The sequence below is a fragment of the Oncorhynchus mykiss genome, chromosome 2, assembly GCF_013265735.2.
Source record: "Oncorhynchus mykiss isolate Arlee chromosome 2, USDA_OmykA_1.1, whole genome shotgun sequence".
In the NCBI taxonomy this organism is placed as follows: Eukaryota; Metazoa; Chordata; class Actinopteri; order Salmoniformes; family Salmonidae; genus Oncorhynchus; species Oncorhynchus mykiss.
In genome coordinates, this window is record NC_048566.1 from 42,033,289 (window position 1) to 42,145,160 (window position 111,872).

Here is a 111,872-nt window from a genome sequence, read left to right on the forward strand (position 1 = left end):
CTGAAAGACCCAGCCACACTTCATCTTCAATGCCCTTGCTGATGGAAGGAGGTTTTCACTCAAAATCTCACAATACATGGCCCCATTCATTCTTTCCTTTACACGGATCAGTTGTCCTGGTCCCTTTGCAGAAAAACAGCCCCAAAGCATGATGTTTCCACCCCCATGCTTCACAGTAGGTATGGTGTTATTTGGATGCAACTCAGCATTCTTTGTCCTCCAAACACGACGAGTTGAGTTTTTACCAAAAAGTTATATTTTGGTTTCATCTGACCATATGACATTCTCCCAATCTTCTTCTGGATCATCCAAATACTCTTTAACAAACTTCAGACGGGCCTGGACATGTACTGGCTTAAGCAGGGGGACACGTCTGGCACTGCAGGATTTGAGTCCCTGGCGGCGTAGTGTGTTACTGATGGTAGGCTTTGTTACTTTGGTCCCAGCTCTATGCAGGTCATTCACTAGGTCCCCCCGTGTGGTTCTGGGATTTTTGCTCACCGTTCTTGTGATCATTTTGACCCCACGGGGTGAGATCTTGCGCGGAGCCCCAGATCGAGGGAGATTATCAATGGTCTTGTATGTCTTCCATTTCCTAATAATTGCTCCCACAGTTGATTTCTTCAAACCAAGCTGCTTACCTATTGCAGATTCAGTCTTCCCAGCCTGGTGCAGGTCTACAATTTTGTTTCTGGTGTCCTTTGACAGCTCTTTGGTCTTGGCCATAGTGGAGTTTGGAGTGTGACTGTTTGAGGTTGTGGACAGGTGTCTTTTATACTGATAACAAGTTCAAACAGGTGCCATTAATACAGGTAACAAGTGGAGGACAGAGGAGCCTCTTAAAGAAGAAGTTACAGGTCTGTGAGAGCCAGAAATCTTGCTTGTTTGTAGGTGACCAAATACTTATTTTCCACCATAATTTGCAAATAAATTCATTAAAAATCCTACAATGTGATTTTCTGGATTTTTTTTCAAATTTTGTCTGTCATCATTGAAGTGTACCTATGATGAAAATTACAGGCCTCTCTCATCTTTTTAAGTGGGAGAACTTGCACAATTGGTGGCTGACTAAATACTTTTTTGCCCCACTCTATATACAGTGCCTTGCGAAAGTATTCGGCCCCCTTGAACTTTGCGACCTTTTGCCACATTTCAGGCTTCAAACATAAAGATATAAAAATGTATTTTTTTGTGAAGAATCAACAACAAGTGGGACAAAATCATGAAGTGGAACGACATTTATTGGATATTTTAAACTTTTTTAACAAATCAAAAACTGAAAAATTGGGCGTGCAAAATTATTCAGCACCTTTACTTTCAGTGCAGCAAACTCTCTCCAGAAGTTCAGTGAGGATCTCTGAATGATCCAATGTTGACCTAAATGAGTAATGATGATAAATACAATCCACCTGTGTGTAATCAAGTCTCCGTATAAATGCACCTGCACTGTGATAGTCTCAGAGGTCCGTTAAAAGCGCAGAGAGCATCATGAAGAACAAGGAACACACCAGGCAGGTCCGAGATACTGTTGTGAAGAAGTTTAAAGCCGGATTTGGATACAAAAAGATTTCCCAAGCTTTAAACATCCCAAGGAGCACTGTGCAAGCGATAATATTGAAATGGAAGACCACTGCAAATCTACCAAGACCTGGCCGTCCCTCTAAACTTTCAGCTCATACAAGGAGAAGACTGATCAGAGATGCAGCCAAGAGGCCCATGATCACTCTGGATGAACTGCAGAGATCTACAGCTGAGGTGGGAGACTCTGTCCATAGGACAAAAATCAGTCGTATATTGCACAAATCTGGCCTTTATGGAAGAGTGGCAAGAAGAAAGCCATTTCTTAAAGATATCCATAAAAAGTGTCGTTTAAAGTTTGCCACAAGCCACCTGGGAGACACACCAAACATGTGGAAGAAGGTGCTCTGGTCAGATGAAACCAAAATTGAACTTTTTGGCAACAATGCAAAATGTTATGTTTGGCGTAAAAGCAACACAGCTGAACACACCATCCCCACTGTCAAACATGGTGGTGGCAGCATCATGGTTTGGGCCTGCTTTTCTTCAGCAGGGACAGGGAAGATGGTTAAAATTGATGGGAAGATGGACGGAGCCAAATACAGGACCATTCTGGAAGAAAACCTGATGGAGTCTGCAAAAGACCTGAGACTGGGACGGAGATTTGTCTTCCAACAAGACAATGATCCAAAACATAAAGCAAAATCTACAATGGAATGGTTCAAAAATAAACATATCCAGGTGTTAGAATGGCCAAGTCAAAGTCCAGACCTGAATCCAATCGAGAATCTGTGGAAAGAACTGAAAACTGCTGTTCACAAATGCTCTCCATCCAACCTCACTGAGCTCGAGCTGTTTTGCAAGGAGGAATGGGAAAAAATTTCAGTCTCTCGATGTGCAAAACTGATAGAGACATACCCCAAGCGACTTACAGCTGTAATCGCAGCAATAGGTGGCGCTACAAAGTATTAACTTAAGGGGGCTGAATAATTTTGCACGCCCAATTTTTCAGTTTTTGATTTGTTAAAAAAGTTTGAAATATCCAATAAATGTCGTTCCACTTCATGATTGTGTCCCACTTGTTGTTGATTCTTCACAAAAAAATACAGTTTTATATCTTTGTTTGAAGCCTGAAATGTGGCAAAAGGTCGCAAAGTTCAAGGGGGCCGAATACTTTCGCAAGGCACTGTACATAGCGTTTTGCAGGGGGAATTTTTTTTTTTAATACACATCTAAGAACAGTAATATTTTACACACACACAAAAGGTACACATAAACATCTATTTCTGATGAAGAAAAAAAGCGAAAAATTGGTGGATATACCATTTTGGAAATAAACTATTTTAATGCTGCTCTCCTTTATTTGGAGCAGATTAAGTTCTGGGGAGCACCAGTTTAGCTATTTTACAAGGGGACAAGTTTCTCTTATGTAATTACAAAAACATTACAATGGATCACTAAAAGTTATGTTAATAGGTTTTTATCATTAACATTTTAATAGAATGTTGTTACTAGAGTAATTACAGTGCAGGTAGCCTAACGGTTAAGAGTGTTGGGCCAGTAACCAAAAGGTCACCGGTTTGAAAAATCTGTTGATGTGCCCTTGAGCAAGGCACTTAACCCATATTGCTCCAGTAAGTCGCTCTGGATAAGAGTATCTGCTAAATGACGTAAATGTAACTACATGTATAAGAGCATGAATTTTACTGTAAACCTATGTACTATTTCTCTCTCAATCACACACACACACACACACACACACACACATTAACAGCAGTGCTTGGTTTCTCTCCACCCCAGAACTTCATCAGTGTTATGCCCTGGACCCTGGGGACTGTGTGCTCCTCATCAATCAGTTAGGATTATATATTGGCTGTTAACTAATATAAATTAACGATCACCGTCTAAAATGACACATGTATGGCCGCGGGAAGATGTTCTGGGTTGGGGGTGCTGTCGGGTGAGGGGGTTCTAGTTCACTAATTTTGTGGGACAAAAAAAAAGTCAGATTTGATTTATTATATTATTTATCTGCAGCACCCTCAGAACCCCTACTTCCCACAGCTGGCTATGCTCATATTTTACTGCTGGCTATTCAAAAAAGCAAAGCCCAGTAGGCTATAGTACATTAAACCACCCACATTATGCTCTATCTTTTGATTGTCATTCCCCTATAAAAGCATATAATAGCCTACATTAAGTGAGGAAGTGCATTACACAACCAAAGTGATGGATTTTCACTTGACAATAATTTTTCAATTGAATCATAAAGTCTAAGACTAATGGGTTCTTGTGTTATGAGGTTTAAAACTGCATTCCCTTAGCTCTCCAGCACATTGGCTGAGTGGCCCTGATATCTACAATGTATCTGAGATGTAACTAATTCTATTAAATAATATGCAATACTTGTTTACAGTTTCCAATAATTGAGTATAGTTGATGATGTGTTTGATTTTGGATCGAAAACCTTTCATTAGATTAAACTAGGCTACTTCTGCTATGAAGCAGTGGTTTATTTGGTGCACACCCATAACATTTTCTTGACCATTAGGCAAATGCCCAATAGAGACTGCACATATTGTGATAGTATATACATTTAAATAAATGAAGGAAACAAGAAATGTGAGCAATAATAAAGATAACAAATATTGAATTTGTTGAATGCCAACATTAAGTTACAAAAGCTTCATTGCTCACCCATTGTAATGGAACATGGTATAGCCTAAGCCTTGCAGTGGTTTGGCCGTCGCGGACTAATTTTTTCGCATACCCCACTTGGAGAAGGGTCTATTCTTTTGATTCGAGGGAAGCATCGTTGGACCAAGTGTGCTCAGATACTTTTGTTCGAACATTATATCGTGTTTTCTGTGCTTTATTGGACTCCTCGAAATCTAATGGCTGTTTACGCACTTCACGTCAAAGGCTGACTCGAACGTGTGCGAATACATTTTAGTGAGAACTGCGATAAAACGAACGTCAACCGGATTTGAAAGCCCCACTAACACGATGAGCATGGTGAGAGACTGGTTGGCAAAAAAAACTTTTATCTTCGGAAATGTATGCGAGGATGCTGTTTAGCTAATGAATGTAATCGTTGCCACCCAGTTTAAATCGGAAGTGAAGCTATTTCCTTCAGGAAAAAGGTTGAAAAGTAGCATTTTGCATGTGGAGGACAGGAACTTGAAGGTGGATTGTGTGACTCGGGGGGGAAAAAAACATTTGTACACGTTCTACGCGTTGTGCTTCGTTTAATCTATCAGACTCATTGGAACCACGGGTGAGAAAATGCGTTTTTTGAGCTCATTGTTATGTTGTAAACTTGAAGAAACCCGAGAGAATACGACTCTACTTCGTTTGTGGTTTTTCTTTGCTGTCCTTGTTTCAAATTCAGCCTGTCCTGACAAATGCGTCTGTTTCACATCCACGGTCAAATGTTTGAACCAGGGCTTATTCGCGGTTCCACAGCCATTGCCAGCAAACACTAAAACCCTGTTCATTACAGGGAACAACATTTCCCATCTCACAGCTGTGTCTTTCCCTGTGCCCCTTGAGCAGTTAACAGACTTGTATCTCACAGGAAACCAGGTGGAGCTGGTGGACCACAATGTATTCAACAACTTGCCAAATCTCAGGCTGCTAGACTTGAGTAACAACAGGATTCTGCATTTTAGTGCTCAAGCTTTCTCTGATTACAACAAACTGCTGGACCTTAACCTCAGCAGGGCTTTTTACAACCATACTTCCATGAGTGAGCTCTTCAGTCTGCTACGGAGTGGCGGAGCCCTTCAACTTACCCGCTTAGACCTGTCCAACAATGACCTGGTGGTCCTCCCTGAGGACATGTTCTCCCGCCTCTCCAACCTCACCATCCTCAACCTACAAAACAACTCCCTCATTTTCATCCAGAATGGGACGCTGAGTGTTCCTCGGCTTCGTGAGTTAGACTTGAGGGACAATGCCCTGAGGGAACTACCCAACACTACACTGATGGACTTCAGCCTCAAGCCTGGGCTTCAGGTGCATCTGGCAGGAAACCCTTGGCTCTGTGACTGCAATATCGAGGACCTTGTGGCCTGGCTGAAAAGCTCTGAGCAGGTCACAGACAAGCAGAATATGACCTGTTCTGACCCTGAGGTTCTGAGGCAGTTACCGTTGCTCCAGATAAAAGAGTTGGAGTGTACCTTTTCAGGTGAAATGAAAGGTGTGCTGGAGACCTCGTATGTCTTTCTGGGCATGGTGCTGGCCTTGATTGGAGTGATCTTTCTGTTGGTCCTCTACCTCAACAGGAAGGGGATCAAGCGGTGGATATACAATATTCGGGACGCATGCAGGGACCACATGGAGGGCTACCATTACAGGTATGAGATCAACTCGGACCCCAGGTTGGCCAACCTCAGCCTCAACTCAGACATTTAAGAGGACTGCTATGTAAGCCAGGGCCCCACAGTGACTGAGGCATTATGACATGTTATGAGCAAGAGATACAGGAGCAACTCTTTAGTTCCGGAGTGCTCCAGCCTGCCTGCAACCCCCTCCATGGCACTGTCCAGACTTCCACAGCAGTTATGACTCCTCCGTCATGACGACCCACAATCTGCCACCACGCATGCCCTTGGCCCCTGCAACGCAGTGTCTGATTATTTGTTTTTACTCCTTTTCATGCAGTTCCATGGATTGAGAATCATGACTCAGATGGGGTTTGTGAGCGGGCTCTCTGTAATATAAAATGTTCCCTCCCTTGAGCAAAAAAGGATGGTACGTAAAACTCTAACAGACTTATTTTGACTTGTAGTAACTAGGCTATATACACACACATCTATATCCTTTCTGCTGGTTATATTTGAATCACATTTTTGTTTCCACTTTCCTCCCACTGTACAGTGTTGCTATGCTTGTTTAGATGTCTTCATTCCTTTTTAATATAATGTGATTATTAAAGCACTTGCTAATTTATCTCACTAGTATTACACTTGTTCGGTGGACATTATCAACATTTTTCATGATGTACAGCTGAATAAAATGTATTGCGTTACTGTTTTCCTTTCTCGATTGAGGTCCTTTAAACTCCAGAGACTGAGGAATGTGGAGGTATTTTGGGCAGCAGAGATTCAGGGTCATGAAATGGAGAAGTGCACACTCATTGCAGATTCAAACACATGCAGCAGACAGGTCATCATGCTACAGTCGGTACCAACCATACCACACAGGCAATACTTTACATGTCACCTCTATACATTTAACAAGCTCTCTGTCAGCTCGTGCATATGAGACATTACAGGTAGAAGCCATTGTGTCCAAATTTGACTCTTAAGGAGGTGAGGAAAAGGCTAACTGGGACTTTCGAAGGTGGTAGAATGACTTTGAAGATTAATTGATTTTGAAATACTTTCCAATTAAAGGTAATTCATCTAGAATCTAGATGTGAAGGAATGTTCCTGTTCAATTTAATCCCTGCAAGGATTTGGTTAGAAATCCCAGGCATGATAGCCAAATAATTGCATAGTGCCGAACCATCCAAAATATTATTTTGACGTCTAGCCAATGGTCAGTGAACAAGCTCTTTGGTTCAAGTACAGGAATGGAACTCATTCAAAGCATTCCAGCGTTGTGAGTGCAAACAGCTGCAAAAGGGGGAAGTTAAGTGCTGTGTTTCCTGACAAATGCTAAGGAAGGTACACAGTACCCAAGTTTCTTACCAGGAGGGCACTCTACAGGCAGTATGGTATGAAAATTAGCTCAAACTCTGCTTTAATCTGCACTGTTTTAGGGGTGTGGCATTAAAGTATCTCATTTTCAAGTATTGTTTCCTTTCCTGCTAACTAAACACTGATCTGTTTCTGGTGTCAGTATGGATGAGTAAATATCAAATGTGGAACATTATTTTACAGTGAATGTGGTCAGGGATAGTCGACATATAATTTGGATGGTAAAGTAACTGCACAGTTGGTGAATGTGTGAGTAAAAATATATATATATATATATATATATATATATATACCTGGCCATTACCTCACCATGCACATAGAAGACCACGGGAGAGGTAGTATGAGCTAACAGAAACACAGTCTCTGTGCACAACTAACTACTATCTTTGCATAGCCCTGAGCTACTGTATCCTCTTACCGTAACAATACCAGACCCCCCTCAGTCACTAGTGATATGTGCTTTTCAGGCAATGTGTTTGAATGTTAAAAAGTGGCCCTTGTGTAAACTGTTTTTGTATTTCCCAGGTTTGTGATCATAGAGATTTTGTGTCCAAATTTTATGCAGTGTGTGGGTGTTAACCATGTTTCTTCATACCTCACTTTCAATACAAAGACAGTCTGTGTACAGGGTCCAACAAGGATAATGCATTAAAACCATTATCCAGTAGATACATTTTAACCCAGGATTGACTATGGAGATGAGTTTAAAATATATAGGCCTATCACGTATTACGTCTGCAATCAATCTTCCCAAGGCATTGTTTGCTTTTAAATAAACCAATAAGGTATCAGAAGTAGAGGCTATCTATTTCAGGAATTCAGTGTTTTTGTCATTCATCTTAGTTCCTTTCCAGCCAACCACCATTGCTATTTATTTTAAATACACACTACTGTTCAAAAGTTTGGGGGTCACTTAGAAATGTCCATGTTTTTTAAAGAAAATTACTTTTTTTTTGGTCAATTAAAATAACATCAAATTGATCAGAAATACAGTGTAGACATTGTTAATGTTGTAAATTACTATTGTAGCTGGAAACGGCTGATAATTAATGGAATACCTATATAGGTGTACAGAGGCCCATTCTCAGCAACCATCACTCCTGTGTTCCAATGGCACGTTGTGTTAGCTAATCCAAGTTTATCATTTTAAAAGGCTAATTGAGCATTAGAAAACCGTTTTGCAATTATGTTAGCACAGCTGAAAACTTGTGCTGATTTAAAGAAGCAATAAAACTGGCCTTCTTTAGACTAGTTGAGTATCTGGAGCATCAGCATTTGTCGGTTCGATTACAGGCTCAAAATGGCGAGAAATAAATAACTTTCTTCTAAACTGGCTTTAACCAGAATAGAAAGAGGATTGGGAGGCCCTGGTGCACAACTGAGCAAGAGGACAAGTACATTAGAGTGTCGAGTTTGAGAAACAGACGCCTCACAAGTCCTCAACTGTCAGCTTGATTAAATAGTACCCACAAAACACCAGTCTTAACAGTGAAGAGGTGACTCCGGGATGCTGGCCTAGACAGAATTCCTCTGTCCAGTGTCTGTGTTGTTTTTCCCATCTTAATCTTTTCTTTTTATTGGCCAGTCTGAGATATGGCTTTTTCTTTGCAACTCTGCAATATATGTAGTGTTTTCAGTAATATCATTACCGATCTCCTTAATCCCACCCCTCAGCTACTCTCAGCCCATCCCATCATGGCCAGCCATCTCATTCGGCAGGTTTAGGCCGCCGTCTACGGCGGCAGATTGACAAGGGCGGAATTTGGGGTAAACTGACCAAGACGCGCCTCCAACAACACATAAAACATCACATAATTCTGCCCAAAAACAATGACAATTTATCTTAACCAGAGGCATATTGGCTTTTTAGGTGAGCTTTGATGCCTCTGTGACAAGCAGTGCCCGCTTTATCAAAGGCAGGGGCGCAAAAATATTTTGCTTGTCCTTTCCCATCGCGCCTCACCAGGGTGCTGTTGGAGAGACGCATGCTAAGGCACTCCACCAACGTTGCGTCAAAGAAATAATCTAACATAAATCATGTAGCAGATATAGGATATGGTAGAAAGAGTATGTGACCTTTACTGTAGTCTACAGGCTGGAGATAAAATGTATGACAATGCAATGAAACGGACACTTTTTACATTATGCAGGTTTCTCTGATCAAATAGCCTAACCTAAATGGCGCTCAATCAAATAAAAAATGTACTATCACATCAACAAAACATGTCCTAAAAACAGGACAGGTCAAAGTAAAATGAACAATATGGAATGGACAATCACAACTATTGTCCAGGAGTTTCACCCCATTGAAATGATCAGTGATTTCAAGTTTGTATCCATCATTTTTTGACAGGCTGATCATAGCGAAAAAGAAAATACTTCTGCATTTCCCGCTGTGTAAAGACATTGCAAATAGGCTCACGATAACTGCTTGAAATTTGGGTAGCTGATTTTCAGTGCTTAAATCGTCAAATGGATTAGTCACATGAGGCAGGACTAATAAAGCCAATGCATCAGCCCATTTTACGAACGGTGGGCCTACAACATGGATGGGCATTCATAAAATTCCATTTTTATTTAACTAGGCAAGTCAGTTAAGAACAAATTCTTATTTCAATGACGGCCTAGGAACAGTGGGTTAACTGCATGTTCAGGAGCAGAACGACAGATTTGTACCTTGTCAGCTCGGGGATTTGAACTTGCAACCTTCCGGTTACTAGTCCAACGGCTACCCTGCCGCCCCATAAAGTTCCATTGCTGGCCAACATGGTAGGATACCCAATAAGCAAGAGCAGACATCTTTTGGACATCTTTTTTTTTTTATCCAGTAGACTTGCCACATAGATGGGCATTCATAAAATTACATTTCAGGCAACGCTGTCGGTTACACCCCAGTAAGCGCGTACAGTCATTTAGACGTCTTTTTTGGGGGGTGAGTCCGGACTTAATTTCCACATCGACAGACAATGGTCTTTGGTCCGGTCTGGACCAGCCTTGATTTGGCCCAAACACAGAAGCCTATAAATGACTTATTTTCTACTTTCATTCAGAGCCCAAAATGTGCCTGATTTCAACATCCATAAAATAGATCTAGAAAATACATATTTTCAACATACGGAAAATAAAGTAGCCTATTTTCAACTTTCATTCAGAACTGAACATTAACCTGATTTCATCGTCTGGAAATGATGTATTGTTCAACACCCAGAAAATGTTAAACATATGGAAAATATATTTTCAATTTGATTCCCAATTTAAATTGAACCTAACTTCAGCTTCTGGAAAATATGTATTTTTTTAAAACTTTTTCAATGTCATTTTGCTTACTTTTTTGGTTTCGCCTAGAGCGGCATTCCACCTATCACCATAGACCACCCTCATGTCATATTTTTCAGCTATGCTGTGATGTTTTACATTCATTTAGAATCTTTCTAATCGCGTGGTATCCACCGACTTTGAGCTAAAGATGAAAACCTTTCCGACAAGTATTATTATATTATTGATTGATTGACTATGACTTTCCAAATTGCCCAACAATGCTATTTGTAGGGTTAATTTTTTATTAATGTGGTGTTTTTTGTTGTTGTTGTCATTCCTGAATCTGTGACCAGAAGCTACATGTCTCGTCACATCAAAATATGCAGATCTGAGATTTGTGGGTGCCCGATATATATAGCATTCTGTTTTTGGCAAGAATTTTGTATAATAATTAAAATTGGAAAAACTCGAACTGTTGAATCAAGTATTGTTTTTTGTATCGGTTCATATCCCATGTGCCATGGAATCGGTACATCGAAAATCTCTTCCCAGCTATTTGGCGCAGCTGTCAACATTTTTTGTCCTCAAATGAAACTGGTATATTTTTCTATTTATGCCGACCTTTTTCAGACTATTTGTATCTTTAATATATGGCAGACAAACACGTTTCCTACCTTCTCCCCCTTCCAATTGCCTCCTCCATTTCTGCGGTAATGCTGCAATCAGTTGATTAACTTTGGATTGAGCAAACTTTCCCATATATTTTCGAAAACTGCCTATAAATCCACCATTCCTATTCAAAATATCATGAATAAAACATTTTTAATCTATAAGCAATGTGTTTTTATAAATCAGTATATTTGAGTTTCACCTAACTATAATATTTGTTGTAATATATATTTTTCTGGGGGATAAAATTGAAATTGTAACCAGCTTTGTATGGCTTGTTTAAAAAAGGGCGATACTTTGAACAACGTTTCACTTTAAATTAATCGGAAATTAGAAGTTGCAGTCTGTATAAAGGCAAAAAGGCCATTTTTGAACAAATTATAAGCCTTAATAATCTACTAGAGAACCAGTTCGGGTTTAAATATAATTTATGTATGAGTGAAGCTTTTAATGAGAGGTTTAATGCTTTAATATTTAATTATTTGAGCCCCTCAAACTCATATTTATTACATAAATAGGCATGTTTAATTTTGTCTGGCTTAGTGTTCCAAATAATGCAAAATATTTTTTGCTCATATGATTTACAAAAGGAGTCGTCTGGAGTAGGCGGGGCCATTACTACATTCACCGAATACAACCGGTGTAGACCTTACAGTGAAATGCTTACTTACAAGCACTTAACCAACAATGCAGTTAAGAAAAATAAGTGTTAAAGTATTTACTAAATAAACTGAAGAGTTATATAAAAATAACAATAATGAGGCTATGTACAGGGGGTCAATGCACGTTGTCCGGGTAGCCATTCTATTAGCTGTTCAGGAGAAATTATGGCTTGGGGGTAGAACAGTCTATGACTAGGGTGGCTGGAGGCTGGCAATTTTTAGGGCCTTGCGCTGACGCCTGGTATAACTTAATGATGGTGTTGGAGTCATGTTTGGCCACACAGTCGTGGGTGAACAGGGAGTATAGGAGGGGACTAAGTACACACCCCTGAGGGGCCCCAGTGTTGAGGATCATCGTGGCAGACGTGCTGTTGCCTACCCTTACTACCTGAGGGTGGCCCCTCAGGAAGTCCAGGATCCAGTTGTTTAGTCCCAGGGTCTTAGTGATGAGCTTTGTGGGCACTATGGTGTTGAGCTGTAGTCAATGAACAGCATTCTCACATGTGTTCCCTTTGTCCAGGTGGGAAAGGGCAGTGTGGAGTGCGATTGAGATTGTGTCATCTGTAGAGCTGTTGGGGCGGTATGCAAATTGGAGTGGGTCTAGGGTATCAGGGAGGATGTTCTTGATATGAGCCATGACCAGCCTTTCAAAGCACTTCATGGCTACAGACGTGAGTGCTATGGGTTGGTAGTCATTTAGGCAGGTTGCCTTGGTGTTCTTGGGCACATGGACTATGGTGGTTTGCATGAAACATGTAGGTATTACAGACTTGGTCAGAGACAGGTTGAAAATGTCAGTGAATACTCTTGCCACTTGCCAGAGCTCATGCTCGGACTACACATCCTGGTAATCCGTCTGGCCCTGCGTCCTTGTGAATGTTCACCTGTTTAAAGGTCTTACTCACATCGGCTACGGAGAGTGTGATCACACAGTCGTCCTGAAGAGCTGGTGGTCTCATTGGAAGTAAGTAAACTGTGATAGGACCAAAGAGTTAATAAATGTATTTTTTTCTATAAATAGACCTCTCCGGGGTTGCAGAAACTTGTCTATTTTAACAAACTTTCTATTGAAATTGGTAGTGGTAAGTGCATTTTATATTTTTTTAGATATGAATACTAGAGGTCAACCGATTATGATTTTTCAACGCCGAAACCGATATCGATTAATGGAGGACCAAAAAAAGCCGATACCGATCAATCGGCCAATTTTTATTTATTTATTTGTAATAATGACAATTACAACAATACTGAATGAACACTTATTTTAACTTAACATAATACATAAAAAAATCAATTTAGCCTCAAATAAATAATGAAACATGTTCAATTTGGTTTAAATAATGCAAAAACAAAGTGTTGGAGAAGAAAGTAAAAGTGCAATATGTGCCAAGTAAGAAAGCTAATGTTTAAGTTCCTTGCTCAGAACTTGAGAACATATGAAAGCTGGTGGTTTCTTTTAACATGAGTCTTCAATATTCCCAGGTAAGAAGTTTTAGGTTGTAGTTATTATAGAACTATTTCTCTCTATACCATTTGTATTTCATTAACCTTTGACTATTGGATGTTCTTATAGGCACTTTAGTATTGCCAGTGTAACAGTACATCTTCCGTCCCTCTCCTCGCTCCTCCCTGGGCTCGAACCAGGAACACAACGACAACATCCACCCTCGAAGCAGCGTTACCCATGCAAAGCAAGGGGAACAACTACTAGAAGGCTCAGAGCGAGTGACGTTTGAAACGCTATTAGCGCACACCCCACTAACTAGCTAGCCATTTCACATCGGTTACACCAGCCTAATCTTGGGAGTTGATAGGCTTGAAGTCATAAACAGCTGCTGGCAAATGTACAAAAGTGCTGTTTGAATGAATGCTTACAAGCTTGCTGCTGTCTACCATCGCTCAGTCAGACTGCTCTATCAAATCATAGACTTAGTTATAACATAACACACAGGAATATGAGCCTTAGGTCATTAATATGGTCGAATCTGAATCATCTCGACAACAAGACGTTTATTCTTTCAGTGAAATACGGAACCGTTCCGTATTTCATCTAACGGGTGGCATCCATAAGTCTAAATATTCCTGTTACATTGCACAACCTTCAATGTTATGTCATAATTACGTAAAATTCTGGCAAATTAGGCGGCCAAACTGTTGCATATACACTGACTTTACGTGCAATGAACGCAAGAGAAGTGATACAATTTCACCAAGTTAATATTGCCTGCTAACCTGGATATCTTTTAGCTAAATATGCAGGTTTAAAAATATATACTTCTGTGTATTGATTTTAAGAAAGGCATTGATGTTTATGGTTAGGTACACATTCGAGCAACGATACGCACCGCATCGATTATATGCAACACGCTAGATAAACTAATAATATCATCAACCATGTGTAGTTAACTAGCGACTATGATTGATTGATTGTTTTTTATAAGATAAGTTTAATGCTAGCTAGCAACTTACCTTGGCTTACTGCACTCGCGTAACAGGCAGTCTCCTCGTGGAGTGCAATGTAATCAGGTGGTTAGAGCGTTGGACTAGTTAACTGTAAGGTTGCAAGATTGAATCCCCCGAACTGACAAGGTAAAAATCAGAACGAGGCAGTTAACCCACCGTTCCTAGGCCGTCATTGAAAATAAGAATGTGTTCTTAATGGACTTGCCTAGTTAAATAAAGATTAAATAAAGGTGTAAAAAATAATCGGTGTCCAAAAATATCGATTTCCGATTGTTATGAAAACTTGAATGAATACCAGGTATGTCTACTTCACCATCAGACCATTTTATTGGTAAACTACAAGGTACTGTAGTGTAAACGTTGTGTCTTTTAACGATCAAACATGTAATATGGTACACTTATCGCAATTCGGTTTTAGTCCAGCGTCACTAGAAAAGTGATCTAGATCTTCAATGAGACTGCAGGGATCCAGAATTCAGACTTAAGAAGAAACTTGAGTCATCGGCATACACTGACACTTTTGTTTTTAACCCCTTGATGTTCTTGTTGGATCTAATTATAATTGCTAACATTTCGATGGTTATAATACATAGATATGGAGACAATGGACAGCCTTGTTTTACTCCTCGACAGCTCAATACTTGAGATGTAACAATTATTTACTATTTTATGCCTGGGGTTGCCATACATACAGTGGGGAGAACAAGTATTTGATACACTGCCGATTTTGCAGGTTTTACTACTTACAAAGCATGTAGAGGTCTGTAATTTTTATCATACACTTCAACTGTGAGAGACAGAATCTAAAACAAAAATCCAGAAAATCACATTGTATGATTTTTAAGTAATTTATTTGCATTTTATTGCATGACATAAGTATTTGATACATCAGGAAAGCAGAACTTAATATTTGGTACAGAAACCTTTTTTTTTGCAATTACAGAGATCATACATTTTATGTAGTTCTTGACCAGATTTGCAAACACTGCAGCAGGGATTTTGGCCCACTCCTCCATACAGACCTTCTCCAGATCCTTCAGGTTTCGGGGCTGTCGCTGGGAAATACGAACTTTCAGCTCCCTCCAAAGATTTTCTATTGGGTTCAGGTCTGGAGACTGGCTAGGCCACTCCAGGACATTGAGATGCTTCTTATGGAGCCACTCCTTAGTTGCCCTGGCTGTGTGTTTCGAGTCGTTGTCATGCTGGAAGACCCAGCCACGACCCATCTTCAATGCTCTTACTGAGGGAAGGAGGTTGATGGCCAAGAACTCGCGATACATGGCCCCATCCATCCTTCTCTCAATATGGTGAAGTCGTCCTGTCCCCTTTGCAGAAAAGCATCCCCAAAGAATGATGTTTCCACCTCCATGCTTCACTGTTGGGATGGTGTTCTTGGGGTTGTACTCATCCTTCTTCTTCCTCCAAACACGGCGAGTGGAGTTTAGACCAAAAAGCTCTATTTTTGTCTCATCAGACCACATGACCTTCTACCATTCCTCCTCTCGATCATCCAGATGGTCATTGGCAAACTTCAGATGGGCCTGGACATGCGCTGGCTTGAGCAGGGGGACCTTGTGTGCGCTGCAGGATTTTAATCCATGACGGCGTAGTGTGTTACTAATGGTTTTCTTTGAGACTGTGGTCCCAGCTCTCTTCAGGTCATTGACCAGGTCCTGTCGTGTAGTTCTGGGCTGATCCCTCACCTTCCTCATGATCATTGATGCCCCACGAGGTGAGATCTTGCATGGAGCCCCAGACCGAAGGTGAGTGACCGTCATCTTGACCTTCTTCCATTTTCTAATAATTGCGCAAGCAGTTGTTGCCTTCTCACCAAGCTGCTTGCCTATGGCCTGTAGCCTATCCCAGCCTTGTGCAGGTCTACAATTTTATCCCTGATGTCCTTACACAGCTCTCTGGTCTTGGCCATTGTGGAGAGGTTGGAGTCTGTTAGATTGAGGTTGTGGACAGGTGTCTTTTATACAGGTAACGAGTTTCAACAGGTGCAGTTAATACAGGTAATGAGTGGAGAACAGGAGGGCTTCTTAAAGAAAAACTAACAGGTCTGTGAGAGCCGGAATTCTTACTGGTTGGTAGGTGATTAGGTGATCAAATACTTATGTCATGCAATAAAATGCAAATTATTTTTTTAATAATCATACAATGTGATTTTCTGTATTTTTGCTTTAGATTCCGTCTCTCACAGTTGAAATGTACCTATGATAAAAATTATAGACCTCTACATGCTTTGTAAGTAGGAAACACTGCCGATTTGCAGGTTATCAAATATTTGTTCTCCCCACTGTAATTTAACCTATTGTATAAGAGATTCACCAAATGTAAAATAGTCCAGGCATTTATATATAAATTCTAGTTGTACTTTATCGAAAGTATTTTCAAAATCTGCTATGAAGACCAGGCCTGGTCCTGCATCTTTGATGTTTCATAATGTGCTACCGTTTCAATTAATTGTTTTATATTATCTGGTAAAACCTTTTTTAATCATTTTCTTTGCCAGGATTTTCACATCACAACATTGCAGTGTAAGAGGCCTGGATCTTTATACATACCACCTTGGTCCTGTTTTAGTAGTAATGACATCAGACCTTGCTGAGTACACAATAGTCTAAACATGCTAATAATGGATCTTTGAGTACATCAAAAACGGTCTGATATACCTCTACTAGTATACCACCAAGCCCTGGTGTTTTTCCAGACTGAAAGGATTTAATTGCCTCAAGATGTTCCTCCTCTCTAAGATGACCTTCACACAAGTCTTTCTGTACATTTAGTTCATTTTAGATTATTATTATTAGGAAAGAAGTCCTTAAAGTTAACATCTTTCAGTGGAGATGGAGGAGATTGAAAAGTAAACATATGCTTAAAATATTTTGCTTCCTCTTTCAAAATATCATTTTATGAATCATTGGATGATTCCTTCGTTTGTAACGAGTTTCTGTAGATTATTTTTGGTAGCATTTCTATGTTGAAGATTCAAGAAACATTCTGTGCATTTTTCACAATTTTCCATCCAATTCACTTTATTTTTGTGATAAATTACACTTGATTGTTCTTGAATAAGTTCCTCCAATTATTTTTGTTTTTCCTCTATAGTAGTTTTATTGCCATCCACCTGTGCTGTTATTTCCTCTATTTCCTTTATTAGTCTATCTTTTGACCATGACTGATTTACACAAGTTTAACTTACAATCTACCCCGACAAAGCCATGGCAAGATAGCAACGAAGCTTATGCAGTATGAAAATCTAGAGTAGGGGTTTCCAACCCTGCTCTAGGATGGGGTGTCCAACCTACAGGATGGTAGCTCTCCAGGAACAGGTTTGGAGAGCCCTGATCTAGAGAGCGTAAACCTGCAAAACCAACCTCTCCACACACATTTTATTGTTTTATTCCAACGAGATTTACTGTCACTGGCCTACACACAATGTCAAAGTGGAATTATGTGTTTTGAAATGTTTACAAATTAATAAAACATGTACCGTATATGTAATATCTTGAGTCAATATGTATTCAACCCTTTTGTTATGGCTAGCCTAAATAAGTAAACAAGTACAAATATAATAAGTAACTGAATGTATTTAACTGAAATGTGTCTTCCGCATTTAACCCAACCTGAATCCGCACCTCTCTGAATCAGAGAGGTGCGGGGGGCTGCTTTAATCAACAGCCACGTCTTCGCCGCCGGGCTTTGGTAACAGGGGTATTAAAGGTAGGGGAGGGTGTGAGGAGGTTAGGATTTCAGACTACGGTAACGGGTATTATAAAAGGTAGGGGAGAGTGTGATGGGGTTAGGGTTTCAGACTACGGTAACGGGTAATATAAAGGTAGGGGAGAGTGTGATGGGGTTAGGGTTTCAGACTACGGTAACGGGTAATATAAAGGTAGGGGAGAATGTGATGGGGTTAGGGTTTCAGACTACGGTAACGGGTATTATAAAGGTAGGGGAGAGTGTGATGGGGTTAGGGTTTCAGACTACGGTAACGGGTATTATAAAGGTAGGGGAGGGGGATTCCCTCTGTGTGCAATAATAGTGTTTAACATGATTAGTGAATGACTCATCTCTGTACACCACACATACAGATAATTGTACGTTCCCTCAGCTGAGTAGTGAATTTCAAACATAGATTCAACCAAATAGACCAAGGTAGGTTTTCTGAAATTTCACAAAGAAGGGCACCTATTGGTAGAATTGATATATGACTTCCGGCGCCGACAGAGATGGCCGCCTCGCATCGCGTTCACAAAATAATTCTCTTCACAAGAGAATTCTCTTTGATTATAATCACAGTCGTATATATCCCCCCCAAGCAGACACATTGATGGCCCTGAACAAACTTCCTTAAACTGGAAACCACATATCCTGAGGCTGCATTCATTGTAGCTGGGGATTTTAACAAGGCTAATCTGAAAACAAGACTCCCTAAATTTTATCAGCATATCAAATGCGCTACCCGGGAGGAAAAAATCCTGGACCATTGTTACTCTAACTTCCGCAATGCATACAAAGCCCCGCCCCGCCCTCTTTTTGGAAACTCTGACCACGACTCAATTTTGTTGCTCCCAGCCTATAGACAGAAACTAAAACGGGAAAAGCCCATGCTCAGGTCTGTTCAACGCTGGTCCGACCAATCTGATTCCACGCTTCAAGATTGCTTCGATCACGTGGACTGGGATATGTTACGCATAGCGTCGGACAACAACATTGATCATTACGCTGATTCGGTGAGTGAGTTTATTAGCAAGTGCATCGATGATGTTGTACCCACAGCAACTATTAAAACCTTCCCCAAACAGAAACTGTGGATTTATGGCAGCATTCTTGCAAAGCTGAAAGCACAAACCACTGCTTTTAATCAGGGCAAGGCGAGCGGAAACAAGACCGAATACAAACAGTGTAGCTATTCCCTCCGCAAGGCAATCAAACAAGCTAAGCGTCAGTTTAGAGACAAAGTAGAGTCGCAATTCAACGGCTCAGACACGAGCGGTATGTGGCAGGGTCTACAGTCAATCACGGACTACAAAAAGAAAACCATCCCCGTCACGGACCACGATGTCCTGCTCCCAAACAAACTAAACTTCTTTGCTCGCTTTGAGGTCAATACAGTCGTCAAAATATTTCATTTATATGTTACCCAAAATATTGTAGTCTGATCTCTCAATTGATGAGGATTTCACTTGTTCCATTGTTGCTTTTGAGTCTGCTAAACCAACTCCTGCCAGCTGGCCTGGGGGCCTTTTTAATAGCAGAGAGCTGTGTGTGTGTGTGTGTGTGTGTGTGCGTGCGCACACATGCATATGTGTATGTGGAGACTGGCGAGTAGCCTAGCGCAGGCAGCAGTGGATGAATCCCAGTGGGCGTACAGTAGCCACACCTTCTCCTCCCAACAGGGGAATGTTCTGTCCTTCTGTCCCGGGAGGAGATACAGGTGCATGATGCTCAATGTGCACGCTCACGTTTCCACGGCGACCATCTCAGCCCTCACACACGCTACTCAAGGACGTTCTGCGAGGAACAGCACTCAACATATTTTTATTAACAAGGGTGTGCAACGTGCCCCTGGGCATACTTAGACGAGCAGGTGTAATTATGTGGGAGACAATGTGAGTAGTTGAGTGGGGGGAGGGGGGGGGGTGTTCTGACCACTGGACAGACAGTGCCCATTTTGTGCTTGTTAAAACCAGTCCCTCATCACACATGCTTGATTTATGTTGTTAAGGCCAGGCCAGAAAGGCAGGAGTCTATCACACAGAGAGAGAACTGTCTCTGGTTTTTTATTACCACACACCAGCCTGTTGACAGAATCCAATTCACATTCAGAAAAAGCAGGACTGATGTTGTTTGTCACAGACTAGAAGCCTTGTTACAGATACACTGAATGTGAATGGGAGTGTGACAGTGAGACATTCTCCTTCTTCTTTTGCTTCTCCTGTTGTCATCCTCCTGCCCAATATGTACCCTACTGATTTCCATCTCTCTTCGTCTCCACTTTCTACTAATACAATTGTTGAAATGACATGGGAAAAACATGGATTCCAACCTGTTTTTGCCAAGTGGGTATTGTATGCTCAAAAAAAATAGATCACTTCTATTATTTTATATTAATGCAATTGCTCAGTGAAAGAGATTTTGTTTAACAAGTGATAATTTATTTTCTCAAAAAGTAGGGGTCAAAACTATTGAGACCCTTGTTTTCAATACTGTTAAATACAAATCCAATCAATCAAATTGTATTTGTCACATGCGTTGAATAAAACAGGTGTAGACCTTACTGTGAAATGCTTACAAGACCTTCACCAACAATTCAGTTCAAGAAATAGAGTTTAAAATATTTACTAAATAAAAGTTTTAAAAATCTAATCAGTCAAAAAGTAACACAATAAATGTACTTAACAATAACAAGGTTATATACGGGGTGTACCGGTACCGAGTCAATGTGCGGGGGTACAGGTTAGTCGAGGTAATTTGTAAAGTGAATATGCATAGATAATTAACAGCGAGTAGCAGCAGTGTGAAAACAAAGGGGAGAGGGGTTAAATGTAAATAGTCCAGGTGGCCATTTGATTTGTTTAGTTGTTCAGCAGTCTTATGGCTTGGGGGTAGAAGCTGTTAAGGAGCCTTTTGGTCCTTAACAGCACTCCAGTACCACTTGCCATGCGATAGCAGAAAGTCTATGACAAGTCTAATACCTCACTTTGCAGTCTAATACCTCACATTTCAAGGATAACTGCAGTGAGCCTTTTTATAAAATGTTTTATGAGTTGGAGAACATATTGGGAGGGATCTTAGCCTATTCGTTCATACAGAATCCTTCCAGATCCTTGATATCCTTTGTCTGTGTGGCCTAAGAGCTCTATTTTCATGTCATCCAACAAATGTAAGTGCCTGGAGTTTGCTAAACAGCATCTGCACTTGGATTGGATCCAGTGCTTTGGTCAGATGACATGAAAATAGAGCTCTTTGTCCAATGCACACCAGTGGTGGGTTTGGCATCAAAATGAGAATGCATAAGCGTAAAAGAACCCCATACCTACTGTAAAATATGGTGGTGGATCTTTGATGCTATGGGGCTATTTAGCTTCAAATGGGCCTGACAGCATGAACTTTACCCAGTACCAGGGCATTTTAGCCAAAAACCTGGTTGCTTCTGCCAGGAGGCTGAAACTTGGCCGCAAGTGGAACTTCCAGCAAGACAATAACCACAAGCACACATGAAATCTACAAAGAAAAATTGCCACAAAATTAACATTTTGCAATGGCCATCTCAATCTCTGGACTTGAAAGTGATTGAAAATCTGTGGTTTGAATTGAAGAGGGCAGTCGATAAGTGTAAACAAAGGATATCAAGGATCTGAAAGGATTCTGTTCGGAGAAGGACTAAGAATCATCCTTCCCAATGTGTTCTCGAACATTTTAGAAAATGGTAATCTTTGGTTGAGACATTGATCAATGAGATGTCAACCTTTATTCACCCACTGAAAAAGACAGCCAGAGGTTTGGTGAATTCCCAATGTATTATCACTATGCTATCAACCATCTAAAAGTACATCCAAATTCCAATCAAAAAACAATGTCAGATTTTTGGTTTAGCTGTCATCCAAATGTGTTATTTCTGCGTTTTGAACCATTTAAAAGCTCAAAAAGGTTCAAATGGGAATACAATGTCAGATATTTTGTATTTATAAAAAAAAAATGATGTGTTATCACTGTGCTTCATCTAATAGCACAACCAAGTGACCTGGATTGTAGTTGAGATTACATTAAAAGTGCATAGTGCAGGTGATCAATGCTGTTCAATATTCTGCGCAGATTATTACAGACCTGTGATCTTTGCATGCTAATTTGAACATGCATTTATCAGACATTGAATATCCGTGAGCATGGTTAAGTTATTAATTACACTTTGGATGGTGTATCAATACACCCAGTCACTACATGCAGGGATTTCACTCCGAGAGAGAGAGAGAGACTTATTTTAACTTAATATAATACATCAATAAAAATTGATTTAGCCTCTAATAAATAATGAAACATGTTCAATATTGTTTAAATAATGATGCAAAAACAAAGTGTTGGAGAAGAAAGTAAAAGTGCAATATGTGCCATGTAAAAAAGCTAACGTTTGAGTTCCTAGCTCAGAACATGAGAACATATGAAAGTTGGTGGTTCCTTTTAACATGAGACTTCAATATTCCAAGGTAAGAGGTTTTAGGTTGTAGTTAATATAGTATTTATAGGACTATTTCTCTATATACTATTTGTATTTCATATACCTTTGACTATTGGATGTTCTTAAAGGCACTTTAGTATTGCCAGTTTAACAGTATAGCTTCCGTCCCTCTCCTCGCTCCCACCTGGGCTCGAACCAGGAACACATCGACAACAGCCACACTCGAAGCAGCGTTACCCGTGCAGAGCAAGGGGAACAACTACTCCAAGTCTCAGAGCGAGTGATGTTTGAAACGCTATTAGTGCGCACCCCGCTATCTAGCTAGCTATTTCACATCGGTTACAGCAGCCATTAGGCTGATAGGCTTGAAGTCATAAACAGCGCTGTGCTTGCGAAGAGCTGCTGGCAAAACGCACAAAAGTGCTGTTTGAATGAATGCTTACGAGCCTGCTGCTGCCTACCATCGCTCAGTCAGACTGCTCTATCAAATCATAGACTTAATTATAAAATAACACACAGAAATACGAGCCTTTGGTCATTAATATGGTCGAATCCGGAAACTATCATTTCGAATGAAATACAGAAACGTTCCGTATTTTATCTAATGGGTGGCATCCCTAAATCTAAATATTCCCGTTACATTGTACAACCTTCAATGTTCAATGTTAAAGGGAACACTTAAACAACACAATGTAACTCCAAGTCAATCACACTTCTGTGAAATCAAACTGTCCACTTAGGAAGCAACACTGATTGACAATAAATTTCACATGCTGTTGTGCAAAGGGAATAGACAACAGGTGGAAATTATAGGCAATTAGCAAGACACCCCCAATAAAGGAGTGGTTCTGCAGGTGGGGACCACAGACCACTTCTCAGTTCCTATGCTTCCTGGCTGATGTTTTGGTCACTTTTGAATGCTGGCGGCGCTTTCACTCTAGTGGTAGCATGAGACGGAGTCTACAACCCACACAAGTGGCTCAGGTAGTCCAGCTCATCCAGGATGGCACATCAATGCGAGCTGTGGCAAGAAGGTTTGCTGTGTCTGTCAGCGTAGTGTCCAGAGCATGGAGGCGCTACCAGGAGACAGGCAAGTACATCAGGAGATGTGGAGGAGGCCGTAGGAGGGCAACAACCCATCAGCAGGACCGCTACCTCCGCCTTTGTGCAAGGAGGAGCAGGAGGAGCACTGCCAGAGCCCTGCAAAATGACCTCCAGCAGGCCACAAATGTGCATGTGTCTGCTCAAACGGTCAGAAACAGACTCCATGAGGGTGGTATGAGGGCCCGACGTCCACAGGTGGGGGTTGTGCTTACAGCCCAACACCATGCAGGACGTTTTTCATTTGCCAGAGAAAACCAAGATTGGCAAATTCGCCACTGGCGCCCTGTGCTCTTCACAGATGAAAGCAGGTTCAGACTGAGCACGTGACAGACGTGATACCATTGAAAGCCTTGAGCTTAAGCACTAAGTATTTTTACATCACAACAGTAAAAAGTAGTTCTGCTGCCTGCAACATCCTCCAGCATGATCGGTTTAGCGGTGGGTCAGTCATGGTGTGGGGTGGCATTTATTTGGGGGGCCGCACAGCCAGAGGTAGCCTGACTGCCATTAGGTACCGAGATGAGATCCTCAGACCCCTTGTGAGACCATATGCTGGTGCGGTTGGCCCTGGGTTCCTCCTAATGCAAGACAATGCTAGACCTCATGTGGCTAGAGTGTCAGCAGTTCCTGCAAGAGGAAGGCATTGATGCTATGGACTGGCCTGCCCGTTCCCCAGACCTGAATCCAATTGAGCACATCTGGGACATCATGTCTCGCTCCATCCACCAACGCCACGTTGCACCACAGACTGTTCAGGAGCATGCCCAGGTGTTGTAGGGAGGTCATACAGGCACGTGGAGGCCACACACACTAACTGAGCCTCATTTTGACTTGTTTTAAGGACATTACATCAAAGTTGTATTGCGGTTTTCCACTTTAATTTTGAGTGTGACTCCAAATCCAGACCTCCACGGGTTGATACATTTGATTTCCATTGATCATTTTTTGTTGTCAGCACATTCAACTATGTAAAGAAAAAAGTATTTAATTAGAATATTTCATTAATTCAGAGCTAGGATGTGTTATTTTAGTGTTCCCTTAATTTTTTTGAGCAGTGTATATACGTCTGTGTATTGATTTTAAGAAAGGCATTGGTGTTTATGGTTAGGTACAGTCGTGCAACGATTGTGCTTTTTTTGCAAATGCGCTTTTGTTAAATCATCCCCCTGCGTTGCATCGATTATATGCAACGCAGGACACGCTAGATAAACTAGTAATTTCATCAACCATGTGTAGTTAACTAGTGATTATGATTGATTGATTGATTGTTTTTTATAAGATAAGTTTCATGCTAGCTAGCAACTTACCTTGGCTTACTGCATTCGCATAACAGGCAGGCTCCTCGTGGAGTGCAATGAGAGGCAGGTGGTTAGTGCGTTGGACTAGTTAACCGTAAGGTTGCAAGATTGAATCCCAGAGCTGACAAGGTAAACATCTGTAGTTCTGCCCCTGAACAAGGCAGTTAACCCACCGTTCCTAGGCTGTCATTGAAAATAGGAATGTGTTCTTAACTGACTTGCCTAGTTAAATGTAAAAAATAAAATTGGCGTCCAAAAATACCGATTTCCGATTGTTGTGGAAACTTGAAATCGGCCCTAATTAATCAGCCATTCCGATTAATCGGTTGACTTCTAGTTGAGAGGGATGATGCAAAAGAAAGGGCAAATAAGTCTGTACAACTGATTGGCAAACGTACTGCAAATAGAGAAATCATGTGACTAAATTGAATAAAAATAAGAAGAAACTACACTATGCCACTATGAAAAAAATCGGCATTTTTGGGCGGCGATTTGGCTGATTTAAAAAAATATTTATATATATTTTTATACCTTTATTTAACTAGGCAATTCAGTTAAGAACACATTCTTATTTTCAATGATGGCCTAGGAACGGAGGGTTAACTGCCTTGTTCAGGGGCAGAATGACAGATTTTCACCTTGTCAGCTCAGGGGAACCACTCTTGCAACCTTACAGTTACCTAGTCCAACGCTCTAACCACCTGCCTCTCGTTGCACTCCATGAGGAGACTGCCTGTTACGCGAATGCAGTAAGCCAAGGTAAGTTGCTAGCTAGCATTACACTTATCTTCAATCAATAGATTTAAAATAAATAAAAACAATAAAAACAATCAATCAATCATAATCACTAGTTAGTTATAACTACACATGGTTGATGATATTACTAGTTTATCTAGCGTGTCCTACTTTGCAGGGGGATAATTTAACAAAAGCACATTTGCGAATAAAGCACAATCATTGGATGACTGTACCTGTAGAAAAGGCCTATGGAGTTGGTAGAATAATCCTGTAATTCATTGCCACTTACTCAGCTGGGCCAGGGGCGCTTTAATTAGGTCAGGTGGAAATGTCCGACAGATCTCAACTCCATAAAAGGAGGAAATTACCATCGCCTGATCTCGCTGCTTTCTCTTCCTTAACTCCGTCTGATCCAGAAGTTCTGTGCCTCCATGAATCCACGTAAATCTACTGACTCTGTTACCTTTCATCTGAACTATTTGTAGCGATCGGGGGAGTGGGCCATCAGTTATTGTTTATAGTTATTACCGCGGAGCGCGGCTTGGAGCGCACGCTTCAAACATATTGTGTAATGTGAATTGTCGATGATCACGGCCCTACGGATCCTCATAGGCCAATTATGCAATCGATATGGTTAATGTGTAATGAAATGAATTATATGTACACATGAAGACAATTGAAAGGGTGAAATTAGAAACGTCATTGTTTGCTAACTGATCGACTTTGATACCAAACTAATGGGGATTGTAGATTGAATAACCATTCACTGTTTGTATTATTTCATGATTTATGATAAATAGTTACGAACCTAAATGACTCACGGATGATTACTGTTGACTTCTTAATTAACTGGATTGTTGACTTCCCTAATTATGTTAATCATGAATGATTGTTATGATATAATCTTTGGGATGATGAATTTGATCAGATACATGTTATTTGTTTCCTTTGTTGTGCAGCACAGACTACTCAGTAAATATACCCCTTTATGGTTAAAGGAATTCCTGCCTCAGTCTCATCCATTCCTCTGTCACCTTCACTGTCAGTCATCCTACCTGTCCAGCTACCCACACAGATTCCACTAATCTTTCACTACCTGTCCAGCTACCCATACAGATTCCACTAATCTTTCAGTACCTAACCATAAACACCAATGCCTTTCTTAAAATCAATACACAGAAGTATATATATTTTAAACCTGCATATTTAGCTAAAAGAAATCCAGGTTAGCAGGCAATATTATTGCAAACTAATTTGCCAGAATTTTACGTAATTATGACATAACATTGAAGGTTGTGCAATGTAACAAGAATATTTAGACGTAGGGATGCCACCCATTAGATAAAATACTGAACGGTTCTGTATTTCACTGAAATAATAACCGTTTTGTTTTCGAAATGATAGTTTCCGGATTCGACCATATTAATGACCAAAGGCTCGTATTTCTGTGTGTTATTTTATAATTAAGTCTATGATTTGATAGAGAAGTCTGACTGAGCGATGGTAGGCAGCAGCAGGCTCGTAAGCATTCATTCAAACAGCACTTTCATGCATTTTGCCAGCAGCTCTTCGCAAGCACAGCGCTGTTTATGACTTCAAGCCTATCAGCCTAATGGCTGGTGTAACCGATGTGAAATGGCTAGCTAGTTAGCGGGGTGCGCACTAATAATGTTTCAAAAGTCACTCGCTCTGAGACTTGGAGTAGTTGTTCCCCTTGCTCTGCATGGGTAACGCTGCTTCGAGTGTGGCTGTTGTCGATGTGTTCCTGGTTCGAGCCCAGGTAGGTGCGAGGAGGGGGACGGAAGCTATACTGTTACACTGGCAATACTAAAGTGCCTATAAGAACATCCAATAGTTAAAGGTATATGAAATACAAATGGTATGGAGAGAAATAGTCCTATAAATACTATATTAACTACAACCTAAAACCTCTTACCTTGGAATATTGAAGTTTCATGTTAAAAGGAACCACCAAGTTTCATATGTTCTCATGTTCTGAGCAAGGAACTCAAACGTTAGCTTTTTTTACTTGGTACATATTGCACTTTTACTTCCTCAACACTTTGTTTTTGCATTATTTAAACCAAGTTGAACATGTTTCATTATTTATTTGAGGCTAAATTGATTTTTATTGATGTATTATATTAAGTTAAAATAGGTGTTCATTCAGTATTTTTGTAATTGTCAATATTACAAATAAATCAATAAAAATCGTCCGATTTAATCGGTATCGGCTTTTTTTTCGTCCTCCGATAATCGGTATAATCGGTCGACCTCTAGACAGTATATCCAGAGAAAGCCATGATTCCTTGAAACAGATTGTTACAGTTCCTGATGTCTCTCTGGAAGGAGATCCTCACCCTGAGCTCATCTACTTTATTGTCCAGGGACTGAACATTAGCGAGTAATATACTCGGAAGCGGTGTATGGTGTGCAGGCCTCCTGAGTCGAACTAGAAGTTCAATCCGAATACCTCTTCTCCGCCAGTGGCGTCTTGGAGCAGCCTCAAGGACAAGTTAAATTGCCTAGCATCCAATCCAATTTGTATAAGTGTAAGGGTTTTCCTGTGGTGAAGGAGAGGCGGACCAAAATGCAGCGTGGTGGTTATTCATGTTCTTTAATAAAGGAACTATACATGAAATAACTAACAAAACAATAAATGTGCGAAAACCTAAACAGTCCTATCTGGTGCAAACAGAGACAGGAACAATCACCCACAAACACACAGTGAAACCCAGGCTACCTAAGTATGATTCTCAATCAGAGACAACTAATGACACCTGCCTCTGATTGAGAACCATACTAGGCCGAAACATAGAAATACCCAAATCATAGAAAAACAAACATAGACTGCCCACCCCAACTCACGCCCTGACCATACTAAATAATGACAAAACAAAGGAAATAAAGGTCAGAACGTGACAATAAGTCGTATTTCTGGTCAGAATGCTGATGAATTACTGCCACTCTGATATCAAAAAGTAATTTCCGTCTGTATATAATAACGCAAAAAACTTTCTGAACTAATAATGTAAGAAATAACACACAAAAATGTCTATCGGTGCCATTTTGCATCTAAAATAAGCAGCAAATAATGTCAGATTACATAAATTGTTTCATAATTGGTTAATCAAATGTATGAAAGTAATGAAGTGGGATACCTTTCGTATCTGTACAAATTCTAAGTCTGTGAAAGCTGTTGGCGCTGACAGGTGAAGGTTGCTGATAGGTGAAGGTTGCGGATACTTGCCAAAATGTGGCTGACTTTTCCATTCATTGGAATGCTCACAGCGAGGGCATGCCTGTATAATGCTGATGATGGCCCCCTTGCTGGTCTTCTCTATGCTGCATGTTGGGCTGCAAACTGGACTGCACCTACACTGTTCAAAGGCACTTAAATATTTTGTCTTGCCCATTCACCTTCTGAATGGCACACATACACAATCCATGTGTCAAGGCATACAAATCCTTCTTTAACCCCTCTCCTCCCCTTCATCTACACTGATTTAAGTGGATTTAACAGGTGACATCAATTAGGGATCATAGCTTTTACCTGGTCAATCTATGTCATGGAAATAGCAGTTTTTTGGGGGTATTTTATTTTTTAAAGCTAAGCAGAGTACATAGAGGTAGGTATCAGGATGATAGACTTGTTCTCACTGAAGTGCATTACCCCTCATATAACAATAAAAGTAACTGTTCAGCCAGAAATCTTGGGACTGTGGAATTACATTATTTCAATGTACCTCTTTATTTAGGATGATACTGTAGCATGACGTTGAAACAATGATGTTGATTCAAACATACCATTTTACCATCAACATTGAAACAAAGTCAAACAAAATGTCTTATCAAATATGAAATTCTACATAATTTCAACCACCCAATATAGGATGATTTTATGTGGAATTTTCAATGCAATTTCAACATATACTGTACATCATTTTAATGATTATGTTGAGATTAGCTTGAGCTAACAATTTTTTAGTCAGTTTAAGTGAATGTTTTTAAGTTGAAGTTTTACCCTAATTTCAATGTTTACAACACTGGTTGAAATTAGATGAAAACAGTACTGGTTGATCACATTTTTCAAATCCAATGTATTTTCCACGTTGATTCCACATTACAATACATTGACAAATTACGTTGAAACAATGTTGATTCAACCAGTAAAGGTTATTAAACTTCTGGTAAAAAAATATGATGCAAATCAGTGCACCTCACAGTGAATAATGACCTCACCACCACAGAGGCATGGCGGTGGAGGCTAGAGTGTCAGAGGGAGGAAGGTCTACCACGCTTCACATCAAAGCACAGCCGCTACCAACGCCTGATGGAGGCAACCATATTTGAAAAATATTTATTTCTTCCAAATTAGCCGTGTCCCTGCCATTGATCTGTCTGCCTGAATGTTGGAGACCGGTTAAGGAAATCTGGCTCTGAGATATTCTATTTTAGATTGTTAGGTGCTAATTTTTCAGAGTTAATAAGTCATGGACACTAGAGAATCGTAACCAAGTTTAATTCTTCCCAAAGGGTCATTACAGCTGTAATTCAGACTAAGACATGGCTTCCCCGTGGTGGTAATCATACCCCACTTTGGGTGGAGTCTCCTCCTTATCTCTAAACATTGCATCATTTTTGCCAAGCAGGGAACTAAGTGATATGAGTCTTCAACGGTTTCTCCCCTTATCAGTACTGTCGCATGATTCCCCTGCACTCAGCCCCTCCCGAGCTTCATTATGGCACCCCTCATGTCTCCTTTGTAACTAATGTTCCTATACTCTGAGTATTACAATGTTCAAAGTTTACCCCAGGATCCAACAAGATACACTATGATGTTTTACAGGGTTACACACGGGTCCTCCACAGATGGTGTGCTCATTGATTCAACTCAAATGCACTTCGCTCAAAGGTGTTATGACTCATAATTGGAAGCCTGGTTGAATATATTAACACTGTTCTTATTCCCTATTTAGGTGCAAACGAGTTCCCACCTGGGTCTGAGAGGTGTGGAGTGTTCTATGTCTGAAACAACATGAACATACCATGCCATTCACCACGTGTGTGTCTTTGTGTGTGTAGTGTATACATGTGTGTATACATTATGCACTTGCACACATTCATGACAACCCCAGAGTCCATCCATCGAACCTGAGTGCTAGTGGAAACACTCCCATACTACATTTCTCTGGTTACAATATGAGCTCCCTGTTGTCAACTGCATTGTCGTTCCGCCCGCCTGATCTCAAATCTTGTCATTTTCCATTCTCTTTATGAAATGAGACGAGTCGCCTCACCAGGGAAGCTTACTGGCATTCGACACGGGGAATAATGAAATAGGCCTGAGACAGTGCGACACAGCCACAGACTGCCTCCCGAGTCCCGACAGATGTAATGAGATATTCTTAAAGTGATGTGTAATCTGAGTATTATATGTAGATATCAGATCAATTATGTGGCACTTGACTAGACTTCCCGCTATCGTCTACAATCCAAAGTTTTGTGCAATTGTGCCCCTCCACTTGGCTCATTCCTTTCCCCTGTAACTATTCCCCAGGTCGTTGCTGTAAATGAGAATGTGTTGTCAGTCAACTTACCTGGTTAAATAAGGGTTAAGTAAATAAATACAAAATAAAAGTCTATGAGCTCAGAGGAGATGACAAGGATAAAATATAATTTAGGTTTGTAGGGACTTGCTAATCTCCCTCGTGCCAGCCCATGTCCAACCACAGACCACACCCAGGTACATTGTTGTTTCAAACACTGACATAAGTGCTCTCCAGTTGCCCGGTTTGACCGTTGTACTCACGACTCGTGATTTCAAAATGGAAATCCAATTTGTCCTGACAAAAGCAAATTCCTGAAATGCGCTGAAGTAGAGCAGAGCTGTAGAGAGGATTCATCTCTTGTGCTCTCCAACAAATCCCCTTAACTATGTGAAAATAAACAGTGACTAGAACAAAAGAAGACGGTACCTTTTAAAACCCGATACGACAACTTAGCCTTGAGTTAATAACCTGCCCAGGGACTGCAGTTGAAAATTAGCCGGCTGGCTAAAACCAGGCACTTTTACTGAAATGCTGTACCTGTAAAAAAAATAATCTCAATAAAGTAAAGTAAAAAGTTGAATGAGAGGGCGACATTTTTATTTCTACCTAAATAGACACCCCCAAATAAATATTTTTAAAGGGATGGCCATCAACAATCAATCGTTCTGGAACTGACCTTTCTTAAAATAGTTATAAATTGGGGAGGGGTCCTCACTTTTGAGGACCCAAGCTCAAGTACATAGTACAAATATTATTTAACAAAGTGGGGCAATAGGGCTTGAAATGACTGAAATGCTTTCTAAATATAGTAACAATACGACTTACTATAAGATTTCACATTTCTTATAACTGTAAAATTAATGACAGTACAATATTGGTGTAATGGTCGTCGTAGGTGGAAGAAGGAGAGGACCAAGGTGCAGCGTGGTAAGTGTACATGTTATGCATTTAATCAAAACTGAACACTAAACAAAATAACAACGAGGAATAATGAGAACGAAACAGCTCTGTCAGGTGATACACACAAAACAGAAAACAACTACCCACAACCCATAGTGGGAAAACAGGCTGCCTAAGTATGGTTCTCAATCAGAGACAACGGGAACCATACCATACCAGGCCAAACACATAGAAATAGAAAACATAGAATGCCCATCCCAACTCACACCCTGACCAAACTAAAATAGAGACATAAAAAAGGAACTAAGGTCAGGACGTGACAATTGTCAGTATTTCATATAACCGCCGGCAGAGAATTTTCTCCTAAACGTCCACTGCACAGAGACACCATTCAAATGTCGGCAGACTCGTTACAACTTCACCTTTAAGCATGAAGGGATATCGAGAAATAATTGAATGAAATTAAGACTTCTATGATGTTGAGAGCTCTAAATCTGGATGAGGATATCACAGCGAGATGAAACTAGCATTGTTGCATCTGCCAGATTCTACATTTAAATAATGAATTTCCCCCCCAAAATTATATTTTTGTGTGTGTGTGTGTGTGTGTGTGTGTGTGTGTGTGTGTGTGTGTGGGTGGGGTCTCAGTTTCATATGTGCTATTGCAATTGTGAGTTTCACAGTTTCACCGTTCCTTTGTCTGGATAGGACCCAAAATGTTACACGTCACTCCCTATGCAAATGTGGGGTCTGAAACCTGCTGGGAGATTGGGAGCAGAAAGCAGAGAGATTGGGATTTCTTGCACTATAAGACACGGGACCATACAATGTTCACAGAGCACTTTGTACACCAAAATGTCAGTTTGAACCGGTCCAGAACCGGTCAAAGTCCCCCAAATAGGGGACATGACATCTAAGAGGTTTTAATGGTACTTGAGCGGGTATTTAGGTATCTGTGCCTATAGGTTTTAATCATTGTTCTTCTAGCATTCACCAACTTAACTGGCATCTGTAGCTTAAACAATAATACGTACAGTACCTGTCAAGTGTTTGTAGTGAAGACATCAAAACTATGAAATAACACATATGCCACAAGAACAATGTAGTAACCAAAATGTGTTAATCAAATCAAAATATATTTTATATTTGAGATTCTTCAAAGTAGCCAGGGTTTGGGATGAGTTGGACTGAAGCGTGAAGGAAAAGCAGCCAACAAATGCTCAGCATATGGGAACTTCTTCAAGACTGTTGGAAAAGCATTCCAGGCGAGGCTGGTTAAGAGAACGCCAGGAGTGCAAAGCTGTCATCAAGGAAAAGGGTGACTACTTTGATGAATTTAAAATCTAAAATCTATTTTTTATTTGTTTAACACTTTTTTGGTTACTACGTGATGTGTTATTTCATAGTTTTGATGTCTTCACTATTATTCTACAATGTAGAAAATAGTACAAATAAAGAAAAACCCTTGAATGAGTAGGTGTGTCCAAACCTTTGACTTGTACTGTATATTGTGGATACTGTACAGCTATAAGAATCAGGAATACGGTACACCAATAATCTGATGTGTATGCTCTCTGCCAATGAAATTGAATTTGCACTTGTCTATCTCCGATACTCTACTCTACTTACTTCCCTCAAATACTTTCTGTCTCTCTTTCTTCTCTCTTTCCCTAGAGAAACTTGAATAATGCTGAATTCAGATGAATCATTTTAATCACATCACAAAAAACAAATATGCCAAGATCTGGGGAGGAAATCTTCCAAAACAATGGCTGCAGGGCACTGTTCCTTCCAAGTGCATGAAGAAGGAACACTATACACCCCACTGCATGCTGGGAGCTATTCTGTAAATATCTCTGTGATTAGAGAGGATATATGATGATCAGAGCAACAACAGGCAGACCATTCAATTCAAATCTCTTTCATTCTGCATTTGTATTCAGCTCGAGTCCCCCTTGTTGAGCTCAGTTTGACCATGCAGTGAGAATATCCAAGTGCATTGAAGACTGAAAACAGAGGGCTACGCTACAAGCTCATTCAGCCCGGCAAGACAGCAGGTGAGGCTCCGGCAGTAATTAGAGGGATAGATTAAGAAAGACGGATAGAAGAGACAACATGTTTTCAGAGAGAGAGAGAGAGAGAGGAATCAGCAGAATGGAAAAAAAGGGTATTGGGGTGTTGTAAGGACAGAGTCAAGCTGACATCTGCTGTGTTAAACGACTGTTTCCTCTATGTGGTTCATTTAGGCAATGTCTCATCAACGCTGAGCCACAAAATGAACTCAGAGTGAGGGCTGAGATGGGTGTGTGTCAGGGACATGACCGCGGGCACCTACATTCTGGAGATATTATGTCACAAAGGAGTAGTTCTGGCCCTGGGGTAAGTATTAAACTATTTTTACCTACATCATAATGGCACTCAAACATAATACAACATAATAAAATATGCTTATACAGAATGTGCATGCATACACACATCTTTATTTGATTTGTTTTACTTACGTATATGCATATGAACATATGTAGTTGGAGTGTACACATGCACAAACTATTGGCCTATAGTGTTCTGATGTGAGACAGTGAGTTTAGACTCCACTCCTCACTGCGCTTTACAGCAGTAAACTCCATTCCAATAATATGGAACCCAGTCAACTCCCCAAACCAATCCTCCGGCCCGCTCATCTGAACAGAGTGCCCTGTGATTGCATGGCAGAGACAGGCATTTGAGCAGAGGAATAGAAAGAGAGAGGAAAAAGATAGAGAGAGCAAGAGAGATTCTAATTCAGAGATGGAGACAGGCTTGTGAGACGTCAGATGGAGGCTAGGCATAAACGATAGCTAACAGTACACTATGACAGCCAAAAGCTACTGTAAAGTGCGAGGGCATATAGCAAATGTTTTGTGTGTGTGTGTGTGTAAATTAGCAAGGATATGCCATGTGACACAAAGATAAAAATGTGTTACTGTGTTAAAAAGCCACATTTTCTCCAGTTACAATACACTACACAATAACTTGAAATGTCTCCTAACTCTCGATGAGAAGCTGCAATGTGACTGTCAGATCATTTGCACATAAAGTCAAAATGGAAGCTAACTGACTGATGAAATAAAGATGGCAAACAAAATCATTTAAAAGCAGCAACACAGACATTGTATCCAAAGAAAAATATCAGAAAGTACATCTTCCCTTTTTTCCATGGGCGACGAGGCATTATGATGAAATAGGGTGCCAGGGGGCGCTTTGACGAGCAAGACCAAGAACTAAATGTATGACGTGCTCTATATTTGTTAGGGTGAGCCCCCTGCCGCCCCCACTCACTTCCTCCTCACCCCATTTGGTTGAGTGTAGGTCTTTCGTCTGTCAGAAGACACTGTAATATCTCCATCCCAGAATAAAGTCTGGGATCGGATAGAGGAAGCTGCCTCCGAGACCTTTGTTTGGGGTGAACTACAATCACCTGAGACTGCTTTGCGAGACAGAACTCACGAATCACAAAGCACCTCAGCACCTCAGAATATTGTGGAAAGTGCATGCCTCATTCAGCAAGCCAAAGAAAGGTTTTGGTCACAATGACTTTCAAGTATGCCACCAAACTCAGATGAATCCAGGGAAATGTGCATGAGACTTCTTCTGCAGAACTTAACAGAAGTAGAACAACCTTTAGCTGTACACAGACACACATTCTGGATACTGGCCAGCAGGATTATCTGCTGGACATGATTTAATTTGGTTTACAGCTCTCTTGAGCTAATCACATGAGTGGGATATGGCTCCCGTGTCCTGAGGCTTCATCTTCCACACAAACAGCAGCCCCTCTCACCAAGACCATGATAACTGAAAACAGATAGACGGAGTAGGAGTGGAAGAGTGAGTGGGAGAGAGAGAGCGAGCGAGAGTGAAGGCGAGAGAAAGACATTTCTCTCTACAGACCCAATTTTCTGATCCTGCTATGACCTGGCAGTTTGAGGTGACAGAACATCTTTCCCTCTGTGCTGATGCTCCTACATGGGTAACGTAGGCTCAGGACACAGCTGCTGCAGGGAGGGATGACATGAGGCAAACAGAAGACACATTGGCCTGCTCTAATCGGGCCATTCATCTTGGCTTTAGAAGCTAACAGATTGCCCTGTCCATAACCTCCATCCATCCATTTTTGTCTATTCACCTCTCATGTAGCACTCACCTAGAGAGGTCAAGTCAGCTCAGAAGTTCATTTAACTGACATGTCATTTGGGACATGGTGAGAGATTCATCCCTGTGTGGAGAGTAAGTGGTTATCATCCCAACTAACTGTCTTTTGTCATGGGGACCTCACCTGGTCTAACTAGTCAAACTCAGGTACCACAACTCATACAGCCACAAAGACCATGCTAAAATATACTGAACAAAAAATATACTGAACAAAATATATAAACCATAAACATGCAACAATTTCAAAGATTTTACTGAGTTGCAGTTCATATAAGGAAATCAGTCAATTGAAATAAATGTATTAGGCCCTAATCTATGGATTTCACATGACTGGGCAGGGGGCCCGGGAGCGCATAAACCCACCCACTTGGCAGCCCAGCCAATCAAAATGAGTTTTTCCCCACAAAATAGCTTTATTACAGACATAAATACTTCTCAGTCCCCTATTTATATATAAAAAAAATGGTTTACCTTTATTTAACAAGTCCTTTATCAGGCAAGTCAGTTAAGAACAAATTCTTATTTTCAATGACTGCTTAGGAACAGTGGGTTAACTGCCTTGTTCAGGGGCAGGACGACAGATTTGTACCTTCTCAGCTCGGGGATTCGATCTTGCAACCTTTCGGTTACTAGTCCAAAGCTCTAACCACTAGGATACCTGCTGCCCCACAATCATGTTGTTTAATCAGTTTCCTGATATACCACACCTGTCAGGTGGACGGATTATCTTGGCAAAGGAGAAAGGCTCACCAACAGGGATGTAAACAAATCTGTGCACAACATTTGAGAGAAATACGCTTTTTTTGCGAATGGAACATTTCTGGGATTTCTGAGACCAACACTTTACATGTTGCGTTTGTATTTTTGTTTAGTGTAGATTGCTATCTTCATTATAGAAACCATTCCTTTTCCATTTATTTACTTCAGCAGTCTGCTCACCAACTATACTAAGCTACTACCCAGTGTGCATTTTTGTTCCAGCCCTACACTAAAACATATGATTCTACTAATCACCTAGTCATCTCAGGTGTATTATTGCTGGGCCGCAACCAAAGCCTGCATATCCTGTAGGTCTTTATGACCAAGGTTGATCCGCACCTTATTCTATGGTTACCACATCATGGAACTTTTCCATATTTATACTATGTGTACATAATGACCGTAATATACACTGAGTATACAAAACATTAAAAACAGACTGACCAGGTGAAAGCTATGATCCATTATAGATGTCACTTGTTAAATCCACTTCAATCAGAGTAGATGAAGCAGCCGTGAGTAGGAGTTAAATAAGGATTTCTAAGCCTTGGGACAATTTAGAGATGAATTGTGTATATGTGCCATTCAGAGGGTGAATGGGCAAGACACAAGATGTTTGGTATACTCAGTGTATCTAACTGCCCCTATGCAGTTGACCTCGGGCAGTGATGTTTATATCTCACTCTAAAAGACTGAGCAGCTGTTATGTTCCTCTTGAAAGGTAATAAAATATCTACTGCTACACCATACAGGCGCTGTACACCCTGGTCTCATCATTACCAACGCTCCAATCGCTCCTGTCAACTGTCACTGGAAGGTCTATTCTCCTGACTGTCAGGCCTACCCCTCAGACACTCCATCAACCTACTGAGAAATCCAAGCTGCCTTTAAGGAAAAGTTTTTTTTTTAAAGATACAGAAACAACAACAAATTGCTGTTCAAATGTTTATCTTATATAGTGAAGATACACAGGTAACTGCCAAAAAAAAAAAAAGGAAACGCATAGTGTCTTAATAGGGCGTCGGCTGCCAGAACAGCTTCAATGCACCTTTGCATAGATTCTACAAGTGTCTGGAACTCTAATGGAGGGATGGACACCTGCCTTCCATGAGAAATTCCCATAATTTTTTGTTTTGTTGATGGTGGTGGAAAATGCTGTTTCAGGCACTGCTCCAGAATCTCCCATAAGTGTTCAACTGGGTTGAGATCTGGTGATTGAGACACACACACCCTTTAAACCCCCTATGCTCGTTTGAGAGCCCTCTTTCAAATTCACTGAGATCTCTTCTTCAAGACACGGTAGCCACAATAATGGGCAACTGGGCACCCTAAGCATGATGGGATGTTTTAATTGCTTAATTAACTCAGGGACCACACCTGTGTGGAAGCACTTGCTTTCAATATACTTTGTATCCCTCATTTACTCAAGTGTTTCCTTTATTTTGGCAGTTACCTGTTTATAGATAGATATAGAGAGTGTATTAAGCATTAGGAACACCTTCCTAATATTGAGTTGCACCCCCTTTTGACCTCAGAACAGCCTGAATTCATCAGGGCATAGACTCTACAAGCCCATGTTGACTCCAATGCTTCACACAGTTGTGTCAATTTGAAAGTCCTTTAGGTGGTAGACCACCCAGTAGCATTGCAGCTATTGACATACTCAAACTGGTGCACCTGGAACCTACTACCATACCCTGTTCAAAAGCACTTAAATCTTTGTCTTGCCCATTCACCCTCTGAATGGCACACACACACAATCCATGTCTCAATCCATGTCTTCTTTAACCTTTAACGCATCTACACTGATTGAAGAGGATTTAAGGGACGTCAATAAGGGATCATAGCTTTCACCTGGATTCCGCGGGTCAGTCTATACCATGCAAAAAGCAGGTGTTCCTAATGGCTTGTATATATATCATAAAATATAGATACTGAGCACACAGATGCTGATTCAGATTGTTTCCATTAGAATGTTAAAGTTGACTGACTGCATGCCATCACACCATCTTGTACTATCATATGTCTTAGTGGACATCTGTGGGAGTACAAGTCACCAATTAACAGTTAATTAACATGTAACATACAAGTAGTGTGTTTAACATTGTAATGTGTGTCTGCTATGCTATGGCTTTTTATTTTTGGGAGAACAGTAGCACAGAATCCAGAACAAGATTTATTCTTGAGCATCTCATGCCTACTGATGTGGTGGTACCATCCTTGCCCAGGGGAGGGTTGGCACTACTGTATGCTCAAACCTTTCACTGTGGGCATGGCATTTTCACGGGTTCTTGTCCGGGGGTGGCACCCAGGCCAATGGGCAAACTAATGAGTCACAGGGGACACGCAGATACACCCCGATGCCATATTAGTGAGCGGTAGGAAGAGAGAGGGAGGAAGGGAAGAGCAGAGGAGAGGAGTGAGAGAGAGGGATGGGAGAGGGAGGAGCATAGGAGGGCAGTAGTGGAAGTAGCTGAAGGTTTGGAGAGGGACAGAGGAGGGATGAGGGTGGGGTTAGGATAGGATGAGAGGAAGCTGACAATGTAGTCGTAAGAGCAAGAAGAGAAATGTATCAGACGAGAAAATGAGAGAACGAGACGAATTATCGAAAGATATGAAGAGTAATAAGCATGCTCAAAGAGGGGAGGAAAGAGAGAAATAAAAAGATGCCAATATTATCTTGGAGTGCCCTTACAGCAAAGAAAGCGATCATATTAATTCCACCTGCTATCAATATCATTATTTTTTTTTACCCATATATTTTAACCCCAGTAATGACACTGATTCACAAAGAGCGACCATCAAAGGTTCAGGAATCATTCGTAGGGGGGAATGAGCTTAAAAATGCACTTAGGCAGAGACAACATTAGGGCTGGTTGACTGCAGCAGGAACTCTATCCGATGCCTCATTGACTAAAATAACTGAGGTAGGTTCCTCTGACTTTATATCAATGGATCTCACCCTTTACACAGGTCAGGTAATCTCACACACCACCCGTCCCAGTTAATCTAAAAATAATACAGAACGAATTCATTTAGGCACATGCCCGGAACATCCAATCTGAAATTGATATCGGAGAGCTCTGAATGGGTCTGTCTGCACGTATGTGATGTTATCTAATAATGAACTATCTACAATGGGAGTTGGGAGAAAACTGAAAACATTTGCAGGGGTTGGAGAGTCAAACGGGGTATCAATGTCTTATACTCACTGGGCTGGTTTCCAAGACACAAATTCTTAAAAAATTACAAAATCAGTCTCCATTGAAAATGTGTCCTAGTCCCGGATTGGGCTTAATCTGTGTCTGGGAAACCGGCCTACTGTGTCAGTTTTGGGGGCACTGAGAACTCCAGAGAGTCAGTGGGGATGGGCAGAAATGTCTATGAAATGTCAATGAGTTTGAATGGGTCCCCTTTCTTAAATTGGTGTGTGTGCTCTCCAGAAATAGTGTGTGCCTAATCTCACACACAACACATTTTCAATCTTGCGATCACATACGAGCGAGCTCCCTGATTGACAAACACACTCACACACAGTCGTACACTCAGCCAGTGTTCACCCCTTAGATTAGATACAAATGTAAGGCCGTAATCACATTTGAGAGTTCCAACCTTTTATTCTCTCAAGGTAGGTTTTGATCCCTTCCTTCTCTACTTTCTACCTTTTCTAAGGCATCCTCTGAGATGAAACCCCCCCCCCCCCCTGTTAAGCTACGTCCAAATCATAGGTCCAAATAGGAAGAAAATTATTCCTGAAAATGTTTTTTTTTTGTTTTTGCAGTTGTGCATTTCTCTAGCGATAACTAGGTGAGGAGACTAATGAGTAGTACAATGACAACATGTACTGCCCAACATCACCTTGGGGGATCCTTTAAAAAAAAAAATTTTACACCGTTTTCTTTGATCAAAGACGTGAGGAATGAAAGACAGCATCTCCTCAAGGCTACCAAATGCAGTGATTCCGAACAATAAACACTGTTAATGTATCTGTCGTGTTTGTGTGTGTGTGTGTGTCTTCAGAATGAGGGCAACTCTTCCAGTACCTCTTCCCACTTACTCTGCTTCGGTTCATACTGATGGTTTATAGAGAGCTCGCTTAATTGACTCTCGTGTGACAAGGGGTGGAAAGAGAGCCGAGACCCTCTTGACCGTTCAACACAGGATATATTTAATTAGCCAATTCCCTCTCTGCTTTTCCACCTCAGTGAGCACAATGTGCCTTTGTATTGTATCAAAGTAATTGTCAGTTGCCGCATCAGCACATGGCAGATCCAGGGAGGGAAACCAGAGGAATCTACATCTAAAAATAACGTTAGACACCTTATGTTGGCAGACACACAATGCTGAATCGTCTCTCATTGTCTGATACATAACCTACGCATATAGCTTGTCTTATTCACAAAACAATGATGGAGGGGTAGGCCTGAATAGCTCCAAAATAGCCCCCCCCAAATCCTCAAAATGAAACTGAATCACACTGGCTTTCCTTGAGTCTAATGGAGTTATAGAACAATACTCTGCATAATATATAATCATATTCTGCATCGACCATATGTTGTCATGTACTTTTAAAGCTGGCTGAGTTTCTATTGCACATTCATCTAAGGAAGTATTTGTAATTAAAGCTTGACTAGCTGACATTCAGAAAACTCTGGAGCGTTCGATCTCATAAGCAACCACATAATTACTAGCTCTCTGGTAAAAAAAATAAATTTAAAAAAAGTCATTATAGCCGAGTTATTATAATGATGCTGTCAGTTGATTTTCCTCTCACACAGTAGCAGGTAGTGTGGCTTTGAAAATTGGGGTAGAGGTAAAATGAAAAGCCTGTCACAGAGGTTACATAGAGCCCTCTGAAATTATTGGGACAGTGAAGCATTTTTTTCTTCCTACTTTGGCTTTATACTTCAACAGTTTGGATTAGAAATCAAACAATGACTGAGGTTAAAGTGCAGACTGTCAGCTTCATTTTGAGGGTATTTTCATCCATATCGGGTGAACCGTTTTTTGTTGTTGTTGTACATAGTCCCCCATTTTAGGGGAGCAAAAGTATTGGGACAAATTCACATATGTATGTGTTAAAGTAGTAAGAAGTTAAGTATTTGATCCCATATTTATAGCATGCAATGACGACATCAGGCTTGTGACTACACATTTGTTGGATGCATTTGCTGTTTGTTTTGGTTGTGTTTCAGATGATTTTGTGCCCAATAGAAATGAATGGTAAATAATGTAGTGTGTCATTTTGGAGTCACTTTTATTGTAAATAAAGAAAATTTAAAAAAGAATAGACGGATAATCCTGAAGGAATCGTGAATAATGAGTGAGAAAGTTAGATGCACAAATATACCTACAAGCCATTGAGGGGTATGATATTTGGGCATCTGTAACTTTGTCACTCATCATTATTCACGATTCAGTCAGGATTATCTGTAATCATGGTAGCATCCACATTCATGCAGAAGTGTTTAGCAACATATTCTATTCTTATTTACAATAAAAGTGACCCCCCCCCCCCTAATAAACATGCACTTCAACATAGGCATGTTAGTCAGATTCACTATTTAATCTGGGTAGGTCATCAATAACTCAGACATTCCAATGGAATGGAATGATACAAGTCTTTTTACATGGTCTGCATTACAGCAGCTATCTGGGTCATGTTCAGTAGGACCAAAATGAATAAACCTATTCAAAACGTATAACGGAATGAGTGTTCTTTTTGGAAAATGCTCGAAACTTGGTTTTCCATTACGTACCTCTTGAACACAGCCGAAGACATAAGCCACTGTACTCTAGTGTTCCAGTGCTTCTTCTGCTGGTCCTCCCTCTAGGAAAGATGAGTGGATCCATGGCTCTTGACCTCTGACATTAGTCTCAGGTACGCCACCTGTAGAGAATTCAGATCGATAGGGTTAGATGTCTAAAGTGTAACAATAAGAGATACAGTATTACTTTTCTCACCTGTTTATGTACATTCAGATATACAGCCAGCAAAATATAATCTTCATTACATACAAGGAAACTGACTAATGATGAGTATACTGTATGGATTGTTTTAAAACAATGGTGAAAACAGTGACATTTAGGTAAACAATGTGCTGAGATAAAATGTGGGTATTTGTTGGCTCGTGGCATGTCCTGTCCTTTTTCATGGTCAGATGGCTGACATAACAGTACATTAAGAATCATTAAAAAACACAGGTCTTGCACATACACAAAACTCAAAGCCATCTCCTAGTCCTGGTTGTTTGCCTGGAAGAGGGTCACAGCTATGCCTGACTGTATCTCCAGTGAGACCGCTATATTGGGATGATGCATGAGGGCATTGGCTTCACTCAAGGCTCCCTCCCGAAACTCATGACTCAGCCTGTACACCGCATCAAGACAAATGATAATTTGCTGTCACAGACTAATTTGTTAAGGCCAAAGGTGAATGTGCTACAAAATAGCTAAGCCCCCAAAGACTACAAGAAAAACTAAGCAAGAAACAAGCTACTATTTATTCCCTTTGACTGAAGAGAGTGAACATCAACCTCTAACGTTAATGCTTTCAAGGATGTACATTTGAACCAGCTGCGCTCATTGATAGATGGTTGCAATGGCGCCTAGTGGCAGACGTGGTAGTTTACTCCTGCAAAGTTATTCTGAAATATTTGTTTTAAGTGGGTTTTTTTTTATGTGCATTGCTTTTAGAAACTTAGTTTTTTTGTGTTGAACACATATCTAGTTTTTCTTTTTTAATCAACAGCGTTAAAATTAGTTAACATATTTGACTCCAAGCTAATTATTTGGATTCAAATACCAGCACAGATCCTTAGATCTCATCTCTTCTTGTCTCATATCTACTGCACCAAAGGCTGGACAAAAAGATAGAGAAATGGCAGCAACTATCACTCACTACACACAAGGTTTCCTCAGATGTTTTGAACATATTAAAACAACCCTGTGCAGGGAGCTGAGAACAATCTTATGCAATACGGGATCCTCCGGAAAAAAATGCAGACGGCAAGGAGGATGGCGCGGTAGGAGACTAATGAACCAACTTAAATCTATTGTGTGCACTCGCAATGCGAGCAGTAGATCGTGCACACCGGATGTGGATCATAAAAGACACTGGCCAGTTCTGCAGGTTTCCCCTCAGGCAACTTCCAAAGTAATTCAATTGAGGCTTTCAAATGCAACATTCATAAGCAACAAAGGCTAACTACTGAATGACATCATCCCTGACAGAGTTCTAGACTTTTGCTGCCTCGCAGACTGAGTACATATCCCTCAGCAAATGGCACTCCATCTGGCAACACCTACCTGGACTGTCCTCGCACATCTGGACAGGTTTGCCGCATTGTCTAATCTGCAGGACTGACTGCACTGTGAAGTCTACTCCAGTACCAGCCGCCTCACCTTTTGAATGCATGGCTTTCAAAAATCACTGGCTCTGTATCAGTACTTGCTGTGCTGATTTATCAGCCTCTTAAGCTCAACTCTGACTTTTTTTTTGTGAAACTATCTGTGGCTCAACACAACACCCACCTGGTGTCTTTCTCCAAATCTTCTCCCTGGTACACTGAGGAGCTACGCTCTCTTAAAGCAACTAGCCGTCGTCTAGAACGACGGTGTAAGAAAACTGGGCTAACGGTACATGCTCAGATGTTCGAACAACATCAGCAAGAATACAAACAGAGAATACAAATTCAGCTCGGACAATCTACTTCTCCCAGCTGATCAACAACTCCCGGGTGCTGTTCTCTACTGTGAGCAAGCTCCTCCAACCTGTCAACAATTCTGCTACCTCAGCCTCCTCAGAACAGTGCAACAAATACCTGCGCTTCTTCCAAAGCAAAATTGAAAACCCCAAAACACCATCCTGTCCTTTCCAGCCCCTGTAGTTGGTCTACCCAGTCCTACACTCCCTGAGTCTAGGTTCTCCACCTTCACCACAGTCACTGCAGCTGATGTAACCAAGCTTGTTAGAACAACTTGCTCACTTCACCCTATCCCCACCTTGTCAAGACCTGCTTACCTGCTCTGGAGCCTTTCTTCACAGAAATTATCAACAAGTCCCTCATCACCGGATGTGTCCCTCCTCAGCTCAAACTGTCCACAGTCACACCAGTACTTAAAAAGCCTGACAACCTCCAGCCTATTTCCAATCTGCCCTTCCAGAGTAAGCTCCTCTCTCAAACGTGCTGTTTCTAACTAACTCCAATACCACCTGGCCACTCACAACCTACTTGAGCACCTCCAGTTGGTTTTCAGAGCTAGACACAGCACCAAGACTGCCCCGGTAAGGGTCCCCCTCAAGGCTCGGTTCTGGGGCCACTACTGTTTTGTATCTACATGTTGCCACTGAGAAACATCTTGAGGAAACACGGACTGGGCTTTCACTTCTATGCTGACGACACTCAGCTGTATGTCTCCACAAACACTGACACTGACAATGCCACTGCACTCTTGGTCAGCTGCCTGCAGGACATCAAAGCATGGATGCAGTTTAGTTTCCTGCAGTGAAGACAGAGGTCGTCCTGATTGGCACTCGCATCATCATTGACTAAATCAGCAGCTACAGCCTCAATATTGATGGTGTCAAGGTCCTCCCCTCCAGTGAGGTTCACAACCTGGGTGTGATATTTGACAGTCAGCTCTCGTTTGTTGCCCTATCTGCCAAGTGCCTAAACAGGCTACAATTTGTCCAGAACGGTGCTGGACGTGTCCTCACCCACACCTCCCCCCGTGAGCACATCAATCCATATGCTCACGCATCGACTACAAAATCCTGGTTCACACCTACTGAGCTATCCACAACTCTGATCCCAAGTACCTGTCTGACCTCGTTCTATCCTCCTGCCTCAAACGCACCCTTCGCTCCTCCAGGTCCGTCTTCCTTCAGCAGCCCTGCAGCAGACTAAAAACGACAGGTGACAGGGCTTTCAGTTGTGTGGCTCCGCAGCTGTGGAACACACTTCCAGACATTATTAGTGCAGTGTCTCTGTCCTCCTTTAAGGTACAGCTCAAGACCGTGCTGTTCAGAAAAGCATTCAAGGACCTCAGCTAATTCTGTTCTCATGACCTCCAGAGTTGATGATACCTGTATATAGCTTTGCATATATATATATATATAAAAAGAAGGCGCCTTGGGTGTGAGAAACACGTTACAAATTAAATGAATTATTATTGACATAAGGTCCTGCTGCATTCCAAGAATAGTTGTGATATGCTAATGTTCTTACCTGGGGTTTCTCATCCCAGCTTCGTCGTGAGCTCACAAGTTACAAATTCGAATAATGGAAATACAATTTTAGACCGCCACCTTTATTAACGTCTATTCTTCCCCGACGTCCTAGGGATATTCTTTAAAAAAAATATATTTATTTGTTTATTTGATCTAGTGGCGAGTGGCGCAGCGGTCTAAGGCACTGCATCTCAGTGCTAGAGGCGCCACTACAGACACCCTGGTTCGAATCCAGGCTGTATCACAACCGGCTGTGATTGGGAGTCCCATAGGGCGGCGCACAATTGCCCCAGCATCGTTCGGGTTTGGCCGGTGTAGGCTGTCATTGTAAATAAGAATTTGTTCTTATCTGACTTGCCAAGTTAAATAAAGGCAAAAAAATATAAAATAAAAAATAGGCTACTGACTGAGGGAGGTTTCCGATTCTGATTGAGAGCCACAGCAACTGACCGAGTAATCTAAATTATGGGGACCAGCCACACTGACTGAGTTTCACAAGTCATTCATTCTAATACAATAAAGTGAGGGTTAGCAGAGAATCCCGAAATCCATTTTTTCATGCATCCCCTGGCACAGAGGTAATGAAACGAGGCGTGTGTATCTGAGGGAGGTAATTGATTTCAACAATGCGCCACACTAGTGTTGAAGACATCGTTAGGGTGAGTTTTTTCTGCATTTTGCCCCTTACCTTTTTATGTCCAGTTTTATCTTCCAGTGTGCCTCTCTGCGTGGGAGATCATTTTTTTACACCCCATTACACCGCAGCACAGCTCAGAGGTGGAACACAACATCCCAGACAACACACCATTCTTCCTCCAATAAATGAGAGGCTAGATCTGGTTAGAAAGGCTAACACAATAGACTGGCACACTCACCATTTCACATGCCCGCACACAAACAAAAACACACACACACACACACACACACACACACACACACACACACACACACACACACACACACACACACACACACACACACACACACACACACACACACACACACACACACACACACACACACACACACACACACACACACTATTAAGGCTACATTATCAATTTGGGAGTTGTCAGCCCTCATCTGCTGTAACTCTGTCTGACTATGTGATCGCACTACTCTCTGGTACTACTAGGCCTACAGCAGAGCAGTGACTCCATCTCTCGAGTAGAGGTATTTAAGTGACTAAAATCAGACACTCTTCATCAGTCACCTCTTGTCTCTTCTCCCGTCCTAAAACAAGTCACTCGTCAGCAGCAGGATAATCACTCACGGTCAGCACAAGACATTGATATCCTCCATTTCCAGGTTTTCCAGCTGAGTGATGAACGGGACTTGGGAAAATGGTAACGTGTGTGTGTGTGGGGGGAGGGGGGGGGGGGTGTATGGCATTGCAACTATAGACAATTTATGGTTTCTATGGAAAATATGTATGTAAACTAAAAATACAGTGCCTTGCGAAAGTATTCGGCCCCCTTGAACTTTGCGACCTTCTGCCACATTTCAGGCTTCAAACATAAAGATATAAAACTGTATTTTTTTGTGAAGAATCAACAACAAGTGGGACACAATCATGAAGTGGAACGACATTTATTGGATATTTCAAACTTTTTTAACAAATCAAAAACTGAAAAATTGGGCGTGCAAAATTATTCAGCCCCTTTACTTTCAGTGCAGCAAACTCTCTCCAGAAGTTCAGTGAGGATCTCTGAATGATCCAATGTTGACCTAAATGACTAATGATGATAAATACAATCCACCTGTGTGTAATCAAGTCTCCGTATAAATGCACCTGCACTGTGATAGTCTCAGAGGTCCGTTAAAAGCGCAGAGAGCATCATGAAGAACAAGGAACACACCAGGCAGGTCCGAGATACTGTTGTGAAGAAGTTTAAAGCCGGATTTGAATACAAAAAGATTTCAAGCTTTAAACATCCCAAGGAGCACTGTGCAAGCGATAATATTGAAATGGAAGGAGTATCAGACCACTGCAAATCTACCAAGACCTGGCCGTCCCTCTAAACTTTCAGCTCATACAAGGAGAAGACTGATCAGAGATGCAGCCAAGAGGCCCATGATCACTCTGGATGAACTGCAGAGATCTACAGCTGAGGTGGGAGACTCTGTCCATAGGACAACAATCAGTCGTATATTGCACAAATCTGGCCTTTATGGAAGAGTGGCAAGAAGAAAGCCATTTCTTAAAGATATCCATAAAAAGTGTTGTTTAAAGTTTGCCACAAGCCACCTGGGAGACACACCAAACATGTGGAAGAAGGTGCTCTGGTCAGATGAAACCAAAATTGAACTTTTTGGCAACAATGCAAAACGTTATGTTTGGCGTAAAAGCAACACAGCTGAACACACCATCCCCACTGTCAAACATGGTGGTGGCAGCATCATGGTTTGGGCCTGCTTTTCTTCAACAGGGACAGGGAAGATGGTTAAAATTGATGGGAAGATGGATGGAGCCAAATACAGGACCATTCTGGAAGAAAACCTGATGGAGTCTGCAAAAGACCTGAGACTGGGACGGAGATTTGTCTTCCAACAAGACAATGATCCAAAACATAAAGCAAAATCTACAATGGAATGGTTCAAAAATAAACATATCCAGGTGTTAGAATGGCCAAGTCAAAGTCCAGACCTGAATCCAATCGAGAATCTGTGGAAAGAACTGAAAACTGCTGTTCACAAATGCTCTCCATCCAACCTCACTGAGCTCGAGCTGTTTTGCAAGGAGGAATGGGAAAAAATTTCAGTCTCTCGATGTGCAAAACTGATCGAGACATACCCCAAGCGACTTACAGCTGTAATCGCAGCAAAAGGTGGCGCTACAAAGCATTAACTTAAGGGGGCTGAATAATTTTGCACGCCCAATTTTTCAGTTTTTGATTTGTTAAAAAAGTTTGAAATATCCAATAAATGTCGTTCCACTTCATGATTGTGTCCCACTTGTTGTTGATTCTTCACAAAAAAAATACAGTTTTATATCTTTATGTTTGAAGCCTGAAATGTGGCAAAAGGTCGCAAAGTTCAAGGGGGCCAAATACCTTCGCAAGGCACTGTACTTATTGCGACATCTGGAATGTACGGAATTACTAACTCTTAACACCCTGCACGCCTATCAGACTGAAATACGACGAACTGAAGAGAACTTCTTTCCTTACTTTTTCCATTTTCTCTCTCCCCTCCCTCTAAGTGGAATTGATAGCTTCTTCCAGAGTCAAAATTGAGTTCCTCCTCCCCTGTACAGACCCAGAGGGCAAGTAACAAGAGTTTTGTGAAAGAGGGAAAGGAACACAAAATATGAGATTGCAGAGCCTGGGAGAGAGGGAGAGAGAGAGAGAGAGAGAGGGGAGCTCTTAAACGTAATAAGCAGTCTCGTAGAGGTTTGGCACTGTAGTAGTGGTGGGAAGCGAGAACAGTAAGTAGAAAGCATTTTAATCATGATAACTATATAATGAGACAGGAGCCTGAGGCCTTATTTACAGCCACACTAAATATGCAGGAGCTCAAATGTTTGTTATTTTTCATATGTTTTGTGGATGTTAGGCTACTTCAACTTCTTCAACTATACGTCTTGCTCTCAGGTGAGTGCTCCTGTGACAGGTAAAGAGGCAGGGATGAGACAATGCTGGTAATTACTGTGCAACTGTCTGGAAAGTCTTTGGAGAGTCCCTGGTGAGGTCAGCAAAAGTTCACACCTCCAAGTCTTGCCTTGGTGCAAGAAAACTCTCCCTTTTGTACTGTAGAGGAGACTGTTTCTGTGTGCACTAATAAGTTAGACTGCCCAACAGTATTGGCGGTGCTCCAGCATCCTCTAAAGATGTGTCAAAAAACTGTGTCAAAAAATCCTTCTGGACCTCTCTCAGAAAATGAGCTTAAAAAATGGGCGCAACGATAGCTACTAGTCAGAGGCTGTAAATAATATGGAATCAAACAGTGGCATGCTCCTCCTGCCAAGGGGAGAAGCTCTGCCTACATTACCCAGAGGCCCTGTTACCTGGTAGGAGTTCATGGAATGCAGCGACAGAGGGAGACAGGAAGTACTGGCTGTCAGCACCGACAACAGCTCCTGGCATGTGGTCTGAGGCAGGTCTAGGGGGTGGACACCGATGTCCTTCTCCCAGGTGTCTACAACACTGGCCACACACAGAGATAAGGGATAGCGAGAGAAAGAGACAAAGAAATGTAAAAAAAATAACGAGACCGAGAGAAAGACATGAAGAAAAATTGTACAGCACTGCATCAGTCAGAGTAATACATACAGTGCCTTGCGAAAGTATTCGGCCCCCTTGAACTTTGCGAACTTTTGCCACATTTCAGGCTTCAAACACAAAGATATAAAACTGTATTTTTTGTGAAGAATCAACAACAAGTGGGACACAATCATGAAGTGGTACGACATTTATTGAATATTTAAAACTTTTTTAACAAATCAAAAACGGAAAAATTGGGCGTGCAAAATTATTCAGCCCCTTTACTTTCAGTGCAGCAAACTCTCTCCAGAAGTTCAGTGAGGATCTCTGAATGATCCAATGTTGACCTAAATGACTAATGATGATAAATACAATCCATCTGTGTGTAATCAAGTCTCCGTATAAATGCACCTGCACTGTGATAGTCTCAGAGGTCCGTTAAAAGCGCAGAGAGCATCATGAAGAACAAGGAACACACCAGGCAGGTCCGAGATACTGTTGTGAAGAAGTTTAAAGCCGGATTTGGATACAAAAAGATTTCCCAAGCTTTAAACATCCCAAGGAGCACTGTGCAAGCGATAATATTGAAATGGAAGGAGTATCAGACCACTGCAAATCTACCAAGACCTGGCCGTCCCTCTAAACTTTCAGCTCATACAAGGAGAAGACTGATCAGAGATGCAGCCAAGAGGCCCATGATCACTCTGGATGAACTGCAGAGATCTACAGCTGAGGTGGGAGACTCTGTCCATAGGACAACAATCAGTCGTATATTGCACAAATCTGGCCTTTATGGAAGAGTGGCAAGAAGAAAGCCATTTCTTAAAGATATCCATAAAAAGTGTTGTTTAAAGTTTGCCACAAGCCACCTGGGAGACACACCAAACATGTGGAAGAAGGTGCTCTGGTCAGATGAAACCAAAATTGAACTTTTTGGCAACAATGCAAAACGTTATGTTTGGCGTAAAAGCAACACAGCTGAACACACCATCCCCACTGTCAAACATGGTGGTGGCAGCATCATGGTTTGGGCCTGCTTTTCTTCAACAGGGACAGGGAAGATGGTTAAAATTGATGGGAAGATGGATGGAGCCAAATACAGGACCATTCTGGAAGAAAACCTGATGGAGTCTGCAAAAGACCTGAGACTGGGACGGAGATTTGTCTTCCAACAAGACAATGATCCAAAACATAAAGCAAAATCTACAATGGAATGGTTCAAAAATAAACATATCCAGGTGTTAGAATGGCCAAGTCAAAGTCCAGACCTGAATCCAATCGAGAATCTGTGGAAAGAACTGAAAACTGCTGTTCACAAATGCTCTCCATCCAACCTCACTGAGCTCGAGCTGTTTTGCAAGGAGGAATGGGAAAAAATTTCAGTCTCTCGATGTGCAAAACTGATAGAGACATACCCCAAGCGACTTACAGCTGTAATCGCAGCAAAAGGTGGCGCTACAAAGTATTAACTTAAGGGGGCTGAATAATTTTGCACGCCCAATTTTTCAGTTTTTGATTTGTTAAAAAAGTTTGAAATATCCAATAAATGTCGTTCCACTTCATGATTGTGTCCCACTTGTTGTTGATTCTTCACAAAAAAATACAGTTTTATATCTTTATGTTTGAAGCCTGAAATGTGGCAAAAGGTCGCAAAGTTCAAGGGGGCCGAATACTTTCGCAAGGCACTGTAAGTCAAATATCTCTCAGAGGTTCACATCTTCTAGGCAAGGGGACATAAATCCCAGTTTGAAGTGTTATGATGTTAATCAAATAATTTGAATATACCACTGTGTAATGTTGAACAGCGAGAGTTTGAAAGGGATGGAGGAATGAGAAAGTGAGGGAGAGATTGATTCCCTGTCACAGGTTGTGGAAGCGATCCAGGTTTTTTCATTACATTTGTCCATCTGTGCAGTAGCCCTGTGAGAGACACTGTGTTAAAATGCTGATAAGCCCTTAGTATCGAAAGTAACACTCACTTAGTATACAGTGAATACAACTGCTTTTACAGTAAAGAAAAGCATAACACATGCAGCGCTGGTCATAACACTTCAACAGTCACCCAAGTCCACCTGGGGTGTAGTGTTGAGGAGCCATTGTTCAAACAGAAGCAAATGGCTGAAACTAACCTGACCTTGTCCAATAAGAAACCCTCGTATTCATTGCAAAAAATGTTTTTCGACAGTTTGTACTAATGAGTACACCCCTGGTAATAAATTAGATTAGTTCTGCAGTCGTCAACTCTACACTAATCAAGTCATTGCCCTCAGTGACAGCCACAATTAAATTAAGCAGAGGCTCGAACAATTCTCCCACCAATTATAGACACATTACTGGCGTGCATCTCCAACAAACACCACGTCACCTCCAGTACGTTCAACCAAGACAGACGGTGCTCCGTGACTTACACGGCTGAATTAAAACATGGTCAGGGATAAATGTCTCATATGTAACAGTATGTAACGTTAGGCCTAGATGAAACAGATGTTTCTCTACCACTTCCCCACCTTCATATAAGCTGTGTCAGCCAATAGCCATGCTGTTTTCTTCCCGAAATGTTGGAGGGGTGATCCGTTTTAAGCTAGTGTAGGTCAGGGCTCTCCAACCCTGTTCCTGGAGAGCTAACCTCCTGTAGGTTTTCGCTCCAACCCCAGTTGTAACTAACCTGATTTAGCTTATCAACCTACTAATTATCAACCTGCGTGCTAAGATTGGAGGGAAAACCTACAGGATGGTAGCTCTCCAGGAACAGGGTTGGAGAGCCTTGGCGTAGGGTGTTTGTGTATTCAAATCCGAGCCTGGATTTCCAGAGTATTGCAGGCTTTCTGTTCTTACCTGATATTTAATTCCACCCACCTGGTGTCCCAGGTCTAAACCAGTCCCTGATTTAGATGGGAAGAATGAAAATCAGCAGTGGAACTGGCTTCGAGGTCCAGATTTGAATACAGATTTGAATACCCCTGAATACCTCCTGTCATACTTAAAACAGCAGGCAATTTCCCATCCTACATGCAGTTAACAGCACCGATGTGATGCGCTGAGTTACGCTGTACTGTAGTGCCGTGCGGATAGGAGTGGAGTCCTCTCCTTTCATCTACAGTTTGTTAATTACAGCTCGGCTGCCAGTCTGCTGGAGTGGCTGTCACATCCTACAAAGCAAAACCAGACTGCTCTAAGGTGAAGAAGGAAATCGTAACCGAAGTGAAGAACCCTCCTGCGGGGGAACTCGGCATGGAGGAACATGGAGCAGCCACCACATCTATCTGTGACTCATTTCTGTTCTCAGTTGCAAAACACAATTTTAGAATAAATAAAAACATACTTTAGCAGAAATGCAGAGGCTGACATTCAGCAGGAGATTGGCATGTAGGCTATATCTCACTCTTGGTGTGTGCTGCCAGTGCTTTGACGGCGCTGCCAGCCTTAGTGGGTGATTGACGCTTTGAACACTGGCGGTGGCCGGGAGAGGTGACAGCATCACCTCTGACAGCCGGTGACATAGTGGCAGAGAGAGAGACGATGAGGGAGTCACTGTTCAGGAGCCAGAGCTGAGGATCAGAAGAAGTCATTGAACACTTCACATCCGCTCTGTTAAAGCCACACACATTTCACCAATGCAAACGGCGTTTCTACCTCACATATTTCAAGCCTTCTCGCTCACACATATGCACGCACGTTCACACCTCTTACCAATATGAAGGCTTTTCCATCTGGGGTCTGGATAGAGAAATGAAACACGCTCTGTGAGGAGGACAGCTCCACCAGTCTGGCAGCTATGGTCTGTTCCAGGAACAGTGACCTGTGGAAGAGTGGGGCATGGTTAACCATCATTATGAATTCTACCTTCCTGTGTCTAAAATAATATTCTATCTCATTGGCATTGTAGTAACAAAAGGTCATATCCGGCATCTGCATCATGAAGAACGATACATTTCCATTGATTTGCACTTTGAGTAGCTGAGTATCCGTATGATGATGAGTATCCACAGATGTTACAGCAACATGCACCAGTCTGAGAAGCATCAGCATAGTTACCTGTCTAGAGAGGTATCAAACTGTCTGTCTCCCACACTGGGTCTCACCGTCACCTCTGTGATGTAGACTTTCAGGGTCCCTGCAACATTTACAGAAACTGTTACCATTGAGCGAACCCTCATGCAGACAGAACCTGGCCTGGGCATCTTTCCTAATGCAATGTAACTTCATTATGGTTCAAGCCCCGGGGTAGATGATAAAAGTTGGTAATTGAACTGGCAAACGAAGGGCTGCTGATCTCATGCCATTCACTGCCTTTGTGCCCGTGAACAAGGAACTTAAGCACTAAAATTGCTCTGGTCGTGCCGCTCTGAGGCAGACGCTGTGCTGCTCCCAACCAGGGTGTGTTTGTGTGTGTGTGTGTGTGTGTGTGTGTGTGATATTGGGTATTATGACATCAATTCAATAAATTCCCGTTGAAAAAATTGACAATATACAGTATCTATTCTATAAAGACGGTTGTGTACCTGGTGCCACAGCCTCTCCCAGGCCGGCTGTGCAGCTCTTACAGGAGACAAGCGTACGCCTGCGGTTGGATTTCTACAAAAAATAACAGAAAAATACTAAATAAAGCTAAAGACAAGAACACACAGTTCTAATTTAAGTTCCTCCAAAACGGAAATCGATAACTGCAATCAAACAGCCTAAAAAGAGGAGAGAGCAATGGGCAGGCAGAATTCCTCTCCTCATCTCTCTTTCCACTTCCCATCCACTCAACCACAACCACACTAAAAGGCCCAGGCTGAGCCACAGATAGTGACTAATAGATGGAGAGGGAAATCAATCCCACTCCAGATAGTGATGGAGAGAGAGAGAGAGAGGCCTGGCTGTAAGCTCGGGCTAAAAAGTGGCTCACGATAAGTGTTGATGTGCTGCCTGTCTGCCCGCCTCCCCAAGTTTCCTCTCTAAAAGGGAGTGCTGCTAGCTGCTGCTGGTAGTGAAGTAGAATGTGTCCATCTCCTCCTGCCAGTCTCGGGCCCAGTGGGATGGGGGGTATACAGATACAGTCTCCCACTAACAATGAGCCTGAAGCACATACACTGCTCATGTAACTACAGTACACTTTCCAAACATGAGGGAAACTTTTGAAAATTTAGCTTTACTTTTTGGTAGGTATACAGCACATTTGGGATGGGGGAGTGAGAGCGAGGTGAAACGTCAAAATTATGTATCTAACAAACATCAAAGTGATGCGCAATGCTAAAACAGCATTGATCTTCTGCCTCAGAGGTTCCTTCCTTCCTTGCCTCCTCTCACCGGTGTGTCCTGATTTTGACCATCAGCCATTTTGTTGGTGATGGGCCTGGGGCTGAGCTCCTGGGTGAGAGTCTCCTCACAGCCTCTATCCCGGGGCACAAGGAGGTGAGTGTCGCCCAGTAAACAGTCCTCCGCTCGGGGCAGCAGCTTCAGGTTGGCAAAGGGGTCCGGATGGCAACACCAGTCATCCACCAGGGAGCTCCAGTTGCCGTTGGGGAGAGGGAGCACTCGCTTGAACACCCTGAGAAAAGTCAATGACATTACATTGTTACACAATGGAGACTACTTGTACTGTGATGAAATTAATCGATAACTTCAATCAAAAACCTATTTGCATGAATCAATCAAAAGCATATTTGCATTAACAGGGAAAGCTGGGCAATATTCCAGTTCTACCCATTTTCCATGACATAATGTCACAAACATATGTATTCCCTAAGCAGGTGTGTGTGGGTGTGCATGTATCCCCCTATCCAATGTCTCCATGACATTGGGAGATGAGCTGAGACAGAACACAGCACTGTCCTCTAGCTCAAACAGCCATCCATCTCCCTCACTGAACCCATCTTCTCCACTACTGTGAGCGGCATCACTTCCTGTGTCTGAACGGAGGACGTAAATTAACCAACAAACCAACTTCCTTCTCGTGGTCGTCTCACCTCTCCTCCAGCACCCTGGTCCCACAGGACTGGCAGTGGAAGCAATAACTCTCTTGGACCAGCAGCCTCTCCATCACACTCCCCAGGGCCCCTGTCAGGAGAGAGTAGCCACAGAAAACATAAACAACTCTATCGGCGGAAAAGAGATTCACCTAGAGACGGAGCAAAAGTCGATAAACACCGGGGTGGTGGCGGACTGGCGGTGGTGAAAGAAGCTGGGAAGAAAGCTGCCAATCAATCTGTTTTTGATTGGATTTGTCAATGAATTACCCCCCCCCCCCCCCCCCCCAGCTGTCCTTGTGTTGTGTCGGCTGAGCCGTTGGGTGGGGCACTAAATTACTCCCTCACACCATAAAACACACAGAGGGAACAAAGGCAGGGAGATGAAGGCCTGGGGTCTGGGCCCATATCCAAAAAGCATTTCAGAGAAGGAGTGCTCAAAAACAGATTAATTGCCAGCTTTCTGCCAAGCTGATTTCACCACCGCCAGTCCGCCACCACCGCAGTGTTTATCAATTTTTGCCCCCTAGATCAGACTTTTTGTGTATATGGATAGGGAGAGAGACATGGGAGCAATCTCCTCTGGTTCCCAGGTTAGTGCTGCAATGACTACAGTTAATATAAGCCAGATCTGATGAGTGAGACAAAGTAAACCTGGGGTGTATTCATTGGACACCAAACAGAAGAAAACAGACTGGTGCCAGAACAACAACCTCTCCCTCAACGTGATCAAGACAAAGGAGATCATTGCAGACTACATGAAAAGGAGGACCGGACCTCCCGGGTGGTGCAGTGGTTAAGGGCGCTGTACTGCAGAGCCAGCAGAGACTCTGGGTTCGCTCCCAGGCTCTGTCGTAACCGGCCGCGACCAGGAGGTCCGTGGGCCGACGCACAATTGGCCTAGCGTCGTGCGGGTTAGGGAGGGCTTGGCCGGTAGGGATATCCTTGTCTCATCGCGCACCAGCGACTCCCGTGGCGGGCCGGGCGCAGTGCGTGCTAACCAAGGTCGCCAGGTGCACGGTGTTTCCTCCGACACATTGGTGCGGCTGGCTTCCGGGTTGGATGCGCGCTATGTTAAGAAGCAGTGCGGCTTGGTTGGGTTGTGTATCGGAGGACGCATGACTCTCAACCTTCGTCTCTCCCGAGCCCGTAAGGGAGTTGTAACGATGAGACAAGATAGTAGCTACTAACAATTGGATACCAAAATTGGGGAGAAATTGGGGAGAAAAGGGGGAAAAATTCACACACAAAAAAAAAGAAAAGAAAGAAGAGGAGGACCGAGCATGCCCCCATTCTCATCGACGGGGCTGTAGGTTGAGAGCTTCAAGTTACTTGGTGTCCACATCACCAACAAACTAACATGGTCCAAGCACACCAAGACAGTCGTGAAGAGGGCACGGCAATACCTATTCCCCCTGAGGAGAATATTTGGCATGGTCCTCAGATCCTCAAAAGGTTCTACATCTGCACCATCGAGAGCATGGTTGCATCACTGCCTGGTATGGCAACTGCTCGGCCTCCGACCGCAAGGCACTACAGTGGATAGTGCGTACGACCCAGTACATCACTGGGGCCAAGCTTCCTGCCATCCAGGACCTCTATACCAGGCGGTGTCAGAGGAAGGCCCTATAAATTGTCAAAAGACTACAGCCACCCTAGTCATAGACTGTTCTCTCTGCTACTGCACGGCAAGCGGTACCGGTGCGCCACGTCTAGGTCCAAGAGGCTTCCAAACAGCTTCTACCCCCAAGCCATAAGACTCCTGAGCATCTAATCAAATGGCTACCCAGACTACCCATTAGGAAAATCAAGTTACAGCTGATTCAGGTCAAATATTCACATTGTCTGTATATCTATCAGTGTGTGTAGCTTTATGCACCAGACAGGACGGGCCAATTACTGAGCCGATGACTCAGTCCTTTATAGATCAGTACTGTGTGGGCTGATCAGGCTTCAGAGAGCACACAGGAGGACTCCTCCACTGTTTCAGTTTGAGGGAAGGCTTCACAGCCACAGACTAACCGACTCAAGCCAGATGAGAATAAATTATATAAATAACAAATTATCTGCTGATACTGTTCCATCTTGCCTGAAGTGGAGATGGTAATTAGGCTATGTGAGAAACATACATTGACATGGTGGTAATTCTGTCTCTGTGTATGTGCGTACGTGCACACATTTATTTTTGAGTGTCGTCCATACAGCTAGCCTCACCATTCCCTGTAACATCTGTGTGCTGTTCCAAATTGAGGCGCATTCTGAAGTGTATCTCGTCTCCTGTTCCAGGTGCCTCCCTGCAGGAGCCCTCCACGAGGCTGACCCCTGCTGGCAGCTCCACGATTAGCAGGACCCGAGGAGTCCGGATGTGGAAGGACAAATCTCCTCCTGTAACTCTCACCTCTGCATAGCTCTTAGCCACATCTCTCCTGGGGGAGGGACAGACAGAGAGTGTCTTAATTTTTCTAAGCACAGGTAAACCTGGTAACAAAACATATACAATTGGATTAATGACTCAGCATAATGGTAGACTTCTGCACAATGGCTAAGAGCCAAATGAGACCACGTTCCTTGACAAGTGGATGATAAACAAGTGAATGGTAGACCAGTGTGTGTGTGTGTGTGACAGTACTGAAGTAATTTATCATAACCTTCCAACCTGTCCTTATCCCCCTCTACCTCCTGCCTGTTGCCGTCTCAGCTCAAAGTAGAAGTCTAATGAGTTAGAGGAAAACTTGCAAAGAGAGAGGATGCACTCACTGCTCTGAAGGAAGAAGGGAAACGAGCTGTAGGTCAACTGAAGGGAGAGAGGGAGAGAGAAATAAAGAGATTTATATTGTATGTGTGTGTAAGAAAGAGAAATGAAGGAAGAAATAAAGAGTGGTGGGTAGGGGAAAGAGCATGTACAATGTTTATCTAATAGAGAAAAAGTCCCCCCCCCCCCCCCTCGAAGCGATACCCCTGATGCACTCATGCATGGATGATATGTTGCCCTCTGCTCAATCTCTTGGTTCGATGCAATTATTTTCACTAGCCATGCAATGTGTCTCTGTCCATGCTTGACACAACTGCTGTCCCCCAGGAAGAAAAACATATTTCCCAGCAAAGACAGCTTTAAAGACTTGGGTCAGCTGCATTGGATTTTCTCACTTCCAACCGAGTGGAGGAAGCAACAACAAACAACTGGAAGTAACCATCATCAGATTTGCTCTAAATTATTCTGTCTACAATTAGATATTTAGGCTACTACTGCCTCACCAGACAATACACAAGCGATTGGTAAAACAAGGGTCTCTAACCAGTAAAACCTGCTCTTTTTTTTACAAGATATTATCCAACTATAGAACAATTAGGCTATGCAGCGAAGCACCGACTAGGCTATAGGCCTAACCTACAGAATCCCACACCAATAAACTGTAACACATTTAGGGGACTTTTCTGTTTCCATCTACCGTGTCTCAATGGGCCATGGCTCCGGCAGGCCTGCTCTCACTTGGGGCAAAAGCCAGGCCACTGCTACTTTTCAGATTGTGTTTACATAACAATGGCTAACTGTGAACTTTAACACCTTCTCACAAAGCAACTGTTTTGATAACCTATGCAGAGGTTGTTGATTCTGCTCTTCACAAGTCCTCACTGTCAGCCCTGTGGAACAGTGGAAACACAATTTCCCAAGTATCACAGAAGGGTGTATACACTTGTATAACACTGGTGTTACAGTCGAAAAGCAGCATTAAGTGAGAAGAGTATACGTTTATTCTCAGAGATTAAAAGATTAATTAGGGGCCGATTCAAATTTGAGATAAGCAGACTTAACATGGACTTAGGTCCATAAAACATGGATTTAAGTCAAAATATTTTGTTTTAAGTCCATCTTAAGTCAACTTATCTCAAGTCTGATTAGGGCCCTAACGCTGTTTTTGTTAACAGTCCAAATGCAGCATTAGGGCCCTATTAAAACTAAACATTTTGACTTAAGAGCATGTTTTATGGACTCAAGTCCATGTTAAGTCTGACTAGCTGTCACAGCTGGAATGGCCCATTTCATTTTATAATATCAACGAAACAAAAAAATAGCCCAATGTGAAACTGTTCATTTCCTACTTCAAAACCACAACTGGTGTCAAAATATAGCATTACATCCATGAGAACATGTTGGCCCAATATATGTGATGTAAGGGCAGGGCCATCACCTGTTTCCTAACATTCGGGGGTCATATCTGAAGAGCAGGGGCTGAGAGGGTTGTAAGGTCAGAGGAGAAAAAGAGGCCCTTTTCTAATATAACTTCCTGCAATTCTACGTGATTGTATATGACTGGAGATATGAATCATATTTTTTATACCACACAAATGATCAAAATGGCAAGTTACTCTGATGTTGAAATAGGCCTACCGAGATCAATAAAACAAACTGCCCATGTCTTAAACGCAACCAATAGCATAGGCCTGTGAAAAGAGAGGATACACATATTTTAGGCCTACAATATGAGGAAATTAAAGTACACCAACTTTCTGGTGGCACTCACTTATCCAAACAGATTTTTCCCGCAATTGTATTTTGAAATATATATATAAAAAATATGCTGTTCATTGATAGCTACAACAGTCGGCGGTTTGATATTTGGCGCCTGGGCTGCAGCCTTGGCGCTCATGTTTAAAAAAATATATATATATTTTATTTATTTTACCTTTATTTAACCAGGTAGGCAAGTTGAGAACAAGTTCTCATTTACAATTGCGACCTGGCCAAGATAAAGCAAAGCAGTTCGACAGATACAACGACACGAGTTACACATGGAGTAAAACAAACATACAGTCAATAATACAGTATAAACAAGTCTATATACGATGTGAGCAAATGAGGTGAGATAAGGGAGGTAAAGGCAAAAAGGCCATGGTGGCAAAGTAAATACAATATAGCAGGTAAAACACTGGAATGGTAGATTTGCAATGGGAGAATGTGCAAAGTAGAAATACAAATAATTGGGTGCAAAGGAGCAAAATAAATAAATAAATAAAATACAGTAGGGAAAGAGGTAGTTGTTTGGGCTAAATTATAGGTGGGCTATGTACAGGTGCAGTAATCTGTGAGCTGCTCTGACAGTTGGTGCTTAAAGCTAGTGAGGGAGATAAGTGTTTCCAGTTTCAGAGATTTTTGTAGCTCGTTCCAGTCATTGGCAGCAGAGAACTGGAAAGAGAGGCGGCCAAATAAAGAATTGGTTTTGGGGGTGACTAGAGAGATATACCTGCTGGAGCGTGTGCTACAGGTGGGAGATGCTATGGTGACCAGCGAGCTGAGATAAGGGGGGACTTTACCTAGCAGGGTCTTGTAGATGACATGGAGCCAGTGGGTTTGGCGACGAGTATGAAGCGAGGGCCAGCCAACGAGAGCGTACAGGTCGCAGTGGTGGGTAGTATATGGGGCTTTGGTGACAAAACGGATTGCACTGTGATAGACTGCATCCAATTTGTTGAGTAGGGTATTGGAGGCTATTTTGTAAATGACATCGCCAAAGTCGAGGATTGGTAGGATGGTCAGTTTTACAAGGGTATGTTTGGCAGCATGAGTGAAGGATGCTTTGTTGCGAAATAGGAAGCCAATTCTAGATTTAACTTTGGATTGGAGATGTTTGATATGGGTCTGGAAGGAGAGTTTACAGTCTAACCAGACACCTAAGTATTTGTAGTTGTCCACGTATTCTAAGTCAGAGCCGTCCAGAGTAGTGATGTTGGACAGGCGGGTAGGTGCAGGTAGCGATCGGTTGAAGAGCATGCATTTAGTTTTACTTGTATTTAAGAGCAATTGGAGGCCACGGAAGGAGAGTTGTATGGCATTGAAGCTTGCCTGGAGGGTTGTTAACACAGTGTCCGAAGAAGGGCCGGAAGTATACAGAATGGTGTCGTCTGCGTAGAGGTGGATCAGAGACTCACCAGCAGCAAGAGCAACCTCATTGATGTATACAGAGAAGAGAGTCGGTCCAAGAATTGAACCCTGTGGCACCCCCATAGAGACTGCCAGAGGTCCGGACAACAGACCCTCCGATTTGACACACTGAACTCTATCAGAGAAGTAGTTGGTGAACCAGGCGAGGCAATCATTTGAGAAACCAAGGCTGTTGAGTCTGCCGATGAGGATGTGGTGATTGACAGAGTCGAAAGCCTTGGCCAGATCAATGAATACGGCTGCACAGTAATGTTTCTTATCGATGGCGGTTAAGATATCATTTAGGACCTTGAGCGTGGCTGAGGTGCACCCATGACCAGCTCTGAAACCAGATTGCATAGCAGAGAAGGTATGGTGAGATTTGAAATGGTCGGTAATCTGTTTGTTGACTTGGCTTTCGAAGACCTTAGAAAGGCATGGTAGGATAGATATAGGTCTGTAGCAGTTTGGGTCAAGAGTGTCCCCCCCTTTGAAGAGGGGGATGACCGCAGCTGCTTTCCAATCTTTGGGAATCTCAGACGACACGAAAGAGAGGTTGAACAGGCTAGTAATAGGGGTGGCAACAATTTCGGCAGATAATTTTAGAAAGAAAGGGTCCAGATTGTCTAGCCCGGCTGATTTGTAGGGGTCCAGATTTTGCAGCTCTTTCAGAACATCAGCTGAATGGATTTGGGAGAAGGAGAAATGGGGAAGGCTTGGGCGAGTTGCTGTTGGGGGTGCAGTGCTGTTGACAGGGGTAGGAGTAGCCAGGTGGAAAGCATGGCCAGCAGTAGAAAAATGCTTATTGAAATTTTCAATTATGGTGGATTTATCAGTGGTGACAGTGTTTCCTATCTTCAGTGCAGTGGGCAGCTGGGAGGAGGTGTTCTTATTCTCCATGGACTTTACAGTGTCCCAGAACTTTTTTGAGTTAGTGTTGCAAGAAGCAAATTTCTGCTTGAAAAAGCTAGCCTTGGCTTTTCTAACTGCCTGTGTATAATGGTTTCTAGCTTCCCTGAACAGCTGCATATCACGGGGGCTGTTCGATGCTAATGCAGAACGCCATAGGATGTTTTTGTGTTGGTTAAGGGCAGTCAGGTCTGGGGAGAACCAAGGGCTATATCTGTTCCTGGTTCTAAATTTCTTGAATGGGGCATGTTTATTTAAGATGGTTAGGAAGGCATTTAAAAAAAATATCCAGGCATCCTCTACTGACGGGATGAGGTCAATATCCTTCCAGGATACCCCGGCCAGGTCGATTAGAAAGGCCTGCTCGCTGAAGTGTTTCAAGGAGCGTTTTACAGTGATGAGAGGAGGTCGTTTGACCGCTGACGCTGACCCATTACGGATGCAGGCAATGAGGCAGTGATCGCTGAGATCTTGGTTGAAGACAGCAGAGGTGTATTTAGAGGGGAAGTTGGTTAGGATGATATCTATGAGGGTGCCCCTGTTTAAGGCTTTGGGGAGGTACCTGGTAGGTTCATTGATCATTTGTGTGAGATTGAGGGCATCAAGTTTAGATTGTAGGATGGCTGGGGTGTTAAGCATGTTCCAGTTTAGGTCGCCTAGCAGCACGAGCTCTGAAGATAGATGGGGGGCAATCAGTTCACATATGGTGTCCAGAGCACAGCTGGGGGCAGAGGGTGGTCTATAGCAGGCGGCAACGGTGAGAGACTTGTTTTTAGAGAGGTGGATTTTTAAAAGTAGAAGTTCAAATTGTTTGGTTACAGACCTGGATAGTAGGACAGAACTCTGCAGGCTATCTTTGCAGTAGATTGCAACACCGCCCCCTTTGGCAGTTCTATCTTGTCTGAAAATGTTGTAGTTCTGAATTAAAATGTCTGAATTTTTGGTGGTCTTCCTAAGCCAGGATTCAGACACAGCTAGAACATCCGGGTTGGCAGAGTGTGCTAAAGCAGTGAATAGAACAAACTTAGAGAGGAGGCTTCTAATGTTAACATGCATGAAACCCAGGCTATTACGGTTACAGAAGTCGTCAAAAGAGAGCGCCTGGGGAATAGGAGTGGAGCTAGGCACTGCAGGGCCTGGATTCACCTCTACATCGCCAGAGGAACATAGGAGGAGTAGAATAAGGGTGCGGCTAAAAGCAATAAGAATTGGTCGTCTAGAACGTCTGGAACAGAGAGTAAAAGGAGGTTTCTGGGGGCGATAAAATAGCATCAAGGTATAATGTACAGACAAAGGTAAGGTAGGATGTGAATACAGTGGAGGTAAACCTAGGTATTGAGTGATGAAGAGAGAGATATTGTCTCTAGAAACATAATTGAAACCAGGAGATGTCATTGCATGTGTGGGTGGTGGAACTAATAGGTTGGATAAGGTATAGTGAGCAGGACTAGAGGCTCTACAGTGAAATAAGCCAATACACACTAACCAGAACAGCAATGGACAAGACATAATGACATTAAGGAGAGGCATGCTTAGTCGAGTGATCAAAAGGGTCCAGTGAGTGGAGAGGTTGGTTGAGGGTCACGGCGATTTAGACAGCTAGCCAGGCCATCGGTAGCAAGCTAGCATAGGATGGAGGTCTGTTGTTAGCCACCTCTTGCGTTCGGTCAGTAGATTAGTGGGGTTCCGTGTGGTAGAGGGGATTAATCCAAATCACACAACAACAACAAAAATAAGAACAAAACAAAACAAAACACAATCAACAGCATAAAAAAAGAAGAGAGATATTGATCATCTATGGCTATATTATGCTCTCTGGTGTAGTATTTTCAACGATTTCATTTATTTCTGTAGAGACGGGAGTAGTTGCATAATTGGCACATTCATTTCAATTTAACTGCAGCACTTCGAGCGCCCCTTCCTGCAGCGCGCTGTATTTTCCAAGGCCAAATAATGAACACTTCTTCTTATTAATTCAATTGATCGTGGTCAATAATCCTATGAGGTTATTGTGAAGGTAGGCCTAATGTAACAATGATATATCAGCAAGTAGCCTAGCCTATTACAAGATAATAAATTCAGAAAGTCAATGAAGCCAATAGTGGTTTCAGCTACACTGTTATAGAAGGCATCCTTTTAACCTATAAGAAAAGATGTCAAATGACTTGAATAGCCTATGGGAAAAGTGTACACGTGTATTTGCATCAGTAGGCTATGTGACTGAAATGCATCAGAAAAGTATTGGAAAGTTGGGCTATAGGCCTAATGTGTGTGTAGAGAAGTTCTGGATTGCTTTCAATTGCTAGACTAAAGATAATGTGCACTCACCTCATTTTAGCTAATATTTCCAAGCATAAATGTAACCAAATATCCAAACGGAGATTCACTGAAAACAAAAATCGGACATTGATTGATTTATCAAGATGATTTCCCATGCGTGTCTCAAAACAGCGCAACGACTCTGTTCTCAATCAAAACGGTGCTGGTATTATCAGTTGACCACACATGGCAATTGCGTTACATTTATTATAACCAGCGGTGTAGTGATATTTTGTTTAGCTTGCCTACAGGACCACAATTTTGCATTATTATTACGTCATCATTTCTGAATGAAAGTATGTACCGACATTGTATAAGATCATTTTATAATATACATACAATGCATAATCCAAATTGCACGATTGCCTACACATACTGTAAGTAGCTCAAGGAAAATGTTATATTTTTTAAATCCTAAAACTCCACATTATGCCTACTTTACTATAAATTAGGCCGTCATCACTGTCAATCGTGAATGATAATTATTCACGTTTTACATGTGAAACGTACATGCTGCATGCATGCCAACCATTTGATCCAATCAGTTTCATGGCAATATGCATTTCAATCTTGAATGATGTAAAGGTGGGTCACCGGCCTAACTACTGTCTAATCGAATTTTCTAGCAGATGGAGTTAAACACAGCCACAGCATGAGAACAAAAATGCAACAACTTCAGCACAATCATCCTAAATTGACATAAACAATTACGTGGTGTTTTTGGTATAACAGTAGCCTGACATTATCTATGCTATTATGGTTGGTGTGTTATGTAGAATACTAATGAATCATTAAGTGATCTTGCGAGAAATATCACTATTCTGAGAAGTGTCACCAGCCACACTACACCCCTGATTATAACCGTTGGATGAAAAAGATTCGGGGTTGACCCAAAATCAATCGGGACTAAAGCCAGGTCCTGGTTATGTTCCTGTGATGTAGGTCCCGGAGTTGATGTTATAAATATCCCATAAGTGTGTGGTCCTTGCTTGAGATGTTGAATCCCTTTCTTTGCGTTTGTTCTGCGAGAATTTGTGCACGGCACGAACGCACCTCTGTCCTGTCCTGCGAACGTTAGCACAACTAGCTGACATTAGCTAAGACTAGCTAACGTTACCTAGCTAGTGCTTGCTAACTATTTCGCAAATAATTACCGGAGAAAAAGAAGACCACTTTGCAACCGCTTCATAAGTTCGATAAACACCCCACTGGGGTCCCCAGCTCCTTTGGTATTTTCTCCCATGGTGTGTCTGTCTTTTTCTTCTATGTACTTCTGGTACTCGCAATGGTTAACATTTAATAACAAAGACACGTGCAGTTTACTTTTTGCTTTAACAGAGATAACGAAATGGCTGTGTACATCTGATTGTCAGTATGGTGAATTAAAGTAAATGTAGCAATAAAAATCATCAGCCTATCAATTTAAAACGGTGAAGACTTCTAAGGCATTTATTTGACGAGCTATCAACAAGAGCCGGAACTTCTATATCGCTAGGATGGATTGCAGTCGGACAAATGAAGTAGACGTGCAACAATCTGCAATGCAGTCTGGGACAGCTGTAAACGGGATTGTTTGGGCTTTGTGAACCTGAAAGTAGGGCAGGTGTGGTTTTGATGGTAGTTTGTTATTCAATAATAAAGGTAAAGACATCGCTATCTCAGAATATGTAGGATACACGTTATTATCTGACCCGTGAGCGTTGTGTGCTTACTTGACAAGTGCCACGGTTTAACTGATTCGACGACAGGGGCCCGGCAACAGCAACACGGGCATTGCTATCACATACCGTTAGCTAGCAAGGATACATTTCCCACTGTGCCAATAGCGCAGACTGATTTTTTTTTCTTCCATTCGTCAAGCTGGATAAATAATTTAGTGATAGAGGTTTTCAAATATCCTACTAACGGTAAGCATTTATCGTTGATAGTCACGGCCGAGAAATAACTGTCGTTGCTAGCTTTGGGACACAACATCGGGAGTTAGTCTGTCTGAGAATGTGTCCCAAAGCTAGTCATTGCAGGCTGTAACGTTACAGCGAACTAAGTTACATTGTACTATTGTAACCATCTGGGTGTTGGTTCCATGCCTTGACTGAGTTAGTTAGCTAACTTATTACGATAGGTGATGTCATTCAAGTTTGGTTGCGAGTTATTTTTAGCTGCCTTGAAAAGTGTATAACGTCGTCTGTCTTCGAAATAACACTTGTTGTCTTGTCTCCATCTTTTTAAATAGGTGACTTGCTAGCTAGTTTGAGCTTGCGTTATATAATTTGCATATCATTATATAGTTCTTGTCAATATCTAGTTGGTGTCATAATGAAATTAGGCTCTCTTGCCAACTAACTACAGATCCATATTGCAGCAAGTACAAAGACTAGGGCTGTCATTTAGTTCCCTGTGTCGCCCACCAATAACACATTTTATTGTGAGGCAATGGGCAGGGCTGTCATGTGATGCACGTACTCGTACCATGTAGGTCTGTCCCTTCCCTGATTACCAGGCGGCAGGAATGTAGGTTTCTGCCTAGGTTGACATTGTATTCGATACTGGTACTCCCTATACATAGCCATGTTTTTTTAAATATTTTTTACTCATGATTTTTATTTGCTATTCACTGCAACTATTTCCATGTTTTGTTTTTTTTTTTAATCTGTGACTCTGCACGGTTGGAAATGGACCCATAAGTAAGCATTTACTGTTAGTCTACACCTTGTTGTCTACAAAGCATGTGACAATTAAAATGTTATTTGATTTGATTGTAGTTGGAACCCAACTCTCTCACACACATCTTTCTCTTTCTGTTCACTTGACTTCTGTATCGTCTGTTGAAGCCCGCCCATCTATCTACCTCTTCCATGTCTTAGTGAAACAGGCATCTGTTTCACTAAGACGTCTGGAAGAAGACACTCATGATTACGCACTCTTCACATACCAACACTAACCGTGTCAATTTCTTGTACCCTGTCAGACTTTGTTCCTAATAAACATTTGTCATTTGTATATGACTGGTCAATAAACAGCTCCATCTGTGCACCATCATCAATCCATGTACTTCTCCTCTGTAATGCTCTCATTCTGACAGATTGACTGGCACTGGCCTGCACATTAAGGACACATATGTAGTGTGAGACTAATGAAGCTTCCATACGCAATGTTCTGATTAATCACTCACTATGACTCAGAGTTATGATATCCCCCCCCCCCCCCCCCTTGACTCATTCACTCCAGGTGTGATGTGTGTATGTGAGCTTGGTGTTGACAAGTAGCAGAATAACCACCCAGGAGGATGAATGCAGAGGAAGTGGAGCTGCTCAGTGACTCCAAGTACAGGAATTATGTGGCGGCGGTTGACAAGGCCCTCAAGAACTTTGAGTACTCTAGCGAATGGGCGGACCTCATCTCTGCACTGGGCAAACTCAACAAGGTAACGACCACAAACATTTACGTGTTTGGATATTTCACATATGTACATTTTAGTTTGGAATGGATACACAATGACCACATCAGCAATTAAAACCAGATCTGCATAGTCTCTAATGCGCTAAATGCATTTTTTTTTTTTTTTACTCGACACTATTGCGGAAAGATGTAGATTGGCCACTGGTACTCCACGTCTGATGTTTGAATCTGTTTCTCAGGTTTTGCAAAGCAATGCCAAGTACCAGGTGGTGCCCAAGAAGCTGACGATAGGCAAGCGTCTGGCTCAATGCCTCCACCCAGCTCTGCCCAGCGGGGTGCATCGCAAGGCCCTGGAGACCTACGAGATCATCTTCAAGATCATAGGGCCCAAGAGGCTGGCCAAAGACCTCTTCCTCTACAGGTACCGACTAGGCTACTGGATGTCAACACTTGTTCAGGACAGTAGGAGAAGTACAGTAGCTTTATTGTAACTGGAGAACATGTCATAAACTGAATTTGAACTAGTAAAGTAAGTAAATAAGCCTTGTCCAGGCCAGAATGATCCTTGGGCAGGAGCCGGTTTCTCCTGTTTCTGTAGCGTGAGGGAGCATGATGTAGAAGTACACCCCGGGACAGAACGCTAGTCTATCGCAGGGCCTTACCCTCAATCCATCTCCTTTGAACTAGTAAGAGAATGAAAATAAGGCATATTTTTCTACAGTTGACCTATCTGCCATATAATTTCCCCTTTACTTTATTACCACACCACCGAACACCTGCCCCCTGCTTTCTGTTTCAGCTCTGGGCTGTTCCCTCTACTCTCAAATGCTGCTATGTCTGTGAAGCCGGTGCTGCTGGGCCTGTATGAGACATACTACCTGCCCCTGGGAAAGACCCTCAAACCTGGCCTGCAGGGGCTGCTGACTGGGGTCCTACCGGGCCTGGAGGAGGGCTCTGAATACTATGATAGGTAAGAGATGGAGGGCTGGAGAAAGAGAAATTATGTCATTAAATGAAGTGAATTGCTAATTATGAAGGGACAAAAATATTCAGTCAGAATCAACCTTAGTAACAATTCAATCATCTGGGATTCAGTATGTTTGATTTGCAACCGAAATTCAGTTATTTCAATTCAATGCAATCCTTTCCAGGACCAACATGTTGCTGGAGAAGGTGGCTGCGGCAGTGGAGCAGTCGGCCTTCTACAGCGCCCTGTGGGGCAGCATCCTGACCAGCCCCGCCGTGCGCCTGCCCGGGGTCACCTTTGTCCTGCTGCACCTCAACCGCAAACTCTCCATGGAGGACCAGCTCTATGTCATGGGCAGCGACATTGAACTCATGGTACACAAAAAGAAGAATCATTTTCAGAGACACTTGTCTTTTTCCTTTATCCCAACCCCCCCCCCCCCCCAAGATGCACACACCAAGTAGAGCTTGTAGTGCCTGTGTTTGGGGAACATTTAGAAATCATTAGTAGTGTATTCATGATGCAGACTGAGATATTAAATCCTGTGAACTTGTATTGAGTAGGTCCAGGAGTTTTTCCTAATAAAATAAAAACTTAAACTTTGGGCCCTACTTCTTTCCTGAAGAACAAGAACAAGCAACAAATGCAATAGGAGTCAACCTAGTCTGGTTTTTCTGAAATTCAACATATTCACAAAAGTATTTGCAGTACATTAGATAGATGTCAATGGGGCTTGATTTAACCCTGTGTGGTGTCGAACCCTGCAGGTGGAGGCAGTCAGCACGTCAGTGCAGGACTCCAGTGTTCTGGTCCAGAGGAGCACCCTGGACCTGATCCTCTTCTGCTTCCCATTTCACATGAGTCAGGTAAGGACAGATCTGCACTACTCTGTCAGCACTGCTCAGCACACAAGACAGCAGTCACAGCACTTTGGGGAACTGGCCATTCTTGATGATGAGGCTATCCGACATCCAGTTAGAGAGAGAGCATGCAGTGACTCACAGTGGATGCTTGTTTGGCTGTTCACCTCTCCATTCAATCATCGAAGCACAATGTGCCTCAGAGACCAAACAGCCCAAATTACGGCATCCTTCTAATTAAGAACTCGTCTGACCTCAGCTATTATTTCCTTACTTTTGTTGTGTGTGTGTTGCTGTTCCAGGCCACCCGTCCAGACATGATTCGGATCCTCTCTGCAGCACTGCATGTGGTTTTGAGGAGGGACATGTCACTCAACCGCAGACTGTACGCCTGGCTGCTGGGTAAAAGACACACTCACGCACATACAATGGTTTTCCTTAGCCGGTAATAGCCGGGTTCTGGGCGTAATTTTTTTGGGAAAATCCGATAAATAAAATTGGCACCAGCAAATTGTCTGGGAGAAGAAGAAAATAAACCCATTGTGAAATAATGCTTTTTAGCCTATTCACTGATGGAAATACCAGTATTTGTAAATACATTTGATGGGTCATGCTTATCAGTCGATGTTCAGTATATTTGTTATGTATCCTATTTATCACATGCGTACAGCATACAGAGCGTTTTAGCAGAGAATCCGTCGGACAGCGCGCTAGCTGCTGCTACAGCAAAGGCTTAGGCAACCGAAAACAGGCTTCATCAGCGCGTCACACCAATTTGCAATTAGTTGTGTCAAGTTGGCTGGATGTTCTTTGGCTGGTGGACCATTCTTGATACACACGGGAAACTGTTGTGCGTGAAACACAGCAGCGTTGCAGTTCTTGACACAAACCGGTGCGCCTGGCACCTACCACCATACCCCATTCAAAGGCACTCCAATTTTTTGTCTTGCCCATTCACCCTCTGAATGGCACACATACACAATCCATGTCTCAATTGTCTCAAGGTGTTAAAATCCTTCTTTAACCTGTCTCCTCCCCTACATTGATTTGAAGTGGATTTAACAAGTGACATCAATAAGGGATCTTAGCCTTCATCTGGATTCACCTGGTTAGTGTATCATGGCTTTCCATGGAAAAGAGCAGGTGTTCTCAACTTTCTTTCATTGTCCAGTAGCCAAAGACACAATCCTAGTCATATTAACAACCCATGCTAGTGGCTGCATATTAGATCTCCCCTCTGTCACATGAAACCACTAGAATGTGGGGTGTGCTTTTGACAACTGTGTTTTCCCACTAATTGCATTATGGAACGAACATTCACCCCTAACCTACTGCCTTGTGCTGCTTTGCTGCGCTTATAATGTGAATAAATAATAGTTTATCAACATTTTTAAGCTAAACTTTCTGATCTGTTGCATCAGAATCATTGCTTTAAAAAAATAGATATGTTTTTACGTAGCCTAGACCTACAGGTTGTATGAATTTAGGATCTATCGTGCCACAACTGTCCCAGAGTCTGTTTGGAATAGGCTATTTCTTTCTTGCACAGAACGACAAGATGACCAATAGAATAGGTCAACTTTTCTATGGGGGATAGTAGGTTGACATAGGCTAGTGATTTTGCTGTTCATTACTCCCTCGTCTTGTTGGCGGAGGAAAAGTAAATATGGACAGTTATTCTAACATCTTCAAAGTGCACATCAGAATTTGGTAAGAACTTTCTTGCCTCCTCGTCTTGCATGTTCTTTTAATATGAATTACCATAATCTAAATGTGATTTCTGTTATGGGTTCGGTATATTTCCGGTAATTAAAGTGCTGCTGGTCAAATGTCCAGCGCCACATTTTCATAATGGAAACCCTGGTATACAGGCACAAACAAGCACATGCACACATACATACTAGAGGTCGACAGATTAATCGGAATGGCCGAAATTGGTATTTTTGGACACAGATTTTTACACCTTTATTTCATCTTTATTTAACTAGGCAAGTCAGTTAATAACACATTCTTATTTTGAATGACGGCCTAGGAATGATGGGTTAACTGCCTCGTTCAGGGACAGGCAGAACAACAGATTTTCACGTTGTCAGCTCGGGGGAACCAATTTTACAACCTTACAGTTAACTCGTCCAACGCAATAACGACCTGCCTCTTGTTGCACTCCACAAGGAGTGCCTGTCACGCGAATGCAGTAAGCCAAGGTAAATTGCTTGCTAGCATTAAACTTATCTTATAAAAATCAATCAATCATAATCACTAGTTAACTACACATGGTTGATGATATTACTAGATATTATCTAGCGTATCATGCGTATAATCTGACTGAGCATACAAGTATCTAAGTATACTACAGAGTGGTGGTAGGCAGAAGCAGGCGCGTAAACATTCTTTCAAACAGCACTTTCGTGTGTTTTGCCAGCAGCTCTTCGTTGTGCGTCAAGTATTGCGCTGTTTATGACTTCAAGCATATCAACTCCCGAGATGAGGCTGGTGTAACCGAAGTGAAATGGCTAGCTAGTTAGTGCGCGCTAATAGCGTTTCAAACCTCACTCGCTCTGAGCCTTCTAGTAGTTGTTCCCCTTGCTTTGCATGGGTAACGCTGCTTCGAGGGTGGCTGTTGTCGTTGTGTTCCTGGTTCGAGCCCAGGGAGGAGCGAGGAGAGGGACGGAAGCTATACTGTTACACTGGCAATACTAAAGTGCCTATAAGAACATCCAATAGTCAAAGGTTAATGAAATACAAATGGTAAAGAGAGAAATAGTCCTATAATAACTACAACCTAAAACTTCTTACCTGGGAATATTGAAGACTCATGTTAAAAGGAACCACCAGCTTTCATATGTTCTCATGTTCTGAGCAAGGAACTTAAACTTTAGCTTTCTTACATGGCACATATTGCACTTTTACTTTCTTCTCCAATACTTTGTTTTTGCATTATTTAAACCAAATTGAACAGGTTTCATTATTTATTTGAGGCTAAATAGATTTTATTGATGTATTATATTAAGTTAAAATAAGTGTTTATTCAGTGTTGTTGTAATTGTCATTATTAAAAATAAAATTAATCGGCCGATTAATCGGTATCGACTTTTTTGGTCCTCCAATAATCGGTATCGGCGTTGAAAAATCATAATCGGTCGACCTCTAATACATACCACTGCATGCGTTCTGTACAACTTAGTATAGTTGCGCTGTTGGACTTTGCCTGTTGGAATGATCATCTGGTCATTAATGTCTTGTGCAGTAACATGTCTTGTAACAAGTCATATGCCAGTGCTTATTTCCCTACTTTGTTTTGTCTTATTTGCATCTTACTCGCTGTGGATTTTAAAAAAATGCTGGTAAGTGTCTGCTTGGTTAAGCAGGGCTAATTTTTTTTACACGCAGAAAAGCTTGTTTGTTTGCAAAATTACTGGTAACTCAATCTCACCCCACCCTCTTCTCCCTTGTCTTTCTTCATATTGTGTGTGTGTGTGTGTGTGTGTGTGTGTGTGTGTGTACTCTGCTCCTAGGCTTTGACAACAATGGTGTGAGGACAGGCCCTCGCAGCTCGCGACAGAGCAACCCTGAGGACCATGCTACCCAGTATTTCAATACCTACTCCAAGGACATGCTAGTCCAGGTACGCCTTGTATGCACACAAACCCCCCCCCCTCCCCACACTCACACACGGCCTTTATAAAAATGCATACAAAAACAAGACAAGCTGTTCCATGTGCATTTGCTCAGCCTTTAAATACAGATTGCTAACACACAATTACAAGACAAACTGTTTTCTAAGCTATTTGCTTAAATTATTATTTTAAAAGACCTCAAAGTTTTGAGTGGTTCGTCTGAAAGGGAGCAAGGTAAATGCCATTTTTCAGCAGGTGAAATTCAGACCCCTACTGCTCCCCTCTGTGCCCCCTTTTAATCTCTAAACTACCCCCCACCCCACCTACACACACACACACCCTTAGGGGTTTGCCTGTAATGCCTGTAGCCCCCTACTTCCACACCCCTCCTAATCCCAGGGGCCTTCCCTTTGAAGCTCTCTGAAATACTGCTCTGTGCCTGGGCCATGATCACACACTCACACACTATTCCCCCTTGTAATGCACTGTCACGCTCCAACAGCATTGGCCCTTATGATGGCGGGGCCTACATGTGATGTGTCCTGTTACTCCAGGGGTTGGGACAGACAGACCAGGGCTTTAATTTGTTCATCTGCCATCTGTTCATGGACACTTGTTGGGTCTCCTCCTGCCGGGAAACGGGGCTACTGCAGGGACTGTCTGTTCCCCGGACCCATCCGCTTCTGTGTTAGACGAGGCGTGAAACACACACACACACACACTGAAGGACAAAAATAAGACTTGCCTTGGAAAATGTCCCCAGGCCCTAACCCAAAAATGTAATCCCAACCAGAAACTAGATAGCTAACCAGCTGAGTCCGTGTTCTGCCGCCTGTCTCTGGAGTTGCTTTGATCGTTCTGTATTTTTTGAATGCGGTTTGATCCAGAGGTTTTGACCGTGTGTGTGCAGGCAATGGTGGGGATCCTGCAAGGGAAGGCCCGAGGCGGGGAGGAGGAGAGCGTCCTGATGCATGACCTCAAGCCTTTCCGCATTCTCATCAGTCTGCTGGACAAACCTGAACTCGGTACGGTATATTACTACATCCATCAGATCAATGCAACACATATCATTCATGTCACTTTTACACACCGAATAGAACACACACAGCATTTTGGTCATAGTGGCCCACTACTGGGCCGCTTTCAGAAGGGAACACCATAGCAAAACGTTTCACAGCTGACAATTAAAATGAGCGCTTCTTATTGGACAAATCCAGGCAGTCCGTCCATTTGGTGCCTAATGACCCTATTTCCCTTCGACTGTTCAAGATACATTTGTAAATGATCAGTGACTGATTTGTAACCCTGTGTGTTCCAGGACCAGCCATCCTGGAGGACGTTTTGATCGAGGTCTTCAGGACATTACACACACAGTGCCGAGCAGAGTTGGACCTGCAGAACCACAACCAATTCAGCAAGGACCATGCTCATCTCAGCAGGTTGGCCAGCATGTGTGTGTAACACTAAACACAAGAAAAAAGCCAAAGCTTTAATAATAACCATTGTAAGCTAAGGATCGTATTGATTGTTTCCCTCAGCAAACTGCGAGAAAACAAGAAAACTGCAGAGCTTATCAAGACGGCCAATCTCCTGTTCAACTCTTTTGAGCCGTACTACATGTGGGACTATATCGCTCACTGGTTCGAGGACTGCTGCAGGTCTGTGTGTATGCGCTGCTCCATGTGTTAATGCTGACATGGTAAGATAGCGAGATAGAGCCTGAGTCGTGTTCAGGCCACACCATAGCAAAATGTTTCGCAACAGAAAATAAAGTTTGGCATTTCTTATTGGACAAATTTCACTCTGTTTTTTTTGCGGAATGAACACCCTCCTGTTTTGTGTTTGTAAATGGGTCACTCTGTCCATCTTGCAGCAAGGCAAAGAATGGACCAGGGAATGCTGGGAGCACAGAGTCCTCAGGGCTCTCATTGGTGGAGTTCTGTCAGCTGGTGGACTTCCTACTGGACATTGTGTCCTTGGTGAGACACACACACCCTTCTCTCCCTGCCTTCCTTTCTCACTCATACTATAGTCTCTCTATACAGAACAACAGCCATTGAAATTTCAGTACTCATACAATAGAATATTTACTAATTATAAGTCGCAGTTTCTGAATGTGAGTGCTCATGGCAATCCCTTATGGTGTGTGCTGTCTTTCTATCTGTGTGTGTGCAATGCATTAACAGGTTCTAGAACTGCCTGTATTTTGTATCATTGCATCTTCTAGTAGAGAGAATGCTTGTCTTCATTTCCAATCTGAATAGGTTGGAAAACCCCTGACACCTTTATTACTGTCTGTGTGCGTGCACAGCGTGTGTGAGTGATTGCTTGTGCAGGTGTGTGTGTGTGTGTGTGTGTGTGTGTGTGTGAGCGTGCAGATGTTTCTCTGCATGAGTATGTTCTGCATACAAAGTGTCCTCTGGCCTATGCTCTGCTTGCTCCTGTCTGTTCAATCTATCTGCTCTCTTTCCTTGAAGCCTACTAGAAGCATGAGGGTTATCTGCCAGGTAAAGTACTGCTGTCTCCTGCTTCTTCACCCTTCATCCTGCCTGCCTGCATTACTGTGCTTGGATAACATTTTAGCAACGTCCCAGCAACATTCCTAAAACCAATTTTTTATTTTGGTTATTTTTCTGGCTTTGAATATGGTTATTGTACTTCAGAGTGAGTAAAATTTTCCTTTATTATTGGGAATAGGGGAGGAATTTCTTCCTAGTCCAATAGAATTGGGATTTTTGTGTATATACTGTATATATATTCAAAGTTTGGTGGGGGATGTTGTGAAAATTACATTTCAGCCTTGTGTGTCATTATCCTGCATGCACAGAATAATATGCTCCCATTGCTCACATTTAAAGAAGTAGCCTATGGCTTTTTGAATATTTCACTTTTGTTTATTCTTAATTTGTCCATTGTTCTGTTTTCTTTTAGCATAATTTTTGAACATGTAATTTGTAAAGACAATGCCCATTACAACATTCAAGGAAAAGGTACAATGTAAGATGACAATGATTTGAGGAAGCCTGCTCATGATTAAATATTTTAGTAGGGTTGTATTTTTCAAAGGGTCTAACCTATTCAACTTTGATGGCCTCTGATGGCTTTTTCTAAACAACGCATAGTATTGTGTACTACCCTCATAAAATACAATGCTTTCAGAAAGTATTCACACCCCTGGACTTTTCCCAAATGTTTTTTTTTTTACAAAGTGGGATTCAAATTGATTTAGTTGTAATTTTAAGTGAACAATCTACACAAAATACTCATGTCAAAGTGGAATATATTTTTTTAATGGAAAATAAAACATGAATATATCTTGATTAGATAAGTATTCAACCCCCTGAGTCAATACATGTTGGAATCACTGTTGGCAGCGATTATAGCGGTGTGTCTTTCTGGGTAAGCTTTGCACATCTGTATTGTACAATATTTGCATCTTATTCTTTAAAACATTCTTCAAGCTCTGTCAACTTTGTTGATCATTGCAAGACAGCCATTTTCAAGTCTTGCCATAGATTTTCAAGCCAATTTCAGTCAACTGTAACTCGGCCACTCAGGAACATTCAATGTTGTCTTGTTCAGCAACTCCAGTGTAGATATGGCCTTGTGTTTTAACTTATTGTCTTGCTGAAAGGTGAATTTGTCTTCCAGTGTCTGTTGAAAAGCAGACTGCACCAAGCTTTCCTCAAGGACTTTCCCTGTGCCTAGCAATATTCTGTTTATTTTTATACCCCAAGAAACTCACTAGTCCATAACATGATGCATTTTGTTGGATTTGCCCCCAACATAACACTTTGTATTCCGGACAGAAAGTGAATTTCTTTGCCACATTTCTTGCAGTATTAGTTGTGCCTTATTGAAAACAGGATGCATGCTTTGGAACAGTTATGTTTTGTACACGCTTTAGTATTTTGGATTTATGTTAGTGTTGTTGAGCCACACTCGGTTTCCTTCCTCTCCGGCAACTGATTTGGGAAGAGCACCTGTGTCTTTGTATTGACTGGGTATATTGATACACCATCCGAAGTGTAAAATTAATAACTGACGCCATTCTCAAAGGGATATTCAATGTGAGCTTTGTGGTGCCTTTCTTTGCGAACCATAGGAAAACCTTCGTGGTTGAATCTGTGCTTGAAATTCACTGCTAGGGCCTCCCGGGTGGCGCAGTGGTTAAGGGTGCTGTACTGCAGCGCCAGCTGTGCCATCAGAGTCCCTGGGTTCGCGCCCAGGCTCTGTCGTAACCGGCCGCGACCGGGAGGTCCGTGGGGCGACGCACAATTTGCCTAGCGTCGCCCGGGTTAGGGAGGGCTTGGTCGGTAGGGGTGTCCTTGTCTCATCGCGCACCAGCGACTCCTGTGGTGGGCCGGGCGCAGTGGCACCAAGGTGGCCAGGTGCACGGTGCGGCTGGCTTCCGGGTTGGATGCGCGCTGTGTTAAGAAGCAGTGCGGCTTGGTTGGGTTGTGTATCGGAGGACGCATGACTTTCAACCTTCGTCTCTCCCGAGCCCGTACGGGAGTTGTAGCGATGAGACAAGATAGTAGCTACTACAACAATTGAATACCACGAAATTGGGGAGAAAAAGGGGGTAAAATTCAACAAAAAAACTGCTGGACTGAGGGACCTTGCAGATAATTGTATGTGTAGGGTACAGAGATGAGGTAATCGTTTAAAAATAATGTTAAACACTATTATTGCACACAGTGAGTCCATTCAACTTATGTGACTTGTTCAGCAGATTTATACTCCTAAATTTATTTAAGCTTGCCGTAACAAAAGGGTTGAATACTTATTGACTCAAGACATTTTCTGGTTCAGTCTGCTTTAAGACCTGTAAACATTTCTAAAAGCAGACTGAGCCAGGCTTTCCTCTATGGTGTGTGCCTAGCTATATTCCATTTACTTTTTATTAACAAACCAAAAAACTCCCTAGTCCTAGCCAGTGACACAATCTCAATTCAGGCTGTAACACAACAAAATGTGGAAAAAGGGGTGTGAATACTTTCTGAAGGCGCTGTACATTTTTACATTTCAAAACTGTAAGTCTTACAAACACATGCTTAGTACAGTTCGGAAGGTAAGAACTGTTGGATTCTGATAAAGAAAAACAGCGTGACTACTACAGAGCCCGAGATGCAGCAGGCCAAAAAAATATTTTTTTAGTTCATTTTTTTTCTTTGGGCGTTATATCATTTGTCTTGCTGGAATGATATACAGTGCCTTCCGAAAGTATTTATACCCCTTGACTTATTCCACATTTTGCTGTTAAATACCATTTACACACAATGCCCCATAATGACAAAGTGGAAACATGTTTTATAGAATGTTTTGCAAATTTATTGAAAATGAAATACAGAAATATATCTCATTGATGTAAGTATTCAGACACATTTTAGTTTATTGCATTCAGTTATACAACTGACAGGGAATCCCCCTTTACCTCCTTGGGGCGGGGGTACCCCCCCCCCCCCCCCCCCCAAATTGTTGGACGCGGTTCTGGGTCTAAAACAACCACAGATTATTCTGGAAATGCCTACAAAGCCATGGTAATGGTATACAGTTTCTCTAATGTGTCGACTTTATTTTCAAGAATTGAGAGGTTAAACACAAGCGTTGTACTGATAACTAATAATAATAAATAACTATATAGATTCGGAATTGGATTTTAATTACATATCTCAGATATGCTTGATGCTGCCTTTTTATTTTATTACGTTTATTTGACAGGGTCAATTTACAGTTAAAACACAAATCAGCTAATGTGATGCATCGTACCGGATGAATCTAGAAATCTAATGCCCATCCCCAGGCGAGTGGCGACCCTATTCTCCAGAGCCCTCTCACCCTCCTCTTCCTCCTCCCTTCAGGAGACCTACATAGAGATCCAGACGGAGCACCTTCCCCAGCTTCTGCTGCGCATGGTTTCTGCCCTGACCTCTCACCTCCCGGCCCTGGGCCTTGGGGAGCTCACCCACTGCCTGCGCCTCTGCTCTAAGATCCTCAGCAAGGTGCAGCCCCCCCTGGTGTCCCCCCTGTCCCTGCCCACGGGCCCCCTCGCCTCCACAGTCTCTGCTAAGGAGGAGAAACGGGTAAGAAGTACTGAGATGGTGCCCCAGCCCGGGACACCTATACGAGTTAGATTAACCTTGGTTCTTACAGCCAGAGCATATTCTATAGCTTTTGTTGTTTATGTTTGAGTTTTTTTTCATCATTGTATGCATATGTAAAATGTATGTAAAATAAATGCTTAGATGTATGATGAATCAATATTTCGTGCAGACATTTCCCAGGTAATAAGGATAATCTGTAGGCTACTTTTTCATGAAAAAAGCAACTGGACTTTGTCTATCCTGATTTACGCTTTTAACCCAGTTACATTTGATCCCGTAAAGCATTGGTGATGATGAATGAGCTTCAGTCATCACCTCTGCCAAGTCTGAAAGCATCATGTTGTCTTCCGAGTTCTACCTTGCCTTTACACAGTTTGCTTTAGCAAATTGTCCCTGAGCATTTGGTTGATCATAAAACAACACTGTTCCTTTTATCTCTGAACAGTGTTAAATCGTTTTTTGCCTTTTGTCATTGTCAAGCGGATGTTCAAAGGCAAACATACAACCCCCCCTAACACGCCCACATTCATTGATTCTCACTTTGAAAATTAAAACTTTGTCAATTTTTCAGTTCCTAGCTGATGTCTGACTACCTTTGATAGTACACAAATGTCACTTCTTTCACTTCCTGCCAAATAAAATCATCAGAGCGGGGCTACTCTGTTGTTGACCTAGCAGAGACAACAGCAGTTTGGCCTGATTCCCTAGCCCTCAAAAACATAAGCAACCATCCAAGTCCCTCATGGTGTCCCCTGGTCCCAGTGCTGGCCCCCACCCCTCTACCCTCTCAATTTGTCTGGGTGGTCCCCGCTCCAGGACTGGAGGGGAGCTGGACAACTGTCCCTCCCCTTTCCCCAGACAGAGGTGTTAGAAGCTGGGATCAGTCAACTATCTTTGTCCCCCTTTCTGTTACCTGGCGGTCTGGTAGAGTGTTTCAGTGCTCAGTAAGGCTTGACTAAAAGTTGACCGACTCCTAGGCTAGAGGTAGAGGCCAGGGAGAGGTGCAAGGGAGGGGGCACATAGAGACACACACAAGTGGTAACTAACAAACAGCTGAGCCCCTCTTTCTCTCAGAGGAAGGGTTTCCTCTTGGGTATGTCTGCTCCATTGGAGTGGAAGGTTTCCTTCCCTCCCTTCAGCTCTATCCCCCCTCCCCCCTCTCCCTTCCTCCTGTTCTCCAGCTACCCTCCTGGGGACATTTACAGGACGTAGTTTGCCATCTGAGTCCTGCCGCCAGAATGTGTAGCCTCAGCCTGCCGCACTGCATGCTGGGAAAGCCCTGGGGCTGTTTTGTGGCATGGCAATGTGGGGCTGTCTGTCGATCTGTTCTAAGCTGGCTGGCATGATGCAGGGAGGGAGCTGTATGTAGGGTGTAGTTAAGGAGTCCATTCAGTTTGGGGCAACAGCTGTCCACTTCCCTGTCTGCGCTGTGGGTGCCAACGGTGTGTGTGTGGGGGGGGTCTGTCAGGGAGTGTCTGTGCTTAGAAATCCTCTCCCTCCTTGTCTCCTGAGAGACCTGCGCTCTTCTCTTGACCTGATGCACTTTGGTCCCCACTGACAATCCTAAAACAGGCCCCGTTAGAATGATTAGGAACTGTGCTGTTGTTACATGGTCAATTTGTTCACTGGAGGGTCCAGTTTTTGTTTTCCAGCTGGTTTAACATGGACACCTTTTGTTTCCACTCCTGATATGTGTTGAATGCTGTCTGCGTTTGACCTCTTCTCCTTTCTCCTCTCTTCTTCCTTTTCTCTCTCCTAAGTCCCTGCCCTCTACTCTGGAGCTCCCCAGCGGCCAGGTGTTTGAGAACGGGGAGAACCCCAACAGCAGTCGCTCCTCCGAGAGTGGCTTCACCGATTTTGTCCAGTACCAGGCCTCTGAGGAACCAGCACTACCCACTCAGCCTTCCCTCAAGACGGGCTGCAGCGGCTCCCTCCCAGTCTCCCAGAACAAGCCGCAGGACAAGCCTGTCATGCAGTGCTGCCTGGAGCATTTCCAGCACTTCCTCTCCTGCCTGGTCACCCTTTACATCACCCCGGGGATGGTAGAAGGATCTGGGGGTGAGAGGAGCGAAGTTGTACGAACGGAACCATTGGGCGGCGCCCACCAGAACGGGAGTGATGTGGTTGAGGTGCCGGGGCAAAGGGAGTGTCTGGCGGCCTTTACTGCCGCCTGCCAGCTCTTCCTGGAGTGCTCCAGCTTCCCCGTCTACATCGCCGAGGGCAACCTCAAGTCCACGCCCCCGCCTAAGGAGCAGACTGGTAAGACAGACTGACTGACCACGTTTGAGATACAGTACAGGCTCTGCTCAGATGAACAGATCTTCACTATGGCTGGAGAAGTGTTTAATTACATTTCAGTTTGATATGATAATCCTATACCCTTCTCCGTATGTCAAACATATGGTCTCTTCTCTCCCCTTTGTGTTAGATGAGAACATCTGAACTACAGCTATTTACTGTTGTATGTCTTCTCCACTTCTCTCAATATAGTATCGTTTCTATTCTCTCCTGCAGACAGCGAGCAAGTGTGTCCTGCCGTGTGGTTGCAGACCTTGATGGACGCCTGCTGCCTGGCCAGTGACTTCAGCGTCCAGGGCGTGGCCATCTCCCTGGTCATGGACCTGGTGGGCCTCACCCAGTCTGTCGCCATGGTCACTGCCGAGGGCAGCATTGCTGGTGGCAACCCAGACTCCACCCAGCCCATGAGCCCTAGCCAGGGCCGTGTTGCTGTGGTGATCAGGCCACCACTCACACAGGGAATCCTGAAGTACATCGCAGAGAAGACCGACTTCTTCAAGGTAAGTGACAGGGAAGAGATTTGTGGCTTATTTGGATCTGATATTGTTGAGATGTTTAGAAATGGTTCAGTACAGAGAACACAGAATGTAGCTCAGTATGATAAATGGAAGAAACTTTTGAGATCTCTTTGCCATTGCTCACCATGATAAATGGTAGAAACTTATATTCATAAATCTGTTTTGCATCTGTTTTGCTCTTAAATGAGTAGGTGTGTCCAAACTTTTGACTTTTGGTTTTTCTTATTTAAAAAAAAATATTTTCTACATTGTAGAATAATAGTGAAGACATCAAAACTATGAAATAACACCATATGGAATCATGTAGTAACCAAAAAAGTGTTAAATAAATCAAAATATATTTAATATTTTAGTTTCTTCAAAGTTGCCACCCTTTGCCTTGATGACAGCTTTTCACACTCTTGGCATTCTCAACCAGCTTCACCTGGAATGTTTTTTGAACAGTCTTGAAGGAGTTCCCACACGCTGAGTACTTGTTGGCTGCTTTTCCTTCACTCTGTGGTCCAACTCATCCCAAACCATCTCAATTGGGTTGAGGTCGGGTGATTGTGGAGGCCAGGTCATCTGATGTAGCGCTCCATCACTCTCCTCCTTGGTCAAATAGTCCCTGTAGGTGTGTTGGGTCATTGTCCTGTTGAAAAACAAATGATAGTCCCACTAAGCGCAAACCAGATGGGATGGCGTATCGCTGCAGAATGCTGTGGTAGCCATGCTGGTTAAGTGTGCCTTGAATTCTAAATAAATCACTGACAGTGTCACCAGCAAAGCACCCCCACACTATCACACCTCCTCCATGCTTCAAGGTGGGAACCACACATGCAGAGATCATCTGTTCACCTACTCTGCAGCTGACAGACACAGCTATTTGAACCACAAATCTCAAATTTGGACTCATCAGAACAAAGGACAGATTTTCACCGGTCTAATGTCCATTGCTTGTTTTTCTTGGCCCAAGCAAGTCTCTTCTTATTATTGGTGTCCTTTAGTAGTAGTTTCTTTGCAGCAATTTGACCATTCTCTGAACAGTTGATGTTGGGATGTGTCTGCTACTTGAACTCTGTGAAGCATTTATTTGGGCTGCAACTTCTGAGGCTGGTAACTCTAATGAACTTATCCTCTGCAGCAGAGGTAACTGTGGGTCTTCCTTTCCTGTGGAGGTCCACATGAGAGCCAGTTTCATCATAGCACTTGATGGTTTTTGCAACTGCACTTGAAGAAACATTCAAAGTTCTTAATTTTCTGGATTAACTGACCTTCATGTCTTAAAGTAATGATGGACTGTTGTTTCTCTTTGCTTATTTGAGCTGTTTTTGCCATAATATGGACTTGGTATTTTACCAAATAGGGCTATCTTCTTTATACCACCCCTACCTTGTCACAACACAACTGATTGGCTCAAACACATTATAAGAAGGAAAGAAATTCCACAAATTAACCTTTCAACAAGACAAACTTGTTAATTGAAATGCATTCCAGGTGTCTACCTCATGAAGCTGGTTAAAAGAATGCCAAGAGTGTGCAAAGCTGTCATCAAGGCAAAGGGTGGCTACTTTGAAGAATCTCAAATATAAAATCACTTTTTCTTCTTGGTTACTACATGATTTCATATGTGTTATTTCAAAGTATTTCACTATTATTTTACAATGTAGAAAATAGTACAAATAAAGAAAAACCCTTGAATGAGTAGGTGTGTCCAAACTGTTGGCTGGTACTATATGTTGATAAATCTGTTTTTCAGCATGATAAATGGTAGTAAACCTATGCTAATAAATCGCTCTATCTCTCTCTAACACACTCTCTCTCTCCCCCTCACCCCTCCAGAGTGTGGCCCTTATCCTGTGGGGACAGTTGGGGGAGGGGACCCCTCAGCACCACCAGCGCAGTGTGGAGCTCTTCTACCAGCTCCACAACCTGGTGCCCTCCTCCAGCATCTGTGAGGACGTCATCAGCCAGCAGCTCATGCACAGAGACAAGGTTGGTCAGCTCAGTACATATGCCGGCAGACACATAGGAACACACACAGCTTCACAGTATGCTTGTAAGAATTCTGTATGCCTGAAGGAATACGCTCCAACACACACGCATCCACACACGATTTCTGTGTTTTTTTTTCTTTCAGAAAATCCGTCTTGAGGCCCATGTGAAGTTCTCTGTGCTTTGGCATCTGACCAGAGACTTGAACATCACCAAGTCTTCCCCTTTCAACCGCACCTTTGACAGGTAGGCCTTCCCTCTCTACTGACACCCCACTCAAAATGTTGGTTTTATCCCTTGTTTTATCAAGGGTGGACAGAACAGCTGCTAATATATTAATGTAATACATATCTCATACTCTGTCGGTCTCTCTCTCACACACGCACGCACACATACCGTTTGAACGCTACAGACTTTCTTGTGAGAAGACCGATTTTGGGGATGTCTCATGGTCCGACAAACACTGCTGTAGCTCGGCCACCTTCCTCTGCAGATTGAGATGCAGCCCGTGCAAAAGAAACATGTCTCTAGCGTAAACTGACCGGTTTTGATAGGGATTTTTTAAATGTTACTTCGATTGACGCTCGGTCGATTATTAATATACACCATCACAATATTTATTTATTTATCCGTTATTTTACCAGGTAAGTTGACTGAGAACACGTTCTCATTTGCAGCAACGACCTGGGGAATAGTTACGGGGGAGAGGTGGAGGATGAATGAGCCAATTGTAAACTGGGGATTATTAGGTGACCGTGATGGTTTGAGGGCCAGATTGGGAATTTAGCCAGGACACCGGGGTTAACAGGGGACTCTTACGATAAGTGCCATGGGATCTTTAATGACCTAAGAGAGTCAGGACACCCGTTTAACGTCCCATCCGAAAGACTGCACCCTACACAGGGCAGTGTCCCCAATCACTGCCCTGGGGCATTGGGATATTTTTATTTTAGACCAGAGGAAAGAGTTCCTCCTGCTGGCCCTCCAACACCACTTCCAGCAGCATCTGGTCTCCTATCCAGGAACTGACCAGGACCAACCCTGCTTAGCTTCTGTTAAATCCATTAAGAAACATGATATGTATTAAATATATTACAGAGGAACTGGATAGCATAGATCTGGCTATGCTCCATGCCAATGGCAGCCTAAGCTGTAGACTAGTTCATTGAGCGGACAAGAAATGCTTATAATTCCGGTACCATTATTTTATAATATAGAATTTTAGAGTTATATGAATATAACTGATCTTAGTTGAATAACATAGAAAGGATATTTTCCCCAAGCAGTTATTGAGTGAGTGCGTACATGGAGGTCCTATACACTTGATTTAGAGCTATTTGGCAACTTTAACTGTGAATATTTTTTTTTTTTTCAATTTACAATGTCCATTGTCAGCTATGTAGGGGGGAGAGAGACAAGTGATCCATATGCACTCTAATAGGGAATGGACGATGCGCTTTCCCGTGCTTCCTTTTTCAATCATGCTGGGTCGGCTACAGCGGGATTGCGTATAGAAATATATGGGCTTATAAGAACTTACTTCACTCCACGCATCAACCAGCTCAAACCATGTATGCCAGACTCCACCCTATCCCTGCAAGCTACCTAGTGCTTAATTTGGGAACGGACAGTAGCCCACTTAAGCCACAACATCGAAAACCAAGTGAAATCTATTCGGAAACATCGATGGTAAACCCCCACCCCCCTTTGCCCTCAGAACAGCCTCAATTCATCGGGGTATGGACTCTACAAGGTGTTGAAAGTGTTCCACAGGGAAGCTGGCCCATGTTGACTCCAATGCTTCCCACAGTTGTGTCAAGTTTGCTGGATGTCCTTTGGGTGGTGGACCATTCTCTATCCATACGGGAAACTGTTGAGTGTGAAAACCCCAGCAGTGTTGCAGTTCTTGACACAAACCGATGCGCCTGGCACCTACTACCATACACTGTTCAAAGGCACTTAAATATTTTGTCTTGCCCATTCACCTTCTGAATGGCACACATACACAATACATGGCTCTATAATATTGAGGCTTAAAAATCCTTCTTTAACCTGTCGCCTCCCTTTAATCTACATGGATTGAAGTGGATTTAACAAGTGACATCAATAAGGGATTATAGCTTTCACCTGGATTTACTTGGTCAGTCTGTCATGGAAAGAGCAGGTGTCCTTAATGTTTTGTACACTCAGTGTATGTATAAGCTTTAAGATAGGCTTATATAGGTTTAGACAGAGCTATATGTATGTATTGTAATTATTTTAATTCAGGCTTTTTTTGGATTGGATTCATATAGGCTAGGCTTATGCATATGCATAAGCTCTAATATGCATATGAGGGTTCTGCATGTGACGTCTTAGATGCTTTGAATTAATCAGCGAGGTTAACCAATGGGGACTAATGCCAAGTTTCGCAAGCATGATATTCCCAAACACCCACCCCAAAATAATCAGACTGCCGTTGATAAAGATGTAGGACTCCCGCCATCACCAGTTATCCTCATCATTCAGGTTCTTATAATTCAGTCTTGAAATGTTTGATGTGAATTTTGGATGTATTTGAATTGATGCCAGACTGATTAGAGACAATCGAGTGCTGAGTACCAGGCCGTTAGCGAGTTGGGTACTACCAATGCATGAACTACAGAGCGGAGAATAGGAGGAGATTACTGTGACTCAGCAGTCACTTGGATTTTGACTGCGGTCATGACTCATGACTGTCGGTGTGACTTCTCTCTCTCTCTCGCTCTCGCTCTCTCTTTTCTCTCTCTCTCTCTCTCTCTTTTCTCTCTCTCTCTCTCTCTTTGCTTTCTCTCTCTCTCTTTGCTCGCTCTCTCTCTCTCAGGTCTCTGTTCATCATGCTGGACAGTCTAAGTTACTGGGATGCGTCAGCCAGCGCAGTGGGCCGGGCCTGGCTCAACCAGGTGCTCCAGAGGCACGACATCGCCCGGGTCCTGGAGCCCCTCCTGCTGCTGCTGTTGCACCCCAAGACCCACCGTGTGTCCATCCAGCGCGTCCAGGCCCAGCGCCACTGGGCCCAGGCATTCCCTAACCACAACCCCCAGGCCGAACAGGACCCCTCAGAACCCATCTACATGAGAGACTCGGGAATCTCTGACAGTGAGTATAGGGGAGACACGGGTTAGAATGGTGGTAGACAGGACAGCCATGGTCGTGAAGAGATACAGAGCACTGCAGGCTTTTGTTCCAGCTCAGCACTAATAGATTCAACACTCATCTCATGATTGTATAATGTTGGGCTAGAAGAAAAGTCTATAGCTCTAAAGGATCAATGTAGTTTGGTGAACATTGGTTTGGAGTGAATCTAGTTCAAGGTTCATTTCGACTCTGTAATTTATTTGCATAAACAGTATGTCACATATCCTCTTCTCTCAGACTTCAACCAGATGCCTTTGAAGTCAGGGCTCCGAGGGCTGCCGTTGAGCGACATGGAGCCCTTCTGCCTGACAGTCAACCCTCTGAGTGACAGCCTGTCCCTGCTCAGCCTGAGCAGTGAGAACCTGGCGCTGAGCGGTGATTACCATCCTCCTGACCAGCAGGGGGAACCCCACCTCCACGGCTCTGAGTCCAGCGGCTCCCACTCCTCCTCCATAGACAATGGCAGCTTCGAGGACCCAGACGGCACCTGCAGCACCGTGAACGGATTAGGATCTGACCAAGTCCCTGTCCTTATAGAGTCCGACAGTATGGTTCCTGATGAGGAGGATTCACTCGAAGAGGTTGTGTTGTCGGTGTTAAATGAGTTGATAGACAGGGTGGTGGGTATGGGAGAGGATGAGGGGCCACCTGAAACGCCGTCCCCCCCTGAAGCGTGGGTGCAAACGGACTCCGATAGCTCCTCATCAGACACGCAGGCCGGTCTTCGGCTCGATTCGGGCCCCCACGCCCCCTCCCACCGTCTCGAGATGTTAGCAGGAGGCACCCTGGGGTTCTTCCATGTCACCCCACCGGACCAGACAGGGGAGGAGTGGGAGAGGCACCGCGAGGGCATCACTCGCCACAGCTCGTCCCCCTCCATCGTGACCCTGCCGGACAGCTCGGGCCCGGCCTCCCCTCACGACCAGAACCTCCGCTTGGACGTCGTGGACCTGCGGGCCCGTAAGCGCTCCCACAGTAGCACCCAGCTCAGCCTCAAGGGTAAGATCATGGAGCGTCTGCAAGACAAGTCCCCCGGCGCCAAGCCCAAGGTGAAGAAGAGCAAGAGGAAGGAGGAGGAGAGGCTGAGGAAGGCCCTGCAGGCCGAGAAGCTCCGGCCGCCCAGGCTCTTCTTCGGAGACAGCCTGGATCTGGAGAATTGGTACAGCTGCGGAGAAGGTGAGGTGTCCGAGATCGAGAGTGACACCAGCTCGCCGAGTGGGGGCGGAGGGGTGAGCGGGGGAAATGGTCCCAACGGGAGAGTGGAGCGTAGAGCTTCCGCCTCGCCGCCTCAGTTCAACATCCACCCCCTCTACCAGCACGTGCTGCTCTACCTGCAGCTGTACGACTCATCCCGCACACTGCACGCCCTTTCGGCCATCGCCGCCATGCTGCGGGCAGCGCCATCGGACTTCGTGGACGCCATCTCCACCACCAGCATCAACAACACCTACACGCCCCAGCTGTCACTGCTGCAGAACCTGCTGGCACGCCACCGCGTCTCCGTCATGGGCAAGTCACATTTATTTTTTTATGCATAGAAACACAGATAAAGACCACATAAAATAATGTTATGTTCTATCTCCACCTCCTCCCAGGTAAGGACTTCTACTGCCCCATCTCCCAGGACAGCCACTCCCACTCGTTCCGCAGCGCCATGTTCCTAGAGATCATCATCTCCCTCTGCCTGTACTTCCTGCGCTCCTACTACTCTGCCCACGTGGGCACGGCCGCCACCGACCTGGCGGGCAACCGGGCCATGCAACTGACCAGCTTGGAGGTCCTCACCCTTCTCTTCAGCGAGCTGTCCAAGGTGACCGGCGGCTCGGCCAAAGGCTTCGCCAGCTTCATCAGCGATGTGCTGTCCAAGTGTAAGGTCCAGAAGGTGGTGCTCCACTGCCTGCTCTCCTCCATCTTCTCGGCCCAGAAATGGCACGAGCAGCGGGCGGCCGGCGTCAACGTGGCCTCCCAGGAGGAGGGTCTCTCAGAGGACAGCGTAATCAACCTCTCTGAAGATCAGATGGACGGCTGCAGCGCCGTTCAGTCCCAGCTGCTGAGGCTTCTCCAGAGCCTGGTGGTGCTGGAGCACAGGGTCCTAGTACCCGCCGAGGAGGGCGGCGACGGGGGGCCCGTGGTCGTCCCGGGGGGTGTAACATTAGGTGTTGTAACATTAGGGACGGGTAGCGGGGCAGGGACGGGCTTCGAACTGCTGGGAGGTGAGGTGGAGCACATGAACCCACAGCAGCCAATGACGTCGCTGCAGTACCTTCACGGGCAGCCTATCACGGCGCAGGGCATGTTCCTGTGTGCGGTGATCCGGGCGCTGCACCAGCACCATGCGTGTAAGATGCACCCGCAGTGGATCGGCCTGATCACGGCCACGCTGCCCTACATGGGCAAGGTACTGCGCAGGGTGGTGGCCTCAGTCACACTGCAGCTCTGTAGGAACCTGGACAACCTCATTCAGCAGTACCGCTATGAGACCGCCATCACAGACACCAGGTAACTGCTATAGGATAGTTTCTTATGAGCCCGTATGGGCTAGGCATCCATCAGTCCTGGTTAGCCATTGTAAAACCACACCACTGCTTCCTTTGTAGTCCACAGGACAATGGGATAGTGGCTATATTGGAAGTTTTTTTTTACATGCAATGTTAATGTGTGTGTTTTAGGTCTACCTACTTTAGTTGATTGCGCTGATTGATTTTAAGTCACTCTGAATAAAAGTGTCTGCTAAATAACTGAAATGTAAAACTGGGAAAATTGTTGTTCCAGGATCTGGTGTGAAGGCAACTGCAAGCAGATTGTCAGTAATCAGGTTTCCATCCAACAATTTCATTAATTACCTGATGCAAAAAAATGTCACGACCAGGAAACAGGACATTTTGGGACAATTTCATAAATGTCGGGGGACAATTTGTTGATTCGACATGGTGTCAGTAAAATTTGGCTAATTATGCAAGAAATGGCAGTGGAAATGCTTTTATTGTACCTTTATTTAACTAGGCAAGTCAGTTAGGAACACATTAAAATGTTTAATGACTGCCTACGAACAGTGTTCAGGGGCTGAACAACAGATTTTTACCTTGTCAGCTCGGGGATTTGATCTTGCAACCTTTCGGCAACCTTTCGGTTGCACATGGGGCGGCTACCTGCCATTATACGCAATTATATTTTGTGTGGTCCTCCCACTACGACTTGGGGAAAGCATGCAGTTTATTAGGTGACAGATGAAATAAGTTATGATGAACTTCAAAAGTTTGTGAAAGTGCACAGGGATGAGCTCGATGCGCCTTTACAATAAATATAATCTTGGTCTTATTCTGGTGACATGACAATCGAGGCTTGGCTGCCATTTGATAAATAAAAAAGAATCTCGCTCTTATCCATAATAATGTCATCATATAGGCTAGCCTAAATACAGCCCGCACTGTATTTGCAAACTGTTGTCCAGAGCGCACCTGCCAAGACCATAGTGGGCACATTTGCTATTTAACGCAACAGTTTTTGTGACAAAACCATCGGTACAGTTGAAAATGAGATGAATTCACATTGAACTATAGGTTACTATTCGGTACAAATTTAAAGGATATTTCAAGATTTTGGCAGTGAAGCCCTTTATCTATTTCCCCAAAATCAGATGAACTTGTGGATACCATTTTTATGTCTGTCTCTGCATCCAGTATGAAGGAAGTTAGAGGTAGTTTCGTGAGCCAATGCTAACTAGCGTTAGCGCAATGATTTCAAGTCTACAGGAACACCTAGCATGCTTGCTGTTCCCATAGACTTCCAGTCATTGCGCTAATGTTACTTAGCAACTTCCTTCAAACTGCAAACAGAGACATAAAAATGGTATCCACAAGTTCATCTGGCTCTGGGAAAGTAGATAAAGGGCTTCATTCACAAAATCTCAAACCATCCCTTTAAGAAGAAAAAAGATACCTTTTTATGTTCTCTGCATCATCACGTAGTGCTTTTTATTCACAAGTCAGTTTGGTGGAAACGCCACTGGTGGGAAAATGCGCATATTCTTTTATGCAGATTTTTTAGTATTCATCTGAAAATCTGTCTCCAATTGGATGAACCTAGCTAGGATGAATTGGTTCATTTAAGTGCATATCCAAGGCAATAGATTTACAGCTGATTTGTAGCAGAGGGAATGTTTGTAAGAAGTTAGGTGAGTGATGCTGCCACAAGATGTCTCTCTTGACCAGCAGTTGCCTCAATTACCCACCTTTGACTAATGCATTTGTGGATTCTAAATTGTTACTGTATATTCTATGACAACATGAATTGTTTATGGCAAAGTAGTTTTTTATACCAAATGATGACTATTAATTTATACTTTCCCCACTATCCCTCTTCCAGACCTCAGTGGATGGCCCTGTGCATCCCCCCAGATTTGATTCTAACAGTACTGGAAGGAGTGACCGCTATCATCCACTACTGTCTACTGGACCCATCCTCCCAGTACCACCAGGTGAGGCCGCACTGCACTGCCAAGTAGACAGTGTCATATCTGCATTGATTTAATGCCGATGTCACTTATTTACACATCGATAGACCTCCTTTGTTTATATTGCACATATGTATCTAAGAAGGATGGCATTTTCTGTACAAATCTACACAACCTACTACTTCATTTTCAAAGTGAAAGAAAATTATTGGACATTTTCCCAAATTAATAAATAAAAAAAGTAAGATGTCATGATTGTGTTTGTCTTCACACCCCAGAGTTTATACTTGGTGGAAGCACCTTTGGCAGCCATTACATCTGTAAATCATTTTGAAGAAGATTGAACCAACTTTGCACTTAGGGCAACATATATCCATTGTTATTGACAAAATTGCTCTAGCTCAGTACATTTGGTTGGGAGTCATTAATGGACAGCAATATTCAAACAGTGATTGCTATTATCATGGCTATTGTGGTAGCAGCATCAAGTTATGGGTATGCTTGTCACCGGCAGGGACTTGGGAGTTTGTCATGATCAAAATAAATGTGAAAGAAGCAAAGCCCAGGTAAAAAAAGTTAGCGGGAAACCCAACGTAGTCTTCTGAGAACCATACCCTGGGATAGAGTTTTATTTTTCAATGTGACAATTACACAAGCTTTAATGCCAAAAACACAACAGAATGGCTTTCCAAGAGGTGGTGAGTGTTCCTAAATAGTCCAGTCTCAGTCCTGAGTTGAAAATCTGCTTGAAAATGTAGAGGCAATATTTGAATATTGCTGTCCAACAATGACTCCCAACCACATTTATTGAGCTTGAGTAATTTTGTAAAAAATTTGGCTGCCAATGTTGCTTCCACCAAATGTTAACTCCGGGGTGTGAGGACATACGCAATCAATACATCTTCCTTTTAAATGTTTTTATTAATTTGTTAATGTTTCTATAATTTTTCTTTAACTTTGAAAATGTGGGGTAGGTTAAGTATATTGGTAGAGGAAAAAAATTGGATGTAATCTCTTTTTAGTAATTTAGTAATTTTTTAGTAATTTTAAGGCAGATAAACGTGAAGACTGCAATGGGGTGTGTAGACTTTCACTAGTGACTATCTCCATGTCCCTGTCAATCCTCTCAGCTGCAGGTGAGTGTGGACCAGAAGCACTTGGCGGAGGCTCGCTCAGGGATCCTGTCCATCCTCCACACCATCATGTCCTCCGTCACCCTGCTGTGGAGCGTCCTGTACCAGGCCGACAGCTCTGACCGGCCAGCTGCCGCCTCCGCTGCATCCACTTCCAACATCAACCTGGGATCCACCAAGGTACTGCGTCTACACCCTGACCCTAAGCCTTTTCACAGTACTGAATCGAACTAAGGCGAGCTAAACCAAGCTGTGCTGAGCTGATCTGATTACTCACTCATCCATCCATAGTTGCTAGAACTCAGCTGAAATGGACAATGTGATAATAGCCATCACAGTCTGGTCTAGGTCGACACGATACTGTGAAAAGAGTACCTATAGTTTATACCTAGATCAGTGTTCTTCAATATATATATATTTTTATATTTTTTGGGGGGGGTAGTGTACTTAGTTTAGCATGCGTTATAGTGCATGCAGAAAACTGCTTATGTTACTAGCTCTTAACTATATTGCTCCTAAGGACCCTACAGGGTGTGCAGACTTTTGTTTCAGTCCGGTACTCCTGATTTGAGGATTCGACTAAGCATCCGTTAGCGCTGGACTGGAACAAAAGCTTGCACTACATGTGGGTTTCCCCAGGACTCGCACATTGTTCAAGGAGAATGGACCGTCCACTTCCTGTTGGCCTGGTCTTATTTCTGGCACTGCATAGAGCGCTCAATCTTTCCTCTTTCTCCTCAGAACTTGCGTCAGCAGATCCTGGAACTGCTAGGCCCCATCTCCATGAACCACGGAGCCCACTTCATGGCAGCTATCGCCTACGTGTGGAACGAGAGGAAGCAGGTCAAGACCACTGCCGCTTACAAGGTAAGCTCCAGAAATCAACATGGCAGAAACCCTTACTAAACACGTACATTTTGTGTTATTAGTGTGGTTAATGGCGGTACGCAGAGGTCTCTTACCCTGCCTGTGTCCATGTTTGCGCACGTGTGTGTGTGTAGGTGATCCCCACTGCCAGTGAGGAGCAGTTGTTGTTGGTGGAGCTGGTGCGGTCGGTCAGCGCCATGCGTACCGAGACCGTGATGCAGACGGTCAAAGAGGTCCTGAAGCAGCCGCCGGCCATCGCCAAAGAGAAGGTTGGTGCTGCGGTCTCCCAATAGCCTGCAATCTAAACTGACATGCTCTGTTTTACCATTAAAATAAAGCAAATGAGTTTCCCAATACATACGCTTAGATCACACTGTGCTACTCTAACCTTGTTACAGTTTATGACTATATTTAAAGCTGCATGACTCCTAGCCTCCTGCTTCCATTAGTCCTAATTCACCCTAATGCAGGTCCTCTGTTACTATTACATTGGACAGATGCCATCTTATTGTTACAGTATATCAAAGTAAATTGGCAGCTTCCCTGCCACGGCCTCATTATTTTCTAATTAAATGTAGTTCTGTCCAGTGTTACCTCTTCCTCAACCCTCTCTCTCTCTCTCTCACTCGTCTTCCCTCTTTCTCACCGTCTCGCCGTAGAAGCATCTGTCTCTGGAGGTGTGCATGCTGCAGTTCTTCTATGCCTACGTTCAGAGGTGAGACCAACAGACCTCCACCTGTCTGTCAAGTGTGTTAAGCATAAGTAGCAAATACAGTGGGGCAAAAAAGTATTTAGTCAGCCACCAATTGTGCAAGTTCTCCCACTTAAAAAGATTAGAGAGGCCTGTAATTTTCATCATAGGTACACTTCAACTATGACAGACAAAATGAGAAAAACATTTCCAGAAAATCACATTGTAGGATTTTTAATGAATTTATTTGCAAGTTATGGTGGAAAATAAATATTTGGTCAATAACAAAAGAGGTCAAACGTTTTCACAAGGTTTTCACACACTGTTGCTGGTATTTTGGCCCATTCCTCCATGCAGATATCCTCTAGAGCAGTGATGTTTTGGGGCTGTTGCTGGGCAACACGGACTTTCAACTCCCTCCAAAGATTTTCTATGGGGTTGAGATCTGGAGACTGGCTAGGCCACTCCAGGACCTTGAAATGCTTCTTACGAAGCCACTCCTTCATTGCCCGGGCGGTGTGTTTGGGATCATTGTCATGCTGAAAGACCCAGCCACGTTTCATCTTCAATGCCCTTGCTGATGGAAGGAGGTTTTCACTCAAAATCTCACAATACATGGCCCCATTCATTCTTTCCTTTACACGGATCAGTCGTCCTGGTCCCTTTGCAGAAAAACAGCCCCAAAGCATGATGTTTCCACCCCCATGCTTCACAGTAGGTATGGTGTTCTTTGGATGCAACTCAGCATTCTTTGTCCTCCAAACACGACGAGTTGAGTTTTTACCAAAAAGTTCTATTTTGGGTTCATCTGACCATATGACATTCTCCCAATCTTCTTCTGGATCATCCAATTGCTCTCTAGCAAACTTCAGACGGGCCTGGATATGTACTGGCTTAAGCAGGGGGACACGTCTGGCACTGCAGGATTTGAGTCCCTGGCGACGTAGTGTGTTACTGATGGTAGGCTTTGTTACTTTGGTCCTAGCTCTCTGCAGGTCATTCACTAGGCCCCCCCGTGTGGTTCTGGGATTTTTGCTCACCGTTCTTGTGATCATTTTGACCCCACGGGGTGAGATCTTGCGTGGAGCCCCAGATCGTGGGAGATTATCAGTGGTCTTGTATGTCTTCCATTTCCTAATAATTGCTCCCACAGTTGATTTCTTCAAACCAAGCTGCTTACCTATTGCAGATTCATTTTTCCCAGCCTGGTGCAGGTCTACAATTTTGTTTCTGGTGTCCTTTGACAGCTCTTTGGTCTTGGCCATAGTGGAGTTTGGAGTGTGACTGTTTGAGGTTGTGGACAGGTGTCTTTTATACTGATAACAAGTTCAAACAGGTACCATTAATACAGGTAACGAGTGGAGGACAGAGGAGCCTCTTAAAGAAGAAATTACAGGTCTGTGAGAGCCAAAAATCTTGCTTGTTTGTAGGTGACCAAATACTTATTTCCCCCCATAATTTGCAAATAAATTCATTAAAAATCCTACAATGTGATTTTTCTGGAAATGTTTTTCTCATTTTGTCTGTCATAGTTGAAGTGTACCTATGATGAAAATTACTGGCCTCTCTCATCCTTTTAAGTGGGAGAACTTGCAAAATTGTTGGCTGACTAAATACTTTTTTGCCCCACTGCATATGTGATCCTAAGACGATCCATGCCTGGAAGAAGTGTACCATCTGAGTTTTCCCTCTTTGGTAGTTCAGTTCATGTGATGTCATGTTTAGTTTGACATTTTGTTATGTCAAGTGTGTTGAGCATGTAGAATAAAATCGAGTTCAATTCAGATAAAACCCCTGAATTTTGTTAGTCCAATTCATTGAGTTCTGTAGCTTTACTATTATTGTTACTAAACTGTCTATACAAGTGTCTTACTTAAATGAGTACTTGGCCCATCATTAGAACATTGTTTGTGACTGTGTCCTTCTTGTCTGTCTATGTAGAATCCCTGTGTCCAGTCTGGTGGACAGTTGGCCGTCTCTGCTGGCACTGCTGAAGGACTCGATACAGCTGGGGCTGCCTGCTCCTGGACAGTTCCTCATACTGGGGTTAGACCACACACACACACACACACACACCAGCTTCCGAGTGGTGCGGTGTTCTAAGCCAATGCATCTCAGTGCAAGAGGCATCACTACTGTCCTAGGTTCGAATCCAGGCTGTATCACATCTGGCTGTGATTGGGAGTCCCATAGGGTGCCACACAATTGGCCCTGTGTAATTCGGGTTTGGCCTGGGTAGACAGTCAATGTAAATAAGAATTTGTTCTTAACTGACTTGCCTAGTAAAGTCAAATAAAAACATTTAATAAAGTCATTTTCAATAAGGGGAATTAGACACAAGGATACATTTGAAGAAATAAGGCCCGAGGAGGTGGGGTTTATGGCCAATATACAGCGGCTAAGTGCTGTTCATGTGCATAACGTGGAGTGCCTGGACACACCCCTTAGCCGTGCTATATTGGCCATATACCACAAACCCCCAGGTGCCTTATTGATATTATAAACTGCTTGCCAAAGTAATTAGAGCAGCTGATATACCACAGCTGTCAGCCAGTCAGCATTCAGGGCTCGACCCACACAGTTTATAATTAGCTAATAATCAAGTCGGAGGAGGGAGAGTCTTGCAAGCTAGATTTGGCACTGTGCTGTATACGCCAATAACCAACGTGATGTTGTGAGCCTGTTGCTTGGAAGCTACACCCACAAAGGAGGAGAGCTCTGCGATTCCTTACTACTTTGTAGTTTTTGGTATAACTGCGCTTTACAACGCTCTCTGAGACATTGCCCTCTCTCACTTAAACCATCACTCTCTTCCCCTTATCTACCCTTTACATACGCAGCCACCAGACTAACCTATCCATCTGTCTCTTCCCCAGAGTTCTGAATGAGTTCATCCTCAAGAACCCAAACCTAGAGAGCAAAAAGGACCAGCGGGAGCTGCAGGTAAGCCTCAGTCCCATGCAAAAGGATTCACTATTCTTCTGTCTTTAAGATGACATAATTCACCATTCTTATCTTCTAGATAAGATCATATTAATCGAGGTAAAAGCCCCATCGAGGACCACTTAGGATTCAAGTGTTTTGAATAATACTTTTAAGTGTTGTCCCCTGGGAATACAATGTACCTATTGCTGAATATGTTTTTACCCAAATAAATACAATTCAATAGTTCCGTTCCATTATTTATCCCAGCATACCGATTAGATTGAAGCAGTGTATTGGGCATGCATTTTATTTAAGTGGTATGGTAGTATGGTTATTGTAATGAAGCCAGTATGATTATTCACTGTGTGTGTGTGTGTGTGCAGGATGTGACCCACAAGGTGGTGGAGGCCATCGGCACCATCGCAGGCTCCTCTCTGGAGCAGACCACCTGGCTGAGGAGGAACCTGGAGGTCAAGGCCTCACCACAGATCATGGTGGACGGGACTAGCCTGGAGCAAGACGTAGAGGGTAGGAGTGATGAGAGGACCCTGGCTGTTTGTGCTAGTTGTGTACAATACGTCAGCTCCGTGTTCATTGGGGCACCGGATTCTTATTGGACAAGTCCAGGGTAGTCCCTCCCTGTTTCAGTCCGTTTTCTTCCGTTTGGTCCCTAATGAACACAACCTTAATCGGGAATGTGCAGATTAGAGGTGTTTCTTGTGTGACTGAATGTATGGCTGTGTTTTCAATATCCACACTATCATACCACTTAGAATTACCCAATGTATTGGGAATGCATTCAAAGGGGTACATTGTTAGTGTGGATATTTGATCGTGCACACAAACAGCATGTGTCTGCATGTGTGTGTGCTGGGTATGATCTGTCACTAATGGTGTGTGTGTTTCAGATCTAATGCTCACAGTGATGGAGGCGTCCAGCTTTACTCCATCTGTGTACAGCGTTCACGCCCTCACACTGCTAGCGGAGGTAAAACACCCAGTGCACTGTCTGGCCGTCTGTCTGCCGGTCTGTGTCCGTCCGTCTGTGTATCCTCTCCACTCGCGGCTACCAACAGCCTTGCTTCTGCTATTAGGACCCACACACAGTCTACTCTCACTCAGCTGATTTACGATCAGCTCTCCCTCCCCCAGGCCCAACCTCAATCATTATTAGCAAAGCAATACATTCTTCCCTGGACACTGTTGCTGCTGAAGCCAGATAGAAACTGGAGGCTCTAAGTGTGCCTCTCTTGCTTTAGCAGGCAGTTAACCCACTGTTCCCAGGCCGTCATTGAAAATAAGAATTTGTTCTTAACTGACTTGCCTGGTTAAATAAAGGTAAAATAAATAAAAAAAATTAAAAAGTGTTATAAACAGACCTCCCTCTCCGTTGTTTAGGCTTATGTCACTCTCATGTGACCCGTTTACTCATTGCAGTGCATTGGTGTTTATTGGTCGGTTGATGTCTGCTGTAGTGCTAAGTCTTATGACTTTTTAGTGTAGTACGCTGTTGCCATGTATCCTATCTGAACAGTGCAGAGTATTGAGAGTAGTGATTGTGTGTTGTCAGGTGCTGGCCCATCTCCTAGACATGGTGTTCTACAGTGACGAGAAGGAGAGGGTGATCCCTCTACTGGTGAACATTATGCACTATGTCGTGCCCTACCTCCGCAACCACAGGTAAGGATGGACCAGCCAATACACTACACTCCTTCACTAGAGCCTAGAGCACGCCCAGGTCCTCAGTTAACACGAAATAACATGCCCATGGGATCTGCCAAGGAAACACTCCCAAGCTGTATAACTAGGGCCTAGTATTTCCTGGTCAGGTCATATCTGGGTCCTATCTCTAATGTGCAGTGTGTCTCTGTGGCCTCTCCCCTGGCAGTGCCCACAACGCCCCCAGCTACCGGGCGTGTATCCAGCTGCTGAGCAGCCTGAGTGGGTACCAGTACACCCGGCGGGCCTGGAAGAAAGAAGCCTTCGACCTTTTCATGGACCACACCTTTTTCCAGATGGATTCGTCCTGTGTCAGCCAGTGAGTTGAGCATTGTTGAGTGTGTGGAGGAGGGGAACGATGGGGCACGGGGATCGTGTAGTTTTGTTATGTGCTTCATATAATAGGATTCTATCTGAAGTCCTCTCCTGTATTTTCCAGTTGGAGAGCCATCATTGATCATCTTATGACCCACGACAAGACCACGTTTAGAGATCTTATGAGTAAGTATAATTGAGTAGCCTGGTTCTTCTAAATGAGCATTTCTGTGTGTATATCATTTCTGTGTATAGTTGTATGTGAGCTCTACAGGTAGATATTATATTGGAACTGTTATAGTATAGTAGTTAACGTGCGTCTTTCTGCAGCTCGTGTGGCGGTGGCTCAGAGCAGCTCTCTGAATCTGTTCTCTAACCGAGACGCAGAGCTGGAGCAGAGAGCAATGCTGCTCAAACGCCTAGCCTTCACCATCTACAGCAGCGAGGTGGACCAGTACCAGAAATACCTACCTGACATACAGGGTAAACGCACACATGCAGACAGCATACAGACAGGCATGCACACAAACACATACCCCTGCTTACCAACACACACACACACGCCTCTAAGAAATAAACACACACATCCTTCTGTTTTCAAATATTTACACACACACACACACACACACAGCGATGGAGTATTGACTTATGAGTGTGTGTGTTTCCCCTATCAGAGCGGCTGGTGGAGAGTCTGCGTCTGCCCCAGGTGCCCATCCTCCATGCCCAGGTGTTCCTGTTCTTCAGAGTTCTACTGCTGCGCATGTCTCCTCAACACCTCACCTCACTGTGGCCCACCATGATCACTGAACTGGTGAGAGACACTAGAGCACGCTACAAACATACACCACAAAAAAATGTACGCACTTAGTCACACACACACACACACACACACACACACACACACAAGCGACAACTGCCGATGAACAGCCGAATGAAGGCTTACGCCTGCTGTTTATAAATATTTCGATAGAATTTCCAAGATAATGTAGGCTTTTTCAATCAAGTATTGAGTATCTTGATTGGATAAGTAAGCCCCACTGTTATTCTTGCAATACTTTTTGATTGCTGAGTTGTGGTTGTCATCCCCTTTGTCTCAAACTACTGTACTATAGATCGTCGACCAAGATAATAGATTGTTATATATATAATTATCAAAATTCAGAAAAGAGACGTTAAATTCTAAAACCACCTAAAATGAAGCGATTCCCAAACCTTCCATAACAAAGCCATCACCTACAGAGAGATGAACCTGGAGAAGAGTCCCCTAAGCAAGCTGGTCCTGGGGCTCTGTTCACAAACACAAACACACCCCACAGAACCATTTGTACATTGTTACAACACTGTATATATACACTGCTCAAAAAAATAAAGGGGACTCTTAAACAACACAATGTAACTCCAAGTCAATCACACTTCTGTGAAATCAAACTGTCCACTTAGGAAGCAACACTGATTGACAATACATTTCACATGCTGTTGTGCAAATGGAATAGACAACAGGTGGAAATTATAGGCATTTAGCAAGACACCCCCAATAAAGGAGTGGTTCTGCAGGTGGTGACCACAGACCACTTCTCAGTTCCTATGCTTCCTGGCTGATGTTTTGGTCACTTTTGAATGCTGGCGGTGCTTTCACTCTAGTGGTAGCATGAGACAGAGTCTACAACCCACACAAGTGGCTCAGGTAGTGCAGCTCATCCAGGATGGCACATCAATGCGAGATGTGGCAAGAAGGTTCGCTGTGTCTGTCAGCGTAGTGTCCAGAGCATGGAGGCACTACCAGGAGACAGGCCAATACATCAGGAGATGTTGAGGAGGCCGTAGGAGGACAACAACCCAGCAGCAGGACCGCTACCTCCGCCTTTGTGCAAGGAGGAGCAGGAGGAGCACTGCCAGAGCCCTGCAAAATGACCTCCAGCAGGCCACAAATGTGCATGTGTCTGCTCAAACGGTCAGAAACAGACTCCATGAGGGTGGTATGAGGGCCCGACGTCCACAGGTGGGGGTTGTGCTTACAGCCCAACACCGTGCAGGACGTTTGGCATTGGCCAGAGAACACCAAGATTGGCAAATTCGCCACTGGCACCCTGTGCTCTTCACAGATGAAAGCAGGTTCACACTGAGCACATGTGACAGACGTGACAGTCTGGAAACGCCATGGAGAACGTTCTGCTGCCTGCAACATCCTCCAGCATGACCGGTTTGGTGGTGGGTCAGTCATGGTGTGGGGTGTCATTTCTTTGGTGGGCCGCACAGCCCTCCATGTGCTCGCCAGAGGTAGCCTGACTACCATTAGGTATCGAGATGAGATCCTCAGACCCCTTGTGAGACCATAGGCTGGTGCGGTTGGCCCTGGGTTCCTCCTAATGCAAGACAATGCTAGACCTCATGTGGCTGGAGTGTGTCAGCAGTTCCTGCAAGAGGAAGGCATTGATGCTATGGACTGGCCCGCCCGTTCCCCAGACCTGAATCCAATTGAGCACATCTGGGACATCATGTCTCGCTCCATCCACCAGGCTACGTTGCACCACAGACTGTCCAGGAGTTGGCGGATGCTTTAGTCCAGGTCTGGGAGGAGATCCCTCAGGAGACCATCCGCCACCTCATCAGGAGCATGCCCAGGCGTTGTAGGGAGGTCATACAGGCACGTGGAGGCCACACACACTACTGAGCTTCATTTTGACTTGTTTTAAGGACATTACATCAAAGTTGATCAGCCTGTAGTGTGGTTTTCCACTTTGATTTTGAGTGTGACTCCAAATCCAGACCTCCATGGGTTGATAAATTTGATTTCCATTGATAATGTTTGTGTGATTCTGTTGTCAGCACATTCAACTATGTAAAGAAAAAAGTATTCAAAAGATTATATTTAATTCATTCAGATCTAGGATGTGTTATTTTAGTGTTCCCTTTATTTTTTTGAGCAGTGTATAATCCTCCTATTTACTTACCTATGTGTTTCCTCCCTCTCAGGTTCAGGTCTTTTTACTCATGGAGCAGGAGCTTACTGCAGACGAGGACATGTCAAGGTAACTGTCAGTCCACCAAATGGGAGTGGACATTGATTAATACATGACAATGAGAGTGTGTGTTTTTCCTGCCATAGAAATGTGACTTGATGATGATGGATTGAATTTATCGAGTTTTCAGGTGCTCAACGCGCTTTAGATTGTATGGTGGGGGAAACATCCACTACCAATGTGTATCTTCAACCTGGGGGACTTTGTAGGGCTGGTTTCCTGGACACAGATTAAGAATAGACCTGAAATATAAAAGCATGTTCAATGGAGATTCTCATGTTCAATGGAGTCCAGGGCTAGGTTTCATCTGTGTCCAGGAAACGGGTCCGTACTGTCTTGAGTCTATGCTGTGTGTATGCATTGGTCATGTTTCCATCTGGGTTTGACCTGTAGGACGTCAGGTCCATCGGTGGCTGGCCTGGAGACCACCTACTCTGGAGGGAACGGTTTCTCCACCTCCTACAACAGCCAGCGCTGGCTCAATCTCTACCTGTCTGCCTGCAAACTGCTGGACCTGGCCCTGGCACTGCCCTCAGAGAGCCTGCCCCAGTTCCAGATGTATGTACTAACCCACTACTCCTGCCTGGGTTCATACACTCCCATGCAGTACATTTATCTGAAGACTGTAGTGCACACTGTACTGTTTCATTTATATTTTTTGGAAGGTATACAAGGTTCAAGCACATAGATTGTGTTTCATAACGCATTAAAGTATGTTGCAACACTTTTACCCAATGAGGTCCTCAAGCCTTTTCGCACTATCGTACTGAACGAAATCATTCAGTGATGGCTCATATATTTTCCTGTCACTTTGTCCTTTCCCTCATATATTGTGTGTTTTTTTGCTCAGATGTGTGAAAAGGTTTATGTGTGTGCAATGTTTGGGCGTTGGCTGTGTTCTTTCCCAGGTACCGCTGGGCCTTTATCCCCGAGGCATCTGATGACTCGGGTCTGGAGGTGAGACGACAGGGGACCCACCAGCGAGAGTTCAAACCCTATGTTGTCCGACTAGCCAAGCTGCTGAGGAAACGAGCCAAGGTAACTGCTCTGGTCTACCTTCAGAGCAATGTAATGCAAGGCTGGACAATGACCCACATTAGTAAATGTGACCAATGACCATGGTAACTTGAGCTATTACTGGCATTTGGGACAACTTACTGTACCCCTAAAGCCAGTAGTGTAAGAGCCTGGACACAGCAGGCTGAAAATCTTTTCTGAAGGATATCAGTGGGCGAACATCAGCTGCAGTCCACACGGTGTGTTCCAGGGGCCACCTGCCAGGTGGTCGAGAGTGGCAGGTGGCCCCTGGAACACACCGTGTGGACTGCAGCTGATGTTCGCCCACTGATATCCTTCAGAAAATATTTTCAGCCTGCTGTGTCCAGGCTCTTACACTACTTTCACGATTCAACATGTAGAATCTTGGAGGAGCGTCAGGAATAGCTTCACACCCTTGAGCCAATCAGAGCGCTAGGGCGCTTTCCCCACGTGACAACAAAAATGAAACTTGAGAAATGTAAATGTCAGCTGTAGCCTGAACAGTGTAAAAATGAATATGTTAGAAAAATTCTGGCAGACAATCCAGTCAGATAATGGCACACCAACAAAGCACATACACTACCGTTCAAAAGTTTGGGGTCACTTAGAAATGTCCTTGTTTTTTAAAGAAAAACACGTTTTTTTGTCCATTAAAATAACATCAAATTGATCAGAAATATAGTGTAGACATGGTTAGTGATTTGTATTTGACTATTGTAGCTGGAAACTGCAGATTTAAAATAAAAAATAATTGAATATCTACAGTACAAAGGCAGAGGCCCATTATCAGCAACCATCACTCCTGTGTTCCAATGGCACAATGTGTTAGCTAATCCAAGTTTTTTTATTTAAAAATCTAATTGATCATAAGAAAACCCGTTGGCAATTATGTTAGCACAGCTGAAAACTGTTGTCCTGATTAAAGACGCAATAAAACTGGTCTTCTTTAGACTAGTTGAGTATCTGGAGCATCAGCATTTGTGGATTCAAGGCTCAAAATGGCAAGAAATAAAGAACTTTCTTCTGAAACTCATCAATCTATTCTTGTTCTGAGAAATGAAGGCTATTCCATGTGAGAAGTTGGCAAGAACTGAAGATCTCGTGCAACGCTGTGTACTACTCCCTTCACAGAACAGCGCAACCTGGCTTTAACCAGAATAGAAAGAGGAGTTGGAGGCCCCGCTGCACAACTGAGCAAGAGGACAAGTACATTAGTGTCTAGTTTGAGAAACAGACGCCTCACAAGTCCTTAACTGGCAGCTTCATTAAATAGTACCCACAAAACACTTGTCTCAACGTCAACAGTGAAGAGGCGACTCTGGGATGCTGTCCTTTTAGTTTCCAGCTACAATAGTGATTTACAACATTAACAATGTCTACACTGTATTTCTGATCAATTTGGTATTTTAATGGACCAAAAATATTTGCTTTTCTTTCAAAATCAAGGCCATTTCTAAGTGACCCCAACTTTTGAACTGTAGTGTAAATATAATACACTGCTCAAAAAAATAAAGGGAACACTAAAATAACACATCCTAGATCTGAATGAATGAAATATTCTTATTAAATACCTTTTTCTTTACACAGTTGAATGTGCTGACAACAAAATCACACACAAATTATCAATGGAAATCAAATTTATCAACCCATGGAGGTCTGGATTTGGAGTCACACTCAAAATTAAAGTGGAAAACCACACTACAGGCTGATCAACTTTGATGTAATGTCCTTAAAACAAGTCAAAATGAGGTTCAGTAGTGTGTGTGTGGCCTCCACGTGCCTGTATGACCTCCCTACAACGCCTGGGCATGCTCCTGATGAGGTGGCGGGTGGTTTCCTGAGGGATCTCCTCCCAGACCTGGACTAAAGCATCCGCCAACTCCTGGACAGTCTGTGGTGCAATGTGGCATGGGTGGATGGAGCGAGACATGATGTCCCAGATGTGCTCAATTGGATTCCGGTCTGGGGAACGGGCAGGCCAGTCCATAGCATCAATGCTTTCCTCTTGCAGGAACTGCTGACACACTCCAGCCACATGAGGTCTAGCATTGTCTAGCATTGTCTTGCATTAGGAGGAACCCAGGGCCAACCGCACCAGCATATAGTCTCACAAGGGGTCTGAGGATCTCATCTTGGTACCTAATGGCAGTCAGGCTACCTCTGGCGAGCACATGGAGGGCTGTGCGGCCTCCCAAAGAAATGCCACCCCACACCATGACTGACCCACCACCAAACCGGTCATGCTGGAGGATGTTGCAGGCAGCAGAACGTTCTCCACGGCGTCTCCAGACTGTCACGTCTGTCTCATGTGCTCAGTGTGAACCTGCTTTCATCTGTGAAGAGCACAGGGCGCCAGTGGCAAATTTGCCAATCTTGGTGTTCTCTGGCAAATGTCAAACGTCCTCCTCGGGCCCTCATACCACCCTCATGGGGTCTGTTTCTGACTGTTTGAGCAGACACATGCACATTTGTGGCCTGCTGGAGGTAATTTTGCAAGGCTCTAGCAGTGCTCCTCCTGCTCCTCCTTGCACAAAGGCGGAGGTATTAGTCCTGCTGCTGAGTTGTTGCCCTCATACGGTCTCCGATGTACTGGCCTGTCTCCACACTACGCTGACAGACACAGCAAATCTTCTTGCCACAGCTCGCATTGATGTGTCATCCTGGATGAGCTGCACTACATGAGCCACTTGTGTGGGTTGTAGACTCCGTCTCATGCTACCACTAGAGTGAAAGCACCGCCAGCATTCAAAAGTGACCAAAACATCAGCCAGGAAGCATAGGAACTGAGAAGTGGTCTGTGGTCACCACCTGCAGAACCACTCCTTTATTGGGGGTGTCTTGCTAATTGCCTATAATTTCCACCTGTTGTCTATTCCATTTGCACAACAGCATGTGAAATTTATTGTCAATCAGTGTTGCTTCCTAAGTGGACAGTTTGATTTCACAGAAGTGTGATTGACTTGGAGTTACATTGTGTTTAAGTGTTCCCTTTATTTTTTGAGCAGTGTATATTCATAGCTGTATAAAGTCACAACTTTTTGCTCATTCTGCTGTCGTCTGTTTCCATCCATTCGTCCATAGAAGAACCCAGAGGAGGACTGTTCCCTGCGTACTCTGTCCTGGGAACGGGGCCACCTCACCCTGACACTCTACATGATCCGCAGCATGGAGCAGCTCCTCCCTTTCTTCAACCTGCTCAGTCAGGTGTTCAACAGTAAGGCCAGCAGCCGCAATGGCCCCACCCACACCACCGCCCCTAGCCACTCTGGCAACTCCTTCCCCAACAAGGAGGGCAAGCTGGAGAGCCAGAAAGTGTTCTGGAGCCGGGCACGGCAGAACATTGAGGAGATGGTGGAGAAAGACTTTCTAGAGGGCCTTATCAAGACGTGAATATGAGGGACAGAGGGAAATGTATTTTCCCAAGCGATATATATTAATAAAACTAATCTTGTATATAATGGAACATATTAGGGACATAAACCATGGGAACTAAAAATGAATGAAGTTTGTACATTTTTTTTCTCTTTTTTGTATTTATGACTGTATTTTACTTTTCAAAGGCTTTTAATTATTTGTATATACAGGGCAGCTGTGAAGACTGTCTTTGGCAGTTTGTGTATGCCCTCTGGGACAATGTGAAGATGCTGTGCAATTCTATATTGTTGTGACTTACTGAATTAAAGGCATCATGAGATCCACATGCCCTGTGTGTCTCGGTCTCACCATCACCATGGACAGACATGTTATTTGAAATGTTTAAAGCATCATAGAGTGGAAAGCTCTTAAAAGTCCAGTGCAGCTGTTTTTATCTCAATATCACATTTCTGTTTAGCAATTAAGTACCTTACTGTGATTGTTTTCAATTGCAGTACCCCTCTGGTGGTTGACCCGGGTTGGCTTTCTGAAAGCGCCACAAGAATGACCGGGGGATGTCCTGTTTGTTGATTGCCGTTGCGGTCCCCCTCTGGTGGTTTACCCTGGTAGGCTTTCTGCCAACGGAGCAGTCCACCACCAGAATGAGCAGCGGATGTCCGGATAGGGGTCGTCGTTCCGGACCCATCGTCTGGTCTTTCAGGCTGGTAGATCTGGGCAGATGTTAACAATGCACACACACTCACAAAATATATAATCACATTTCTACAGAAATGAATGGCGTTGTGGCACTAACTGATGGTTGTATGGGGGACTTGTTTGTGACTATCACTTCCTAAGTGTTACAGAAAATGACGCGAATAGGAATATAAGCACAAACAAAATATATACAAATAATAGTTATCATACCTTAATCATCAAATTGGACTGTATTCTATATACGTCCAAGGTCTTTGCAAAATGACCATGGCATTGTCTCTAATGTCATATCTTGGGCGTTCCCAATTAGCGGTGTGTTGCTTCGGGCACTATCCTAAGTTGATAACTACATGATACATCTACAGCTGTAAGGCACCAGCTTCGGGCAGTCTACAGGATGGACCTCTGTGGTGAAACTGGTGGGTACTGTAGCTGTAGAGTCAAAGGCCTCCGAGTAAATTTTCAACTTTACTGAGGCTGGTATTTTGCATAAATCCTCATTAAATGTTCCGTTGTACGCGTGCGTTTATGCTTACATAAGCACACATGCCAAGGGTTAGAAAACCAATTATCCTGACAGGCTGCAACCTGTTCAGAATGAGTCTGACGTCATCAGATCATTTTCATGTCAATGCCTGGAGGTCAGTAAGAATGGATGTCTACCTCAAGACATATGTTAAGGGGACCTGTAGTAGTTTTACTACACATTAATGTGTCTTACACCATTGTAGTGGTGATAGGTATGACGGTGTCTATTTCATATCTATGTTATCCACAGAGGAGCTACCCTCACGACGGAAGTATTCTATAAGCACTGAACAAGTCATACGTGGTGTGATCATGGTTCATGACTTCTAATAACTTTCCTCCTGAATGGACAGTTGAATGTATTAGTGGCATGTGTGTTAACCATCAAAAGAGTGTTCTGGAGATTCCCTTACATGTGTTGCAATCTGAGTGACTACTAACTCATCTGTCACTGTTATCAATAGCAATTTGACTTGTGAGGTCTCTAACCTTCTTACTGATTGTGGCTGGACTGACTGTGCTGGCATTGGTACTGGTACTCAAGGGGACCAGTTATCCTACCAATTTATTATGAAATGTTATCCTACCGGAACACATGAGTAGAGCGTTTTACTAGTTGCTGTGATATCTCAGATTTGTTCTCACGTTATCCACATTGAGGGTTGTCCGCTCTCTGTTCTTATTGGGAAGTTTACAACTATATTTGTTTCCTGCTTTGGTGGCCTCGTACAGTGTTGCACGTAGTCTCAACCCCCTCACCGGCCTCGATGAGGATCATCATGGATCTGGGCTAGTATTTCCCCCCTTTGTGTCTCGGGACCTCCCCACCAGCGGTTGGTTTTGGCACTAGCAAAAAGATCGAACCCTATGTACGTGTTGTCAGCGGCCGCATTGTTATTAGATTGGCTGTAACCTTTCAACCAAATCTCCTGGTGTGCTGTCGACAGATACCCCTTGTGGAAGATTGCATTGCAGCTAGCTTTAGTGGAAGACAGTGTGGTCAGTGGAGAAACCACTGTGACCTGTGACCATACATGAATGGTTATCCAATCCATTAGTGGGAGTAAGCGATCCACCAAGTCTGCTCCGAGGAGCAGGGGTTCAGATTCAAGGCTGGTAACATACAGAAGGTGAACAGGCGATACTTCCTGGAAGTGTAGTTTCAGCATGAGTCTCAATGTGAGAGGTGAGGTAGTCTGAGTGAAACCAGAGTGTCGGATTGTTCCCTTTTTAACCAACATTTAGTTGGCTTCAAAGCCCTTTTGAGATCACTGAACATAGTTTGAGAGATGAGCGATATTGTTGAGCCCGAATCAATTACCACATGAGAGGTTAAGCAGTCCTCCAGGACTGTTTCCAGGTATGGCCTGTTCGGAGTTGCGTTTAGTGGACATATTCCCCACAAAGTGGAGTGGTTGTTCGCAACGACGTGATGTGTCATTTCTGTTCAAGGTGAAAGCAGATCGACTTTTCTGGTTTGAGTTGACTTGGCTTTTGTGAAGCTTTTGACCTTTTTCTTCACAACTTTTGTATCAGAGTCTATAAAAAAAGCCTGTGGGCTTGTTTCTTGGTCGAGCGGGCCCTCGATAGGTTCTCGAGTGAGAATGGGAGAAATTAGATTTTTAACGTCCTTGCTAAGGGTGTTAATTCCTGCAGACCTGGTGTCCGTCAATTCCACGTCTAGTCCTAGTGACTTCATTTTTTCCCTTTTCTCTATTTGTTCTCGCTTTAGTTATTCACGTAGTAGAACTTCTAGAGAACATTGGTCTACGTTTTGATCATCCTTGAACTCTTTGTTACTCTTGTGCTCTGACACTGTGTGAGTTGGGGTGCAGAAACATAGCGATCAGGTCGATTGTAGCTGTAGTCATTTCGATGACAACGTACTTTGCAGTTATTTCGAACTGTGGGTATTGGTATCGTGGTTTTGTGGTAGATACTGTTGTTGTGGGTCATCTCTCAACGCTCCAATACCTGATAATGCACCCTCTAACTCGAGTGAGTGCCCCTGGTCAAACATCAAAACCAAGGATGTCAAGGCTCTTAGGGTTGCGTGCTATTGATGATGCCTCAAAAGCTGTCCTGGCAAGCTGTCCTGGCAAGCTCTCTGAGTTGTAAGATAGGCATGCCAACGTGGACTGTAGGGCCCAAGTAGGAAATTAAGGTTGGAAACATGTTCGACAGAAACATTTGTTTGAATGGTAACAGCTCTTCCATTCCTGTTTCAGTTAGTAGGCCAAAGTAAGCTGAATGAAGCCTATTATAGTAAGCTTGTGGGTGTTCATTCTGAGCTTGTTTGACAGTGTTAGCCAGTGAGCTGTCGTGTTTGCGAGATGCGGAACCACAGAATTTCAATTTCAAAGCTGTGGCAAGTTTAGCATAGTTGTTTTGCACGTGTTGCTGTTGTAAACGACTGAACCTCGTCACGTGTCTATTCGACGTTCGCTTCAACAGATAACGCCTATCATCCTAGGCAAAGCCTCTCATCCAAAGCGTCCTCTATGTCTGCTAGGAATGTCTGTTGTTTGGCTGACCTGGAATGGGTCAAAGTTGCAGAAGATTTTGACGAGTTTGCCGGTAGAGGTATTGAGTACGCAGCGAGAGATTCAGTGATGAGATCTCCTCCGCTTGCTTAAAAATCAATATTTCCATCTTCATCACCTGAGTTCTCTCATCATTCA

The 111,872-nt window shown here is 43.3% G+C and overlaps 3 protein-coding genes and 1 long non-coding RNA gene across 12 annotated transcripts; 3 read left to right on the plus strand and 1 right to left on the minus strand.

The window, feature by feature from the left end:
• The first annotated feature begins 4,211 nt into the window (after window positions 1–4,211).
• On the plus strand, window positions 4,212–6,555 carry LOC110489902 (trophoblast glycoprotein). The gene is made up of 2 exons (XM_021562883.2): window positions 4,212–5,876; window positions 6,184–6,555. Exons 1-2 carry the CDS (start codon window positions 4,804–4,806, stop codon window positions 6,194–6,196), a joined length of 1,086 nt encoding a protein of 361 aa, XP_021418558.2. The 5' UTR covers window positions 4,212–4,803; the 3' UTR covers window positions 6,197–6,555.
• Window positions 6,556–33,715: 27,160 nt separating this feature from the next.
• Window positions 33,716–58,785, plus strand: LOC110489918. Of its 2 annotated transcripts, none has more exons than XR_005036747.1 (4): window positions 33,716–33,898; window positions 33,996–34,109; window positions 34,299–34,431; window positions 58,674–58,785. It is a non-coding gene; the product is annotated as an uncharacterized LOC110489918 (long non-coding RNA). The 2 variants fall into 2 exon arrangements; XR_005036748.1 differs by lacking the exon at window positions 58,674–58,785 and adding an exon at window positions 37,755–37,996.
• Window positions 52,123–67,007, minus strand: LOC110501561 (E3 ubiquitin-protein ligase E3D-like). Its single transcript, XM_036948656.1, has 8 exons — window positions 66,690–67,007; window positions 58,602–58,813; window positions 56,388–56,478; window positions 55,729–55,969; window positions 54,939–55,011; window positions 54,472–54,550; window positions 54,127–54,235; window positions 52,123–53,984 (listed from the first exon to the last, which is right to left on the minus strand). The coding sequence occupies exons 1-8, from the start codon at window positions 66,776–66,778 to the stop codon at window positions 53,808–53,810; spliced, it is 1,071 nt and encodes a 356-aa protein (XP_036804551.1). The 5' UTR covers window positions 66,779–67,007; the 3' UTR covers window positions 52,123–53,807.
• LOC110489908 (protein dopey-1) lies at window positions 67,002–108,457 on the plus strand. 8 transcript variants are annotated; one of them, XM_036948609.1, is made up of 39 exons: window positions 67,002–67,138; window positions 68,764–68,959; window positions 69,174–69,355; window positions 69,734–69,904; window positions 70,086–70,275; window positions 70,669–70,767; window positions 71,064–71,163; window positions 74,277–74,386; window positions 75,289–75,403; window positions 75,697–75,817; window positions 75,917–76,036; window positions 76,252–76,357; window positions 76,856–76,885; window positions 80,243–80,464; window positions 82,246–82,744; window positions 83,000–83,283; window positions 85,123–85,275; window positions 85,421–85,521; window positions 88,118–88,392; window positions 88,669–89,940; window positions 90,027–90,930; window positions 92,797–92,908; window positions 94,015–94,197; window positions 94,759–94,884; window positions 95,019–95,153; window positions 95,544–95,599; window positions 97,517–97,621; window positions 98,452–98,518; window positions 98,884–99,028; window positions 99,409–99,488; window positions 100,071–100,180; window positions 100,389–100,538; window positions 100,659–100,720; window positions 100,865–101,017; window positions 101,209–101,345; window positions 103,508–103,563; window positions 103,948–104,112; window positions 104,463–104,592; window positions 107,674–108,457. In XM_036948609.1, the coding sequence occupies exons 2-39, from the start codon at window positions 68,822–68,824 to the stop codon at window positions 107,980–107,982; spliced, it is 7,473 nt and encodes a 2,490-aa protein (XP_036804504.1). In that variant the 5' UTR covers window positions 67,002–67,138; window positions 68,764–68,821; the 3' UTR covers window positions 107,983–108,457. The 8 variants fall into 8 exon arrangements, with proteins under 8 accessions (XP_036804504.1, XP_036804498.1, XP_036804489.1 ...); XM_036948603.1 differs by having other exon boundaries at window positions 67,036–67,176; XM_036948594.1 differs by having other exon boundaries at window positions 67,045–67,442.
• Window positions 108,458–111,872: the final 3,415 nt, after the last annotated feature.

What these genes read in the sequence shown, in the direction of transcription:
- LOC110489902 (XM_021562883.2), top strand. Translation starts at nt 4,804, where the DNA reads ATGCGTTTTTTGAGCTCATTGTTATGTTGTAAACTTGAAGAAACCCGA.
- LOC110501561 (XM_036948656.1), bottom strand. Translation starts at nt 66,778, where the DNA reads ATGGGAGAAAATACCAAAGGAGCTGGGGACCCCAGTGGGGTGTTTATC. An exon ending in CACAGATGTTACAGGGAATG is followed by an intron (nt 56,479 to 58,601) that starts GTGAGGCTAGCT and finishes CTCTCCTGACAG; the next exon opens with GGGCCCTGGGGAGTGTGATG. An exon ending in ATGGAAAAGCCTTCATATTG is followed by an intron (nt 53,985 to 54,126) that starts GTAAGAGGTGTG and finishes TCTGATCCTCAG; the next exon opens with CTCTGGCTCCTGAACAGTGA.
- LOC110489908 (XM_036948609.1), top strand. Translation starts at nt 68,822, where the DNA reads ATGAATGCAGAGGAAGTGGAGCTGCTCAGTGACTCCAAGTACAGGAAT. An exon ending in CCCGCCTAAGGAGCAGACTG is followed by an intron (nt 82,745 to 82,999) that starts GTAAGACAGACT and finishes TCTCTCCTGCAG; the next exon opens with ACAGCGAGCAAGTGTGTCCT. An exon ending in TCAACCTGGGATCCACCAAG is followed by an intron (nt 94,198 to 94,758) that starts GTACTGCGTCTA and finishes CTTTCTCCTCAG; the next exon opens with AACTTGCGTCAGCAGATCCT.